At 44.4% G+C, this 124831-nt stretch overlaps 1 protein-coding gene and 2 long non-coding RNA genes across 3 annotated transcripts; 1 reads left to right on the top strand and 2 right to left on the bottom strand.

Annotated features, from left to right (window-relative positions):
- Positions 1-3403: 3403 nt before the first annotated feature.
- On the bottom strand, positions 3404-8520 carry LOC132338144 (uncharacterized). The gene is made up of 2 exons (XR_009489383.1): positions 8032-8520; positions 3404-5126 (listed from the first exon to the last, which is right to left on the bottom strand). It is a non-coding gene; the product is annotated as an uncharacterized LOC132338144 (long non-coding RNA).
- Positions 7784-86802, top strand: ST3GAL1 (ST3 beta-galactoside alpha-2,3-sialyltransferase 1). The gene is made up of 7 exons (XM_059867391.1): positions 7784-7980; positions 60754-61562; positions 71233-71429; positions 74650-74829; positions 79518-79563; positions 81769-81888; positions 83317-86802. Exons 2-7 carry the CDS (start codon positions 61251-61253, stop codon positions 83488-83490), a joined length of 1029 nt encoding a protein of 342 aa, XP_059723374.1. The 5' UTR covers positions 7784-7980; positions 60754-61250; the 3' UTR covers positions 83491-86802.
- On the bottom strand, positions 53626-57076 carry LOC132338149 (uncharacterized). The gene is made up of 2 exons (XR_009489385.1): positions 56863-57076; positions 53626-54183 (listed from the first exon to the last, which is right to left on the bottom strand). It is a non-coding gene; the product is annotated as an uncharacterized LOC132338149 (long non-coding RNA).
- Positions 86803-124831: the final 38029 nt, after the last annotated feature.

Below are 124831 nucleotides of genomic sequence, written 5' to 3'. Positions count from 1 at the left end.
ACTCTAAGAAATCACACTGTATTAAGCTTAGATTAACTAATGCCTAGTTTTCTAAATCTTTTTAAATATCCTATTTCTTAGATGTAAGCTATACTCTGAATGCAGCACCTGTCTGGTTTACACTTAAGACCATTTTCAAGTCTTTGAAATCTTTTGTCCAGGTCTTGTATCTAATCATTAAATTCCTTAGTTTACTCAACTTCACTCTTCTGCCGTCAGGGAAGTGTTCTCCAAAGTGACCTGTGATGACAAGATTTTCTCTAAACATTGATTTGTTAATATCAGATCTAAAACAGCATTGCAGGTGACTTAGTGCTGCTTTAGTGAAGCATTCTACTAGCTTTTGCACACAGAAATAATGTGACAGAGGTATTTTCTAGGCAACATCTGGGGAATTGATTTCTAAACATTTTTAGGGTTTTTTTTCTTTAGCAGCATTTCAGCTGGTCTGTCCTGCACTGATCTCCAAGCTGTGGGTTAACAGCAGAATTTCAGAAGTACCCTTGCACAAGCACTCACCATCCCTCCTTGGAGGGATTCTGCTCAGACCTTTTATCCCTTCCCAGCCTATCTCAGTAGCTGGAATGGACTGAAAAGTTATTTTAACCTATATATCTGGCAAGAAAGCAAAAACACACAAACTTTTCTCTCCTACCTGTGTTATCAAATTGTTTTCTACCATTCAAAATAAATGCCTATCCATACTAAATTTAGCTGTGTGGTTAACATCTGCCAGGTGTGCCTCAGTCTTTTATTCACAATTTTCCCTGAGGATGAAGTCCACCTGCAATTGCCATTTTGTGCTATTTGTGTTTAAGTGAATACAGAATGTACAGCCCCTGGTATGTGTGTGATGTCCTTTGAGGAAAAGAATATGAGAACTGCATGGTGGCACAGCTCGTGTGCTTCTGTGACATTCAGGAGAGATGAAACTGTTAGCTGGTGCTGATCAGACAAGCACATAAGCCTGACTTTTAAAAGGTTCATCTGTGTTACTATATTTATTTTGTTGGAGCCACAGAAAACTGCGTTCTTGTCAAAATGTGTCTTTAACAAGCTTTGCTTGCCATTCTTCTTGTGGGCTGGAAACTCAAACAGAAGCCTAATAAACACTTCAACCTAGTCAACAACATTTATTTTCTGGATCTAATTTCACCTTCTAGTTCATTCCTGACTGTCCTGGGGACAAGTGAAATGAAATAAAATTACATTATGCTAATAACTTCCCAATCACTTAACACACATATTTTCAAGTCTATGCTTGGGAATAGATGGTACTCAAGGCATTGTGAGATCCAGATGGCCAGAGGTAAATTAGGTTTATTTTACTTCAGTGATGTTCTGTAGGTAACATCGGAAGTGCAAAGAAGGGTCATTTATATTGGAGAGACTGAATGTGCTACATGCTCAATCTGTGAAACAGACAAAGTACACATGGCTGCCTCTCTTTGCCATGCAGTCACTTACCTTTATCCTCATTGTAAGTCCTTACGCCATTTCTTCCTTCTGCAGTAAAATATGTATGGCAAATTGTTTTTATATTGTTTTAATCTTCCTGTATCCAGATAGGAGCAGAATTATGGAATCATTAAGGTTGGAAGACCTCCAGGATCATCAAGTCCAACCTTTGACCCTGCCCACTAAGCCATACCATGAAGTGCCATATAACCTTGTTTCTTGAACACTTTCAAAGATGGTGATTCCACCCCTACCTGTGTTATGATTTTTTTCTATTTTCATATCCCATCAGTACCTTTTAAAATTTTTTTATAAGTGTTTATTACTCCTCTCAGGCTTTGTGCTGTCTTATAGCAAAACTTGCATTTATCCAAGAGTACAAAAGTGAAGAAGTATTTCATAGCACAGAGAGGTTTTTATCTGAGTTTTTGGGAGCTCCAGATTTGCTGAATAGTTCTGCAAATCCAGCTTTTGTTGTTTACTGTGTGTTTTTATGTGCTGCAATACTGAAAGGTTTCCCTGACTTTCATTTATTGAGAGCAGATTGTACCAAATCACAACCTTTACCCATAGCCAGTGCTCCTGTATACAGCACTAATGAGCCCTGGCAGGTAAAAACACGTCTGCGCAATAGTTTAGCCTCACAAGAAATCTTCCTCTGATGTCACAGCTGTCTCTGATGTGGGCCTGCACCCTGGTCCTGTGAAGCAGAGGCTGACACCACTGAGTGTGTGTCAGTACCACTGAGCTCTTGCAACTCCTCACCATTTGAATTCCAAGAGCAAGCAGGGAAGGATGTTGTTTATTGTTTCTCTTCTCTTTGCTCCTAATGCACCTCACTGCCAGAGCCTGGCCGTGTGAAGTGTGGAGACTGAGGATGTGATCTAAAAGCCTGCTTTAAGCCTGCACTCTTACCACTTGCTTTTAGAAGACTCTGGAACAGGAAAGGCTGTTACAGTCCTGTGACATCTGTCAGAAGTGTGGGATGGGGTTTGCAAAAAAAACCAGCAAGAAGACCAAGCCAGACATGATAAAGCTGTGTGTCATTTATGGCAAAGTCTACAGCCACCAAAAAGAGTTATTGAGCACTTGTTAGCACGGTGTATCAAGTGCTACTGTTGCAAGTTATCCAGAATAAGGGCAGTGACTCTTCCACATTTGATACAGAACACGATGTACCTCTACACTGGAGGTAAGGTAGGTATACATATATCACCTGTCATATGGTCATAGACTATCTGTCTCTTCTGCCAGTCAGAACAAACAAATTGTGCACAGTCCATCCGTGGTCAATCTTCTTAGATTCATATCTGTATGTTTGGGAAGTATTTAATCTCTTTCACATCTAGTCATACTGCTCAACAGGTGTGTTCTGTATGGTGTAAAATAAACACAAATCATTAGCTAATATAAGTATATAGATTACCTCTTTTAAAGGGAACCACATGGGGAGCTTGGTCCTGACCTGGGGGCATAACCAGCAAGGTCAGCAATCACTCCTGCCCTGTTCACTGAGACAGGAACTGTCCAATGGCGTTTTGGCCTGTGCAAAGAACAGTCCCATTCAACAGATCGAGTGGGAGGTGCTGGGGATGGGGCACTAGTTGGCCACACTCCTGGATCCTCTCCTCTTTCCTCCCACTGCGAGCACAGTGCAGTACTTAGCACATCTTTTAGAGCAAGCCAACCATTTTTGAACGACAATTTATTTACATAGACGTGGAGAAATAGCTTCTTGGCAACTGTGTACATGCCAAATGCTGATTTTCTATTTTAACTTCTAGACACAATGGCAACTGGCTTGTTTGAAAGATGATGGATTATGAACTGAAGGGAGAGCTAATGAGGGGGGAGCAAACATGAGACCAAACTTGCATTTCCCCAGTGCACTGCCTCAATTTACAGCTTGGTGAAACACTTAAAATTGGGTTTGGGCCCAAGAAGCTTTTGAAATAACCAAACCAATTTATTTTTAGCTACAAATATGGAGTAACTTTAAAATAGAAATGAAAAGCTGGACAATCCAGGAAAACAAGGAAGAATGTGGGAACCAGTCAATAAGGTTGAAAGCCAGGCTGTCTTTGAACATCTGCAAGGTAGATGCCTCCTCCCTTTCTTGCTGCAAGCAGTCAGGAAGGGACAAGAAATGAAATTCATAAAAGGTGGTTATTCACCAGCAATTAGCTTTGCCTATTCAAACTGTCAAGAGTTACTCAGATGGCATTCCTAGCACAATATTTAGGGAGTTAACAGGAGGTTGGCAAAAAAACACCCCAGCCATCAAGCCATTTAAAAAATAACCCAAAGACAACATGTTTCATGGCTCCTTCTCCAGCACCACCTAGGTGCTGGAGAAGGAGCACCTAGGATTTATTTGCTCTAAGGCTCCCTTTTGGAGCCTTAGAGCAAATAAATCACAGCTCCTCTACCTCTGCCTTGGGATGAGGCTTCTTAAGATGGGAGAGCCATAGTTCTGTTTTAGCAGTGTGTGTAAGAGGAAAAAAGTTCTGCAATTGCTTCATTTCTCCCCTTTTCTGATCAGTGCTGGTGATAATGGTTTCCTTGTTATGGCTTGTAGACACAGCATGCTGCTGTGTTGAAGCATAGGAGGACTCAAATCTAACTCTTAAATAAAAAAGGTTTTGGTTCCAGCACAGCATGTTTGTAAAATATCTACTGACAAGTCAAAAAAGTGTTCCACATGGCCTGTAAAACATATGTTAAAAATTATGCCTCATAGACCAGCTTTAAATTATTCATTTTTAATTCCTTCAGCCTTGAAGGGCCTTTAAACATTGACTACTGAGAAACAATCCTGCCACTGAGGGAACAGCTATAAAATAAAAAACTGGCTACTTAAAAATATAGAGAAAAATGCTTTACCTAGGCACAGTTTCTGAATTTAAAAATATGAATAAAGGTCTGGATCCCCACTTGGTAAAAGCTGATACAGCTCCTTTGAAGTCTGCATAACTATCCCCCATCAGCAGTTGAAAGCCCTGGCCCAGTCTCTAGAATAGATATAGTTTCCCTACATAAGATTACAAGCAAGATTTGCATGGTTAGTTAAAACTATTCTATATTCACTGAGCTGTTGAGGAATTTGTCTGTGAAACAAATCCTGGATTCTTTCCCAAAACCATCTAAATGACACTTGCTAGTGAAACACTACAGCATGAGGGGATCAGATCCAGCACACTGGGCTGGACCCTGCCGTAATTCCGATGGCATTATCAGAGAGCACTTGTTACCTCCACGCTCCTTGGGGTGCATCAGGGAAGTTGAGAGCATCTAAAGGAATTAAGTGAGTGTAACAATGATATAAAAAGGAGAAATAGGCTCCATGCTTGCTGTTTCAGGTGGATTTGGTCTTGTTCTCTGCTCTTGGCTCAGCCGTGTGCTGGCAGAGACTTGCAGATCTTCTCCATGCTCTGCACTTCTCCATGCTACACCCCTGTCACTGTGTCATGCCTCCCTGAAACATCTCTGGGGCAAACACACTCCTCTTCTGCCTTGCTTTACAGAAAAGAGCCTTTCTGAGCAAACCCAGCCACTGCAGAGCTCTCCTCCATTTCTCCTCCTTGCAACTTGTGACCAAGCTTGGTGTGGCTGGAGGGAAGCATCATATCCTATCTTGTGTGCTCCAGAGAAATGGTGCAGAGATGGGACTGAAAACACAGAAAAAAAAAAATATCTCTCACTCCCTGTCTTCAGTCACAGAATCCTAGAATAGTTTGGGTTGGAAGGGAACTTAAAGATCATCTCATCTCAACCCTCCTGCCATGGTCAGGGATATTTTCCACTATCCCAGATTGCTCAAAGCCCCATCCAGCCCAGCCTTGAACAGTTCTAGGGATGGGGCATCCAAAGCTTCTCAGGGCAACCTGGCCACTGTCAACTTGATTAGCAATCAACAATTAGGACATTCTTGGCTGCTGGGTTAAGCTTTCCTTGATACAACCTAGTGAAACTTCATACATTGTATGATGAGAAATCAGCTGTTTTACTAGATACTTTTTTTTCTCTGTTGAACTCATGGATAGACCAGGTGTCGTACAAGAGGTAGTGAAATGCAGAGTGCTCAGACTCTTCTTTCTCATCACTCTCTCACTCCCTCCCTCTCCCCAGAAACGCTTGGCAGAAATCCCCAAACCTGATGCACAACCCTATTACTGGTGAGCTGTTCCCCAGAGATTCTTTTTCGTAAACAGCACCAGTCACTCACTATTATTGTGAAGCAAATGAAGCACCAAATTCAACCAATTTGCCTGAAAGTAGGAGAGTGTCAAGGCAAAAAGGTAGCAGAGACATTAAAAGATGATCAAATTGGAGCTCCTCATCCCACCTCCAGCAAAGTGTCAAGCAGCTCCTGGGAAAAAGCACTGAACAGCTCTTTAATAGACTGTTTCCACCACACAGTAATTCCTTGTGTTGATACATTCCTCGTAAAAGAAGACTAATGTGCTTTTTTTTTTTTTTAAATGCTCATTACTGTAGATTAAATCCCTTCCAAACCCTGTTTATGAAGGATATAACACTATGCTGCTCTTCAGGATCCAGAGGCAGGATTTAGTGATGGGGTGAGTCCCTTGAAGGGCTTGTTTGGGCTTATGCTCCCTAAGCAGAAAGCTCAGGCTGTCACAGGTGCTCTCAGCTGCATGCAAATGTCTGCACAGCACAGTACATGATGTGACACTGGTCTAAATCCACACTCAAGCTTTTACTAACACAACTCTATGGAAACAAGCTCAGTGGTGATTGATGAATTACAGCTCCTACCTAGCATGTTACAGTTTCCACTGGAAGTACCTGGTGCTGGATTTAATAACCCAACAATGTGGGCAGTTTCAGTAACTAGATTAATCGCCTGTAAAGTCATCTGCTTCACAAAGGGAGTAGTGCACCGGCTGTCCAGTGTTACAGAACATGTTTTTCAGCGCTCAGGAATGCACTCTCCCCTCTGATATGTGCTGTGCATGTTCACTGTGCATATTCGCCTGCCTACGGAAGGGTGGAGGAGAGAAGATCAGAGATCATTTGCTTCTTTGGAGGTGCTATAATCCCCCCACTTCTAGTCATGGCCCCAGTCTTTACACATCTCATGGCCCCAGTCTTTACACATCGGCACTAAAAAAGGCAGCATTATGTTGTTAAATAGTTTTAGCAGACACTTTATCACTTCAGTGTATCTGCCTGGGGAATTCTTTAATGATGCTGCTTTCTTTTTAATTCTACAGTTTTTTATAGTCACCTTAAAAATGTCTGATGCTGGACAGAAAGAAGAGGGCTGAAGTACCTCTCCTATAAAAACAGGCTAAGGGTGGGGATTGTTCAGCCTAGAGAAGTCACAGGGGAGACCTTATAGCACCTTTCAGTATCTACAGGGGCTTAAAGAAAACTGAAAATGTTTGTTTGTTTGTTTTCCCAAGGGAAGTTAGTGATAGGACAAGGGAGAATGGCTTTAAAATGAAAGAGAATAGGTTAGATTAGATATTTGGAAGACATTCTTTCCTGTGAGGGTGGTGAGACACAGGACCAGGTTGCCCAGACCAGCTGCAGATGATCCATCCGTCAAAGTGCTCAATCCCAGCCTGGATGGAGCTCTGAGCAACCTGGTCTAAAACAAGGTGCCCTGTCCATAGCAGGGGGGTCCAAACCAGATTATCTTTAAGGTCCCTTCCAACCTAAACCATTTTATGACTCTGTGAATATCGACTATACGCTATTTTTATTAGCGATGCCACATAGATTTTCTGCCCTGAGAAGCGCCGAATTTCTTTCCACTTTCCCTGCTGCGATCACCTTTGTGGTCACGCAGCCCAATTTCAGAGCCAGCAGTTTGGCGAACACAGACATTCCTGGGAGGTGACTCTCTAGGGAGGACCCGACGAGAGCCGGATTTCATCCCGGGGGCGCTCGGGGTGAGTCCGGGTTCGCATCGCACCTCTCCGGTGCACAGCCCCGCTCAGCGGCCGGGGGGGAACGGGGGTGAGATGGGGGCGAGGGGGGCAGTGATGAGGGAGGGGGGTGCTTGGGGAGTGAGATGGGGGCAATGATGGGGGAGTGATGAGGGGGTGCTTGGAGAGTGAGATGGGGTTGATGGGGGGGTGAGATGGAGGCGATGGGGGCAGTGAGGCTTGAGGAGATGGGGTTGATGGGGGGTGATAGGGGTGATGGGGTGATGACGGGGGGATGATGAGGGCAGGTGATGAGGGGGTGGTGATGGTGGGGGGTCCGCCTCTCCCGGCCCGGCCCCGAGGAGGAGCCGGCGGGGCCCCGCGCCGTCCACGTGGCCGAGGGCGCGCTATATGAGCGGGCAGGAGGCGCCGGGGAGGGAGCGAGGGGAGGGACGGGGAGCCCGGAGCGGCTCGGCGGGGAGGGCCAGCCGGCACACAGACGGACAGACCCACAGACAGCAAGACACACATAGAGCGCGGCGGCAGCCACCAGAGCAGCGACCGCCCGTCCGTCCGTCCCCCTGGCCATGGGGCTCGGCCGCCCGCCGGCCCCCCGCAGCCCGCCGTGAGTACCGCGGGACCCCGTCCCTCTCTCCCTTCCTTCCTCCCCGCTTACCTGCAAATCCCCGCTCCCCGTTGCTGCAGAAGGCGCGGTGGGAGCCTGCCAGCCTCCTGACTCCTCACTTGGCTGTTGAGTTGTTGGGGTTTTTGAAAAAATTATTTCTGTGGTTTAGAAGCAGGGGCGGCCCCGGCGCTGCTCGCAGCATCCCCCCGGCACTCCGGAGCGGGGAGGCTTCTCCCCATCCATCCAGCCGGGATTTCCCCACTGGAGGGAGGCAGAGGGGAGGCGGCGGGTGCCGGGGTGGGCTCCGGAGGAAGGGGCCACCTTCGGGCGATGCTCGGGGGGCGACAGCGCCGGGAACCCCCCTCCAGCTGCCCCATGGGGACCGGTCCTGCCCAGCGCCGCCGCCGGCTGGGAGCAGCGGGAGGGACCAGCCCTGCACCCCGGCTGTTCTGTGCCTTTTGTTTCTCCCCTGGGTCGGCTGTGTGCCGGAGGAGTAAAGCCGGTGTTACTCCGTTAGAGGGCAAAAAGCAGACTAGCTGTCTTAGGTATCCGCTCGCACATTCCTCCTTGCAGAATTAATTTCTAGAGGAGCATAAATAACTACTCTTCGAGGTCAGCCGTTTGTTTTTATTGTACTTGGTATATTTATCTCAGTAGCGAACATCTATCCCAGGTCCTTAGTGTGATTGTGTGTAGTCTTGGCACAAATGAAAACAAGCCAGTTAAAAAAAAAACACTTGATGTATAGTTACTCATTTGAGGCACACAAGATTTTCCGACTCTTTCTAACGGTTGGGCTTGTGTGTATCCAATATACTGAAATAACTTTTTCATGCAATTGTTAGTCTGAATTATATATTTGTCTGCTGGGCACATATGTTGAAGGAAAAACCTCCCTAATTATGGATCTTTCAGAGAGATTGGAAGGGTGACAAAGCCCTTGTAATCTTTCGGGTCAATTTTCATAAGCTCCAAAACCTCTCTTTGAAAAGGAAATTAAATTTCAGTGTACAAAAGGGACAGGAGATTCAAGGATATAAAAAAAGAGTCTCTTATTCTACTTTGATCTTGTCCTCAGGAGTTCATTTACTTTAGTGCTCTTCAGTGACACAAGTTAAAATGAAGAGTTGCCTTTAACTGGAGTCTTCCTGCCTCTTGGCATTTCGGGAGGTACTCAATTAGCAGCACACTTCTCCGTCTATTATTTACACAGCTTCAGCTGGAGGGGTGGCTGTGTGTGAAGCATCTGCTTGGAAACACTTGGCTTGTTACACCCGCAGCATCCTGTGCCACCCATGCCAGCCAGCACCTTCCACAGCACGGTGTGTTCAGCCCTCCTCAGTTTTTCTGTCCCAGTCCAGAGCCAGCAGTGCTCTGCCCACTGTGCTCAATGCCTCGGCAGAGCTGCTCTGGTGTCAGAAGAAGTTGGTGTGGCCCTGGGCTCCCTTCCCTGCTTTCAGCAGAGGCAGGATGTTATCTGCAGGACATGGCTGTGCTCAAGGTCCTTTCTGGACCTATCTGGGAACCTGATAGTTTCTAATCTGCTCAAGCACATGAGGGAGTGGTTGGATGTGAATGAAAAGAATGAATTTGTTTATTAGTTAATAGCATGTGTTTTCTTGATTATCCTGGAAACAGCAAAGCCCCAGCATAGGTCTGTGGTGAACTTGGTGTTCTGTTCCTCTGCTGATTACTCACTTCATTTACTCTGTTTTGGTGCTGCTATAGAGTAACATTTCCGTGTCAGGAGGTTTAAGTCCTGTGCCTCACCAAAGTTCCAGTCTATGGTTCTGCCAAACCAGCTTTTAAGTTACCATTAAGTTTTTAAACTACAGTTCTGCTAATGCATGTTTGTTTTACCTTTTTGCTTAGCCGTGAGTAGAAGCATTGTCTCCGAAAGTGCAAAGTAAGAGAGAAACTGTATTACTTATTCTTTTGGCTCACTCACTTGGTGCACAATCTGATTCTGCAAGGGAGACAGCAAGTTGCCCTGTATGTATGAATTTGTCACACATCTCGGCCAGAAACAAACTTGAGACTTTCTTTACAGTTTTTCTTTCAAACTTGATTATGCTGCTAATGGTAATGGCCTCGCAATTGAGGAAGGTTGCTTTTCAAACTAAACATAATTTTATGTAAGACTTGGTATGTGCTTATCAATTTTCTTTTTTTGTTTATGTAAAACTAGGAGCAGCTTGAGAGGAAATTAAGGTCAGGCAGATGGCAGTTCCATCTTCTAGGTTATAAAAGCATCTTTTATGTCAAGTGAGTTGCAAATGCTGCCATTAAATGATAGTAGAAATAAATTTTTACTTGGAACATCTTTTGCACCTATTTTCAAAAGCCTAGTGAAGCAGAAACCTGCTTTTAAAAAGCAAAGGAGAGAGAGCAAGCTCAGCTCCACAGCATATTTCAAGTGCTGTTAATCCCACCACCTGGTGGAGCTTTTCACGGCTCTGGCTGAGAGAACTCTGAAAAGGAAGCATTTTTTGTCTCGTTTCAACACTCACATGCCACATGTAGTTTCTTCAACTTTTTTCTTTTTTATGAAGACGTAATTAATTTTCTGTTCTTCTGTATGTTTTCTACTTTGCAGAAGGCAGCATGGGACTGTTGGTGTCCCATCTGAAGCAGCAGATAAATGAACTGGTGAAGTAGGGGGTAAAGTTTTCACCTACGAGCACTTCTTAAGTGAAAGAATTATTTTTAATAACCAGCCCCTCTGCCAAGATACTCTGGTGTAACCTTTCAGTGCAAACCCCGTTAGCTTTGTACTAATAATTTTTATATTTTTATATAAATATTACTATAAAAGTTTTTATTTACTATAAAATATTTGCTAAACAGCCTGTGTTCAGTCAAGCTTGCAAGGAGCAGAGAGGCAGATATATTTTGAACTGATCTGCCATTCCTGATATAGGTTATTAAAACATGGGCATGAGTTCCAGGAATTAAGGTGAAGTATGGCAGAGATAGTTCACCCCTTCTGCTGCAGTCTTGCCTGACTGCATCAAAGCCTGTCTGTTATGTTTATGGTGTGCCTCCTAACTGATAAATGAAAATCTAACTCACGGGTATGCAAGCTGAAAGTAAACTCTGGGGTTATCTGTCACAATTCAGAGGAATTGCTTACAACAGGGAGAAAGCCCCTTGACCCATACAGACATTTCCTGTGCAGGACATGCAGCCTTGCAGGCAAAATGCTGTTGTAAATGTTTGTATGGCTCTTCTTGCCACAGTGCCTGTGGCAGCAGCCAACAGAGCAGAGGAGGCCATGGCTAGCCTAGGGATGTGGCAGCTCCCATCTGCCTCTCTGCTCCTGGCAGGAATGGGGTGCCTGGTGCCACTGTGGGATGGACAGCTGCCTTTGCAGCCTATCCAGAGCATGTCTGCATCCCTCTCTGGGCTAGCATGGGATTCACTGTCCAGTAGGCACCTGCTCTGTATCACCTGGCATGTGCCTGCTCCAGGGAGCTGGGAATCTCCTACCAGGCTCCAGGGGCCTTGGCTTCTCAACTGTGGGCTCTTAGTGCTGTTTGAACTGCCCTGGACTATCTGTCCTCGTCTTCTGACACCTGGTGTTGTATTTGAGACTTCAGGAGGGGGGGTTTGATCTACAAGGTATCTTCAGTGGCACCTGAAATGTGTTTGGCAACTGAATTGACCCTGTGGGAGCTGTGAGTGTTTTCTGGGCACAAACTTCTATATTATGAAATAGATCAACATAAGTGGTCTCTGTTCAGGATGTATGTCTGTTAGTTGTTCAAAGTTGTCTCTTCTTGTGACTCCTCTTGTCCTGATAACTTCTCTGGGCTGACCTGGCACTAATTTACAATAGCCACAGAGGAACTGCTGTCACCCTTCTGGTCACCTTTCCCACTCTTACCCAGCCTCCTCTTCCCACTGGTGCCAAGTGTCCCATGCTCAGGTTTGTAAATAGCAAGCTCAAGTTGCTTTGTGTAAAATGTCCCATAGAACTTTGAAAAGCTCTTTTAAGTCAGGGTTGCACAGCCCCTCAAGCTGTGAAATAGCTGTGGAATGTGGAAAATGGGGGGCCTTGACAGACAGGGGGCTCTTTTTAAAAGAAACTCGCCCGTAGTATTGGTAGAAGCTTGCTCTGAAGCATGAGTTAAGATTAGGAATGTCATCAATTGTAAAGACTGTAGTAATTGTTAAAATGCAATTCTAGGGGAAAGGAGGGTGGAAAGCAATTGTTTCCTGGCTTTGTTTCACTTTGAAGTGCCTGTGATTAAGTTGCTTTGTCTGGACTGACGTGCATGTCCCTTCTCATGTCCCTTCTCTGGGACAGGAAAATTTCTGCCCTGTGTACGAGGTGACCAAACCTTTGAGCAGACAGGAATTGAGCTATTTCAGGAAACCTGTTAACCTCATCAAGCCACATCTGTTTCTCTGGGCCAGTCCCACAGCTATTTCTGCCAAGCAATTGCAAGGTATCCTAGAATGCAACAGACACACCACATAAGTGGTTGAAGCCTGTGCCTGGTGACAAATGTTTGAAGTGTAGCTGTCTTTCTCTGAGGACAGCATCTCAATAGAACTTTTTTGGTTTGTTTTTTTATAGTAACTTTTCTGGTTTTCCATGCAGGCTCAGCACTCTGTAGCTTCCCATCCCAAAAGATTTGAGAGGAGGACAAGGAGAAATGGGTGACAGGTTAGAGCCCACGGGGTCCAAGCATAACATTTTCCACCTTGCTGGTGCCTGGCAGAGAACTGCTGCTGGCACGGAGGTGACCACACATACTCCTGGTGTCCCCAAAACTCCTGCAGTGGACTCCTTAGCCATCCTCTTTGAGGATTGCTCTGCAGAGTAAAAACTGGCACAGTGACACTGAGGTATTAAGTCTGATTTTAAAATGTCTCTGGACTCTATAATTGCTGCTGACATTTTTCCAGGAGCCATGGAGTTCTGGTTTTTTTTTTGTTTTGTTTTTGTTTTTTTTTTTTGTTTTTAGAGCTTTGGTACACCAAAGCAAAACAAAGGCTTTCCTTTTAAAGGACACTGCATTGTTTCTAGAGGCTGGCTCTTCAATCAAGAACTTAATCTTACTTGTCTGAGATACTTTGTGTGCTGACACATCACAGTGTTGTACCAGCTCGAAAAAGAAATCTAATTCTATCAAATCTGCCAGCTCAGTTAATGTGACCCTGCCAGGGAAGCACCTCCAGTTCTTTCAGGAAGGTATCAGATTCCCACTGCCAGCTCAAATTCAAAGCACAGTGCCTGTGGCCAGGTTTGGATTTAAAAAAAAATTTCTGAGGTACTTCTTGCATCCTGGCATGCAAAACCACAGATCAGATTGGAAGATGTCATCTGAATATCTGGGTTGAAACTTAGCAGTTTGAGTCCTACAGACAGTGCTTTGGGATTAGTGCTGAAGCAGAGACCTGTGTTACTCCACCCTGAGACTTCTCCAAACTCCTGTGTAAAGAGGTGTAGGGCTACCTGCAACCTGAATCAGAGCTGACCTGACAGTTTTTGTCTCTTTTGGACACTCTGGAGTGCATCCAAAGCTGCCAGGGTGTGATAAGGACATCCATGTCTGTATCTGAATTCCTTTAGCCTGGTGGGATGTGGTGATGCCTTCTATGGAACCTGCAGCCTGCATTACTGCAAGACTTTGCCTGTAAATGCTGTTGCTCTAATCCTGCTTTTTCTAGAGCTTCACTTAAATCAGTTTGTGCAAATTATCTGACTTAGATTTTTTTGATGACAACACTGAGAAAAATACTCATTTACATTGAATTGAAGCAATTTTTAGTTAAGGAAAGGCAGGTCAAAATAATTATAGCTTTGGAAGGTGATGCCTTGTTTCTTTTAGATTTACTTTGTCTTAATTCCAGGTCCATTTCAAACCTCTCAGGTAGTCAAAATCACTCATTTTGAAAGAACCAAGTTTGTCTCCCGAGATGTCAGAATGATTCCTCTGAATTTGATGTGACCTGCATTGTCACAGTTTGCCAGCCAATGGCAATACTGATGTTATAGCTGAATCTGGGGTTTTGTCTCTTTTCTCTTTGAAACTATTTTTGTAGTGAAGTTATTATTCTTTGGAAGGTTTACCCTGTTTCTCTCTTCAGGGACAATTCTATATATTTCAAGTAAGAAAAGGATCTCTCCTGTTGCTCAGTCTAGTGCTTATTAGAAGAATTAGAGCTCTTCCTTCTTGATCTCTCTTCTCTTTTCAGCTCCTGTATCCTCTGCTTCCCCCCTTCAGTTAAAATCTGCCTTTATTGAGAAGCATTGACTTTATGATCAGGTCTCCTGTGGCTTCTCTCTGCCTGCTAAAACAGATCTGCTGCTCTTCTCAAGCAGCTGACTTGATTCTAGCCTAAAAATTTAACCTGGGAAGTGAAAATGAACTTCTGCTTGCCCACTATCAAATGTTCAGCTTCATCTTTCAGACTCTAATACTGAGGGCTGCCTGATTTCTCCAGGGGATCAAGCAGTAGCACTGGTGAGAACACAAAGCAGGTAGAAACCAAATTTGCAGGCAGGACATTGATGCATGAACAGCAACTGAGAATGCCACAGCCACTGGAACTGTGCAAGTTATCATGGAATCACAGGACATCCTTGCTTGGAAAGGACCCACAGGGATCATTGAACTGGCCTTGGGCAGGACATCCCAAGGATCCCCCCTGTGCCTGAGAGTGTGCTCCAAATGCTTCTTGAGCTCTGTGAGGTTGGTGTTGCAATCACTGCCCTGGGGAGCCTGTTCCAGTGCCCAGCCACCCTCTGGGGGGGAGAACCTTTTCCTGGTGTCCAACCTGAACCTCCCCTGATGCAGCTTCAGCCATTCCCTCCAGGGCTGTCACTGATCACCTGAGAGAGGAGATCAGTGCCAGCCCTTCCTCTGTCCCTCCTGAGGAAGCAATTGCACTGAGGTCTCCTCAAGGCTGAGCAAGCCAAGTGACCTCAGCTGCTCCTCATGGCCACCCCTCAAGGCCCTTCACTGCTCTCCTTTGGACACTTCCTAATATTTTTCTATATTTCTTGTGCTATGTTGCTGTTGTGATGTTATGATGAAGTTCTCTCCTGTCCTCTGGAGACTGTGCTGTAATGGCAACACAGAAATGCAAGTGGAAACTGCATTACCCTTTGCAAAATGTCAGGAGTAAGCAGACCCTTGCAAAAATGTCTCTTGCTTAAAAAGGCAATATTGAAATGTAAACTGGCTCTTACAAAATATCATATGGAAACCAAAATTGTCTTTTCTGGTGCTAAGAGGAGGAAAACAATTTGGGAGGGCAATGTGAGGATGCTTTATAAGTTTGATAAAAGGCAGTTGCCTTCTCTTGGGCTGCCAGAAATGCCTATGGTTGGCTTGCTGGTGTAAGTGGAGACTCTGCAGTGGATTTGTGGAGAAAATCTGGGCGGGGGACACAGCTGTGGGGTCAGGATATGGCTTTGCTTCAAGATTGCAGCTATAGGCAACAAGATGTCAGCTCCTCTGAGGTTATTCTGATGTCTGCCATGTGGTGATGTGAAGTGCCCATGGAAGTACCAAGTGGCTGTGAGATACTGAGAGCTTCTTCAGAGCTTCAGGAGAGCTTTTCTAGTGTCTTCTCCATTTCTCTTCTTCCTGAGAAGGTACTGAAATGTTCTTTAGTCATGCTCTTCAGGATTTTTTCCCTGTCATGCTTTAACTCCCCACACAGCCACTCTCTCCCATTCCCTGCAGTGGGAGAGAACTGGAAGGGTAAAAGTGAAAAACTCGTGGGTTGAGACAAATTGAATATATAAAGCATAAGCTGCACATGACCAGCAGAGCAAACTGAAGAATTCATTCATCACTTCCATGGGCAGGCAGCTGTTCAGCCCTCCCCAGGAAAGCAGGGCTCCATCCCACATCATGGTGAATGGGAAGGTAAATTCCATCCCTCTGAATGTGCCTCCCTTTCTTCTTCTGCTCCCATCTTCCTTTGCTGACCCTGATGCTGCATGGCCTGGGGTCAGCTGGGGTCAGCTGTCCTGGCTGTGCCCTCTGTCAGGTCCTTGTGCACCCCCAGCCTTCTCGCAGGTGGGGTGGGCTGAGGAGCAGAAAAGACCTTGGCTTTGTGTAAGATCTGCTCAGCAATAATGAAAACATCCCTGTGTTATCAACAGTGCACCCAACACAAATCTAGAACACAGCCCCATACCAGCTACTGTGAAGAAAATTAACTATCCCAGTCAAAACCAGCAGAGTCCTTTTGCATGTTCTGCCTCTCATCCATTCTTTTTCCACAAATTCTCCTTGTTTGAAGAAGACAGACTGTTCCTGCAGCTTCCACCAACCCCCTTCCCCCCCAGGCTTTGTTCTCTGTGTGCCAGGATCAGAGTGAGCCAAGACAGCAGGAGAGCCAGGGACACTTAAACTCTGCATCTGAGGACAAGTGTGTGGTGTTGTAGGACACACTTATGGCTGAGAACTTGGAGTGAGAAGGCCTGCCCCCTCTCAGCTCCCTGCTCCAGACTTTCTGGCTGCAAAGGACAGTATTTCAGTTTCCTGGAGGTTCAGTTCAGCCTGTAAAGTGGTTGGAGATTCCAGTAAAGAGGTAAACACTGCCCTTTTGACCAGCAGCTTGATTTTTGAACTTTGAAAGTAAAGGGAAATCTACCACATGGAGAAAAGAGCTTTAGAGAAGGGATTCACTCTCCCACTCCATTGAATGGTGCAGTCAAAGATGTGCAAAAGCACAGCTGATGCAATGTAAATCATCTGTATTTCTGTTTTGTTTACTACAATGAGGTTATCACCACAGTGCTACAAGGATTTTGCCATTTGGTGCTTTATCCATGTGGCTGTTCATGAACTGCTTTTGCTTGCCTGGATCCTAAGAGTTTACAGCAGAACATAGTGTCTGTGGCTGTCACAGCAGATTTTCTGTTAAGAAGTATCCAAAACTAGACATGCAAAAGTACAAACTGCTTCAGACCTGGAGTTACAGAGAAAAAGCCTGTATTGTGGTGGCAGGATGTGTGAAACAGCAGCAGCTTCACAGCTTTGTGATAAAACTGTGAGGATGCAGGAGCATAGCTGTCCTGCATCCTGCTGTTAAATCCATATCTCTCCAGTTCAAAGACAAGGATGTTGTGTGGGACAGTGTGTTAAATGCTGTGTACAAGTTCATGTAGGTGATGCCAGTGGCTCTTCCCTCATCCCACAGCATTGTGAGACCCTTGTATGCCCATTGCAGAAGGCCACCAGATTAGTCAGGAACAATTTGACATAATGCTCACAATTGAGAGAGTTAATTACACCAAGAAAAGTTGTGTGTTAATGCCCAGGTAAGACACTGACTTGTGTTTCTCCAAAAGCTCTGTAACTCTGTCGTGTAAAATGGCCAATGCTTCCAACAGAAATTACCTCAAGCAACTACATAACTGGCTGTGAGGGCAAAGAGCAGAGGAGCAGGGGATGGAAACTGGCTGTTGAAAGAGACAAGGTTATTGAAAAACAAACAGTAGTTGCAGAGGTGGCTGAAACACTTGGAAGTAGCAGTGAAACAAAGGTGTTTAGGATAAGCTGCTTCTCCCCAAAGGCCAAAGTCTCCTGTTGATGCTGAGTTGAGTATTGGCAGAGGATGTTGCTATGGAATTGCAATTAATTTTGGAAGGTTTTCAATAAAGGAAAATGATGAAGGTCTGTATAGAAAAGAATCAGTAGGTTGGAATTACCAATCAAACTCCTTTGGAGGGGGATGTCTCTGTTTCACAGAGCACCAGAAGAGGCTGCTTGTTTCTTCCTCTGTTGCCACCTGACCTGCTGCTGCTGTAGGAGAGTGGCTCATTTGCTGAGCTTTGTTTCTGCTGTCTTAGGAGGATGCACACTTTTCCTTTGCCTGTAAGTGGTCTGAATGAAGAATTCTGTCATAGAATCAATTAAGTTGGAAAAGATGTCTAAGATCATCAAGTCCAACCATCACACAAGCACCAACATCATGTTCACCATTAAACCATGTCCTCAAGTGCCATATCCAAAACTTTTTTGAACAGTTACAGGGATGGTGACTCCACCACTCCCCTAGGCAGCCAGTTCCAGTGCTTTACAACCCATTTTATTTTTAAAAAAAAAGGTCCCAATGTTAAATTTAACCTAATGCAACTTGAGGCTATTCCCTATCATCTTGTCCATTTTTGCTTGAGAGAAGAGCCCAGCCTCCACCTGGCTACAGCCTCCTTTCAGGTAGTTGCAGAGAGAGGGAAGGTCTGCCCCCAGCCTCCTTTTCTCCAGATTAAACACCCCCATCTCCCTCAACAGGTCCTCGTAGGACTTGTATTCCAGCCCCTTCACCAGCTATATAAAGCTAAAATTCTACCAGATTAAGGCAGGGATGCTCAGTGTGGTTACTGTCTGTACTGTTCCTTGGAGAAAAGATTCCCACACTCCAGTGACAGTAGCCCTTTATCCCTTTGGCTTAAAATACCCAAGTCCTGTCTGTGGTGGCCATCATCACACTAATTGAGAAACAATCCTAAGAAATTTGCCCCATTTTCAAGTTATTATTTTGGAAAAAGGACAGTTGTCTTGTGGGAGCAAGCTGGACCAAGAGTTAAATCTTAGTGCAGTAGAAAGCAGTCCTTAGATCCTCCTCAGGCAAACTGTCAGAGACACACCCAGCTTTTCTTCTTTTGTGTGTGCTTGTGAATTTTTAAAGAAGCTTTGCTCAAAACGTATTTTTTTCTGACTTATCTTACCCCACGCAAACTTAGAAGTTCTCTGTATTTTATGAAATAAACCTACCAGGCACAGCTCCATTTTGGAAAACAGCTTTTCTTTAGGGTGTAACTCTCCCCTGCCTTGCTCTCAGAGCCACTAACCTCACATTTGGCATGTCTCTGAATTTGGAAAATAGTATTATGAGTCTGGCTGTTGTCTGCCAGTACACTTTTTACACTTTTACTGTCTTGCTTGGAAATTTAGTGGCTCTGATATGCAGAAGATATCAGTGAGGAGTTTCTCATGGAACAGACTGCAGCTGGAACAAGACCCCAAGAGAACTTGATGCACTTGCTGTGGGAGTCTCAGGCTTGCTTGGCAGAGGGGCACACCCTGAGGGTGAGATTCACAGGGTGGCCTTTAACCCTTCCCACTCCAGGAAGAGACGAGATGGCTTTACCAGGGTGAAATGTGGTGCCATTGGGACTGGTGCCACCTGCCGTGCTGCTGACACCCTCCTCACTTAAACTTTGAGATGTGGCACACTGCCACCTGTGCCCAAGCCTTAAGTTAAGGGCAAAACTGGGAGAGATTTGCTTGTTTTAAAAAGTATCTCTTTCACAGTCCCTCGTCTCTACCAGGGGAGCCCATCCAAATTTGCAGTTGTTACTTTTGTATCTGATCAGACTTCAGTTGACAGCTCTGGTTCTTGGAGCTGGAAATTCTGTTAGTAGGGCACTGGCCTTTTTCTGAATATTAAAAATCTCTTGCTTTTATAGCTGTCAGAACCAGTCTTTCAGATCTCCCCCTCCAGCTGCTGTGCTCTCTTCTGAGCTGATTGCTACTCCTGGGCAGGTAAGTGTCGGCATTGTTTTGCCTGGCACCAACAATATTGACCTCCAAGGAAAGGAGGGTGTTTCTGCATCTCAGATCTAGTGCTGTGTTTTGTTTATGATACTCTCTTCTGTCAGGAAAAAATGCTGCATACCACTTTGCCCTATCTCCAAGAGAGAATAGGGTTGTGCTCAGTAACCTCGAGTGTGGACTTGTCGTGTCTGGTGAGCTCATTAGAGCTTGATCTGCTCATTACCTGGAGACTGTTGAAGGCAAAACCCAAATATTTCAGAAGTCAGCAAGGGCAGCATGCTTCCCTCTGAGTGAGCATGGGAATGTTGTTCAGCACATGTATTTGAATTGATTGCTGAAGCTGACGTCTGCTTACTGAGGTTTACAAAGCTTGTGGCTTTTCATAGTCTGTAAAACACATGGCATTTGTATGAACAGGCTTGTCAATGATAGTTCCCTTACCCAAAGCCAACAGGACTCCCCCATCTGTGTAGCAGAGCCCTTTCCATAGAGCCATCAGTCATCACTGTCTAAAAGTCTAGCTGAAAGTGAGTAAAAACAAAATTTTCTTTCTTGCTCTTCCCTTCCCCAAGGAAATTCTTTCGCTGGTGTGACAGCCCTTCCCAGTCTACTTATAACTCCTATTGATTTCAACTTCCTGTCCAAAATTGCTGGAACATGAGATGGTTAACAAGATACTGTTCCTGAAAGGCCACAGGACAAGGGATCCTTGTCAACAGTACATGGTGAAAGATTTCAAGCCTGATGAGTGCAGCAGGCACCCAGAGAGTGTCTTGAGTGTTGAGAGAGTTAAAATTGGTTCGGATTTTTTTCAGGAGGTGCAGAACAAAGCCACAGTGCTGGCATTATCACGAAAGATGTCCTTCAGCCTGCCCAGTTGGCTATTTTAGGAGGCATTTAGTGATGTAAACATCATGGCAGAGAGACTGAAACACTTGTTGTGGTTTAACCCCAGCCAGCAACTAAACACCACTCTCACTCCCCCACCAGTGGGACTGGGGGGAGAATCAGAATGGTAAAAGCTGGAAAACTCATGGGCTGTGATAAGGATAGTTTAATAGGGAAAGCAAAAGCCATGCACACAAACAAAACAAGGAAATAATTTCCTGCTTCCCACAGCCAGGCAAGTGTTCAGCCCTCTCCAGGAGAGCAGGGCCCAGTCACAGGTAATGGTGACTTAGGAGACAGTCGACATCACCCCAAATGTCCCCTCTTCCTCCTTGTCCCCCCCACTTTATACACTGAGCATGATGTCACATGGTCTGGAATATCCCTCTTGTCACTTGGGGTCACCTGTCCTGGCTGTGTCTCCTCCCAGCTTCCCATGGACTCCCCAGAACACAGCCCCATACTGGCCCAAATCAGCCACCACTCCACAGCAAATGGAGCAGTGTTTGGTGCAGGCTCATGCTCTCCTTCTCAGTGGGAAACTTCATAGTTCCCCATCACCTGTGGGATTTGTATCTTTATCTAAACAGGATGGAGATTGTCACTTGTCTTCTTTCACCAGGATTCTCTAGGTGCACACTGAAAACCACTATGCTAGCAGGGTGCACCACGCCATGGTGAATGGCAGAAGTTCCATCCTTTTGGTTTAGCTGAACAGAGGTGAACTTTTCATTAGGTTGGTGAAAAGGTGGTTCCTGAGTTTACCTAAAAATAAACAAGGTGCTGACTGGCAGGATTATAGTTTCATTGCTTGACCTATCAAAGGAGACAGTGCCATGGAAAGGATACAAGTAACTTTCAGATGACATTGCATTAATTTGTAGCAATGCTGGAATTTCTGTTGAGATACTTCCTAAGGATGTTGCAGGCATCTGGCAAAGGCTCTGCTTGTTCTTTCCTTTGATATATGCCCAGAACCAGAGACAGATGCTGTAAAATTGAGTAATTAAATGTGTTGATTTCTTGTAAAAATGGCTACTGTAGTTCATTTCATGGTTTGGGGGTAAGGGGGATCTTTAAACATATCTTCACTCTGCTTGTGTAATTTGAAGGTGGCCTTTTTTCTCCTTTTTTTGGTGTCAGTTTGTGAAGGTTTTTTGAGTTGGGTTTTGTTTTTTTTTTCTTTTTAAAGCACAAGGCTTATTTAAGAACTTTGTAGACAAAAATATTTTGCAATACCAAAAATCTTCTGCAGTGTGTTCAGAGCAGGACTTTCTTTGCTCTTCAGCTCAGAGTGCTTTAGACAGGATGGGAGAAGGACATGAAAGAGAATTGTGTTGTACTAAGCAGAATTAGAATAAGCCCACAAGCACATGGTTTGTACTTTTTAATTCCAAGAGCCTGAATCTGATCTCACTCCTGCTAATCTCTGAAGGGATTATTCCTGATTTACACCATCCTGAATGAAATCAGAATCTGGCCCTGAAAGCCTGTTTGTACTTCAGACATTGTCTCAAGGCAGCTGACCTGAAAATATGAAAAGGAGACCTGAGTTCCTGTGGGTTAACTGTTTAAATTTGTCAAGCTAAGTCGACTACAGCTTGTTTAGCAGGGAAATGGCACTGCAAAACCTCAGGCTAGAACCCATTTACCTCTGTTGGACTGATAGGAGGTAATCAGAGGATCCTCTTTGGTGCAACACAGTGCTTTGCATTTGCATAGCATCTTTCATCTGAGGATATTAAATAACTACTTCATTGCACTTCTGGAAGCTGTTCAGCCAGACAAATCTCTTTAATGACCTGCCACGACTCTGGTTGCTAGCAGTGAAGCAAAAATAAGTTAGTACATTGAGTCTCTGGTCATGAGTGGCATCTGTAAGAAGAGGTCTGCAACCTAGAACAGTGTGAAGCTGTTAGCTGAAAATACTGGGGTTTCTGGAAAAAAGGCTATGTCATACTTAGCTGCTGAGAAGAAAATTGATTTTTATTAGCACAGGTGCAGTTATTGTTCACTGAGACAGGTACCAAAAGCAAATGTACAGGTTCAGGGTGGGAAAGCACAGGTTGCCTTTAAGTCATCATGCCAACTTCTTTATGGCCTCAAATGAGTATTTTTCTGTTCGTGTTTTGGTTGTCTACATGCTCATTTTTAAGGCTGTGTTTACACTGAGATTAAGGGGAAGTTGAAAATACCGTTTCATGGGGCTGCTCTAAAGGAAACTGATATATTTTTATATATCTGTGCATATTCTTAAATGAGCAGGTCATGTTTGTCATTCTGCAAAGCACAATTTTGGTGTGGTGACACATTTGCACACTGTTTAAACATCTAAATGCAGCCACACAGTGGGAACCAGACAGGCAGCCTCATGCAGTGGCCCACCAATTTCCTTTTAGATTTTGTTCTTGAATTCTGTTATCAGCTCGTATTTCTTAGTAGCTGTCTCTTTGCCATGTCAATTTGAGATGCTCCAAGCTTTAGACTACAGTAGTTAGATGACTGTGGAGGGTGCTGTCTTTATGGACTGTAGGATGCCTGCATCCCATGATTCACCCAGCATAATGGAAAAAACACTGAACCTCTGGGACACTTATCAAAAAGGCTCAGTATAGGAAGATTTTGCTCACCCTGGTTCAGTCACCCTGTGACTGAACAAACAAACAAACATCTGGCCCTGCTCAGGAGCTGAGCTGCTTTTTCCTTTCCAACCTGAAAGCATGGTTATGACATTAAATATGTTGAACCAAATTTGACATGCACAGTCACTTGTCTGGAAAATATCCTTAATTTTCCTTACAATCAGTAAGGAAGTCTGCTACTTCCTTAAAGGTATATTTAGTTTTGTTGTTAGTCATGGCTGATGTAAACCCTGCCTGCCTATCAGCAGAGACTGGAGGAACTAATGACTATTCCTGGAGGTGAGACTTCATTGATTCCAGCTGAAACAGCTGGTGAGCAATGCTCTGAGGAGTTGGCATTAGAATAAAAAAAACAGTTGGCTTTGTGTCTATAGTTCATATGAGTAACCCAGAAAACTCTGTGGTGAGATCTCTGCATTTTTGTTTTTCATAAAATAGTCATCATCATCATCATCATCTCAGGTCCATATCTCTCCACTTTTCTATATTTACCTGATATTAACCAGAGGAAGTGCCATGGAAGCAAATGTGGGATTTACTGGGGGAATGAGAACTGGTTAATCCCACACTCTTCAGCAAAGCTCTCCCTTCCTTCAATCCTGTCTGTGCAGCAATGTGTGCATCAACCTGGGTCCTCTTCAGTGAAAAAGAGTGATACTGGACCTTCCTTTGAAGCTTTTGCTGTTTGATTGAATCAAATTCTCTAAAAATTCTCTCTGTATGTCCGCTGTAGGAGAAGAGACATTTTTCCCTGTTTGTCTCTGCTCTCAGCTGGTCCCACAAAGTCTGCTGCCACAGCAGATGTAAAGGTGGAGAAATTTTAAAATACATCACAAAGCAGATATAAAATCTACTGCCTTGCTGAACTGGTTAATGTTGCTTAGCTGACATTTCTGCCGTGTAGGAAAAGCTGCATATTACTGGCCAAGCACTTTGTAATTTTCTGTTATTTCTAAAATGGATGCCAGCAATTGGAAATATTGAGTAATTTTTAATTGAAGTGATATGATCAGTGGGTGATTAGTTTTTGGAGTGCCTTGGATGTATGCTATGCTGTAGAGACCAGCCATCTGGAGCAGGGCTATGGTTTAGCTGCTGTAATGAGTACCCATGGACTGCAGTGCCAAAATGACCAGGTTTATTACATCGATGAAGATCTTGAGTAATTTTATTCATTTTCACAGATCTAAATGAACTAAAATGAGAACATAATTTGGCCTGAAGTTTTAGTTTGATGCTCTCAATTATTAAACCAAGGATCATCGATGCATTTTCTACTATGCTTAAAATAACCCAGCCACAGCAAATCAGGCTGTTGAGTTCCTTCCTCTGCCTGCAGCTTTTACCAAATTTACCACGGCCAGCATTTCAGCACATTTTGCCTGGATGGCCAGTGTGACTTCTTTGGGTCCTTCTTGTATTTGCTGCTCCTCTGACCTGCAAGTATCACACTCTGCCTCTGACCTTGGGGATAGGCTGGCAGGGGAGAAGAATCCTAGAACTACAGAATGAGTTGTGTTAGAAAGGACCTTTAGAAATCATCTAGTCCCACCCCCTGCAAGGTGCAGGGACACCTTCCACTAGATCAGGTTGCTCGGAGCCCTGTCTGTGCTGACCTTGAACGTTTCCAGGTGTGGAGCACCCACCACTGCTCTGTTGCAGTAATGCTCCCAGTGCTGGGGATTGCTGGGCAGAGTCCCACCATCAATCTGTGCTAGTCACAAAGCTTGCAGCTCACATTGCTGCAGAGTACCTGTAGCAGCCCTGGGTGTGTGGCCAGGCTTGTAGCTGCTGGACTTAATTACTCCAAAGGGAAGACTGATTTGTGGTATCACACCAAAGCTAATGCTCTCTCTTCCTGAAATTTTCATTACACAGTTGTTTTGCTGAAGTCTGATCAGTCATGGTGATGTACAGCCCTGAAACTTGAATCTGAAGTGCTGCCCTGTATTCAGTGTATCAAGGGGTGTTTGGAGCAGTGAGGGTTATTGGAGGAAGTGGCTGGAAGAAAAAAAAAAAGCAAACAACTTTGAGAATGCTTTGATCTGAAATCAAATATCTGCACCAAGGAGGCAGTGTATTTTTAGGAAGAGGGCACAGGCTGCATGTAAGTAGATGCATTCTATTTGATGTGCTGAGATCAAGGTGTTGGAGTCTTTAACTGCTCATCTGGCCATCGTACCTTGTGTTTTCCCTCTTAATTTTCCCCTTGTGTTTTAAAATTGTTTTTCCCACTTGTTCTGTGAAACATTCTTATGCAAAGCCAAGTCTCCTGCAACTCAAGCGAGTTGTTTGTAGCACAACAAGAGCAAAGAGGTGTCATAGAATTTTGGTTTTGCATAAAACCACACCATTTATTTCCTTTATTTTTCTTCCCAAGCTTGTTATTAAACGAGCAGTACTTTAATGAAGCATTTAATGGAGAAAACAAAAGAAAACAGCTTCTATTCCTCTAGATTGTTCCCAATCCCTGAATGAAAAATTATTTAGAGATTAAAACCCTTGCTGTTTCCTGTGTCATTGCAAAGCAATAATGAGCAGAACTTGAAAAGCTCTTCTCTCTCCTGGTTTGGAGTACCAGCCTCTATCACAGCGTCAAACAGCCATGCCAGCACTTTTTCATGGTACCAGCTGATTAAGTTTCATAGCAGATTCTCCCCCAATTTAATGCTGCTAATGACTGTGTGAATGAAACTTACAATATAAGCACAAGTTTGAAATCTCAGCTTCAGCACTGGAGTTTAAACAATCTGTGCAGGAAGAGGCTGTTGAGAATGTAAGCATCAGTTTAAAAATGTCAAGTTTTCCAGCTTTCATTGCAATTTCCCAAAGCCATGAATCCACAGCAGACCCAGGAATAAATTGCAGGAATTGGGTTCTTGCTGTAAGCAGGGACAAGTGGCATGCCCTGAGCACTGGCACATGATGAAAAAGCCAGTGGTCTCTCCCTCCCTCTCAGCAAGATGTGAGTCACTTGGGTAATTCCTATTTTAAACAGCATAACTGGATTCATGCTTCAGGCAGCCTCAGACAGCCAAAGAGGAATAAACTTCAGGTTAAAACCTTGTGTTTTGTGTCATTACCTTCTTCTCCATCCTTTTTGCCCTGGCAGTGACAGTGTGTCAGAGGGTAACAGTGGGAAGGGGAGCTTTGCTGCGTGTGGGAACAGTAAAAACCAGCTAGGTCTGCACTGAGAGGTCCCAATCTGCAACAGGAGAAATAGAGCACTTGTCTTCTGATGTACAGGAAAGAAAAACAGAGGCAGGTTCAGAAGCAATTTTAGCTAAATGGTTTAGGTTTTGCAAATTGCAACCCTGTAGCCTTTAATGTACTGGATGAGAAGAATGAGTGGCTCATTTGCTGTGAGGGTGGTGAGACACTGGAACAGGCTGCCCAGAGAAGCTGTGGCTGTCACATTCCTGGAAGAGTTCAAGGCCAGGTGTGATGGGGCTGTGACTAACTCACTCTAATGGAAGGTGTCCCTGCCCATGGCAGGGGTTTGGAACAAGAGGATCTCAAAGGTCTCTTCCACCCCATGCCATTCTGTGGTTAATCTTGGTACGTAGCAGATGTGGTTACAGGTGACAGGACTTGATTGACAGCGTGCTGAGAGTAGATGTCCCTCAGCATGATTTGCTTTCAGCGTGGCAAAGATGTGGGACACTGTTGGAGGCATTATCCAAGTGGGATGCTGCTGCCTGCCTGCCAGGAAAGCAGAGGTGGAACCCAGCCACGATGACCCTTGAGCAGAGAAGGGTGCAGGAGTGAATCAGGTGCAGGAGTGAATCAACCCAGGTGCACAGCTTTGCCCCATGGGATGGGAGTTTGGAGAGCTGCCAGGTCCAGAGTAACTGCAAAGGTGTCACCCTTTTAAGCAGAAAATTCCTTGGTGGCCCGAGGAATTTCTGCTGCCCAGGCAGGTCCATAAGCTGAGGTGCTGTACAGTCTGCAGTGACTCTGGTGACCACTCAGAGATGTTCTTCTCCTACTGTACTTGACAGGCAGTGATGGAGAGTGAAGGAATCTGCCACCATGGAATTCCTCTTCTCTGGCACGATGAAGCCTGTCACTGTTTTATCTCTCTCTCCTCTTGGTCCCAGTGCTGGGAAGGGAGGGTTGAAATGTGGCAGTTGTACCCATGCCAGGGAAGGTGGTTTTAGGTTTTCAGAGCTTCCTGAACATTCCAGCTCCAGTACATTTTGTTCCCAGATATGTTCCCTTTATTCTTCATTGCTATGGCTTTACAGGCAAGGCTACTCAGAGTGCTGTCCCCCTGGGTGTCCTGGGTTCATGGTGAGGACAGAAAGGGACAAGAGAAAGCTGTCAATTGGAGCCAGGGATCAGAGGAGCCAAGAAAACAAACAGCTAGGAAAAACACCTGGCTTCTGGGACTTATTTCCTTAAGAAGCAAAGTGGAGAGCAAAAACATGTGGGATGACTAAGATAGGAAGGAAAACCATGCTCATGTTTGGTGACAAGCCCTGCCTTTCAGCACTGAGGGTAGGGCTTGGTTTCTTCATCTTGCTCCAGGGCTGTGTGGGCACGCATGTGGCTCTCATGGACAAGACTCCCACTCCTTCTGCCCCTTCTCCTCACTGCTGGCTGACAGAGCCATTGGCAGAATCAGTACTGGGAATAATACCCTGCTGCAAGCCCATAAAGTATAAGCAATCTTGTGGGATCAAGTCTCGGAGTGAATTGGATCTTCATTTTCTTTTAAGAATACTCCAGTTTCTCTCAATCAGGAGGAGACTTCTCTCCTTATGAAATGGAAGACAGTGAGTGCATGGAGGACAGGCATGGTACAAGGCTGTCCCAGTTTAGGGCAGATTTGGGAGAAAACCTCCAAAGGGGCCCCTCCAGAAAACAAACCCACACGGCCCCTCCCCCCCAACCGGATTGGGAAGGATTCCTCGGAGAGAAGTGGAAAGAACCTGTTTATTTAACAGGCACAGCACCCCCCAGCACACACAATGAACAATACTGGATGACACCACTCCTTCACCCCTCTGAAAAAGATGACAAATTCAGAAAGTCTCTCCTGGGGTGGTCGCTCTGTTATCAGTCCCTCCGGCGCTGGGGCAGCTGCTGCAGCCACAGGGTGCAAACTCTGGGTGTTTCCCAGGTCCCAGTCTGGAGCAGGTTTGAATGGTTCCAAGAAAGGGAAAGAAAGACAGTCCAGGGAAATTTGGACTGCCTAACTAAACTAAGTAACAAGCAGGAGCAAAGAGCAAGAGCAAAAAGCAAAAGCAGCGCTAAGCACTGCCCCGACTGTGTCCCACCGACTGTGGGGGAGTGAGCAGGCCAGTAACAAAACAAAACTTCACTTTTCAGAGCCAGTCTGGAAGGCACAGAACATAATACCCAGCATAAACAGAACACTCAAATGGGGATACAAGCATCATAATGTCACCCTAGGACAGAGGTGAAAACAGCTCATGTTCCTTATGGAGCAAGGAGAGTTTTCCTGTGCTAGATCTTCCTTAGAGTGCAGATACTCCAGAGTGCAGATGTTGGGTACATCTGACAGAGTACAAGCATCTGCAAAGCATGTGCTGCTGTCAGACCTGGTAATCTGTCCTCCTTTTATGGGTCACAATGAGAAATAGGTACTTGACTATTTGTCATTTGTCTCATTTAGAGGAGGCATTGGAAAAAGAGGCTCTGGAAGTGGGACTTCCTCTGTGCCGACAGTTAAAGAAGCCTTGATGACTTGCTCAGGCATTGAGGTGTGACCTGAGATCAGCTGGGTCCTGCCCCAGCACAGCTGGGAGTGAGATCCTATTAACCTCTTAGCTGGGGATGCAAGGGCCAGAGGGCAGAGGCTGGGGTGTCTAAATGAGGGAGCTGATGCTGGGTCTGTGGTTACCTTCTTCTGTGGAGAACTGAAGCACCAAGGTAGTGCCCATCCAGTAACCTGAGGGGAGACTTTCAGAGCCCAAAGAGCACTGACTTGTCTGCACCTTAATGAAAGGCAGTGAGGGCCATGCTGCCTTGCTTCTTTTATGTCATTAAAAGAACCCAAACCAACAAAAAGCATATATATGTGTATGTGTGTGTGTATGTTATCTCCTGAAAAATATCTAACATGTAGGTGTTCCTTTTAGATGAATGTGGAAGAGATGAAGAAGTTTCCTTATGGTCCAAAATGAACAGGATCTGCTCCTCTTTCTGTAGGAAGAAAAAAAAAATCACTGGCCTGGTTGACTGAAATGTGTCCTGCAGAACCGAGGACCCAGACTCTTTTCCATAAAACTTGAACACATGAAACAGAGTCAAAACCCAAATGCTCAATTGTGCTTAGATCTGTGGCTCAGCTGAAAGCTGATTGCTGCCTTCCTGCTGCCTACACCCCCTGTACACTACCATGTACAGGTGGTCCAGACTGACCCATCCAAAGTGCCCACATGTGCAGTGAGTAAACCTTTTTCAAAGTGGTTTTTTTTTCCACATGAGGAAACAGCTTTCTCAAGTATTTATTACTTTGCCATGTCCCCTGATTGAAAGGATGAGCCCTCTGCACAGGGCAAATGTTAGGGTGTTCATTTTTTTCCTCAAATGAAAGAATAGCATTCAACTTCCAGTGGAGTGGTGGTGCTTCATGAGAGTCTCATTGACCCTGAAACTTGCACTGTGCTGTAGTTTTGAGTAAACCAGGAGAGCAGGGTTTCTGATAAAGCAGGTGCCGTGTCTCATGTTTGGGTTGTATTGCTACCTCTGGCTCTTCCTGTCTGAAAGAGCCTCTCATAATGTTCTGATGGTGTTTTGGAACACCAGCTGCTGGTGATAGCCCAAGGATGGAATTTGTCCTGTACAACCATCTGAACAGTTGTAATTTCAGTGGCAATTTCCCTTTGTTCACACTGCTCAAATGCACTTTTCTGGTGGTTTGTAGCAGAGGATTCATTAGCTCCTTTTCCAGCAGGACAGCTCTGCTGTGCGTGCAAGTCGGTGTTGATATTATAACACATTTGTCATTAATTTGATAGCCCATTGCTCTTACACACGTTCACTGTCATTGCAAAAGTGTGCTTTTTGTTGGCTTTTCACAGGAAGGGATGAGGGGATGCAGAAGTAAAATTTATTTAGTAGAGAAACATTATTTCTGTTCTCTGTTAACAGCTAATTATGTAAAAGAAGAAAGCCAAAAATGCTGGTCAGTCATAGAGGATTAAAAGGAGCAGTGCTTTGCAAATGCAGCAGAGGGATGTGAAAACACGATTCACTTTCAGAAGATTTTGTTTTGTAATTCTGCATCACACCTCTGGCTCTCAACACTCTGCTGTCTGTCTCTCTGTGTGTTCAACTCGTAATATTCTGATTATGTGTCACTGGCTGGGCAGCTATAGCCTTAGTTGTGCTGTGATCTAAAATCCCCTGAGACACCAAAATACTTGAAGACAAGGAAAGATGTTGCTAAATAGCACGTGATATAGCTGGAAAATCTGACCACAGAAAGCCCAGATGTCTGCTAGAGGCACTATTTTCTTAATTACCTAATTTTAGATACTTTAGGAAGTGTGTTAAAAAGAAACAAAACTAAGTTGTGGGCAGTTCTTTTGAGGTCTAACATGACTGTTATGGATGATCCTTAGATTTTCCTAGATGCTTCCAGAAAAAACCAAGCAAAGGAACTTCTACTGTATGCTGTTTTAGCATGTTGATTATTTATTTTATTTTATTTTATTTTATTTTATTTTATTTTATTTTATTTTATTTTATTTTATTTTATTTTATTTTATTTTATTTATTTTATTTTTAATTTTTTTTTTTTTTTTTTCTAACTCTGGAAGCTTTTGAATCAAAAGTTGCATTTCAGGTTGGGGAATACTAAGTCAGTTTCGGAATGATGCTTTCCTTATTTTCAAGGTTTTTTCTGAACCTTTTATGAGTATTTGACTTTGCAGAAATCCCCAAATTACCATCCACCCACGTGCAGCTTTGCTCCGAGGTGCCTCTCTGGTGCTCTGGCTGCCCTTTCTCAGTGCCAGGCCTCAGAGAGTCACAACTTCCCAGCACAAAGCACTTGCCCTGTAGTTCTGCTTTTGCTTTCTCGTATTCCAATTTTTTTAACCTTTTTTTCACCCCTCTGACTTGCTGCTGCTGACCTTGCTGAACCTCCTGCTGACCTGTATCTTATGCCACCCTGAAATATCATGCACAGGAAGCATCTGGCTGTTCCCCTGCTGTATGGGGCATTCTTTCAGCGGATTATCTCTGTTTCATTCTGCTTCGTTCTGGCACAAAGCCTGCAGAAGTCATTTGACAGACCTAAGCTCTCTGCAGATCCAGATCATCCATCTCTCAGCACTCCTGAGGCGCCCGTGGTTCCCGCCGTGTCCACTTGCCCGGAGCTGCCTGCCTTGGGGACAGGGGCATTTGTCAGGTTTGCTTTTTTCCCCTTCTCATTGCTTTGTCAGTCACACCCCCTAGAAAAGGAACTGCAAGTTGCTAGGAGAAGGTGAAGTAAAATGTGCTCAGCTTTGGGAAGTGAAGTGTGTGATGGAGATGGGATTTTTAAACATCCTCTGGGAATATTCCTGGTGGCAAGGAGGGGGGTCTATTTCTCACAAGCTTCTGGCTTCTGCACTTGCAGTTTTCCCATTGAGAGGGGAGTTAGCTTTGGTTTTGCAGGTGCAAGAGGAAACAACTGTCTGTTGCTTCCTTCCAATTTTACACTGGCTTTTCCTTTTTTTAAAATAAATTTGGTTCAACTTTGCACAGCCCTGGCAGGTACCCAACCCCTGTTGTGTTTCTTTGTTGAGTCAACAGTAAATCCAGCCAGAGGAGAGCAGCTTAATGGTTTGTAGTAATCATCCATCCAAAATCCTGGCTAAAATCTTCATCTCTCCAACCTGTGTAGCTCCTTTCCTCACAAGGGGGAACCATTAGTGTGTGTGGTGGGTTGCCAGAGGGTCCTTGTTGTGCCTTGGTGTATGTTCAAAGCTAGGTTGGATGAGGCTTAGAACAACCTGGTCTAGTGGAAAGTGTTCCTGCTCACAGCAGGGGGCTGGAACTGGGTGATCTTTAAGTGTCCTTCCACCCCAAACCACTCTGATTGTTTGTCATGAGTTGTGCATAAAATGGCTGGGACCCCTGGGATCCCCACATGTAGTGGGGGGGTGAAGTATGTGCCTAACATGTCCCCTTTTGGAGAATCAGGAGAACCTTCAATTGGGAGGTAATACCTTTTTCCAGGCTAAAATATAATCTGCTCAGTTCCAGATAAATGGGTTTCACTTTGATGCTGCAGGTTTTAGTCTTGTGCATTACTGCTGTGTTGATAAGATTAATGATTAGTCATGGTCATCTTAATGGTGTTTCACTAAAATGCCTCCTTTTCAGGTTGGGTAGCAATGTGGGAATCTCTCCCTTCATGTTTTAGTTTTTTTTTTTCCTAACTTTCCTATTAGCAGGATAAGCATTGAAGTGGTTCCCAATGCTGAGACCAGAAGGTCTATTCAAAGAATTCAAAACCTCATGGTTCCTGAGGGCCTACTGAGGGATATTTAATATTTGGGACTGCACCAAGCCCCTCAGAATACAGCTGCAAGGAACAAAAGCCTGAGAGATGTACTGATTCATTACTGTGTACAGTCATACATTATAAAGTTTAATGCTTGCTTGCAGACTGGGTGACAGGGACTCCATTTGCACTGTGTTTGCCTCTTAATCATTACCATAATTGCTTCTACATCATCTCTAAAAGGCAGATTAAGTCCAAGCACGACAAAACCTCCCATGGTATTGCTGCTGAGATCTGCCCAATAAAAGCAGCACTGGGTTTATTTTAAATCTGTTTTTTGAGGCAAGGTTCTTATTTACCTGTTATCAAACCATGCAATTACTTAAAGACATTGTTCTTCTGTTCAGTGATGAAATAAGCCCCAAAGTCTCACCAGTGAGATCACCAGGTACCTGCAGTTGAGGTGCCTGAGCTTAGCAGCAGTTTGTAGGTGCAGCTGACGCAGTGCCCTGGGAGCAGCATTCATTAGCAAGATGCTGTTTGGCTGTGGCAGTTGCCAGCCAGGCTGCATGGCATGCTGGTGGCTGTGCTGCTCTCAGCATCATGGAAATCCCGGAGTGAGTGGTGACTCTCTGGTCAGCACACGAGCAGAAGCAGGGCAGACATCCTGACAGAGACCAGACAGTGCTGCTTGGTTCACAGCACAGTCCTTGCAGTGAACTGCAAGAATTCATTTTCCCTTTCAGGGCCCCTGAGCTTGAGTTTCAAAATGAGAACCATATTTTGAGCTCTTTGTTCCGGCAGAAAATCAGCTCCTCTTTCCTGCTGAAACTCTCTCAGTGCTGCAAAGGTGTAAAAACAAGCCAGGCTCTGGCCCATGCCTTAAATTGGGTGTTTTGTGTTTGCTGGATTGGCTCTTTTGGTGGTGCCCCGTGCAGGCTGTGGCTGAGCAGGGGAGGTCCCACAGTTCTGTCACACTGTGCTGAGAGTGGCTGCTCTCACTGCCCACAGCTCCTTCAGCTCATTTCATGTGAGATGTCTCTCTTCCAAGTGAGGAAACCACAGAAGCAACTTCCTGCAAAATCACCAATTTAACGGAGCACTTATGGCTCCCTGCGAGGTCTCCCCTGCTCCCACTGTGCTGCTGCTTTTCTGAGGGCAAATTAAACAGATCTATTCCAATCTGACTGGAGCCATTGAGTTACTTAAACAGATTGACCTGACTTGGGCTTATCAATTTCTTTAATGAGGTGTCTTCTGCAACTTCTGCTTGGCTTTTCTCCATCCTTCTCATTAAAAAATTTATTTTAGAATCTCTTTGTTCCAGGTGGAGTCATTGCCAAATAGTTGCCTGGGTATATACCTGACCCTCAGCCCCTAATAATGCTTTAATTTTCATTTTTAAATGTAGCAATGGCAATGAGAAATCACCCTGCTTAAAAATGTAGGATTTGCAAAGTGTTTTAACTCTAGGTGAGGAGCAGCAGTGAAGAGGGTACTTCTTCCTTCCTGGCTCCATGGAAATAACCCTGCATAACAGAAGGACTTTCAAGATTTAAATGCTGTTTTTTGTAGCCTGGATGAGGTGTCTCTTTATGGTCACCTTCTAAAACAACAACAGTGACAGATTCCACCCAGGCTGGAGGCATAACAACTTCCCATTGAAACTTCTTTATGAAATTGAATCTTTAGGATCAAATGGTGGATATCTGAAAGGTTTACCCAAATTGTAGGGGAAAAAAAAATCATTGTTGATGTGTAGAAAAACTGGTGTGCTTCTTTGGGATGAATGTCCCTCAAAACCAGTTGGATTAATCCAGACTTACTCCGATAAAACTGTACTCTGTCCTTGAGCATCTCTCCCTGGGCACGTCTTTCTTGATGCTGATGGTCCTTCCCCTAAAGCTGTTGAATTGGCTGATGTTAGGAGATTGTTTTGGTCTTTTTTCCTGAGCCATTAAGGTCATTTATGTATTGTACATCAGTCAAGGCCAGATCCTCCACATGTGCATGAAGTCACACCTGTTTGAAGGCCTCCCTCAGGCTACAAGGTGAATGCCTGTTTTGTTCTCCAGATCCTTCAGCTCAAGCCTTCACCCAAAAGTGCCTCCCAAGTTCTTCCTCCTCTCCAAAAGAATAACAGCCATTGCTGGCTGTCTTCTTTCAGGTCACAGATTATTAATCCTTCAGGTGTAAGCCTGAGCAGAGCCCTCAGTGGTGGGAAGGGAGGATGTCCTTCAGTCTTCCTCTCAACAAGGTACCTCTGGGAACATTTCCACTACTGCTACTTTGGTTTTTTCTTTTATGACAAAGCTCTGTAGAGTTTAGGTGCCAGTGTGGGAAGAGGGCTACTGACCAGGCACAGGTTTGAGGCACAGGTTTGCAGTCAGGCATCCTCTTGTTGTCTCTCTGACTCTTTCTCTGAGCAGAGTCCAGAGCTCCATCTGAGCTGACCAGGTTTAGCAGGAACTGGTTTTACCTTCATCTTCTGCATGGTCTGTCTATCCTCAGTGGGGGCAGGTTCCCAACTCCACTGAAGTGTTTTGTTCTTTCATCCTGGTAGAAATAAATCCAATTTAATGCAATGCTGCTGCAGAAGAAAAGCCTTCTGCTCTGGCTAATAAACCACCACTGCTCCAGTCCCTCCTGCTTCAGCCACCCAGCCTTGCTGCTGACAGTATTTCCATCTCAAATGCACAGTTAGAAGAGCAGGGCAGGGAAACCCAAGATATATCTTGCAAAATAGATACCTTCTATGTAGAAATACATTCCCAGACAGAGAGGAGGAGGAGTGTGTGGCTGTGGGCCCTGGACCTGAGTGGGATGCAGGGCAGTGGGGACAGCCCTGTGGCATTAGTGGGGACGCTGTGTTTGAGATCCCAGCAGCGTGCTCCAGCCTGCAGAGCTCAGTCACAGGGTTTATTACTGACTGCTGCAGGAACTTTATAAAACTGATTTTCAACAGAGCATTGGCATCTGAACTATTTAAGGGAGTGAGAAATGATCCTGTGCTTACAAAGTTAGATGTGTGCTGAAGTGTCTTGCTGAGCTGGTATTAATGTAGAGAAAATAAAGAGGTTGAATCTGGGGCCAGTGTGTGCCACCTGATCAGATTTAGGATGTTTCAGTTCTGAGTGTCTGACTTAAGATACCTCAACACACAAGTTAATTAAAAAAAATACAAGCACTCACCAGAAGAGCAGAGCCTTAATGGCACTGAACCATATACAACACTCATTTACTGGGGCTTTTCCCAGGTGTGCTGTCCAAGCAGTTGGATAATGAATGTAAAGGTGTCCAGAGGACCATGCATATTGGATTTGCAGATGGTATTGTTGAGCTGTGGTCAGACTGACCACAGGTAGACCCCCTCTGACTCAAATAATCAGGCAGCACTCTGCATGGAAGCCACAAGAGGTTGGAGAAGGTGTTTTTCTGTGTGCTGTGTGTGTGCCCAGTGGGCCTGATCCTGCATTCCTGTGCTGGTTCTGAGAAACTGATCATTAAAATCAAAGAGGTTTTTGACTGACTGAGGAGTTCAGACTGTATTGCTGTGGATTTTAGTTCCTGCCATTCATTTTCCTTTGATTATCAGTAAAATGCTTTATTTTTGCACAGTGTAATATTTTAATAAAGGCGCATTTGTAGCTAATAACATTTATGAAGAGGCAGCTTTGACTGAAACTGCATCTGAATGTCACTTGAATAATGAATGGGAATACCATATATCCATTAAAGTTTGAACAATGATAACTGTATGTGTGTTAGAGTCCCCTTTTTGATGGATATGGCCAGCAGCCATTAAAATACAGTGAGAATTCTTGTTCACAGTCCCACAGTGGCTGATAATAACACTCTTGATAAGAATTTGCAGCTCAAGACACCAATTTTACAAAAGGGATTTATTGCAGCTAACAGCAGCTCTGAAGATTAAAATGTAACCATCATTCAGTTCTACTTTTATTTTATTATTTTTTCAAGTCTTATTTTTTTTAAGTCTCATTTTTTAAGTATGTAAAGAAAGGATTTTACTCCCCATCACTCTCTGGAGTTGGTTTCCTGCTGGCCCTTATTAAAAGTTACTCACTTTTTGAATATAAAATGTTAGCCAATATCCCCACTGGTTTAAAAGAAAAAAAAAAAAGAAACTTTTCATCCTATTTTTAACACAGAGGGTTTGTAGAATTTAGAAATAGATGTGGCCTACTGGGTCATCTAGTCAATTTTCACAGCCCTCCATTATTTCTTGCAAGCCTTCATGTTTCTGGGCTTTTTAATGTTTATAGATGCATTGCTGCTGCAGCTGTACTCCAGCTCAGTGATGTGTGGTGTCACTGGGCTCTAACAAGGAGACTCACATGGCACTTTGAAGTTGGAGGAAAATAGGGAAAAATCTTCTTAATAGAATCTATCCCAGAAAGTGACTTTGCTTAGCTTACAGTTAATATGGGGTGCTTCAGAAAATGTATTAACTGTAGAGTCTTGTAACTGTTTTCTTGGACCTACAAAGCTGATTCAAGAGGCAGTGTAGTACAGTGGCTGAGATGACTGACAGATTTATATTCTGCTTTTTGACCTTCAAAAAGTCACTTAATCGAGCTTTTCCTGTCCCCCCTCATCCCTTCTGCAGAGCAGGGTTTATCTGAGCAGAAAGTGCTTACTAAGCACCAATTGAACACCTACTGTGCCAGGACCCTGAGCTTTATCTCTCAAGCCTGGTCAAATGCAAAATAATAAATTGGTCTTCTGTAGAAATAGGTTGTTGAAAGAATCATGTAGGCTTTGGTTTTCAACTGGCACAAAAAAAATGGATTTCTTAAGGATTTGGCAAGCTGAGTTTAGCTTTTCTTCTATAATTATGGATACAGTTTGTTGACTTTGCTGATTCTTTACCCCCATTCCTGTGTTCAGGTCCGATCTGGCAGCAGGAGCTGGAAAGCTCACATCCTTGTGCATTAAACAGGATGCAGTGCCTAATTATTATCTTGATTAAATTTGGTGATTAAGTGATCTGTAATTGTGTGTAAGCTCAGACATCCCAAGATATTGCTCAAAGCCATGGTGACTGATCATCTGGTCAGGGTTGGGGTGGCACTGCATTGATTAAATCTTACTTTGAGGAGAAGTTGGTTCACATCTCTGCAAGCACTTAAAGCTCTGTGGAATTTTGCTGCATTTCTCTTTGCTGAGCAATATGTGAAAATACATCAAGTGCAAGTCAAGATAAGTAATAAATGTCAAGAAAGTATCTACAGAAGGATGTATTTGTGAAATATATTAATGGCTCCTTTTTTAATTTAAGAAAACAGAAAAATACCACATTCCTGATAAATTTCTGAAGTAAGTGCAAAAAAAACATGAGAAAATAAATATATGCCAGCATCATAACTTCCTCTTGATGACTAAAGCTATGGCATTTTTAAAGCCAGGGATGAAGCAATTTTAGGCATGATTCAGTTGAAATCTCTGCCTTTCTCTGTCCTCTCGGAATAAACCACCCATGCATTTTAAATTTTGCTCCTTTCATATGCCATGGGATATTGATAAAAAGTGATAATAATAAAAAAAGCAATGCCCCTTATAGCAAAGAAAAGGCAGTCTGGTAGTCAAGTGTTTTCCAAGCTTGGTGCAGCTCGGACTGAAAGACTGGAATATCACCCAGAATAAGTTTGTGGAGATGAAATCCACTTGGATAAAAAGTACAGAGCTATGCAACTTGACAGGCTGAGTCCTAAAGGGCAGCACTCTTGGATCCAATAGTCTCTCTTATTTTGAATAATTGCTGTGCAACACAGAATCAAACATTTATTGCTGAGTACAGGTGCATCTGCTCTCCCTGGTGACCCTCTATAAGCAAATGTGCAGGACGATTTTATTACCAGCACTGCAATTCACACAAACTGTTTGCTTTAGAGAATTAAATAAACCCAGACGAAGGACAGTCAATACTGTTGTTTTTCCCTCTTGCATTTAAATGCTGCCTCCTGGATGGTTCAATAGCAAGCTGGAAGACAGAGATGATATAATGATTCATGTGAAGAAATCTACCTTTGAGGAAAAGCCACAAGAGCACCAAAATCAAGGGGTTACTTTTCTGTAGACAAATTCAGAGTATCATCTTCATCTGAGCAGGCTGCTGTGATTGATGACTAGTGGGAATTTGGTTGACTGGAGAAATCTTGGCTAAAAAATTTGTTTCCAAACTGGAATGGCCAAGAAGTGGCAAAGCTTTGATTTTGCTGCCAATGCAGTATTTGAAGAGAGGAACCATATTTGTGGCTGCGGTTGAAAGAGCTCCTAGGAGACATTTGAACCCATGCCATGAATTTTTGAACTAGGAGCATTTCTCAGTGCAAGGGAAAATGATATGTCAGTGTGAGAGCTCAGCACATCACTCCTGATGTCCAGAGCTACCGAGAGAACCCTTGAGGGGCTCGGGAGCCCTAGAATGTTGCCAAAAGCACTTAGTGACTTGATTTTGATCCATCTAGAGATGTGCCACCGATGTATGAAAAAATAGAACATGCGAGAACCACTCAGGTGTAAATGGTGAAGAGAAGATATTATTATAGAGTGAATTACAAATTTTGGAGTTTCAGTACAAGGGGGTGGTAGAGACAAGATGGAGGAATCAGGGTGTGCCACCAAGCTTTTCCTTCTTCTTCCTGTCTTCCATCTTCTAGGGTAGTGTTGGCACTTGTAGATTAGTCTGAGATGAGAGTGTACTTAGTGACGAAGATGATAAGTATTGGAGACAAAAGGTAAATATGATATACGTCGTTTTTGTTATAAAAGATGCGGCCGCCTTAGGGGTGGGCAGAGTGCCTTTGGCTGCCGTGTTAGTCAGATCCTTCAGGCAGGGAAAAGGACTTTTTAGATAAGAGATAATAAACAAACTGAAGACCGAAAAAACCTGGCATCCAGTCTCATCCTTTGAAGCCCAACGTGCAAGAACCATCCTAAGCGTGTCTGGGGGCAGAGACAGACAGCTGACCCCAAGATGTCAGAGCAGCCCTTGCCTGGGAAGGGGCTGTGATCAGTCTTGCCTTTGGGCAAAGCCTTCCCTGAGACCAGTATCTTCTCAGTGCAACTGAAAATGAAGGAAATAAAGGCATCTGGTGCCTGGCTGTACTGATGACAGCGCATTGCAAGGCTGTGGGGGGACATTAGGAGCCATTTAAAGTGCCAACTAATGCCTTATTTGTTTTTCTACTATATTTGGGCAGTGTTGACCATCCCTTGCTAGGACTCAATTAGACTAAGCAGAGTTGGAAAGGTGAATGCCTTTGGTCTTCTCCTTTTTATCAGCTTTGTGACCACAGCAGGGCTAAGGCATCCCAAGTCTTTGTTGTCTTCATAAACTCCTGAGAACTCCATTCAGAGATAGAGATCCAGATCCACCACAACAGCCTGGGCTCTCACACCTGGAATTGCTTGCATTCAGATACAGGCTGGTGTTCTCTCCCCCAGCTCTGAGTTTTGGACAGTGATAAGGCAAAGGAAAAGAGAAGCACTGTAAAATATATATTGGATGTGATTGAGAGCACCTCATGGAAGCAAGAGTAAATACTGAAATGCTGATTTATCTTTCCAAGACCAACATCTGGGCTTTTTATGAGACTTGGACTAAGGAATATAAACACTGGGTGACAGCCACAGTAGGACTGGCTATTCAGGCTGTACCTCCAGTCTATCCAGTTATTAAGAGCCAGCACAGAGCAGTGCAGAGGAGCCATCAGAACACTGCAGGAAGTCCTCAGCTGCTGCAGATCTGTTTGTGGGGCAGGGATGAGATTTCCTAGGGCTCAGTCCCTGCCAGGATATTCTGGGGTGTTCATTCTCTGCAGGGTTCAGGATCAATCCTTCAGCCCCGTGGAGCACAAACATCACAGGCATGGGGTGAAAGCCATCATGGACCATTTTCTGTGTCTAGCCCTGGGTTTGGAGCAACAGGCTTTGTCCTGAGCAAAGATAGGCGGAAGGAGATGTGTCTTCTCAGCACTCTTGAGAGTGATCTGGCAGAAGAGTCTTCACGAAAATTTTCTTTGTAATCATTTGTGAGATAAATAAAGTGCAGGCATCACACACAGCCAAATGAAATGGAAGCTATGGCAAAGCTGGTCAAGGGAACTTTCTCCTTCAAAAACTCTTGTAATGGGTGACCCAGACTTTCAAGACAAAATATTTGGCAAGTGAGTTCAAACTGAAGAAATTCTCTTATTCACTCGAAAGCTCATGCTTCTTGCCAACACAGTAATGTGCTGTTGGGACAGGTAGAAAGGGCTGCTTTCCAAAAATAAGCAGATCTTATGCAACAAGCTTAGTTATATTAATAAGTGAAAAACGGATGTACTATTCATTATCTGCTTTCAAATCCAAGTAGACAGTTATACTGATGATTACTGATTATTTTTTTATTCTTACACAGAGAAATCTTTGAGGAAAGGCAGAACTCAGTCTTTAACATTCTTTTGATTTCACATTGGAGCTTGGTAATTGATGAAAGATGTTCCATGTGTTACTTGAAACTTTCCTGTTGGCTTTGTGATCTGAACTAGGTCTGACAAGTTACATCAAGAGTCCTTCACAGGACGCTCCCTCTAGCAAGAGTAATACCCTTCTTGCAGGACCTGCTTCTGGAGTTCTCATTGAAGTGAATGGACTTGATGTGGATAGACAGCATTTGTCTCTATTCTGTTATTTTGGGGGGTTTTGTCCTGATTCTGTTGAATATTGGAGCTCTTCTGCTTGTAATGTCCACTGTTATAAATAGGAGCAATACTAAAATTCATCCTTAATTGTTTTTAAAAAGGGATTTTGGATAAAACAGCTGGTGGAAATAATTTGAAAGACTCAGCTGGCTTTGCATGAAGTTGGAGCAGGCTCAAAATACTCTGACAAGTCCAGCAGTGAAAAAAATCTCTGTTGTCAGCTGATGTAACTCCTTCCTCTGCACTCTGGGCTGTTCTCACTGACTCTCCTTAGGCACTGAATTTCAGTGTCTAGATTGGGAGGCCAGTAAATGAGAATGCAAGTCTGTTGGGTTTGCATGGCAGGGTTTTGGCAATGGGAGGGCTACAGGGGTGGCTTCTGTGAGAAGGTTCTGGAAGCTTCCCCCCATGTCCAGCTAAGCCAATGCCAACTGGCTCCAAAATGGACCAAGTCCATCTGCAATGCTGGTAGTGCCTCTGGGATAATGTGCATAAGAAGGGGAAAAAGTTTCTTCTCAGCAGCAGCCAGAGGAGGGAGAAGGGAGGGAGTGTATGAGAGCAGCAGCTCTGCACACCCTGAGGTCACAGGGTCCTGGAGGATTGCACCTGTGGAGGGGTCCCACGCTGGGGCAGTTCCTGCAGCCCATGGGGAGGACTCACACTGGAGGAGCCCGTGGAGGTTTGTCTCCCTGAGGAGGAAGGAGCAGCAGAGACAATGTGAACTGACCACAGCCCACATTCCCTGTCTCCCTGCCCTGCTGGTGGGGTAGTAGGAAGAGAAATCAGGAGTGAAGTCGAGTCTCAGAATAAGGGAGGAACGGGGGGAATGTTTTGAGATTTGGCTTTATTTCTCATTGTCCTGCTCTGATTGCCAAGTTGAGTCTGTTTTGCCTGTGATGGTAACTGGTGAGTGATCTCTCCCTGTCCTTACCTCAGCCCACAAGTTTTTCACTATATTTTTCTCCCCTGTCCAGCTTAGGAGGGGAGTGACTGAGGGGCTTTGGTGGGCACCTGGCATCCAGCCAGGGTCAAACCAGCACAGTGAGGCTCCCTCCATCTCCAGTGGTGGGAGTGAGTCTCTGCACTGTGATCACTCAGGGAAGACTTTAACTCTAAAATTACAAGTGTGCATTGAAAGCATGAGACTGAGGCTTCTGTCTCAGAAATGGGCTGGAAGTGCACATCCTGGCTCTTATCCTGGGTGCTCATGGGGAATGAGTGACTCAAGAGCTTGAACACCTCTATTCACCTGCTCCACCATGACAAGGATACTTACATTACCCTCTACAAGAGTACTGCTCTCTGCATAAGCAACCTGCTGTTCATATCACACTAAGATATCCCCCAGATTCATGTCTTAGCAACCCCAGGGGCCTGAAAGGGGTTATGCAAACGTGAATAGCTGCATGTGGCTTCTCTGACCCAGACAGAGAAAGGCAGTATGTGAAATTTGGGCTTGTACACCTACATGGACATCCATAGCTAGAGGAAAACAAATAAGAAACGAGTTGTTAATATATGCCTGTGTCACACTCAGAAATGCTCTTGAACAGGGTGCTTGACAGTAGCATGGAGTCTTCTAGGTGCAGGTGGAGGCAGCAGATAACTGTGGTGGCTGGTGCCAGGCAAAGCAGCTCCTGCTGCCAGGGCCCAGCATGGAGCCCTGTGGCTCCTTTGTAGGCATTGCCATGGGTCATGGAATCACAGCCAGGGAACCAGCTGGTAGCTCTGCCTGCAGCTTTCTTTATCCCATAAAGAGTTTCAAATGCTGCCTCCTGCTCCTTGCTTTTTAACACATGACATTGAAGGACTTCCACCTTTTTCCCCCCAGTTTTTTTTTAAGGTTCTCCCTGCTTCATCATGTCATGGGTGACACCCCTGACACCTGACCACTGACTTCAGCACCAGCAAGATTTTCATGGAATCCTAGAGGCATTAAGGTTGGAAAAGACCTCCAAGATTATCAGGGCCAGATGTCTTTTTTCTTGTCCAGAAACCAATCTGTGGCAGGGCTGCCTACAACCCCCTCCCACTGCAGGCACTAATTCCTCACCCAGCCCAGGTGGCTGCTCCATTCTCCTGCCAGAGCACCAGGGATGGAGCACATCCTGACCCTGGGAACTGCCACCCTGCCTCCCTGCTCAGCTGCCCTTGCCAAGCAGTGCTGCAATCTGGGCTCAGTTCCTGAAGCAAAAAGCAGTTGAAGCAGCTCAGTGTTCCCCTCTCCAGAGACCAGCTGCTCTCACCTGGCGCCTCGCAGCTAATCATAGTGACAGCAGCCATTGTTTATTTCCCTCCATCCTTGTCTTCCTTGTTTTATGGAAAATTAGAGCAGGCAGGCAAGCCATCCATCAGCCTATAAATGCTGTGGAGTCTTTTGGCTTTGTGCTAAATAATTGTGCATTTTATTGCTATTTACACATTTATTTTCCGAGGCAATAAAATACAAACTGCAGTCCTCAAGACTTTATATTTTGCATCTGTATCGCAGCAGCCACACAGGCTTCAGCAGCAGCATGCAACCTGCTGCCATAAATTCACTTTCTTATTTTAGTAGGTCTAACATTTATTTATAATTAATGTCAGAGACCTTACACAGGAATGCCAATTATTGATTTTTTTTCTTTTTTTAAGAAAAAGAAATTACTTTTTTTTTATTACTGCCATAGTGGCACAATCAAATTGCAGAGGTTAATCTTGTTCACAACAGTGGAAGAAAAGGCTCTTAAAAACTGAGTTGGTGGTAAAGTTATAAAAAGCATCATGCAACCCCTTAACTCTGGAGTTTGTATATATGGAAATTATTGTGTGGGGGGCAGGGGACAGTAATTCAAATTAGCAGCTCTGCTGTTGTCAGTGTGGGAATAGGGAAGGTCTCCAGCAGGAGCCATTGTAACCAGTGCAAAATGAGAGCCTTTGCAAGTGGGGGCTCAGTGTCCCAGTGCAGCTGGGGATGGGGGCACCCAGGGTCTCAGGGGGACCCCCAGACTCCATTGCTGGGACTGAGGAGTGGCTGCTGTGCCTGCAGGTTTGCACTGCCAGCAGTGCCCTTGGGGTGCAGCACTTCCCCTGCAATGGCTCTCCATGGGACTCAGCTGCACTTGCCACAATCACATGCACAGCGATGTGAGTTGGGCCAAAGAAGCCTTGATATTTTTATGGCTTGAATCTCCCATTACCTGCTTAGTGCTAAGATATCTACCCATGCATTTGTAAGCTAAATGGCCCTTATCAGTAGCCTTTGCACAGCTGGTGCTTCTCCTTCAGTCCAGCTATGCCAGGAAATCTGCTGAGGGAGGCATCAGACTTGGCAAAGAGTGATGGGAACAGCAGCCAGCTCCATCTTAAACTAATTTTTACCCCTGGCAGGGATGGCTGCCTAACAAGGGTTCAGAGGCTGAAACACAGCCCTGAAAAAGCTGCAGGTTGGAGGTGTGAAGGGGCCATAGAGGGCAAAGTAAGGAGTCTGCTACTGCACCAGCTTCCCATTCCTGATGGTTTACTGTCAAAATGCTGAGCAGCTCTGGGAGAGGGAAAAAGTGGAGTTAGGAGCAGAGTTGGGAGCCAGGGATGGATATTTCACTCCTACCTCAAGCTCTGTAATGGTGAGAATAAGATGGATGCCTGCAGGCTCACTCACCCCTTCCACATCTGCAAAGCAGAGCTGGCACCAGCATGTCTTGTGTATGGTGGTATTTGGAGGGACTACCAAAAAAAAGGGCTTGTCATGAACAATTGTCATGGGGGTTGAATAACCTGCTTGTTTTGTGCCACCTTCCCCTCCAAGGGGTTCTCCTCCCACAACAAGTGATCCTCAGTGGGTCAGGAAATGAAGCCAGAGGTGATCAGTCCATCTCTGTGACACCTGCCCAAAGAGCTCCATAAACAGTAAGGGAGCCAGGCCTGTGTCAGCCTGGAGGGGTGTGATCTCTGTGCATCAATGTGGCCAGAGATGCTGTCAGAGCAAAGCTGGATGTTGCTGAGCTGTGTGATTCAGTCTGAGGAACAGCAAACAACAGCAAACCAATCCTGAAGGATTCTGCTCTGCCTGCCTGGGGGCACTGAGTGTCAAAAGTTGTGGAAAACAGTGAGGTGTGGGTTCTCAGTGTCTCTGGAAACTGATACCCCAAACATCTCATTTGGAGTACCACAAAAGGAAGCAGTGAGTTTTTTGGCTGTTACTTGTTTGTCATTGCACAGCCACAAATGCCACCTGAATTATTCTGTCACTCAAATTCTGACTTTTTTTTTTTTTTTTTTTTTTGTCTAGCACTATTAGGATTTTTCTTTCTTTGCTTGCTCATCAGGAAGATAACTCTATTTCATTTCTTAATTAGCTTGGTATTTCTTCACCCATTCAAAGATGCCTGGCCAAATTAAATTAACGTGCAACACTTGTCAAGCCAAAGGCTTTGCACATCAGGACTAGACAGCCTGGGGACAGGAGAAATGTGCTCTCACAGAGCTGTACTGTGTGGGCTTGGGGCAGGTATCACCCACAGGAAGCTCACTTGCACAGGGGGGATGTTGCTGACAGGCATCTGGGCATGAAGGAGCTTTATTCTGCTCAGTAGCACTGGTGGGGCTGCAAAAAGCTTCTTGATTTGCTCTGTCTGCTATGACAGTGCTGGGGAGCCTGGCCACCAAATGTGCAGCTCACCTCCATGGGTTTTGTAAAATTGTTTCTGAAACCAAATCCTGCTTTTATTTTGCCTGTGTTGAACAAGTTTAGCTGTAACTCATGTTTCACTCCATGGATGCTCGTGCAGACCCAGCCCTAATTTTGAGTTGGAGAAGGCACCAAACACATCCAAGGGCCTGTAGGAATGGGACAAGAGGTAATAGTTTTAAACAAAAAGTGTTTAGATTCAGACTAAGGAAGATATAAGGAAGAAGTTTTTTTGAGGAGGGTGGTGAAACACTGGCACAGGTTGTTGAGAGAGGTTGTAGATGCCCCATCCCTGGAAACATTCATGGCTGTGTTGGATGGGGCTCTGAGGAAGCTGATCTTGTTGAAGATCCCCCTGCTCATTGCAGTGCAGTTGGACTAGATGACCTTTAAAGGTCCTTTGGAACCCAGACCATTCCATAATTCTGATAACAGCTGTGGGGAGGAAGAGGGGCCATGTCTCTGTCATCTTTTATCCTTTGCTATAGAAGAGGGGTTTTATCCCAGTGGGAGGTTGGTTTGGTTCACACCAGCAGAAGTTTGGACATCCCTGTGTCCCTCCTGTCCTCCTTGCACGCAGCAGCATGACCCATATAGGGGTTAATTCCAGCAGTAAGCCCTGTCAGCAGGTCACTAAACCTGCTCCCACCCCTTCCTGCTCCCTGCTAATCCAGGCAAATCCTCTCTGGGTACCTTCTCCTGTTTCTTCCATTACCTTGAAGTAAAAAGGTGAGGATGAAGGAAAGTTGTGGAGACACACTTTAGCCATTTTGGTAGGTGCATGAGAGCAAAATCAGCCTCCCTGGAGTGCAGCCTGGCCCCTGCTGTCTCTGTGGGCTCTGTGCAGATGTCTGTGTGCACTCTGCCCACTCCACCTGCTCCTTCCCCCAGGAATGCCTGGACCATGGCATCCCAGGACTTTCCCTAGCTTTCCCAGCACAGAGTCATGTCCTGTAAATAAGGCTGAGCTTATTTCCCAGGCTGCCTGTATCTAAAATCAGGAACATTTCCTTCTGGATTCATTTAGTCAGGAGAAAAGGAGGCTGAGGGGAGACTTTCTACAGCTCCCTGAAAGCAGGTGGTAACCTGGTGGGGGTCAGTCTCCTCACCCAAGTAACAAGAGACAGAATGAGAAGGAGCAGCCTCTCACTGTGCCAGGGCATGTTTACAGGTGTGTTTAGACTGGATATTAAGAAAAATTTCTTCACTACAAAGGCTGTTGAGCATTGGAACAGGCTGCCCAGAGAAGGAAATCACCATCCCTGAAAATATTCAAACAACATATGGATGTGGCACCTGGGGACATGGTTTAGTGATGACTGGATGGTGCTGGGTTAACTGTTGGACTCGGTGATCTCAGAGGTCTTTTCCAACCTGGGTGATTCTGGGGTTCTTGCCCCCTGCACTGCTGTGGGTGCTGCTTCAGCTCATAGACTCTGCAGGGGGATGATGCTCTGAGGTGAGCCCAAAGAGTTTGGTTTTTATTGAGGACTGAGAGAATGGCAGCACAGTGTTTCATCTGCAGGCTGGGCTTCTTTCAGTTTCTGCTTTCAGTCCTTTGAGACTGTTAAATAACAGTTTGGGGAAACACATTTTTTGCTGCTATCTTATGATCTGGTAGTGATAACAAATCACTTAAGAGAGGCAAGAGAACTTCCTGTACTGGTTGTTTGTGGAGAAGGAGTTAAAAAGTCCTCTATTAGTTATGTGTGACTGGTTGGTACTGCTTTGCATGGGAGGAAACCTCTCAGCACCTCACCCAGCTGAGCCTCCCACGAGTCTATGAACAAATGTCCAGGATTAAAGCCAAACTGTCTCAGTTTCGGGTGTCAGCCAGGAGCTGCACCTCTCCAAGGGGCTCTGGGGGGTGAGCAGTCTTGTCCTTGGCTGCAGTTCTGGCTGGTAGCTCTGTGAACAGAAATGACTGCAGATATTTGTAAAACTCAGGAAAGATCACTTTGTCTCCATGTGCTGGGTGCAGTCACCGTGAGCTCACTGCCCTGTGTCTCTGCACTCTGCTCACTGAGGAGATGAGAGATGCACCAGATCTGCCTCGCTCATCAACCAGGGCAGGGGCAATGAAATTCAGGAGCAAGAAATACAGGAGGCTGCAAAATGAAAACAATTTCCATCAGCTGCAAGTTTGGAAACACCCTGGCAGCAGTGATGCTGGGAACTGGAAACTTGGACACTTCATCTTTCAAACCAAGATCTAGCAATCCACTGTGGGACAGCAACCCCTGGTATCCATTCTCTTCTCCTGAGGATGGGAACTCCCCAGCAGCAGCAATTACCAAGTAGTGGATCATCCCCCTGTAGCTGAGTGTGACCACACTTCTGGGGCTGGGAAGTCACATCTCATTTTAGAGAAAATTAAAGACAGTGGTGCCCTTCAGCCGATGCATCTCCTCCATAAGCAGTCATTGGTCAGTTCTCCTCTGGGAATGCTAAAGTTCTGTTTGGAATGACTTCCCTTTGGATGCTGTCATTATTTTTCAGCATTCACTTTTTATTTTTGAGCAAGAAAGGCGTGGTATAAAAAGAGTAAAAACTCATATTACTCTGTTTAAAACCAAGCCAAACAGAACAGCACATTTCCCAGAGTTTCTTGGTATACATTTCCTTGCAAATCTTAGAGAGATTTTAATTAAAAGTTGCTTTTCCCTTTCCTTAATAAAGGCAAAATACAAATAAAAATCTTGTAGCTGCCACTTTTAAAGGAAGCTCTTGGACTCAAATTGGTGGCTCATTTAAGAGAAAACCCAAAACCCCAGGGCTCTACAGCCTGTGGTCACTGGGGACTGTTATTTTTTAACAGTGTGCCCATTAAAACTTTCCAGGAGCTTTATTTCTAGAGCAAGTGGTGACATTTTCATGAACTCCATTTTTAAAGTTACCATGAAATTTTTCATTGGAGTGAGAGCAGGATCCCACATTCATTGCAATAGTCACATGCCCAAAACCTTGCACTCCCAAAGGAAAGCTTCCCTGTCCCACTGAAAATGGAGGGATGGTTTAGGTGGGGAAAGGATATTGCAGGAGTGTGGGATCCTGTTCTCAGTGTTTGAGTGGGAGGTGTGATCTTGAACCCAAGGACAGAAATTAGCTTTTGATGTTGCCCTGCTGTAGGTTTTGTGCTGACAAAGGGCTCTTACATTTATGGTCACTTCAGGACAGTGACACCGAGGCTAAAACTGAAGTTTCTGACCAGCCCATGTAGGACTGATGTTTTTCTTCTGTTGATGCACAAGAAGTTGTTCTTGGTTTTCTATGTGTCACTAACTGGAAAGTATTATTGGGGAAAAGTCAGCAGCTGGGGCTTCCCCATCCTGAAGGAAAGGAAGGAAACTCCTCAATAAACAGGAGCCCAAGGGACAGAGATCTCCTCTCTACCACTCTTTATCATAGGTAAAAGGGTAAATTCAGGCTGATGTTTCCACAGCATCTGGCCTGCTACAGCTTGATTTCTAGCAGAGATTTTCAGCACTGCAGAGAGCAAGACCAAAGTAATATTGAATTGGTCACATTTTCTTGTGTTAAAATTTCTCCTTTTACAAAATCAATGATACCGTTTTAGAATTGAAAAATTAAGTTCTAATTTAATTGAAGCTTCCTCTGCTAATTATTTCTGTATGGCTGAGTGATACTTTGAATTTCTCTTTGAATGAGGATGCCCTTAAATATTCAATGCCGCTGGTTGCCTTAGCAGACTCCTTGTTTATGTTTTAGCCATCCAAATAAGACGAGTGGAAAAGATGCCATAGTTGTGTGCATGTCTGTGTGTGTTTCTCCAGCATTCAATTATCAGCATCCAAAACCTCAGTATTACCATTTTTAATGCAGTTCAGGATGCCCAGCTGAGTGCTGTATGTGCAGCTCTGATGTATGCAAATCCATTTTCCATGCAGCTCCTGACATATTTTCATATTCAGGATTATGGGAAGCTTTTTGTGTGCCACTTTGATGTATGCTAATCTTTGTTTCTCTAAAAAACTTTTAAAAGTCCAGACAAATAGACAATATTTCTTCTTCACTGAAACTCTGTGGTTTTTCTGTACCCAGGCTCTCACATGGTTCAGAGCAAACTTCCACCAGTGGTGTGCTGAAGGGCCATATGCATGGGCAGCTGCTTGTGTCCATGAGGTATCAGAGACAGCCTGAGATCTAGCAGTCCTCTGGATGAAAGGCAGCCTGAATCATTCATTTCTTTCTTGACTGTCACCTCTGTTGTAGATGCAGAGCAAAGCTGAAATGGGAACCTCACACGTAGAGGCTGGGTGATGCCTGGGCTGGTGGGAAGTGCAGCTGGATCCAAATAGGTCAAGTACACCTATTAGGGACATAAATGATCAATCAATTAAAGTGGTTGCCTAATGGCTTTGTAATTCTGCCTTGTAACACAGGATATGAGTTATCAAATGTGTTACTTATATCTCTAATATATTTTATTGTATTATTTATGGACTTCTTGTAAACTTTCTCTGGCTGCCAGACTTATCATAGTGCACACAGCAAGACAAAAAAGTCTTGAAAGTATTATTTTGTTCTTGCAAGGTTTGCGGTGGGTGCCAGGTTCAGACTGTGCACAGATGCTAAAACACCTCTGAATTTAATTGTGGGTAGTTTGACACCTTTGTAGCACCATAAAGACTAAATGTAAATCCCAGGTTAATGAATGAGAAAATCCCTGTGGTGTCATTAAATCCTCCCCAGAGCGAGCTCAGTGTGCGCCATGAATAAATGTTTAATGCAGTGCTGTGTCAGATGGAGCCATCGATCGGAGAGAAACTCTTGGTCTAACGAGGATCCCATCAGCTGAGCTCCACTCAGCAGCCCCACAGTGCCAGCAGCTGCTGGGTATTACTTCAGGGCAGGAATCCCAGCACAGCGAGTCAGAGGTGCTCACATGGGCACAGAAACATTTCTCCTAAATTTTCCCAGAGTTCTGGGATTATTGACAATATCATCAATATTATCATCATTACCATCTAATCTTTCTTGGCATTCAGAATTGTAATGCCATGACATCCCCTGCAGTGCATTAATCACTTTCTTAATATCAGGAATTAATGTTTCTTACAGCACATTTTCTGAAGTCACGAACAACTGTATTTATAGCCATATACATTTCCCTACACCTTTAACCAAGGAAAAGGTTGGTGAATATTTTTGAGCTGGATACTCAGGGATGGCAAAACACCTGTGGTTGGGTTCCATTTTGTGTTGGGCTTGCATGGCCAGGTTTTGGTAGTGGGATTGGGGTTGGGGCTACAGGGTTGGCTCCTGTGAGAAGCTGCCAGAAGCTGCCCCCATGTCCACCATGGGCACCTGGCACCCAGACAGGGTCAACCCACTGCACACCTCTAGTTCAGAGTATTCTACAGTCTGAAATAATCCTTTATCCTCGCCTGTAATCCTATAAAATTAGAACAAACAAATGCAGCTTCAGGATTCACTTTTCAGTAGTTTTAGTTTGCATCTGTTTCTACTACTGCTGCTGTTGTTAATTAGTCGCTGTGTACTTGAATTACATGGAAGTAGTTTTCTTACTGTCTTTGGTGAATTAGCAAGACTTTAAAAACAATCCATAGTCATCCCAACATTAAGCTAAAAATAAAAAGAAGATGTAATTTTATTTTCCTGTCCCAGACAAGGAGTAAAAGGAGTCCTTTGTATTTAGACAGTGATGGTGGTGGTGTTTTTGTTTTATTTTGAATTTCCAAATATTTTGCTTTCCTTTAATTACCAAAAGTTACACATTTTCCAGAAAAAAACTTTTGCATAATGAAAAGTAGATTTCTTCATTTAAAATGTCAAAGATCCTTCTTTTTGAAAATTTCTTAATACAGCAAATCAAGATGAAAAATAGATTTAATTTTGACAAACTGATTTGAAACAAGACAAAAATAAATATAAATTCTGTTTGAGAAACTCCTTACCAGCTCTAATTCTAGACTTGTCATATCATGAACCACTTAAAAATTCTTCTAGGTGCAAACACACATAGGTGTCCTGGAAATCCCTTTGATAACTCTTCTTTTCCAAGCAAGGAGTAGCAGAGCTTTGATCACAGCCTACAAATCACGTAATGGCATGGGAAGGATGTGGAAGCACCTGAGCAGTCTGTCCACCATGGATTTTGCTATCAAAGTTTGTCAACAGGAATCAAACAGCAATTTTTATGTGTCCAGTTGTCTGCTTGGATGTTTTTAAAGGACTCTTTGAAGTAGAGCAATTCACAGAGATAGAGTGAATAAATTTTAGTGAGTGTGAGTGAATTTTAGTTTAGGATTTTCACCACAGAGTTATTCTTTTCATTGTCCCACCTTTGGACTCCTGGCATGCAGCCCAAAAAAATCCCATCCCTACCCATGGTGAATATTGGCCCAACACAGAAAAGTTCTCATCCAGCAGATTAAACCTGTGTGTCTGTCCAGCATTGCAAACTACAAAATAAGGAAGAGTATTTTTAAAGAACTTGTAACAATATATTTGCTATGTAAAACATCAATGTGTCTGTGGGGAAGGGGATTTGGAATTTATAAAAGAAAATGAAGTAGCCCCAGGGAAGCAGAGGTGCCATTTTCTGATTAATGGAGTGTGTGTAAAGAGGTAGGGCTCCTCCAAAATCACTTTCTAGCAAGACAGGGGCTGTGGAAGACATTCTGACCAGCAGCTTATTTTTCCACTGTTGTTTTTCAATACATCCCTGGTTGACCTGGCAGACTGCAACCTCTTGGCCATAAGTGCCACTGTTCACAACTTGGCTGGACAGTTCTGTCATTCCAGTGCTCCTGTTTTGTCCTGAAAATACTTGAACAGAAGATTGAGCCAGAGGAATGGACCATGAGCAGGTCAGCAGTGGAGCTGTATATGAGATTTGAATTCATCAACAAATTCAAGCCTTTTCCCTGGCCTCTCCCAGTTTATCTCATGGTTGTTTCCTGGTATGAGGATGAGGCTGAGTGCTCCCTTGGCACAGTAATGACCTGCAAAACTTAAGACCAAGCTCCCACTGGCAGGCTGTGGTGCATTACCAGTGTGCTTCTCTTCACTGAACCTGGCATGATACCAAGCCAGGCTGCATTAACAAAAGGCCATTTTATAAACAGTGACTTACTCACATTATGGTTCCCAGTGGAACTAAATTGATCAGGAGTTTATCTCCATGGTCCCAGACATTCATGTGTTTCTGAGTGATAAGTGATACCCAGGTGAATGCCATCCTTGCAGAGCTGGTGCCACCAGTGGAGGGAGCTGGGCTCTCCCCACCCTTTCCCTTCACCACAAACCTTCCTTTCACCTCCTCTCTCAAGGCTGGAAGTCAGGTGCTGTATGAAGAGATGGTGGTTGGGGACATGATGTTTATGAAATAGGAGGAATTTACTGGGATCATAGAATGGATCATCAGCATTTTTATTCTTAGAGTCACAGATTCACAGAATTATAGAATTGGAGTTTGGGTTGGAAAGGACCCTTAAAGATCATCTAGACCAACAGGGCTCCTCTGCCAAGGGCAGGGACATCTTCAACCAGATCAGTTTGTTCAGAGTCCCATCCAGCCTGGTCTCCAACACTTTCAGGGATGGGCATCTAGCACCCTTCTGGAAAACCTGTTCCAGCGTTCCACCACTCTCACTGTAAAAAATTCTACATTGTATCTTGTATAAATCTTCCATCTTTTAGTTTAAAATCATTTTGCCTTATCTTATCACTACAGGCTCTACTAAAGAGTCTCTCCCTACCTTTCTTAAGCCCCCTTTAAGCACTGGGAAACTGCTCAGAGGTTTCCCCAGAGGCTTCTCTTTTCCAGGCTGAACAAGCCCAGATGTCTCAGCCTGTTCTTCATAGGAGAGGTCCTTCTCCTCAGATCTGGTCTCAGTCTTTTCATCCTGTATTGACACCTGGGGTTGCCCTTGTTGAACCTCATGAAGGAGATTTTGTAGCCAGATAATCTTCCATGGCATTTGCAGTCCCATTCAAAGCAAAAATTCCTACTGGGCCTGAAGTCATGAGTACACAGTGTAGTCCTTGGAGGACAGCACAATTAATCCTGGGTATTAGCAGTGTTTTCTCCAGCCTTTGCAGGAGTGAACTGTTGGAATGCAGGGGAGGAGGATGTGGTGGAGAAAGAGATGTCATCAACATGGTGGGAGGTGGCAGGGATGGCAGCTCTCCACACCCAAGGATAAGAGCAGACTCATGACCTTTTCCAAGCCAGATCCTCCAGCTCCTTCTTCAAACACTGCGAGGGAGGTTTCATTTCCAGACCACTCAGCAACAAGCCTGATAAAGTCTGCCAAGATAAATATTTATTTTGAGGCAGCAGAATGAAAATTCCCCACCCAAGTTCCTGTTGATCCCATACACATCTAGCACAAAAAGGTTCTTGCTTACCTGACCTCACAGACCTGTTATGCATGTAGGCAGGGTGGGCTGTGTCAGAGTACCAGGGAGATTCCCTTTTGACCTGGCCAGCCCCAGCCTGCTGCCAGAGTGCTCACTGATAAGGCACAAGTGGGTAATGATTTTTTTTCAGATCACTGGCACCTAAAATGCTGTTCAGGTTACGCTCCATAAACCATCTCCAGTTTTCCTTCTATTCACTGTGATGGATGAAACTCTGCCCAATAGCTGGCTTCACATTCAAGAAGCACAGGGGAGCTGCTGCATTCAAATTTTTCTGAAGCTACTTTTTCTCATGGCTTAAATGCTCCTGAATGCTTTTGTTTTCTAGTCAGTGTTGATGTGATTAGTTTGAGTTGCTTGGAGTGGACATTTTAATAAATCTGAGAGCAATATACCAACTACCTTGCCTGATTTCAATGCTGCCATGCCATTTGACAGTGGCAATCAAACAGATTTATGCCTCTCAGCATGGTCAGTGATGGGGCAGAAGAGTTACAGATCATTTTCTCCCTGGTTAAATGGCAGGTGAGACTTGGGTCTGCCTTTCTGTCTGTGAGCACACAGGACAGCAGCACCATGCCATCTCTGTGGGGATGTAATGATGGACAGGAGAAGAGAGACAGTGAGCTCTGGGAGACAAAACACAATCTGATTTTAATTAATCATAGAATGGTTTGTGTTGGTGGGGAATTTAGAGATCACCTGTTTTCAACCCCCCTCTGCTGTGGGCAGGGACACCTTCCACTAGACCAGGCTGCTCAGAAGCCCAGTCAGACTGGCCTTGAACACTTCCAGGGATGAGGAATTAAATGGAATCCGTAATGTAAATAAGGGATGGATGGATGGATGGATGGATGGATGGATGGATGGATGGATGGATGGATGGATGGATGGATGGATGGATGGAAGAAGGGAAAGGGAGGTTGCACCTTGTGCTTTTCCAAAGTTGTGTCATGTGGTGGCTTTTGGTGCCCTGTAAGGGCAGGGCTCACCTTTGCCTGCCATGGAGCAGGCTGAAGTGGCAGAGGCTGTGCTGGGGCACAGGCAGCACCCCCTCATGTCTCCCTGGAGCCTTCAGTGCTTGGTGGGACTGACCTGCTGGAGCTGAAGGACATGGAGCAGAGGTCTGACAGGGGTCCCAGCATCATCTGGTTAAGATTCAGGCTCACTCCCTGTGCTCAGCTCTGACTGTCTGCCAGGCTGTCCTGTAACTCACATTCTGTCTCATGGAGCAAGAGCTCAGAGGTCTCTGGTGAGGTGTCAGACCAATGAAATGTTCCTTTCTAAATGTCAGCCAGCTCTGGTCAGGGGAGGCAGGCAGTGATGAGCCTGGGCAGAGCAAACAAGCCTGTGGTTTGGAGTGAAACAGTTCCCTCCATTGTTTCTCTCCAGGCCTAGCACAGACCTGGGGTGTGAATTTATGTGTGTTTTTCCAGGGATGTGTATTTTGTTGTCCTAGAACGAGATCTTTCATGGCTGCTCTGGGCCCTTGTGGGTTCAGTAAGGCAAGATTTAACCTCCCAGGCCAGGGCTTTGAGACCAAGGGTTGCTCAAGTAGTTGCTCACAAGAAGTGTGGACAGGAAAAAAGTCCCCAAATGGCAGAAAGGATGCTTAGGGACACACTGTTGGTGTTGTCAAATTTATAACATCATAGCTGTCAGTGGCTTAGCTGAGAAACTACTTAATCTCTGTAGGTTTTACAGGGCAGGAATCTGAGCTGTGTTTCTGAAAATGGGCACTTGCAGTTCTGCTGCTGAGGCCTTTCTAGCACAGCACACCCTCTTGAAGACAAAATTGCAGCAAGTCTTGAACATACTTCTCCAAGTGTAGAGTTTCCAGCTGTAAAATACTTTGGGATGTCCAAAGGTTGTGTGGTGGCCACCATCAGTCAGGAGAGAGCTGCAGCAGGTCACACTGTCCTTTCCCAGATTCCCACAGGGCAGGTGGATATGTGAGGTTTGAGTCTAAAGGATTTTGGGACCTTTGAGCAGTTCAAGCCCTGCATGGAACACTGGCAGTGTCTCTGTGCTGGGATGCTGCTGTTCCCTGCTGCCTTTGTGCTCTTCTGCCTGACACACTGGGTCTGGAAAGTGCTGGCAACTTCAGACTAGAGAGTGCATGTCACACCAGGGTCTTAATGTGAGTTACAGACCACAAAAGCTGGATCCTGAACCATCAGCATCTAACACGGGCTGTAAAGCTCCTCAGCGTGGTGCTGGTACAAAGCACTTCTTTGCTAGGAAAGTGGGCATCAAAAAAGGGCCAAACACCAATGTACTGGGACATTTACAGTGTGGGGGGTGGGAGGTAGTAGTATGGTGATTTTTTTCTCAATTATTTCATTATTATTTTCTTCATGCATTTTGTCTAAGGCCCACCCATTAAAATAAATAAATAAAAAATTAACCATTACACAATGATTACTATTAACCATTAACCATTAATATTGTGTGGCTGACCACAGGGGTGTTGTGTAATGCCCAAATGCCCTTCCCCTGCACCCCATAAGCTGTTCCATGCCCAAGGCAGCAGCATATCTCAGTCCCAAAGGCAGAGTTGACTCACCTGGGTGAGTTTCATGCCTGAGGCTGAGGCTGTGCAGGGCCAGCCCTGGGAGGGATGCAGGCAGGGTGTCTCTTCTTTGAGTTCTTGTGTCAGGTTCCCCCTGCCCTTGTGCCCCAGGCTCCTTTGGGCTGGTGCAGTTGATGGCTCCTGGGATGGGCCTGGGAGCAGCTCCAGGACATTATTTAGGTTCCCCTTTTCTTTCTGTGCTCCTTTGTGGGTGTGCAGATGAGCTTTTGTCAAAGAACATGACATTGCATTTGTAGGTGGATTTGTAAAAAAAAATATTTCCTTAAGGTGTTAAGAATTGCTTTGTATTAGTCCATTGAAGGATGGGTTTTTATCTCTGTTGATTACCAGATTGGCAGGGGACCAGGGGCATTCTTCAAACTGTGAGTTTACAATGCAAATAAAGTCTGTCTTGGAGGAGAAAAAAAAAAAAATGCTCTTCTTTCTCAAAGGTGAGAAGACAATGATGACAACCACAGTTGATTGATCCTGGTATCTTTTACAATGTTAAATGTAGACAGAAGATTAAGCTCGACTCTCACAACCATTTAATGACCCTGGAACCACTTCTACACTCGGGACAGAGTCTGGAGGAACCTGTCTCTGTCTCTTTTTCTGATCCTGCCTCTCTGCTCTCCCTGGGACTTGACCCTTTGCATTTTCCCTGCACTGCCCATCACTGGGTATTATCAGCATAAATAAACTGCCCTGGGGTGCACGGAGGTGCCTTACATGGGGACAGTGACGTGGTTGAAAGAGGAGGGAGTGGGAAGGTAGGAGGGAAAATCCAGCCCAGAAATAAGACCTTAAGCACTCAATCACTTAAGGTAGCTTAACCTGCTGCTTGCCTGGGCTGAGCTGGGATCTCTGAGCACAGGCACAGCTGCAGGCAGGCACTGTGGAGCTCTCTTTATCTCTCAGGGGACTGTAGCTGGGAGAGGGCTGGGCACTAAATGTCCCTACCTTAAGTCCCCAGAAACTGTTTCTGGGTCTGAGGCCAAAATATCCTGTTCACAGATGTGCTAATGCCAAGGTCATGGTGGGGATGGTGATAAGGACTGTGGCTGGTATCATGCTACTTGTGATGGCTTAATTTAACTATCACAAGTAGTATCCAGAAGTGAAACATTCCCAGCAGCTGGGGTTGGCATCCCTGCACGGTTTCCCCCACCAGTCCCTGACCTTGCACTTCCACTACCTTGGTGAATCCTGTGGAAACACTTTTGCAAAGATTTATGTATCTCATGTGAGCAGAGGGAGGGAGACAGACACAGGGATAGGCTGAGATGTGGTACAAGATATTGTGAAGAATAAAAGTAATGATATCTGGGTTGGATCTTCCAGGTGTTTTAAGAAAAAAAAAAAATTAGAAAGCTCCAAGTCACACTGAACTAAAAAAAAAAGGGTTTTACATTCATTTCAGTCGTCCTTTTCCTCAGGCCCTAAATCAAATATATCGTCTCTGGAGCCTTTCTGTCAGCATATATATATGTGTGTGTGTATATATATATTTCTATCATAAGTATCCATAGGAAGCATGAACATTCAGAGGAAACTGTAAGTAGTAAGAATTAAAATAGAGTATTCAGTGCTTTTAACCACAAGGAAAAAGGGCCTTAGGAATTCTGGCTTCTTACCTTCCCATTATATGCTAAAAAAGACAGGATGATTAGGAATTTGAAGACATTGTAGCCCACTGTGTAAACACTGGTTTGGGTTTGGGTTTCTTCCTTCTGGTGTTATAAATATAAATTTAACCTTAGCTGAGTTACAATAAATAAATAAATCTGGTGAAATGGGTGCTTGTTTTGGAGGCCAGAACTGTTTTATCATCTCTGCTCCATTTTATAGGCTTTTCCAAGAAAGGCTGGATAATCCCTCTCCCTTCTCCTCCTGAAAACACCAGAGCAGAGCAGGAGCTGTTTGCAAACACCCCTTGGCCCAGCGCTGACAGCCCTGGGGGGTTGACCCGCCAGCATTACAGCTCTTGAATTACCCACTCCATAAATGGAAAATCAATTTGCTTCTGGGATTGGGCATGTTTTCGGGGTTGGTAGAGGCTGTGTTTTTGTTTAGACTCACAACTACATACAGGAAAGCAAATGTGTTTGTGGCTGTTCTGCAGCTCAGAGAGGAGCTGGCGTGGATGGCGCTGGGCACTGGGGCTGCTTTCTGAGCTCCCCTTCTTACTCTCCAAGGCACAGCATCCCCATCGTGTCTCTAAGGCTGCGATTCCTGAATTTTACTCAGGAATGCTTCAGAAGATTTCTGGTTAGTGTAAAAACTTCCCTCCACAACATTAAAGTGAATGCAGGATGGCTTCCTGATGTACTGGTGCAAGAGCCCAAGCAGATGGGGTTAATACAGCTCTTTGTTCTCCTGCCTGGCCCCTTTGTCAGCCCTTGAGCTCCTGTAAATGCTTGTGGAGGGGCCAGACTTAAAATAAATCTCGAGGCATTTGGCAAACCGCAGCTAATTGAAGGGCATGTGCTGCCCATCGTGTGCTGGGGAGGGGAATCCTGGGGCAAAGGCTGAAAAACGAGGTCTGAGGTTCCTGTTTTCAGAACTGGCTCTGTGGGACTCTGTAAATATTTACACAGCACCTCTATAATCCAAGCTGTTTCCAAGGTGGTGGAGAAGTGGTTTGGCCTGGGGCAGCTCCTGGCAGATGCCCAGGAGAGGAGGCAGCAGGAAAGCTGGGGATGCTGCAGCTGTGCTTCCCTCCTGGCTGGATAAAGAGCACATTTGGGTGAGGCAGGGAGGGGGTCCTGCCTCCATGGGTTAAAATAGTGAGGTTTCCTGGGGACAGCTGCTGTTCTGCTGGCTCTTTGCTGGGCTGAAGCCTGCAGCTGAGCAGTGAACGAGACTGCTCTCCCTGGGCTTTCATTTGATCATAAGTTGCACATATTCTCACATGCTTGCTTCTCTGATTTTTTTTCCTACCTTAAAAAAAAAAAACAAACAAAAAAAGCCCAACAAAACAAAGTGCAATTGTTATTTAAGCAATGGCACTTTGGAGACTTCTTGTAAACATCTGAACTTTAATAAACAACGTGTTTTTTCTTCCCACAAAACAATGTCTGTCCCACAATGGCATTCCCACAAAACACTGTGGGATGAAGGGGTTCATTTTATGACTTTTAAAAACTTGTTTAAATCACTGCTGCCAGGCAGGGAATGCCAGGAGGGGAAGGGAGAGCAGCTCTGGGTCCCTCTGCACCTCCAAAGCAGCTTGGTGCCTCTCTGCCACGGCTGGAATCAAGCTGCTATCACCTAACTTTCCTTGACAAAAAAAGAGGAATTTTCCACGTGAAACAAAGGCCTTTTATACTTTGATTTCCCCTGTTTGTCCCAGGACATATGAGCTGTTTTTTCTTGGCTTTCTCTAATCTCAAATCCAATCCCAATCCTTAAGAAATTAAGGTGGCTGGGGAAAGAAAGACAAAATAACTGATTCAACTTGCTCCCCATCCTGCTCCTCCCTCCTTTGCCGGATGCTTGCTGTTCAGCTGCTCTGAGTTTTGAATACTTTGCTGCCTATCTTGTGGCTGTCAAGGTCAGCCTGAAGGAAGGAGGTGACTCATTGTCATTCAAATAGCTACAAACTGTAATACAAATAAGGCCAGAGCAGAGCCAGGAGGCTGATTCAATACAAAGAGACTCTGTCCACAGGTTGATGCTCTGCCCTTTCCAAAATTTCACCCTCACACTCCTCAGTGTGGAAATACCAGAGCAGAGCTTGAAACCAGGGCTGCTGTTTTGAGGGCTCTGACCTGATCAGAAGTTCTGGGATGGGGACAGAAAAGCAGAGAAATTAGGTTAGGAGGAATGAAAAAAAAAATCTGACCATTATTATTCTTTCTTTTTTTGCCTGTGTGTCCCTAGGTTGCAAACTTCTCTCCATGGCTTGAATGGAGATTGGAGCATGTCTCTCTGATGGAATGTACAACCCCAGATGATCTGATCCTTCAAGAGCTAAATTCCAAGAAGAAGAATACAATCAATCCTTCCTACGATTTGCTTGTTTTAATGTATGGCTTGCTCTCACACACAGAACCTGAGTTTTAATTTCTGTATGCAGAAAGACAAGGGTCTGCCTTCAGTAAACCCTCACCAGGAGGAGTTAGCAACAGGACACAGAGAGGTGGAAGGAACTTGGAAGCACTGTGAGAAGGTGAAAGGAAGCACCCAGCTTGTCCTTTTTTAAGCCCATCTGGGGAAGATGAAGCTTCTCCCTTATGGCTGGAAGTAGTGGAGTCAATCAGTTCAGCCTGGGGCTGGGGTGGTGACTGGCAGGCCCCTGCTGCAGCCTTTCCTTTTTGCCTTACTGGGACCCTGTGCTGCTCTCAGCCAGCGCTGGGGCCAGAACCCCCGGGGCAAAGATGGTTGTGGTGAGGAGGAGGAATGTGAAAGTGTTCACCTTGGCCTTCCTGCTGATCACAGTGACGTCCTTCCTGCTGAACTACACTCACCAGGTGACCTCCACCACCTGGGACCCCCGACACATCGTTGTGCAGTTCTCAGAGCACGTCCAGAAGCTCTTCAAGTACCCCAGGAGACCCTGCAGCTGTCAGTCGTGCATTTCAGAGCTGGGACGTTCCCTCTGGTTCGACCAGAGGTTTAACTCAACTATGCAACCTTTCCTGACCTCACAGAATGCCTTGATCCCAGAAGACAGCTACAGGTGGTGGCTGGTAAGTGGGGGTGTGGATACAGCCCAGGCTTTGGGTGGTAGTGGTGGTGTCAGGCTTCCAGGGGTGCCAGGCACATGGAAGGAGATGTTTTCTGCCCAAAGCACTTGCTGTCTCAGCTGACAAGGCGGAGGTGGAAGGAAGTGGGTGTTTGTGCTGCTGTCTAGCTCGGAAGGGCTTGGAGTGCACATTCACTTGCTCCCAGCTAGAGAAGTCCCTGACAGAGTTAGGTGGTAGATCCAGAACTTGCAAATGTCAATACTGTCATTTTCTCCCTTCTCTTCCCAAGACCAGGCTTTGTAACCCTCTGTTTCTGCTTCAGAGGGGATTTTTGCCATTCATCAAGGTGTATAATCAAACTAATTGTGGTGTGTGATTCCCCCAGGGGCTCTCCCTACCATAAGATATGTAAATAATTAGCAGGATTAAATGGGAAATTATTTATTCCATGTGTGTGAGAACATTCTCTGTTGTGGCTGATGGTGTAAAACAGATCCAGAAAGTTCATGGATGTCTGTGGGTGACTGGGAAGGAGCAGCCCCAGGTGTATCCTTGAGCAGGGTGGTCCAGCTACCCCGTGAAGCCTGATCCAAGCATCATGAAAGCAAGTGGATGCTTTGTTCTTAAAACGGAAAAAGACATATCCTGTTGTTTTGCTTAACAAAAGCCCCTTTTATGTTCTCTTGAAGCAAGACATCAGTTGTTTGATTTACTCCTGGCTGTGTTGCTGAGGTGCTAAAGTGCAGGTTCTGCTGCAACACCCCCAGTGAAATCACAGTTTCTTTGCACTTGTTTCCCCCCTCTTCTGGAAAAATAGTCCCCTGTGCCCTTCTTTGAACCCACAGCAGCCTGCAACTTGGTGTCCTGCAACAAGAACAACCCTTGTTGTGGAATTCTGTGTATTCAGGCCTTCTCTGGCATCCTGAGGGGGCCTCTCCAACAGGCACCCACTATTGCAGTGGGGACTTTTGGGTTTTGGAGGGCATGTCAGGTGCTGTGGGAATGAGGCTGTATCAGATTCATCACTTCTCACTCCACTGGCTGTTGCATGTAGTGCTGAGAAATAAATGCCACTGAACTCTGCCATCTTTAATTGTTGTGTAAATGATATCATTGCTTTATGATGAGGCCCTCCTTTTTGCAATGAGTCTCAAGTACTCAGCTGCCCTTGGCCATGACTTTGATTTCCCATGGATTGTGGTTTTTCTTGCAGCTTCCAGACACTTTTTCTTCTGGTCCCCATGTGTACTGTCTGGGCTTTGCTGGAGCCTTGAGCAGGGAAGATGGCAAGCTCAGGTCCTTGCCCTTGCCCTGGCTTGAGGTTTCACCAGGGAGCTGGGCTGATCTGACAACTGGCAGTTTTCAAAGGAGTGGACATAGCCCAGATTGAGCTCAGTAATAAGAGGATGAGGTTACTCTTGGACACCATGAGCAAAGCCACTCTGCATTCTGCACTCAGAACTCACTGATTTAAGCATGAGGTTTGAATGCATTCTCTCTTAGGAATGCAAAAAAAAAAAAAATAAGGAAAAAAAAATAAAAAGCTTGGGACTCAGTACAGAAGTCTGAATATGTAATGCTCCTTCTTGTAGTGAAACAGGGAAAAAAAAAAAGCAGTGCTTCCTCAGCTTACAGAATCAGTTGGAAAAGACCTCTGAGATCATCGAGTCCAACCTGTGACTGAACACCACCTTGTCAACCAGACCAGGGTACCAAGTGCCACATCCAGTCTTTCCTTAAACTCCTCCAGGGATGGTAACTCCACCACCTCCCTGGGCAGCCCATCCAATGTCTAATCACCCCTTCTGTGAGGAAATTCCTTCTAATGTCCAACTTAAACCTTCCAACCATGGTTTTGGACTGTGTCCTCTCATCCTGTTGCCAGTTCTCTGGGAGAAGAGACTGGCCCCCACCTGGCCATAACCTCAGGTGGTTGTAGAGAGTGACAAGGTCATTCCTGAGCCTGCTTTTCTCCAGGCTAAACAACCCCAGCTCCCTCAGCCTCAGTCACCTCTTAGGACTTGTGCTCCAGACCCTTCTCCAGCTTTGTTACATTTTCTGGACTTGCTTCAGCACCTCAATGTCCTTCTTGAAGTGAGTGGCCCAGAACTGGACACAGCCCTCAAGGTGTGGTCTCACCAGTGTGTTAAAAGTTCAGCTCAACCTGAAACAGATTCTTTCAGAGAAGGTTTGTTTCTTTTTCAGCAAAATGAAAAAAGCAAATTTTCAGAACAGCCGAAAGTCTCCCCTCCCCATCCCAAACAAAAACTGTGCATTAATTTTCAGGGCTGTCTAACCATCTCTTAGTGTTTTCATTCTTTTATTATTCAGATCATGTTCAAAGGGAATACACCACTTCAGAATACGAAATCAAAGCAAGTTTTTTTCAGATGGTAAAAAAAAATCTTCTAAGATTCCTAGACTTTTTCAATCTTCAACCTGGATGTGTGAAATATTTTGATGTCCCCCATAACTGCATTGTGTATTGGAAGTTTTTACTCACTGAAAGTCTTTGCCCTAATGTGAAGTAGATGAAGAAAGTGCCCTGACTCCTCTGAAAGATGGTTTTGGGTAAACCCCAGGCATGATGTGGCCTCACCTCCTCATTGCAACTGATTCCTTATGTACATGTTGCTTTGGGTAAGCTTTTCCAAGAGAATGTCATTTCTTCAGTAAATAATTCCCAGGTGCATCCTGAGGGCAACTCCCTTTCTGCTGTTCATTTTTAGGCTCATCTTCAAAGCAATCCGGAGATTTCAGCCAGTCTTTAAGAAAACATTGCTCATGGGCATGTTTCACTCTTGTGTGCTCTGCCAACTCAGTAATTTGTGACTTTTTGCTATATTTGTACATAAAATGAGGTATGAGGAAACCTGAGATTGCTCCAACTTCTTTTTGGGGCGGGGGGGATGACTGTGTGTTCACTCTCAGGAGCTGATTTCAGACAGTGTGGTGGTTTTGTTGAGCTGTAACTGAGGCTCTGAGATGCACTGGAGCTCTTTATTACACAGCTGTGACTTCCCTCCCATGGGCAGACCCGTGTGATGTGCTGCCCTAAAAGCAGACACAGCCCTTGCCTGTCCACCAAACTCAGTCTGCCCTCCCTCCCCCTTAACCCTGTTGCTGTAGGTGTGAATAAGTGCTATTCATCCCAACAGTCCTGCAGCATTAGTATCCCTCCACACTAGGACAGTGAGGACTGATTTCAGAGGTTAATGGCCAGTATTGGAGACAAATTGACATTTGGGACCAAAGAATGGGGTGGTTTCCCTTGCTTACAGCTCTTCCCATGGCTGCCAGGCTGCCTCATGGTTTATTTGGAGACTATATAGTTTCAGCCTGGTAGGGTGTGACCTTTAGAAAGAAATATTCCTGCTTGCTCTGGATTAAACGGTTTGTGTATGGTGGATATAGTGCTGCCACCTGTGCAGGTGGGAAGGGGCAGGGGGAGAAGTCAGTGCCACCATCCCTGCAGTGGCTCACCTTGCTGCATGGGGCAGGGCTGCTCCAGAGAAGGCCCCTGAAAATGTACCTGGCTTTCCTTTGTTCATGGAAACAGGGGGGATGTTGTCAGGATGGCTCCCTGCTTCTCATTTGCTTAAATATACACAGCTGATAAACTGTCCCTTCATTATTTTAGTCAGGTAGCAAATCATGGCCCAAATTCTGCCACGTACACCCCTGCAGCTGCTCTGTACTTTTTGTGACTTAAAGTTGGATTGGAATCCCCTGCTCTCAGGGAGGATCTGGGCATTATTAACACTTCAGGCTGTGAACATTTTGTTAGAAATTCCTCCCTCCCTCCCTTTTCTCCCTCTCACCCTTCCTGTCTCCCGCCTCTTCTCTCTTTCTCCTCTGCCTTCTCTCATCTCATGCTCAGGGACTGTGAGAGTGTTTTTGCAAGGTGGCACCTGGTGTTACGTGATACATTCCTTTCTGTTTACATTTTATTTCCCACCTCCCTGAGCTGGTTCACCTGCAAGCTTTCCATTGTTTTACCATGACACAAATGCTGTGGATGCTCTCACTAAATTTCTCATTAAATTTCACTAAATGTTCTCACTAAATCTCCTAACCCATATATAAGGAAACGTGGCAAGAATTACATGCTGTGACAAAGCACAGCATTTATTTATAGTTTTCTTATTTTGTTCTGAAGGCTGGATACATTGTTCTTGGTGGTTAGAAAGTATTAAAAATAGGAGATCAGAACCTGCTGTTCTAAGCCCAAATGTTGGGGCTGATGGATTGAAGTTGTGATAAGTAAATTTAGGCTCAGAGTTTCCTGGCAATCTTCTCTGTAGCACATTGTTCATAAACTATCATGTTATAAGAACTTTTATCTGGAGTCTTACAATGTCTGAGGATTTTGCATTTTCTTTGGAAGAAAGCTCAGATCTTGGGGCCATGTTATTAGTGTATCAAAAAGAAAATATTAGTTTAAACTCATTATGTTTGTAGGAAAAATGTAATAGATGGCTTAAAAATTTGCTTTCAGCTGGTGAACAAAGGGACCTCCCCACCCAACACGTGCTGGGCAAGCTGGGGCAGCTGCACTGATTTTTAAGGCAGCAGCAGAGCTGCTTGGCACCTGAGTCATGCATTTTGAATGCTCTCTGAGGAAAATGTGTCCAAATACTTTGATCACCAGAAGTTTCCTTTGAAACTGGGATGCTGTCTGTGACACTTGGAAAGCAATACAGAGGGCTCAGCACTCTGCAGGTAGCATGCAGCTACCAGATCACTGCAGAAGGGGGTACCAAATCCCAAATCCAGGCCAGGCTCTAGGCTCTGGTCCCAGTGCCTGGCCCAGTCCCACCCAGCCCTGTCTGCAGTTGAGCTGCTTGATGGTGACATTTAGACCAGATTTGGACACATGGGAAGAACCTGACCCTGGGCCACCTCTCACCCTCAGTGGCAGCCCCCACATAAGTCCAGCTGGGCTGGAGCTGCTCCTCCTATGGTGAGGAGAGATGGATGTGGACGTGGTCCAAGCTCACAGGTCTCTCTCAGCACAAGGGTCAGAGTAGGGTAGAGGTGACCCATACCAATCATACCATGGAAGTCAGAAATTGTACAACTCAGCCTATTATTGTGTGATATTTACAGAATATATGCATGTATGTGTTTATATTTGAGAATGTAAATTTTTTACTACACAGATCAATAAACAAAGCCCAGACTCTTGACAGTTCCTCTATTCTTCCCCTTCAACTCTTAGATGCATAGGAATTGAAGGACATTAAATATAACAAGAATAAAGCCATATTTTCCAGACCAAGGAGGCATTTTTAAAATTGATAATATCCTTTTGGGCTCTCCTTGAGTCTGTAGAACAGAGATTTCCTGGATTTGCCCTACCTGACTCTTGCTGGGATTAATCTTGTAGCTGGAAAGTGTTGCATGAGTGTTAATACCTAAAAACTGCAGCAGTGAGGCAATTAGTAGCTGGGCAAAAGAGATTCTCATGGGGCTTTATTTGCTCTTCAACTTTTAAATACAATTTTAAAAAATTAGAAAAGCCACAAACCCCAGTATTGCTACCCCAACTTGCCCCAGGCTGCCTGGCTGTGTTTTGGCAGGGCTGCCCCACCAGTGCTGGCTGCTGCCTTATCCACAGCTGTACCTGTCTGTCCACCAGGAGGGTTCTGCCTTGCTCCATTTCTGTCTGCATCTACACCACACCCACGATTGCAGGCTCATCTGTTCTACCTGCTCATAATTTGGGGTTTTGAAGTTGTGGTTAATACACTGCCAGACTTGGCTGTGGGTGCAGGGTGCACACCAGGAGAGCTTTCCTTGGAGGTTCTCTGACTCCTTTGAGGCCCCAAGACAAGATGGACGTGGATGGAGCAAGTCCAGAGGAGGCCTGGAACAGCTTTCTTGAAAAGACAGACTGAGAGAATTGGGGTTGTTTAACCTGACAAAGAGAAGGCTCTGGGGAAACTTTATGGCCAGCTTTCAATATCTGAAAGGGCTACAAGAGAGCGGGACAGGGACTTTTCACAAGGGCGTGTACTGATAGGACAAAGGGGAATGGCTTTAACCTGGAAGAGGACGGGTTTAAGATTAGTTATTAGGATGAAATTCTTTCCTTTGAGGATGGTGAGGCACTGGCACAGGTTGCCCAAAGAAGTGGATGCCCCATCCCTGGTTATTTTCAAGGCCAGGTTGGATGGGCCTTGGAGCAGCCTGGTCTGGTGAGACCTGTCCCTGCCCGTGGTAGGGGCATTGGAATGAGTTGATCTTTAAGGCTTCTTCCAACCCAAACCATTCTGTGATCCATGACTGTAGCTGTGTCCTCACCACTCCAAGCCATTATCCCTGAGCAGCCTTGCCTGAATTCACACTCTCCTTTGCAACCCCTTAGCCAAGTTTTGGGTATTGCTGCTTGGTAGTGCTGTCAGTGTGGTGGTGTTGGAGAGCCCAGTGAAACCTCCTGAGAAGTTTAAAAAAGCAGCAACTCCCTTGTCATCCTTAGTGGGAGCATGCACAGTGGTGAGGAGGGAACAACAGGATCTTCCTTGGAGAGCCATTCATGGGTGAAGAAAGGGAGTGCATGAGCTTTGAGGGCTCTTTTTTCTTGCCTTTTTTTTTCTTTCTTTCTTGCTTTTTTAAACTGAGAAGATGGAAAACCCGCTAGTTCACTTCGTATGTGAAATGGAGAGTTTCTAAGGCTGGGAGATGATTTAGGAAACTTCTCAACTGAACTCCCAAATACAGTTTATAACAACCTAAGGTGGAGAGTTGAGTCTCAAATGACACACAAATATCTTGTGGAGGGAAGCTGGACTGTTGAGTGATATTTCATATGTGGACACAAGATGGGTTAAGATGCTTTATGATCTTGGACAAAAAGTTGAACTGCTTCTTTAGACACATATTTCTTACACAGACTTCTGAGAAAAACAGCCACTTCACTCAGGACACAGGGGTCAGGTATTTCAGTGTAGTTAAGGCCACCTGTAGCAGCTATATCCATACACATGTCCCTGGCACACATCTACTGCACCTGGAGGGAGGATGCTGTCCTAGCAGAGCCACATGGCACTGCTGTGGCTCTGCCTTGCACAGCATGGACAGACTTCCACTCTGTGCTTTTGTTCATTCCCTTATGGGAAAGGCCAAACTGGTGGGAGCTTGATAAGGAGGAGGAAAAAAAAAAAAAAAAAAAGAAAAGACAACAATACTAAAAAAAAAAAAAGACAAAAATTTGGTGTGGGAAAGTGAATTATAATCGGCTTGTAATTGTAATGCTATTAAAATGGTCTTTTTTCCATAAGCCAAGCAAACACTGTGCGATAAGGAACTGGCTGCATGTTAAGTCTGAACATTTATAAGCTGAATATGCCTTGGAGTTAACCAGCTTTGTTGCTTCCTCTTCTCTGTTTTACTGAAATGTCAAAGAGTAACCAGTGTTGATAGAAGATTAGGCCTGAGACCTATAATTCAGTCAGATAATCATTGGGAAATCAAAACAGAGCACTTCAAATGAGCTAAGGACAGACATCTCATTGTATGGATGTTCAGCACACACTGCAATGAGGTCATCACCGTGTTTGAGGTCACTGAGAGAATTTCTAGCATTAGTAATTGTCTTTCCCATGGAAGTTGTGTACAACAGAGGGATTTTAGGACCATGGTGTCCTGCTTTCAGGTTGGTGTTGGTTCCCATGTTTCAGCTTGGGTGCAGTAGAGTTACTCTAGACAGAAACATAAAAGAATGGTAGATGCCTGAGCTCTGCAAATGGAGCTGCCTGTCCAGGATGTTTCTTACTATCTCTATGCAACAAAAATCCATCACTACTCCAGGTATTGCCCTTTTCTGAGGCTGTCAATCTGGACAAAAAGAAAATGCCACTTAAAAAGGGCACTCAGGTACTTGGAATTTTCTGAAAATTGCCTTCCTATTTTTGAATTTTCTCAGGCAAAATAAGTTCAAGAATAAGGTTTTGGTGGGTTTCCTTTTTATTTCTTAAAGACACTTAAGAGTCAGCTCATTTTTACAGAGAAAGAGAGTATATATGGTATATGCAAATGTGTGTTCAAATTTATCAAAATAAGTTCCTTTTTCAAAAAAGATTGTATTTTACTACATTATACACCTGTACTAGATTCTGTGACAGCTATGAAGTCTCAAATTATTTTGAAAGCTACAAGTTTTCTAATGTTGTTTTTCTCATATTCAAAGTAAGATGAGGTTAGATTCAATTCATAAAGAACACACAAGAGTTTAGGTATGTGGCTGTGTGTTGGTTGGATCACACACAAATGTAATACATGACCTTTTTTATTTATGTAACTGAGCCTTGCACTGAATGATGACATACACAGTCATAATTACAGTGTTTGTCTGGTCATCCTAATTACTTTGCATCCTAATCACCTTGTGCAGTCCATATACACGTATATAGATTAGGAAGGATTAGTGGGAAGGTTAAGTCTGCGTATGCATTTCTTTGTCTTCTTTGTTTCAAGTTCTCAATGTCATCTTCCAGCTCTGAGCTCCAGAGACCTGTTGTTTGTTTCAGTGCAAATAAGGTCCTGGAAAAAGCACAGAATTTAAACAAAGATTACAGTGCTGCACCTGTTTGTGTTTGTGTGAGAGAGGGAGATAGCAGGACAAATTAACAGTTCCTGGTGCAGTCAAGGGAAACACGTTGGAAACTAAAGCCAAATTAGCACAGGCCATTCCTGGGAGTCGTGGGAAAGGGTGTTTCTCTTCTCTCCCTCCCTGTCTTTCCATGCCCTGGGCTGGCAGAGCAAGACACAGCCTTTTTGGCCTTGTGCTGGAGCCGTTCTCCTTTTGTGAGCTTGGAAGGAAGTGGCACCACGAGAGTGAGTGATGCTGTTTGTGAGCATGCCAGTACTACCAACCTCTTCAGTAAATCTCATAGAGCTGAGCCCCAGAAGGGGAGTGTCTGACCATCACCTGCCCTGCACCTGCCTGTACCCTCCCAATGCAGCCATTGTTTCCACCATGCACCACAGAGCTGCTGCAGAGCAGTTCCCCTCCATGGCAACAGACACAATGACCAAGGTCCGGGTGGTTTTCTTCATCCTGGAGGGTTTTTTTAGATGATCATACATCTCCAGCCCTCAGGGCTAGCTCTAGTAGAGTTTCTTATTGCATGAGCAGCTGCTTCCTCCACAGTTCACTTCCCATTTCCCTCTCCCACTCCTGGCATATGCCAAAATTTGTGGCAGGGATATCGGCCACGTCTGTCTTCCATCAGCTCCCCTGGGACTTTTCTGTCATTTATAGGAGAGTTAAAAGAAATCTTACACATAAATAAATAAATAAAAGAAACCTCACACATATCCTAACAGAAAATACCTGACCCAGAGTGGGTTTAGGCTTAGAGAACACCAGAGGAACATTTATTCTGCTCAGGCCAGCCTCGGGGAAAAAGTCTGTTCTGTCATAGCCAGATAGAGGAAGTGTGGGAATCTGATGACGAGGAGGAGAAAAAGGAAGCCAAGTTTAAGAAGTTGAGGAGTTTTTCACTTGATTTTTTTCACACTTTGGCTCCCAACACGAAGCCTTGTACTGCAGAAGGCAGTATCTGTGGGTAGCTGCAGGATTGCTCTTTGAGGAGACGTTTCAAGCCATCTCTAGCTCACAGAAAAGCTGCCTGTGGTGCTAACCTGGAGTGCTTTTTCTCCCTAACAGAAGCTGCAGGGAGAGAAAGCCCCAAAGAGCTTGAATGCCACTCTGGCAGAGCTGTTTGGGGTGATCCCTGGGGACGGGGATCCTCTGCAGGAGCGCGGCTCCGACTCCTGCCGGCGCTGCGCCGTCGTGGGCAACTCGGGCAACCTGCGGCAGTCCCAGTACGGCCAGGACATCGACTCCCACGACTTCGTGCTCAGGTGAGAGGAAACCACTCAGCTACAGCTGCCTTTGCTGGCTAAAATTCACTGGTATTTGGGGGGGACAAGTGAGTAAACAAGGTTGCAGGATCTGTCTAGTGAAACCTGGTACTTAAGTCCAGTCTAAGTTTCAGGGGCATAGACTATGTGTGTTGGAGATAGCGCCTTGTGTTTTAGCTTGGATGAAAAAACATTAATAGGTATTGATGCTGTAGCTTGTTCTGCACAGTCCATGATTGCCTGTGTTAAAAAATATGGGAGGAAAAAAAGATTTGCACTTATGAGTAAGAGTTAATTCTGCAGCCAGTGCTCACAAGAGATCTTTCAGACATTTAGCTGACTGTAGAAGATTTGACTTTCTTGCACTAGTTCATTCTTAAGCAGTGGTAGGGTGGGGAAGCCAAGACACTTTTCAGTGGACAGGAGTCACCTATTTGGCTGCAGGTAATTTGTAAAGGATGGCATTGTTTCTCCCTTTCAAGGCAGCAAGGTTGGCTACTTTATTCCACTGAAAGGCAAGGAGGAGCTAGGTGAGCAGAGTTTATCAGCCAGAGGGCAGCCAAAATATCTGGATTAAGTTAATCTCTAACATGTCATCTGCCTTTCACACCACAGCTGCCAGCACAGTACAATTTGGAGAGCAATTGTACTGTACAGGAAGGGAGGGATTGCTTTTGAAATGCCACGTGTGGAATTATTCTCTCAAAAGCAACAAAAGCCTTAGTAGGAAGCTGTGCACTGAAGTCAAGAACAAATCAACAGAAGATCAACACTGTTTGAACTGTTAAGCCACCTTGGCTTCTTTTGTGGCTTGAGCGTGGCACAGAGTCTTCAGGTGACATCTACATCTTCACAAATCATATCAGGATTAGCTTCCTGCAGTTGCATGTCTTGCTCCCTGCCAAAAGTACCTCCCCAAAGGCAGAGGCACCAACCTGGTCTTCAGATCCATGAAGGGAAAGGGAGAGCCCTCTACATTTTTCCTACGGGTTGTAAATGTGGGACAACTGCAGGTGTGGGAAGCTGTGGTGCATTACACTTAATTCTGTGTCCTTCCATATGGAGACAGCCCCACTCCTGTGTGGACTTTCTTATATTGCCTGTCCTACATTTCCAGACCCCTGCAGAAAAGACCTTTCTGGACTCAAAAGCTGGTAGTAATAACTAAAGAGTAACACGCCCAGGTGCATGTTTCTGCTCTGAGGCCTTGCCCATCCCATAGCCAGCCATCCCTGGCAAGGGCAAAACTCTGGGTGACTTAATGACTCCTTCAGTCTCAGATTTATATTTCAGCAATCTTAATCCAGATCTGAAAGGATTGCACAAGGTTTTAGGATTCACCGTGGGAATTTGTGCAGAGAAGGTGACCCCTCTATGCATCAAACACAAAATCTCTGGTGACCTGAAATTCACTTTCACATGCTCTGGCAATACAGCCAAGTGCCTGGGAGAGCCAAGGAGTCTGAGGGGGCATCTTTCCTTCCAAACAGCCCAATTTTATTTATATAACTTATCTACTTTCCAACAGAAGGAAGTTCATGCTTGGTCCTTCCTGCTGAGCCTGGGTGTGAGCTCTGCCTTCTGCCCTATGGCACCAACAGCCCCACCATGGTGCCAGGAGAGGTACATGGATCCAAGGGCAGACTGTAAGATGACCAACATGTTACCCTTGTTTGTGTCTTGATGGAAAGCAAGACCCATATTTGATCCCTTTGACTGACTAATCTCAAGGCAAAGCACAGGAAGTCCTGTGCTTTTCCAGTGTTTCTGCACAGTGTGGTGTGGGTCTCTGGGTCTCTGGCAGGGAAGGCAGTAAAAGAGAACTCGGTAACAAATCCACGAGCTGGCAGGATATTCTAACTACACTAATAACTCCCTTGAAGGGAGTTAGAAGAAACTTAAGTAATTCACCTGGGGGAGAGCAGCAATAACACAGCCTGGCATAGACTTGATAAACAGATTTTGCCTCTCCTGTTATCATTAACCAGGGCAGCATGTTGTCTGGCAGTGTACGATGCTCCTCATTACCTCGTCAGCTACATCCTTCCTTGTCCTCCCTGTGCTTCTGCCAGGAGCTGAGATAATGTTATTGCAGGGAAAAAAACCATTTTGCTCAGAGACAACTGAGGGGTTTCTCCATGGTTTTGTGCAGAACCATGGATCCGTACAAGTTGCTTCAGGGATCCCTAATGTGCACTGTGCTGCACCGCAGGAATATGCAAATCTCTGCCACTGAGGAGCTAAAGCACCAGGGAAAGAATTGTTGATGTGTTTCTAGATTGGCTTTCAGAAGTGAACACAGGCATAGAGGCAGTTCTGCAGTCCTGAGTTCCGAAATTCCCTCTCTGCTCCCTGTATGGGAACAGAGTTCCATTTCAGAGTTGGACTCGATCCTCATGGATCCCTTCCAACTCAGAATATCCTCTGATTCTGTGAATCTCTGACACATCCAACATAAGGTAGGGTGGCCCTGTTTGGCCAACACATCTTAACTGAGCCCTGGAGGCCCTGGGCAGATTTCCATGCACTGACCCCAGGGTTCCCTAAAGCACCCCATGTGTGTGCAGAGTGACCCTGAGTATCTGTTGCATTTGGAGTACATGCTGCAAAGTAAAAGTAAGGTTTGAGTAAATGAAGGGCCAGCAGCAGGTCCTGTATTTGTCACTGTCTTTGTGTCTATTTGGCACTGACTTTCGTGCCTTTTTGTGGGAGAACCACAAGGAATATCTGCTGCTTCTCATCACACATAGCATATTTTATTACCTTGACCTCAAGATATTCAAATACACCTGGATGGATAAGGGGGAAGTGGAACTGCAAGAAGTCAGGCTGATGTACTTCAGGGCAATGTTTTTCTCACCAGCTGTAGGATGCTGCTTTAGGATGAAGTGAGATAAGTCCTCATGGACTCACCACTCTTTTGATGACTGTAAAGTGAACACAGGGATGTGCTCAGAGATACACTTGGTACAGTCCTGTTCAGTCCAAGGAATTCCACACTAAAGCTGAGCTTTCATTTACTGTTCAGTCACATGGGTTATGATCATTCCAGCTTGCCTGAGGACCCCTACACCTCTCAGGGCTGTCTGAAGACCCTGCATATATCCCCTTAGCCATGGGAGCATATTCCTGACCTCAGGCAAATGACCTGATGAAAACTCACATGGGCTTGTACTTACCTAATTCCTCTTCTGTCTCAATTCTTGTTTTCGGGCTGCAGAATGAACCGTGCCCCCACTGCTGGCTACGAATCGGATGTTGGGAGCAAGACCACTCACCACTTTGTTTATCCTGAGAGCTACAGAGAGCTGGCAGCAAATGTGAGCATGATCCTGATCCCCTTCAAAACCCTGGATCTGCGCTGGGTCGTCACGGCTCTCACCACAGGCACCATCAACTTGTGAGTAAGGGCAGGCACAAGGGGGGGAGCTCCATACTTCATGTTGCTGTAGGAGATGGTAGCCTGTGTGGGGCAAATCCCTGCTTCTGGTAAGGCCTAGGGCTACTTTACAGACCCTCTCAATTCAGACTTCAGCCCTAAACAGTTGATTTCTAGGAAAAGCTTAATGTTGTGATTGTTCTTGAGGCAAGGATCGAGATCCAGTCCCTTTCATCCCCAGAGTCTCAGAGAAATGAAAAGGGAAGTTTTTGCTGGTGGAGGTGACCAGTTTGGTCAGAAGGCTTGTGAGCTTTGGGGTTCAGTGCCTCATTTTGGGCTTTTCTGCTCATCCTTCCTCCTCTCTGGTTCTTTGGGAGTCAGTACACTTGCAGAAGAGGATGAGGAGGCAGTGAGGGCTGTGCAGGCTGCTCACCTGAGGCAGGGAGAGCAGATGCAGACTGCAGTACTTGGTGTCCCATCCAGAGGATGAGCTCCCCTGGACAGGTTGGTCAGGAACTTGGTCTGTCTTTCCTGGTGGAATGTGACTGAGAACTGTGCAGAGGAAACAATGTTTTATGTGTCACCTGCATGTCTTAGCCTTAAATTCAAGTGTTCTACTTGGCAATGATGTGGCACACTGGAATTTATTCCCCAGTTCTTTTCTGAGTGCTGTCAGAAGTAAAGGTTGTCTCCTCCTAGATTTATGGCAGCACCAGAATTAGAAATGTGATCAAAATGCATGTTTCTTCTGGAAGCCTGCTAGCAGATTCTTTTCCTCCCTCTAAGCTGGCTTTTCCTAATCCAGAGAATGAAATACGTGACATTTGTACTGTGTGTGAGGTTATCTGCTGGATGTGAAAACACAGCCCTGTGGGGTTGCTTGGTGACACTCTGCTACACACAGACAGCAAGAGCACAAGAGCAGATCAGACTGCTTTACTCCAGAGAGAAATATTTCAAGACATTGAAACTTTTTTCCCAGTTTCAAAGTCTCAGAAGATTTAAACTTGGAAAAGTGTGTCTTGGGTTTGCTGACTGGACATAAGACCCACTTCACCATTTTAAGCCTCTTTGATGGAAAAACAAATGAAGATTTGTTTCTTCTCTTCATTTTCTTTTCTCTCTTTGTAGATACATTTTAGATTATTTTCATTTATTATTAAGATTCCCTTAACTTGTAAAAACTCCGTGTTAGCTTCCTTTTACCTTTTTTATCACCAGCATTTAATACATACAGTCATAAACTGGCTTGAAAAAAAAACACCTTTAAGACACACTCATAACTTGGAAAAATCAGTACACTTAGAAAAGTGTACCACTCACTACAAGTCATTGGGGTGCTGAAACCTGTCCAGGGAAGGGTCATGGGACTGGGGAAGGGTCTGCAGGACAAGTCTGATGAGGAGCAGCTGAGGGAGCGGGGGGTGCTCAGCTTGCACAAAAGGATGCTCAGGGGAGTTCTTACCAATCTCTCCAACTCCCTGTAGCCAGGTGGGGGTTTGGTCTCTTCCCTCTGTAACAAGAGACAGGAAAAGAGAAAATGCCTCAAGTTTCACCAGGGGAGGTTTAGATTGAATATCAAAAACAATTTCTTCACCAGAAGAGCTGTCCAGCCCTGGAGCAGGGTGTCCATGGGAGTGGTGGTGTCACCATCCCTGAAGGAATTAAAAATAAATACAGGTGTGGCACTTAAGGACATGGTTTAGTGATGACTTGGCAGTGGTGGGTTAACTTTTGGACTCAATGATCTTTGAGATCTTTCCAACCTAAATGATTCTATTATTTTATTGTTTTATAATTTGCATGGGCACATGTTTTTCAGGCAGGTCCACTGCCTGTCCCTGCCCCAGGAGAAAGTTCTTGGTGCTTCCTGAGCTCTGAGCCCTGCACTGATTTCGAGTGAGCCCATAGCCTATTAGGAAGCTATAACTGACCACAATGCAGTCACAGCACACGAAAGGGAAAACACCTTTGCTTAATAAATTACAGGATATATTATATATTTATAATTAGATTGTATACATGGGCTTGGTAAGCATCTGGTATAAATTAGTGTGCAATTATTTAACCACGTGAAAGAAATACCACTAGTTTAAGATATTTGCCATACTCAAAACAGGGAAATTGCATAATTAATAAGCTGAAATAATAAAAGCAGAAAATAATAAGCATACAAATCATAGCAATGTACATAGCATAAATTCAGCCTTGTAGAATTAACCTAGGAGCATGCATTAAACACACAGTGTCAGATAATGGGTATAAGGAAATTGTTGAGTGCACATTTTTAAAGGGGAGAAAGCATGAAATAAAAATAAAACACATTTGAAAGTCAGTATTTTAGAAAGGAAGTAGTACTTAGCTCCTTATCCTGGTCTGCTTGGGCATTGTTCCACGAGCACAGCCTGCACAGTGTCAGCTGAGTTTAGGCTAGCAAGAACCCAAGTGTACTCATAGCTAAAAACAATAAGCATCCTGTAAGCATCCTGTATTGGTTAAACTTTTACACAGTGTTTAATTTTCTGTATTGCAGCCAAATGAAAGAATTTCCTAAAACTCAAAACCTGTGAGTTAAGTATATTCTTCTCTTAGTATTATCATAATTCTTGCAATTTTTTATCTTTCAAAACAAAAGCCAAACTTCAGATTGCCTTAATTGTAGCTTCAATTGACAGTTGAGTGATTCCCTCAGACATTCTCAGACTGATGTATTTCCATCTAAAAACATCTCTCTAAGACTAAGCATTGTTCCAGAAAAGACTAAGAAATGCCTTTTCTGGGATAGGAAACTTTCAGGCCCACATCAGCCATATATTTTCCCTGGTTGTCTTCACCTGCAAGTCTTTTAGGATTATGTATGGTGAAAAAAACTCCACTTTGTTTGCAAAAACAGTTACTGTATTCCTCAAAATGTTACACATCTTGGCTCAAGGGTTCAGTAAATGTTTTGTACAATGAAATGAATGTTTTGTACAGGGACAATGACAGATTCCCCTGGAGCCCTGCTAAGTGGCTCATGGAAGATGTTTCCCAGGTGATGTTCCACTGCCTGTAGCCACCTTCATCACAGGTGTCACTGTCCCACTCCTGTTTGGTACCTCCTGGGTCACTCATTCCCTGGCTGCCCTGCAGCCCAGGTTTTACATGAACATAAGAGCAGAGGTCTTAATCAGTGTACCAATATTTTCTGTGTCATTTTATGTAATTCTGCAGTCACATGACAGCAGGACTTGAGTATTCTGAAACAATGAAGTTGCCCTTGGTTAAAATGACTAATATATCACCTGGCAGGAGCTCCAGCAGTCTCCTGGTTAGATCAGAGATGTCCATGAGTACTGTCACGACACTGCATTCTCATCTCTTTGGTCTTCCACTGTTATCTATCCATGAAATATAGCCCCCTTGTTTCTTTCACATCACCTTTTTAGAAAACATTAACTGTTTATTTAGATGATACTAAGGAGATTCTACCAGCAAAGAAGCCTTTTTTGTCTTCATGAGCACAAAAAGGGCGTGGATCACCAAGACTATGTTTACTGATTTGCTGATCAAGGCCAGGCATGGGCTGCAGGTGCAAGGGCACATTTGCTGAGACCAGGGTCAGAAGTCTGCATGAGTGTCCCTTTCCCCACCAGCATCACCTCCTGGGAGCATTGGAACCACCCATCTCCTCTCTCACTGCCTCCAGCCCAGAGCACAGCTGGAAGGTCAGGAGAACATTGCCAGGTCACCACTGGTTTGGGAAGATTCAGACAAAGTTTTAAAAGTGATGATGTTCCGTGGTTCAAAGGAAATAAAACCATAGTGACAGGAAGCTTGTCACCAAAACCCGAGTGAAACCATTTAGACTGAACTAATGGAAGGCTTTGGTGCTTTACCCCAACCCATCTAAAAAGTGTGCAGGATATATTTTGGGATATACTCCAATTACAAGGCCAGCTCACCCGAATTTTTTCCCTTGAAACAAACTCAGGATGATTTTTTTCTTACAGCACTAATGATGAGCTGTGCAATGCCAGCACACACTGTGGATGAGATACGGGGAATAAAAATTTTTTACATTTTCAAGACATGACTCATGATTTCAACCCAGTCATAAGGTGTACCTTGGAAGTTTTATGCTGGAAACTGCAGGAAGCCTTCAGCATCACCCTGGGGAGGAGGGAAATAACTTTCTGAGAGGGGGTGTGTCCTGGGAATGCCCGTTCCCCATAACCACAGAAGTGGTGAACTCTGCTGCCACCGACTCTGAAAATCATGTGGTAGCTCCGAGTATTAGGAGAGGAAAAGTCTCCCCCTGGTGGGAGAAGGATTTTCTGCCATGAAATTAAGTGGAAAGTCTTTCCCATCATCAAAGAGCAAAGACTGCAACAATAATGGCCCAAGAATCAGAAGTCTCGAGCTCCACGTAGTATTGACTCTACAGTATAGTCTCAGCTAAATCTTCCATGTCCTACTGTCAATAATTAACTTGAATATTTAAAAACATAATAGTTTCCTTTCAAATTGCTTCCATGACAGCTCAGGTTTTTCCTGCTGTGTTACTTAATTCCAGCCCAATTTTACAACAACTTCCTGAATTTACTACTATAGAATAATTTGAATTTATCACTGTATGTGAAGAATATTCTTTCTTTGGAATTACATGAAAATATTAATAAGTTGGGCTTTTATTTATCATGGTGCTGTCTTTCTTTTTTCTTTAACAGCACATATGTTCCAGTTCCAAGGAAAATCAAAGTCAAAAAAGAAAAGGTGAGCAGTGCTGGTTTGGGGATTTGTTCTGTTAATTTATTTGTAGGTCTTTTGCCTGTTTGGGAGACTGCAAGAATCCAAGCAAGCCCTTGACATTCATAAAAAGTTGCAGCCAAAATACAGACACTTTAAAAGGCTCAGCTAAGCTAAAGATTTGGCTCCTGTGTGCCTTTTAGGCCATAGATCAACCACTAAATAACTGTGGTTGGAAAGAAATTGCTTTTGTGGCTATGCCATTGCATGAGCTCTGTTCTGAAGGTTGCATCACTTCCTCTGGTGCTGCTCAGGAACATTAAAAGTGCAGCATTGTCCTCCACAGTAACTGCTCTGTTCCTACCCATTGCAGCCATTTGTATGTAATGATACTGAGGAGAGACTTCAGAGGTTTTCTTAAACAATTTTAATATTTGAATACCAAGGATGTTTCTGACTCCCAGGTCAGTTCCTTGTAATAAGGAGCTAAGTGAACTCTGAGCAAATAGAGTTGTGTGTTTCCAGGTCAGTGGAGAATTCCTGGTGGTAGGCTCTTAGCCCAGAGCTGCAGTAATTACCTGTACCCAATTAAACAAGTTGGGAGGCTGAGCTCAGGCCAAGTCCAGGAAGGTTTTGCTCCAGGTGTGTTACAGGTCTCACAGGCAATGTTCAAGCACAGTTTGCATGAGAGCACAGACAGAGACAGGCTGGAGGCAGGATTTTCCATGGGGCAGGATGTTAATTCCCATGGAGGAGCTTTAGCCACTGTGCAAAGACTTCTGGTGTTGTAGCTGCATGGTTGGAGAGTATAACCAAGGCAGGCTGTGTGGGAGAGGAAGAACCTCTTCCATGGAGCTTCCAGAAAAATAGAGATCTCATTCTCTCAGCCTTTGGAGAGAGTGATTTTCCAAAGATGTACAGGTGTCTAGTCCATCAAGGGCTGTTAAAGTATGACATTAGTTCCAGAACATTAAAATTACAAATTAAAGCACACACCTTTCATTCAAGAGGCCAGGTTTTGCCAAAGCCTTCAGGTGAGTCCCTGAGCTAGTATCAGTTTATTTTCCTTTTCTTCAAACCATGGACCTCTAGGGTGCAGTAAATAATCCCTTAGCTCATCCTGACCTGTTGTGAGGTACATGATAACCTCTGCAAAACCCCTGTGAGAAGCACCAGGGCAGGTTGTTAAACTCACAGCACAGCTGAGTGGCAGCAGCCCAGGGTACAGTGATATGCAGCAGCTTCCTGAGCATGAGAGGAGAACTCTGTGTTTCTTCCCACACTGTGCAATGCAAAACAGCCTGTGAGAAGAGATTACACACAGATGCAATATCAGCAATTAACCTCTGACTTTGTAAAAGGAAAAGCCTTGCAGCTAACACATACCACTGAAATGCTGTCACTCCAATAACAAACACAGCGTGCAGGGGAAAGTCTCTGTTTGCCTCACTCAGGGGAGGGGGTTCAAACCAAAGGCTCCTGCCAGTCCTTGGATTTACTGCACTCTCAGGTCTTAAGTGCTCTGTCTCTGGGAGATGACCTTTGTGAGATAAACAAATGCATTTGATGTCTTGTAAGAAAAAAAAATACAGCACAGAAAAATGGCACGTTTGAAAAACAGGATAAAAGAAGCATGCACGACCTGATAGGCTTCCTGATAGTTTGCATTTGGCCCTTGGTTTCCTTAGATCTGTACCTATAGAGATAGCAAGACTTGGCTGGCACATTGTGCAGAAGAGGCAGTTGTTCTTATGTTCCCACTCAAACTGATGGGAACTGGTGATTTTAGAGGTCTTTCCCAACCTGAATTAATCCATGGTTCTGTGAAATGTGTCATGGCATCTCATGTTTCCCTTGTTCAGGACTCCAGCTCCCCAGAGCTCACCTGCAGGGTGCTGCAGAGAGAGTTGAATGGCTAATACCTAATTTCCATCTCACTTGTGCTGTTTCATTCCCATTGGTTTCAGTAGGAATCTCCAGGGTTTACATTACTGTAAGCGGGAGGGATATCAAGACCAAGGAAGGGCTATTGATGTGTAATTGCACATGGGAAATATTCCTGAATGCACTAAATATGGGACTTATTTTTGCCTTTTATTTGCCTTCAAGGAATAACTATTATTCCTTTCTTACCCCATCCCCTACCCCGGTGTCCTTTAGGAATTTTGTGCTACCATTGTTGTTTTCCCCAGGGTATGTTACTAATGAGTCTTTCTCTCCAATTTTGCCTAGATCCTGGTTTATAATCCAGCTTTTATGAAATACATCTATGAAAACTGGCTTGAGCATCATGGGAGATACCCCTCCACAGGCCTTCTGTCTTTGATGTTTGCTCTCCATGTATGCGATGAGGTAAAGTCTGTCTGTGTTTGGATATATGGGTAAAAATCAGGACATTTCACACTGAAGAGCCAGGAACAACCCCTGGCCACTCACTCAGCCTTTGTTTCCCCCCTCCACCTTCTCTTCAAACATGTGCAGACTCCTCAGAAGCGTGCAGACACGCTCCAGTGCCAGTGATGGATTTTTTTAAAGTCAGCAAATCACAGGTTTACTATGTACTCCAGGAGATTATAATTAAACATAAACAGAGATTCCAGCTGGTATCAAAAGACATCTAAACATGAATGGTATCTGTGCCCATCTTGCTAGTGAAATTTGAATTATGTTTTGTCTCCTATTTTCAAACTCAGGCTTGTGGGTTTATGCTGGAGGTTATTAGTAAATGCCTTTGCTCCAGCAGTCACCTGGGGAAATTCCCTTGTTTGAGTGATGTGAGGTGCTCCAAGGTGTCTGGAGACTCAGCTAGTTAGAGTAAGGCCAGGTCAGCTCTACAAAATCCTGCAAGTATGGGCTTGTCAGCATGGGGCATCAAAAGCACTTTGCTGGCAAAATCTCTGTCCTGGACACACATCTGCTGGTGAGAGTTTTGGTCCCCCAGGCCTATTTTGCTTGGAGAGGTGATGGAAATACTCCTAAAGATACTGGAAGAAACTCTATCATAGTCACAGCAGGTTGGCTAGAGCCTGTTTTCTGGTAAGCAGGCAATGAACAGCGCCCTGACATTACAAAAACAGTTTAAAAATAGCTCATATTTGAATGTATCTGGGTGTGGTTGGTTTAGGGAGCTGGTTTAGGGCTATCACCCATTCTAATCCAGTCAGACAAACCACCACTCTCAGTTTAAATAAATCAGTGGTGATGTTTGCACTGTTACCATCAGAGGAGACAGGCATAGCCATCAACAAATGAGCCTTTGGGAGGGGAGAGGCTGTAGCTGGATGCACATGCATAGAACATAAAATCCACCTTTCTCTGAAGTAACTGCAAATATCATATAGTCAAGCATCTAAGTGTGGTGACCATGGGTCATTATTTGAAAGACCAGGACAAAACCAAATTTTTTTTCACTTTTTGTGGCTTAAATCATCTGAAGAGGAGATTCCCATGCTGAGCCACAGATCTCCTGAGGTCAATCATGCTTGAGGGATAGGAATGCATTTTTGTGCTGCTAAACAAGATTTAATGGATAGAAATCTCCTTTTCCCTCTGAGTTGAGGTCTGGTGGTGTCTCAGCATAGCTTAGGATGTGACATGGCCTGGGTAGGCCTTGGGCTGTTTCTCTGTGGTCACGTCATGCAGCAGAAGAGCTCGGAACACTACTGAGCACCTCAGGCGCTGCTGCCTGTAAATACACTGAGAAGAAAGAGTTTCTTCAGCATTTCAGATGAAGAGCAATTGCTTTCCAGTCCATAACACTAGTTCTCCCTTCCCTCCTAGGTGAATGTGTACGGCTTTGGAGCAGACAGCAAAGGACACTGGCACCATTACTGGGAAAACAACACTTCAGGCGGGGCTTTCCGGAAGACCGGCGTCCATGACGGGGATTTTGAGTTCAATATAACTTTGACTCTTGCCTCCATTGAAAAAATAAAATTTTTCAAGGGCAGATGACCCTGGCCACGGGGACAAGTGGGGGCTGCAATTTCCAGCATGCAGCAGAACGAAGCTCAGTGAAGATGATCTGGGCACCAGCCAGGTTTGAATGCGTGGATCTGCGGTGGGTTTGGAGCATCTCACGCCGCAGGGACGAGGCCGAGGCTTCCAAGCTGCACATGATTTCCCATCTTGGGAGAGCTGGGAGCTGCCAATCAGCTGGAATAAATTAATCTCTGCTTAGGCTCTATGGCTCAATTCTTGAATTACTGATGAAAGATCTGCCTGTTGCAATTAGAGGAAGCCTGAGCACAGGAACTGCTGTCTGTGTGTCTCTTCTCTCCTTGAGCAAGGCGGCAGATCCTTGAAGAAGAGTGAAAATGACTTCTGGGACTTGAAATCTGCTAAGGCAGCTGTGAACATCGTAGTAAGGATTACCTCAAAGAAATGAACTCACTTCTGCTGTTGATCTTCTTTTTGAACCACCTCTTCTCTGTTCTCTTATTACTTCTGTTTTCATGCTGTATTAAGGAAAAACACGATGAAGTTGCCTGGAGGAGTAAATATTTCAACCATTGCCTCATTTTGCATTGATAGTGTCTAGAAAATTTGAATCAAATCATCTCATGTATTATTTAATATTGCTTCCTACACAGCCATAATGATGGAGAAAATGATACTGAAACTCCAGGGGGAAAAACCTGGCCTTTTTAGCCACTTGCTTGTCTCATTTGGTTATATGTAATTTTTGGGGTGTTTTGGAGAAAAATAATCTGGAATGGTTTTTTTTTATTTTTTTATTTAATCAGTTTAAAATTGGAAAGTGGACTTTCTTCAAGTCATTTATATGTGCCTTTTATAATTGTGCAACAAATGTGATTTTTTTTTAAGATGACAAACCCTAAATTCAACATTTTTATAAAAGGGGGAAAAATTAACCAAAGTTTAGCTTCTGTCTAGTATGCTTTTGTAGTCAAAACCAATAGTAACAACTCCTATATTGTATTTGAACAAACACAAACAAGACAATTTTTGAAGGTAGATTTTACCTTTTTTATGGGAAAATATTCAAAAGTCCCAAGGAAAAATTTCTTCTTAATTTTTTTTACAAGTTTAAAAATGCAGTATCTCTTTACAAGGTCTCTATCCGAAATGGAAAAAAAATCATAGTTTGGGATATTAACTAATTATATACTAAGAATCTCCTGCTCTGTAGAAGCACCTACAAAGACACAATCTGTACAAGCTCATCTTAGAGCATGAGACAGATTTCAAAATCATGTACATCTCTGGAGAAATGAGTATATTGATGTCAGTACCCCCAGGCAGTGAGAGGAGGGAAGTTACAGTGGAGGTTTTATACTCACAGATTTTTGCTGGAATCAATGCATTAAAGCTTCAAGGACACATAAAGTGTAAATCCAAGTTCAGTCAGTGAAGAACAGAAAACTGTGGTCTTTTCTTCTCAATATGATGAAAACAGGACTCATGGATTATGGATCCACTTTCAGCCTTGGTGAAACCAGAGGAGTTCTTGCCACAGACTTCAAGGGACTTTTGATCAGGCTTGGGAAAAATGGCATATTTAGTTTTTAATGTATCACATTTGTTGGAATTTCTGGCAAAAGAAATCATCATCTAAATGTCCTCTCTTCTATGCACCAGTTGTGGCAGAATGTTCAAGCAGATGAGTATCTGAGTCAGTGAAAGCCCTTCAACAGTGATCTGTTCATCCAAGATTTATCCCCTTGTCTTTCTGCACCTGTTGGTAGCAGTGAGGTGCCCTCCAAGGCAGCAACACATGGCACAGTGTCATGGGCACAGTGTCATGGGCACTGCAATTTTGGGCCACAGCACTGCTCACCAACATGAATTGCTTTACCCACATGTGAGTATTACTGGACTTGTGGCCCATAAAGAGCCAAGAATGCCAAATGTCTCTGTGGGAATTGAGCTCCCTCAGCTTGACCCTTCATTGCAGCAATATGGAAAGGGCAGGATTTTCAAATCCTCATGATGAGACCTGTTCACAGTCCTCCTGTCAAGAAGCCATTTCCCAGCATGAACTGACCTGCACGTCACAGGCACAGCAGATTGGGTGGGCTCACTGTCTTCTGCAAGTCCTTTGTGAAAGAATGAAGCATTGCTGCCTGAACCATGTTTGTTTGCTTTAAGGATTCCAGGTTGTTTAGGTTGCTGTTAATCAATATGGCTCTTGTGAGATGCTGCAGTAAAACAAACAAAGCAAGTCTAAGAGGTAAAAGGCTTTGTGTAAGATGCCAGTCATAGCTTCACAGTGTGGCTGGATTTGGAGCTTCAAGTACTTTTCTTTTTTTCCTCATGGACAAGTATTAGTAATGCAGAAACATTGACTGTTCTTTCAGTCATTTTTAGAAAGACTTGGGAAAAAACTCATGGTGGTTAAATCCCCTTGATGTTTTGTTGTTGGGGTTTTTTTGGTTTTTTTTTTTTTTTTAATCACAGGGGTGGATTTGGAATCAAAAACAGTGGGAAAAGAAGCCAGCTATATTCTAGCCTGTGTTGTTTGAAAGTTTCCTTTTTCTGTTCTAATAAAATTTCCATTTTCCCCTGAACATTCTGATTCTGACAGCACATATAAATCCTCATGGCTCATACATGCAGGTAGATTTAGTGTCTTCATCATGGAACAAGCTGCAATTCCCATTTAATTTTGTTGCCAACAGCAAGCAGTAACTGTGTACAACTGATGTCCATTTTTCAGAGTGCAGGGAGAGCAGAAAGTGGATCTCTCCAGGTGTAGGATGAGGAATAGTCTGTGCCATCATGTTTCTATTCCAGGGGAACTTTTTCTAGAGTTGTTTAGGCAGCTGACTGTTGTGTTAGGTTCTTGTCTCAGTTTCTCCACAACTTTGCTGCTCTTTCAATTGCCTTCAGAATCAGGAGATACCAACAGATGATGCTGAGGGAAGAATAATTAATTCCCACTGGCATTGCTGAAGACTGTTTTCCTGTTAAAAACTTTTTGGGTTTATTTAGTTTAAAAGAACCAAGGAAAACATTTAACAACATGTCAAGGCTTCAAACTCTTGGACTGTATTTGCCACCACTGCAAAATCTCTGAAGCACTCCTTGAGTGTGTGTTATGTTTTTTACCAAAGCAAATTCTCTTGAGCACTTTTTTCCTCCCATGTCCAGGTTTTCTTTGTACTTTTCTCTGACTACACAATCAATTATGATTTTTTTCTCTAATGGCGGGAGTCTCACACAATCATTTGTTGACATTTTATTTATTTAATTTTTCAGTATGATATGAATTAAAATAAAATTTTTTATTGTAATCAAATCAAAGTGTTTCTGTGCACACTTCTTTTTCCACAGTATTTTCATTAACTCCTAGAACCTCCTCTGTCACATTACAGTGTAATGAAGCTTATTCCACTTTCTCACACCCATCTAGCCATACTCAATGATCTTAGAGGTCTTTTCCAGCCTTTATGATTCTGTGATCCCTTGGGTGACATTGGCATGTTGCAGGCTGCTTGTGGTCATCACACTGCTCCCATGGCAGCTCTAGGCCTCTCTGGAGAGAAGAAATTGACCTTAATATGCATGTGGTCTCCTGATGGATCTATGCTCTATTTAAGGGATAAACAAGGGAAAATAATGCAGACTCAGAAATCAGTGACTTGAGAAGAAATTCAACTTGTCTGACCTGGCTGAGATGTGAGGATCCACCCCAGGTCCCTGTTTTCAGCCCTGCTGAGGTCACACAAGCACTGGGGTCATGGTTGGCTGAGCTGTCCATTAGAAGAACCCTCCAGGAGTTGGATCCCTGTGGTCAGGTGTCACCTCAGCAGGTGACACCCACATCTGCATGACCATGACATGTGGAAACACCACCTTGGCTGTTTCTCATGGACCTCATCAACTGTTCTCTTTCCTTATCTGTCCTCTCCTTTTCATTGTTTCAGGGACTGAGTAGGGTAGATGGTCTGGCAGCGATGCAAGGTGCCCTTTGGAATGGAAGCACCCTGGTGGAAGAAGCTCAGGGAGTCACCAGAGGTCAGCTCAGGGAGCTCCTGCTCAGACACAGGCAGTGGTGAGTTGGTCGCAGTAAGAGCTGCTGTCTAGTGTGACCTTCAGAGGATCAGGTTCTCACAAACTGCTTGATACTTTGCTTTTCAAACCAGGCACTAGACATACTGCACAGTGAGATATTAATGGATACAGCCCAACCAGAATCACACTTGCTGAAAATAGGTGGGAAGTAGAGACACACAGGCCTGAGGAGCTATTCCAGTCACTTCAGGTGCAGAGGAGATGCAAAGCATTTGCTCCTCTGTTATCCTCAGCAAAGCAAAATAACACAAGGAACAGCTTTCTTAGAGCTCATTTTGTATTTTGCTTCACGTCTACTCACAAGAGGTGCAATACAATGCAGCTTCCAGATCTGAAATTATTTTGTCAGGAAAGTAATTTGCATAAAATTACAATCTGGAAACCACTTGAGACAAGTAAGACATGCAGCAACAACAGCAGCAGCATGCAGACAGATGGACCAGCCACAGGACTTGGACAGAGGACTTTGCTTATACCACCAAATGAAGAACAAAAGGAGCCACAGGGGAGCTGTGTGGCTTCAGTCCATGGCATGGGTTCCTTTGATGGCTCGCAGTCAGAATAGCAATTAAACCCAATGAATGAAAAGGCAAAGGAGTCCCTTGCCACCCTTAAAAATCTGATTTCCCTTGTCTTTTGTATAGAATTTGAGGGAGTTGATCTCATTACATTTATTGTCTTCAGGCAATATGAAATAAAATAGGGTTCACACAGTGAAAAGTTCTTCATGGTCAGGTACTTGCATGCAGAGGTAAATCTCTGTGTTTTCAGTTAAATTTTCTCCTGTAGGAAATTTACTCTGTTGGTCTACTCCTTAGTTTGTAGTTTCTAAGGTAACCTTTGGCTGGCAGAATATAAATATATCCTTGTGGGAGTTTGTCTGTCCCCATGAGGTTAACATTCCTTCTAAGACAGGACATTTCCCACAGTAGTTTCCACATAATCAGAGACTCCAGAGTTACACAGCCACTGCCAGCTGGCCTCCCTGTCCCCCCAGCCACCAGATCAGTGAGGAAAGCCTCCTAAGCTGTGCCACAAACACTGCGTCCTGCAGCACCATGGCTTCCCCAAGGGTGCCCCAAATCAAGTGTTACGCCAAGGAGCCCCTTATGGCCTTTTCTCCCCACGTGCATTTTTGTGTTCTTCTCCTTGCTTGAGCTGCCACCAGCCAGGGAAGCTGCACATTGTTCCCCCAGCCCCACCCCAGACCCACAGTCTGGGGCTGGGGCTGTCAATGGACTGGCCACACTTGAGCTGTGCTTTGAAGTGTTTTTTCCAGTGGTTTTTCAGGTTTGCAGCCACATCCCATGTTCGGCCTGTGCAAAGACCAGAGTGGGTTTCACATGGTACAAAACAGCAGAGTGATTTTATAGCATCAACCACAGAACCAGTCATAGAATCATTGTGTCCTGGGGTGGCTTTATGAGGCTGAATTGTATCCCCATTCATCTCCTTAGCCCAGAAATAAGTTTTGTGCCTTTAAGACTAGATCCAAGAGAGAAGTGGGGGATAAAGAAAAATGAATTTTTTTTTGCTGCTGTATTCAAAAACATGGAGATGGTTGGATAGAATGGTTGCTTTGGAAGGGACCTTCAAGATCATCCAGTTCCAACCCTGCTGCCATGGGCAGGGACACCTTCCACTAGAGCAGGGTGCTCTGAGATCCATCCAGCCTGGCCTTGAACACTTCCAGGGATGGGGCATCCACAGCTTCTCTGGGCAGCCTGTGCCAGTGCCTCACCACCCTCACTGTAAATAATTTCTTAATAACATCTAATCTAAATCTCTGGTCTGCTAATTTAAAACTGTTCCCCCTTGTCCCACCACTATTTTAACTCCTCTTTCTCCTTTAAATGTGGAAGGATTCAGGTATCAGAGGGTGGTAAGTGTGGATAATTGTGAGCAGCTACCCAAGATGCTGATGAGGCACAGAGTTCCTGCCTGCAGAGGCAGAGCCACAGGAAAGAGACATGGGAGGAACTGATGACTGATGGTTCTTCACTGGGGACACCAAAGAGTTGGCTGCAGGGAGAAATTCTGCAAGCTGACAAGGTATCATCTGAGGGTTTGATTTGAATAGGTAGGTAAGGAAATAGAAATAAACAGATTTAAAGGTGAAGACAGGATGCATAAAAATAAAGCAAATGGATCTTTTGGAGAACCTTTTGAAGAAAAGTAGATAGTAAATAGTTTCACCCATTTGTTTGGTTCATCAAAGTAGGTGGGCCAGGAGTGAATTAGGCTGGTGATGGTTTTGGGCACACAGGTGATTGGACCCTGGCCAGTAGCCAAGCACCCACACAGCTGTTCACTCTCTTCCCACAGCCACCAATTCAAAGCAGAGCACTGGATGGGTGCTGGGAATAAAACTAACTCCATTCCAGGCAGATTAAAATAATCTAGATACTGGAGGAATCCTGTGGATTCCAGGATCTCTGGAAGTCTGCAAACATGTATTGCCAACAACACCTGAAATAAATCTAGGTCAAATTTGCACCAAACTACCTCAGTTGCTGGATGCTTCTCATTACCCATCCATCCCAGAGACATCCCACTGGAATCAGGTGAGATTAATACTCACCACTAGCAGTGAAGACAGGAAACTAGCTGAAAAAACTAAGAACTGCTTCAGGGGGAATGCACCTGGGGTAGTTCTTCACTTCTTGTTTCTTGTCAGGGCTGGAATAACATTTTAGACCAAAAGCCAGGGGCAGTGAGAAATCACTGTTATGTGGCTGTGGGAATGGTGTTTGCTTCCCTCCTTGGATGTGGGTGCCATTCCACCTCTGTGGTGGCTTCCTGTGGGCCAAGGGAATGTCACTGCTTGTCACCAGTTGCAGGTTTTGCAACATGGCTTTACAGCTTAGCACAGAGATCCAGCAGATGCACACAAATGAAGCCAGAGCAGTGTTTTTTATTTCCTGTAATAAGCAAAGGAATGGGAAACATCAGCATGCACACAGATTAATGGGCCTTTGAGCAGTGAGATGTGATTAACTCATTTTAGTCAGCGCTGGGGATCTCAGCACCTCATTAGCTCTTTCATTAATGGTTACAACTAATATCTGATTAGTGTCTGTTTTGCCAGTAATGAGTTCTCCTTCCTAACGGAGACAGAGTTTTCCATTGTGTGACAGTGAAAGGAAGAGGGAAGGAGCTTGCTAATCACTGAGCTGAGGGGGCACTTTGCCATCAAGGTCTGACCCAAGTGTCCTCCCACACCCCCCTTACTGGCCCTGCCACCCTGGCACAGGAAAACGTGCCCTGTGCCAAGTGCACCCAGCCAGGCAAAGGGAGAAGACCCAATTCTGGCTCCCTGAATCAGCCCAAGCTGTGTGTCAGTAGGTGGGACAGCCTTGGAAGGACTGTCCCCATGCCCAGGCTCAGGGGCACCAGGGGCACCAAAGACAGGAGATGCACTCCTGTGGTGGGAGAAGTAACACTGGACAGAGAGAGGAAGCAGCAGCTGCTCTCACACACAGTATTCAGTGCAGTGATTTGTTTTCTAATAGATTTTTCCAACAGACTTTAATAATTTCCCCACTAGAGCGTGCTCTTTTCCCATTCCCATGAGTTATCCATGGCTTCTGGAGCACTCTCAGAGCAGTGTGTCACATCACAGGCTCAGAGGGTGTTCCCTCCTGACACTTCTATCTTCACAGCTGTAAGGCTTGGGATTTATTTGCTGAATCTATCTGTTTTGGCCTCTGGGTAATAACTAAATGCAAGAGCCCACAGGCCATGAGGGATAACAAGACAGGAGAAGTTCTGCAAGGCTTCACACCCTAAGGGTTTCTATCAGTGCTGCTTTATGTGCAATTTTTCTTTCTGTTTGAAAGGGGATCCACACTATGTTGTGGATTTTTTTTTTTTTTTTTACTCACCCTATAGAAATGTTCATCATTGAAAAAAAAGAAGTAAAAAAATTCTTCCCTTGTAACCTAATTTCCTGATAAGGAACACATATTTGGAAGTCCTGGCTATGTTGTAGTGGTACAAATCTTTTATTTGAGGATGTAAAAGGCTTTAGTTATAGCACAAAAAATGTCCTTTGTGAGCCATAAAGGCAACTCAGTTATTTCTAGAAGGACTTTCATGTTATGCTACCAATACCATCAGCTTGTGTAGTTTTGGATTTATTTGTTCTCAGCTGTAGTACCCAATGTTAAATGAGGCACAGATATTGTAAAAAACAATCAATTCTGCAAATTAATTATCTGGGCTCAATGAAAACAGAAGGCCTGTCTGGCTGCTGGCTGCCAGCAGTGTGTGAGCTCTTTGCCCAGTGTTTTCTTCATGATAATGGAAAGCACAGTTAGGCTCATCTACCAGCTCTAGACATCCTTCCAGGAACAGCCAACTGCTCATTCCTGGGGCTACATCAGCACTAGTCAGACTTCATTTTCTGGAGCTGGTCTCACCCACAGTGCTGAGGACGAGTTCTCTCCAGCTGACTGACCATATCTGTTCTGATTAGCACCTAACCCTGCATCTCTTGTAGCCCCAAGTACTGCCCCTGTTACCTAAAATAATGTTATTCCTTAAAATCATGTATTTTAAGTAAAAGTATATGAAATAATGTAAGAACACTGCAGCAGCACCATCAGAGTGGGATTCCTGTGGGATTCCAAACATCCATGAAGCTGAATATTTACACTGCGTCCCCAGAGGTGGCAGGAAGGGAATGCTGAACATTGCAAAGGGTGACCTGGCAGCTGGCCCTTTAGAGGCATATTCTGGGATGTGTTCATGTATGTAGATATATAAACATAAAAGTAGGATGCAATAAGATAGGTCATATCCCATTCTTGTGACCAAGGGCAAGGGGTATGACTGCACAACTAAACCTTACAGTCTTAAAAATACTGGATGGCTTCATCTCTACTGTCTTTGGGAACAGTTCTTGGCTGATGCTGTGTCCCAGGCTAAACCTGGGCACAGTCTGTGGGGGGATGAATAACCATGAGCTAAAACAGTGCCAGGAAACACACTGTGGACTAAATAACATTGATGATATCAGGTCCTGGTTAGTCCCAAGCCTGAATGTGTACCCTGAGCCTTCTTTTCTACCAAGTGAGCAAACAGTGTATAAAAAGGCCAAGAAATACTGTCTGGCTTTGATGGCTTGCCCTTCTGTAAAGGGGAGGTGAAGATGGTTGAGACATTTATTTCTGTAGGATCAAAAGGAGCAGAAGCCACAATGGCCATGCATTGCAGCTTGGGAGGTTCAGGCTGGACACTGGGCAAGAGCCCTTTCTCACCAGGAGGATGAGAAGGAAACAGGTCAGCCAGGAGAAGAAATGGGACCTCTGTCCCTGGAGGACATCAGGGCATGGCTAGCTAAAGCCATGGCTGGTCTCATGGCTGTGGATTCCCTCTTGGGGTCAGACACCTCCCGAGAGTCCTTTCAGCTGAGGTTTCTGGGAAGCTCTGGTGAACAGTGGTTTGTTGTTGAGGTGCAAGGCTGGGGTTTCGAGGTTGTGGCAGTGGGCTACTCCAGGAGGAAAATGGCTCTGGTGAACCAGCTGATGTTGCTGGGTTTGGAACATAAGACAGAAAAATTCTTTTAAACTCACCAGTGAAGAGTCTCTGTCATCCAGGTTATTTTGGAAGAGGCTCTATTTTGCAGGAAGGATAGAGCAACAGCATTTGTGCTTACAGCAACAAATGTTGGCCTCACAACTGGTACAGAACAACTTTAATTCTTTGTGTTTCAAGTATTCACTTCCTTTGATAATGGTGCCCTTCAGACCCCCCATTCCTGTGCAGTCCTACAACACAGTAATACTTGGCCATGGTCTCATGGATGTAGATCATCTCCTCCCAGAGGTCAAACCTACATCAATTTACACCAGGCAGCATGATTTTCCATTAGTCCCAGAAGAAATAAAAAAGAATTTTAAAAATTCCATTTTTGTAATCACCTGTACCCTCTCCTTGAATTTAACTTTCTGAATCTGGATTTATGGAAATGCCACATGGCATTTATAGGTATGCCATGCTTGGTATTCATTCCATTCAACTCTTTCAGCTTCTCAAACCTCTGCCTGGAGCTTAGCACAGGAAGATCTGGGCCTTGACCAGACAATTTTGATCTGCTCAGCAGGCATGGAAAAGAAAGCCTGGCAAAACTTGTCTGTCACTCAAATGTTTCCCTGTACCTCCACAGGTTTCTAAAAATTCTATCACTTAATGGCATGTAACAGGGCCACAGGTTGTCACCAAAATGACAGTGACATGATGAGTCCTTGTTGCTGCAGCAAAAGTGTTCAGTGTCTTCATAATGGTGTCTGTCCTCACTACCAGATGTACAAACACAGGAAAAAAAGATTCCTATCCCCAAGATACACAGGCTATGTAAATATTTAATATAGCTAATGTGCTACAAGGAATAATGAAAAAATTGATTTAATAACTATATAATTTTCAAAATTATCTTAAACCTTATTTTTACAAAGTGGGTTGTAGAAATATGCATATATTTACATAACAAAAATCTAGCTATCCTTGGAGCCTAACTTTTAATTTTTTTAACATGTTGTCCAAATTTTTTTTCCCGCCTCCAAGTTTTTTAGGAGTTGTGGAGTAATCTTGAAAGTCAGAGAAAAATGTAAAAAGCATCTGTATTTACAATGTAGCAATAGGTTCTGGAACAAAGTGAAAATTTTCCTTGGAAAAAATTAATAACTTTTAGCTATTATTTAATAAGTTATTAAATCACATTCTGTTTTGAAAAAACCCTCATCTGTGGAGGGAGAATACAGCATGGCTGCTTTAAGCATAAGGTTAACAGATTTCATCTACAATAATTTACTCTACAGGTCAGTCATTAACCATTATCCAGGCCCCTATTCCAAAATTTGCCCTGACTGGACTTGTCATGCTCACAGTTATAAACTCCTGGACCTGATGAGCAACATCCATCCCTGAGGAAGCTCTCAGCCCTCAACACCAGCCCTGCTGCTGAGCATTCACACCAACCACTCCCCTGACATCAGCCTGAAGTTCCTTGGGCACTGAGCTTGGTCTGATCCCGTGTTGGCCTGAATCTAGTTTAGGACATGTCACAGAGGCTGCTAAAGCCACCAGGAGATCTTTCCACTGTTTTTAGTGGGTTTGGATGAGAACTGCAGGTGATGTCCATGTCAGAAATCCCAAACCTTTAGCACAGCTCACATCCACCCAGCTGGCTGCAATCAGATCCATGTTCCAGGTGCTGCCTTCTGGGAATGGCCCCCAAAACCAGGCCAGCAAGTGTGCAAACAACCCAGCAGAAAGGACAGCTGTGGGGCAGGGTTTTAGTCTGTGTTTTATTGATCTCTGTGGACCCAACCTGAGTCAGCCCAAAGCCAGGTCCCACCAGTGCACTCTGCAGCAGAGGAAATCCCTCTCTGCCAGGGGCAGGCTGAGCCATCCCCATGTTCTGTGCCATCTCCTCACTGCTCCTCCCCACTGCCAAGCAGGTGTTGGCCACCCACTGTTAGCTCTGACTCAGAGACTGGCTTTGGCACTTCTCCTTTACCAGCAAGAGAGAGGGCAATCAAAGCCCAGGCCTGTTTTCTTTTCCACTTGGTGGTTGGACTGGAACAATGGAAAGTGATTTATGCTGGAAAAGAGCTGTACAAAGAAAATGATGCCACGAATGCAGTCCCCACCAAAATGGGAATGGGCAAGGGAAGGGAGTTCCCAGCACACAGATCAGTAAAGTAACTTGTTCTGGTTAAAAGCTCAATTGAGTTGTGGTTCCTGATACTGTGTAAAGGACAGAAATGTCATTTCATGGCTCATTCACTTCCTATGGAAAGAACTGCTTCTCTTGGAAAATTGCAAGTCTATTTCATAGCACAGTTGTCTGTGGAAGGACATCCCTAGTCCACAGAATGGAGAGAGAGAGGTCAAGTGCCCCTATTCCACCCAGCCCCAGTTAAATCCATGGCTGATACCAGCCTGCCATCAGGAGGTGACAGGTCCATCAACCCTTCCCATATATTTTCTTCCCCATCATCACCAGCACAATCAGTTCAGAGAGCAGAAGGCAGCAAGCCCACCAGGGGGTCCTGCTGAGTCAGCCCTCTGTTCTGCCTGATTTTGGGTTATTCCTGACCTTGGTGAGACAAGAGGTAGTGAGCTGACAGATGGAAAAGCCTCCTGCTCCATTCCTCGTGCCCTGCTCCGTGCAGTTGCCTCAGGAAAGGCTCTGGCTCATCAGTTTGTTATTGATCCACATCACAGCAGTTATAATTGCAGGGATGGGAATAACAATTAAAACAGTGGAAACAGTGTTAGCTGTGGCTGTTTCCAGAGGAGGAACATCTCCCAGGCAGGAGTGGGCAGAGGTGGTCCAGACACTGCATGGTCAGGAGCAGCATACTTGCTCCCTGATTCCCACTTTGCAAACCCGGAGGGAATCCACCCCATTTTCCTCTACCCACACCTGATCACTTGTGCATCCACCTCATTTCCCCTGGCCTGAGGACAAGCAGACCACTTGAACTCTTGAGGGTTGTTCAAAATCCTGGAAGGCAGAGCTGAACATCTCTGATGGGCACACAACATTTGGACAAGGGGACCCCACTGGTGCAAGAAGACATAAAGAACATTCCACTGACCTTGAGATGATCTGCATAGTCCATGTGTCCTGCTGCTCTGTGCTGGATGAGAGAGCTCAGCATCCTAAGGTCCTCCCTTTTAAGGAATAATTAAGCAGATTTTAAGCCAGAACAGTTTCACAGAACAAGAACAGAGTAGGATCTCAACTGTTTAGAGCTAACAAAGCAGGATTTAACATAGTAGTATTACTGAAAAAAATTAAAAAATTGTTTTACAGAAGCTTGTAGAGCCCCAGCCCCACTGATACTTATTTCCTCCCCTTCCCATCCAAGCTACAGCTTGTACAAGAGAGCAAGACTGCACTGGTGCAACTGTGGGAGAAAAGGAGAGAGGAGAAAAGAGGGAGTGAGACCTGTCCCTTCCAGCAGCCGGGAGATGCCAGACTGGCTCTTCCATTTTGTGCCACAAGGAAGGGGCTGTGCAGGTGCACAACCACGTCACTGGGCACAAGGGCAAACAGCAGCAGCCCCTGCTCCTGGGGAGGAGCCCATGTCTCCTTTAATTTTCTCCCCTGGTAAATCCATACTGATGTATGAGCTGCTCTGGAGGGACTGTCCCACACAGCTATAGGAACCAGCAATAACCAATAAACACAATTAACAGATTACATCATCCTGCTTCTGGCAGGGAAACCTCCCCAGTTCTTTATAATTTTTTACTAGAAGGGTAAACAAGGACACGTGACACGTCCAGCTTCATTTATTGTGTCTCTGGTCTGCATTTCAGTCCTGATCCCAGTCTCTTCTCTGCTGGCAGCTAATGAAATCCCAAAGTGGGCTTGTTCTGATTTTTCCCACCCCTCCCATCGCTCCCATTTCTGATTTCTGAGATGTTCTGAAAATAATTCTGTTAGCAGGAAAATAAACAGAACATTACTCTTGATGGCATTCAATTGTATTTTCTCTTTCCCTGATGTCAGGCCCTGGCAGAGGGGGGTAAAGAGGAACTCAGGGCCATCAGAAAAGCTTTTCTGGCACAGAGAAGAAACCTGCACACTGCCAAAGCCTTTGCTATTGTTCAGTGTGCACCCTGCTGTTTGTTTGGGACCTGGAAAAGAGAGCCTTACTGTGAAATTTAAAGTGAAAAGAATTAAAGCTGAGCATTGCAAAGGCAGGTCAAGCAGCAGAATGAGCTGGTGCAGCAAATGGGCATTTTTGCCTTCTGTGACAGCTAATGGTGAGAAACAACAGTTTGGATTTTTTAATGGCTATTGTTTTTGGCTTATAGATGAGGAGTTTTAAAAGAGACTGAGCAGAAGTAACAGAGAACACAAACCAGACTTGGATCTTTTCAGACTCCATTCACAGGGCATCCTCTATCCCCAGAGAACATCTAGGCCCTCCTTGGCTCAGCTCACCCTGGTCTAGCACTCACCCATTCAGCAGGTCTGTGTCCATCTCTACTGATGGTGCTGGGTGCTTCTGTTTATTTCTCCACATTTACAGCCTCAGAGTGAAGCAGGCTTTGGGGTGTCACAGATCAGTTTTTTGCCAGAGCTACTTAAGCACAAGCTGTGTTGGTTTAAAATGCGGCTATTAAATTTTGGAAGCACTTCCTCGGCACCACATGGCAAAGCTGCCCCTCTTCAGGGACTCACATCTCCAGGAGTTTCCTCACATCCCTGCAGGACCTCAGGATGCTCTAGTCAGGCAGCATAAGGAAGAGCCAGCAGCTGAGGAGGCTGAGCTGAGCCCTTGATGGCAGTGAGCACTGCCCCCTCACTCACTTCTCAGACCTACCTCCAGATGGCAAACAGCTTGTGCTCAGTGAAACCCGGGTGACAGGCTGCAGAAACAAGTGACAACATCAACACTGACAGCGAGGGAGAGATACTGCCTGAGGCAGCACTCTGCACTGAATGCAGCTGGCTGGGGGCAGGAGGGAAAACAAGATGCTTCAGGTGGAAGGAAGCATCTGAAATCGCCTTTTTTCCTCACAGATGAGCATCAGGCTGCTCTCCATCCTGCCAGGAGTGTTGCACTGCTTTCACTGATTGCTCCTGAAAGGGCTAAATCTCCACTTTCCCTTCCAGGCCAGACTTTTCCCTGAGAGCATAAGCTTGGCCACAGAGTCACAGACCAAAGCTGCCCCAGCATCCCATCTGCAGGGGACATCCTAAAGCAGATGCCTGAGGATGTGCACACACAGCAAATCAAGCATTCCTTCTCTTCTCTCCCAATTTCTGGCAGTTGACACCCCAAAGAAGAGGTTATACTTCAATCCACCCTGTTCTACATGGATTTTTTTGGCTGTTTTGACACACTTTGAAAGGCACTGCGGGTGTTGAAAGGGATCTGAACCCTTCCCATCAAGAGAGGGCAGTGCTGTCCTCACTCACAGCCCAGGCACACCCGTGCCAAGGAGAGATAAAGTGCATTATAAATTACTGCACTGGCACAACTCTGTGTTTTGGTCTCCCAGCAAGCCAACTGAAGAGCTCTGGGGGTTACAAAAGCCAAAAGTTAATCAGTAACTCAGATGTTTATCACCTGCATGTTTAACTATTTTTTTCCTCCCTTGCAATACTTGCTGGTCTGGGTTATTTTGCCTTCTTTAATGAGTAACTACTAGGAAGGGGATTAAATACACCTGTTCTTTTAACATATTATGACTTTTGATGGTGGCCATTTTGACTGTAAGCAGCTGTATACCACAGCCATTGACACTTAGAAAGGAAAATTTGAGTGCTACTAGCAAAAAAAAAAAAAAAAAAAAAAAAAAATTCAGCCCCTTCACTACACACCATGTCTAGTCTGGCAGGTTCCCAGTCCTGTGCTGCTCTGCAGGCATCTCCATCATCTCCATGCACACCCCAGTATGACTTTACCCCTTATATGCTGTCTCAGCATCTTCTGTTGTCCTTTCCTTTCCACCTGTTTACTCAGAACCACAGAAACTTTTGGAGAAATGAAATCTCTGAAAGTTTTGTAGCCCATGAATCTTCCCTCTACTCTCTGGCAGTGCTTGCTGGGAGAGGAGGAGCAAGGATGTGAACAAGTTTTTGCTGTACAGTGAATTTTGGATTAGGTACTTTCTATGGCTTTGCCACTGCTGCCTGTATAGATGAGGGAAGCCAACATCTCTGCCTGCTGAGGCAATGTGCTCCATGAGCAGTGCAATGCTAAACCAGCTGAGCATGAAGGGTTTTGACATCTGTGAAAGTACATAAAGGCAGCACTGAGCATTAATATGCACTTTTAAGGCAATTTTTCCTCTACAAAGGATGGGCTGATCTCTCTGTGCCCAGGTCTTCAGTGTTTGGTTGTTTTTCTCTCTCTCTTTCTTCAAAATACAGCTTTTAAAGCAGCTGTTAAAAAAGTTCGTGGTGTCATTTGTTCATAATCCACTCATTTGACTACTGATAACAGCATGCAATAATCCAAGTTCAACTCCTCTTTGCCCACCAGAAGTGCTGCAGCTGCTCTCCTTAACTCACCTCCAGCTTCCTGGTGGGGCTGTCCCAGAGCCTCTGCTCTCCACAGAACCTCCAGCAGAGAAACAGGCTGTGAACATGGGCCTGAGCTCGCTCAAAATAAAGCTGGGGGCATACAATTAAATGAAGGCTCAGTGCTTCTGCAGTACACACTCCTGGTGATGTTGACAGAGCCTGAAAGCTCACAGCTGGATGCCAACAGCCCAGGCAGCATGTAAAGGAGTGGTACCGAGAAAGGAAGGATGGATTGATGGTCATATTGATGGACTGGAAAAGTCTAACCACAGAAAGCCAGAAACAACAAATCCAGAACAGTGCAGGGCAAATTTCATGGTTGCTTTTGAGAGAAGAAACTCTCTTGACCTGGCAATGATGTTACTTGCTTCCCAGCATTGGTTCTAAAATCCCCTTTTCTCTTTCCAGCCTACATTAAACACTAATTAAAGCCACCTATTGCAAAAACAGCCCTAGGTTCACAGTACTATTTATTAAGCTGCCTGAAAAGCCCCAGCTCCCTAGAGAGATAAGAGAGAACAATATTTTTGTGTTACCAATTTTTTATTAACCCTTTCAGTTATTTGCAGTGAGATGAAAGGGGCAAAAGGAATAAGCAGGAGGTAGAGATCTCACAAAAAAAAAAAAAAAATCAGTAATTTTCCATTTTCCTTTTGCTGGAAGTGGAGTAGTAGTTTGGTCCCAAAGAACAATACAAAGCAAGCAGAGGTCCATGCTCTGCAGCATGAATAGAAATCAACCTCTACAGAACATGCCAAGAAAACCTGTGACCACAGTGAGAGGCTAATAGTGTTGCATAGATTGGTTTTCCATAGCAGGTTTCTAGTTGAGCATGAAAATGCCAAAGTCATTGGTCAGGCTGAAGAGCTTTGGTCTTATAAAACAAAAGGTTCACATGAAAATCAGAGTCATCCCTAGATACAAAGTTTTTTTGCCATTTTCTATAAGGCTCCAGACAATCAAGAGAGTCAGCCTTCTGTGCAAGATAAAGTAATTTACAGTGTAAATTACTGTATTTCCTGCCAAGGCATTGTCCAGGTGTCAAATGCAGTATGGGATCTCAAAGCGTTAGACCTTAAAATCTTTGCTGCCCTCATTTCACATTGTTACCCACAAATCTGAACTTATGGTGGTGAGACAACAGTGAGTGCATACACATTTACCTTGAGTGCAGTGTTTCACATGCCATGAGAGACCCCCAGAGCTCCTTACACAGCTCAAATGTGTTTGCTAATTACAAACCCAGGGGCAACCTCCCTGAGCTGAGACATCCAGGCTTGAATTGCTCAGGGGCTGAACAACCACCATATTGCCCTATTCAGAGATTGTTAACAAGGGAGTGTAAGCTTTTACATTTCTATCAGTTCCTCCTTGTGCAACCAATTTGTCTTTTCTACTCAGTTGCTGATGCATCATCATTTCTGGTGGGTGCCTTCAGTCAAGTGGCTGCAGGTGAGAGAAGCACACGGGGGCTGTAGGCAGGCACTGGAGGTAGGAGAAGGGTTGGATGGCTGCACCAGATAAGGGGCAAGACAGCAAATTCTCACAGCTGCCAACTAATTTCCCACTAAGTTTTCCAGAGTAGATGTCTGCCAGTTCCTGGCTTCTTTTTCTGCCTCTTTCAAGGTTGGGATGGAAGTGCTTGACACAGTATTTCATATTTGAGTTCAAATTATTATTATTTCTTATTTATATTAGAGTCTCTCAAGTGATGAGTTCTACTGCATTCTACTAACAAGCTACAAAATGGCTATCTTCCTCTTCAAGGTCTTTTAAGGCTAAACTATGCAATTAAGAAATGACACCTAAATTATTTTTACTTTTAGCCCAATAACCAATCACCTGTGTCCCACAATGAGGACTTTTCTGTCCAATTACAAAATACCACCCAAACCCATGAAGAAGAAGGGGAAGAAGAAAGACCAGACATTGCCCTAAAACCTCCATCTTATCTTTATAGATGTTACTTTATTCTTAAAACTTAAACTCTAAGTTTCCTACCCTGTGATATTATGCACTTCTATTTTAACTACCCATCCCTAATCCCAGTTCTATCATTCCATTTTAGAAGCCTTCTCCATGACCCCAGGTCAAATACAGTGTTCTCTTGAGGGCCTGTGCCTTTCAGCACAGAAAGTTTAAAATTCTCAGCATCCAGGGTTCCAACAGATGTCCTTACACTGTAACCTCTTCCGAAATCTTCTGATGCAGTGTTCACGGCAGAGCCAGGTGTTATCGGCACCTACTACCTGTGAATCAGGAAAGGTAATTTTCTCTGTTTGGAAAGCTGTTCTGCAGTTTTCCTTGCCTCAGGACAGATACTCTTTTTATCTGCATTGCAAGAGAAGGCCTTATCTTTCAGAAGCATATCAATATCTTCACATGGAGACAAATCACACCCCGACCTGCAGTCAATGGATATGAGCAGAAGCAATTTTTATGACTGCAGATCTTAATTCTCAAAAAAAAAAAACCCAACAAAAAAAACTAAGGGAAAAGGGAGGTTGAAAAACAATAACTCATCAGAGGCAATGACATGCTCAGAGCACAGACAGGTCAAAACATGCCAGGCAGCACTGTTCTTCTTTCAGCACTGAGCTCAGGAACATCACATGGAAGATGTATGTCCCAGGAATAGGTATCACTCACTCCTCTGAGACGTGAGGGACGTGCTTGCAGGGATGTGATCTTAGAGAATTGGTTGCTGATTCACCACTGGGATTTTTGTCTGAGTTAAAATTTTACTTTACTTTCCCAACACTACATGGCCCAGCCTGGAACTCACCAAACTTAGCAAGGTTTATAACCTGCTGAACTTCAACTTTGCAATTGTCTCCTTGTTTCCTCTCCTGTGCTACTAATCATTGCTTTATTTCTGGAAAGTGGAAGCCAGACATGGGGAAAAGTGACCAATCAAGCAATAATATGCCAGTTCTGACCAATGCCAGACAGAACTTCCTGTGTGCTTACATTTACAAGGATTTGGAATCCAAGAGCAGGAAACTGGAGGTGACTGCTCCTTCAAACCACCTTGAAGGCATTTCTTGGTCCAGTTTTCTTCCTCTCCCCCAGACCAGACACTCAAAAGATCCAAGGCATCACCAGAACATAGTTTCATTTAAGCCAAAGTGGATTCTCAGTGGAAATTCAGCATCAGTCTTGCCTTGGACTCTGGGCACACCTGGAAGGGCCAAACAGAATTTTAGCATCTGTACCTACACCAGTTCCCATGCCTGGGCAGGAGCTCTCAGACTGCCCTGCACCTTCTCTCGGATGGTTGCAGGGCTCTGTGACCCCGAGATGTGTGAAAAGTCTCTGCTTCAGCCCGCGCGTTCAAAGGATGAGTCAAAGCTCTTCAGTTTTCAATCTCGGAATTGTTTATTGTATCTTATCTATAAAACTATTCCTCCTGCCCAGCCGAGGTCTGCTCAGCAGGACAGTCAGAGGCACTCTGCCTGCCCTCGGGGCGGTGTTATCTCTTTATACTAAAAATTATGTGTAACATGTTTACAATTGTTTTCCAATACCTATCACCTATGTTAGACAGTGAGTTTCTACTCTAAACCAACCTGAAAGTGCCAACATCACAACTGGAGATGGAGGTAGGGAAGAAGAAGAAAGGCTAGACACGCCCAAGTCTCTCCATCTTGTCCCCAAAACCCCTATTCTAAAAATCACCAAACCTACATTTTCACCCAGTGATAACTTTATTATTACACTGCTTAAACTGCTGTGGCTTTTAGGTTTTCATGTAAAGCCGGCAATTTGCTCCATGGATCATAATAGAACCCACTGGTGTTCTGGGCTGTGTGCCAGGGTCTCTGAGCCCCCTGGCAGGGGTCCCGGCAACTCCGGACTCCCAAAGGGATGTCCTGAGTTCTGACACCTCCAGTGTGTCTTTCACCACCATTGCCATTCTGGGAGCTGCACAAGAGGGGTTTGCAACGCACAAACATACCCAGGCACACACAGCAGCACACGGGAGTTTCACAGGAGGTTTCTGAGTTCATTGTTTCTCTTCAGGTATCAGCAAAACCACAAACTAAGACCCAAAGGAAATGAAAAGTTGAGGTCTTCAGGTCATGTCCTCCATGATAGCTCTCCATATTCTCGGGTGCCTTTCACTTTCTCTGATATTGGTTCTTTGTCTTGATAAAACAATGTCTATCTCTTCCTGCTACTGCTGAATGGTTTCCATGAATCTTGGCAGCCTTTTCTGTTTGAAAACACCCTGTATTTCCCTGAGCTTGTGTGGAAAATATTTCAGCCTCCAAAATACCTTCCAGCACTCAAGGAGAGGAAGGAAAAGAGGTGAACTTCACCCTGCCTTGTGTCTGTGGGAAGAATGAAGTCATCAGATTTGATGACTCACCTTGCTCCTCCACGCAAGGTGAGACATTGTTTTGTCATCAAGGTGGCTACAAAGAAAAATCTTGATTTACACGTCAACTTCCTCATACCAGAACCATGCCTGTGTAGTGCACATGTGCTGATACTCAAACAGCACAGCATGCCCCATCTCAGAGCTAAAAGATCGGGAGAATCAAGATTATTCAAGATATAAACTCTTTTTGAGTCACTTCTGAAAATCCTATCCTTAAAGTCTGCAGGTCCGGGGTCAGGAGAGAAAGGAACCATCAGTCTAAGGATATGACAAAGAAGAACAGAGGTGATGACCTTGAGGAAATGAGTGTGGACCAGGATATAAGTCTCTTAGTCACACACAGATTGTACAGATGCCAAGAGCATCACCCTTCACACACAGACACACACACACACAGACTCCTTTTTGCTGCCATTTATAGTATCAAAAAAACCAACCAAAAACCAAACCAAAACCAAACAAATAAGAAACAAACAAAAACTAAAACCTAACCAAACAAAAAACCAAACCAAAACAAACAAAAACCCAAACAAAACCCTACCTTGTATTTAATGGCCTGAACACTCCTGCTAGGAGAAGCTAAGATTGGACCTGCACAGGATTTGAGTGGGAAATCCCTGCTGTGGGTTCACAACAAAGAATGAGAGTTGATCACTTGGTAGAAAAACAGTAGAGCAAAACTGAAATGTTCTGTTTGGTACCATCTTCACAGAGCAGCACAAAGAAGATAATAGTGAAATGAACCCCCCTGCAAACTGTGCTTCCTGACAGGACATCACTAGGAGGAGGGGCTTGCAGCAGGGACACTGAGTATGGCAGAGGAGTAAAGGATTATGAAGAGCCTGAGGAATTATTAACACACTGTAGATTGATCTTTGAATTTTAGGGGTTCTCTGAGATTCCAATGGATTAGCTGTGATGCCCTGTATGAGGAAAATACTGGTTTGGCTTGCCCAAGGTTTCAGTATGCTGCATCCCCAAACATACCATAATGAAATTATTGACATTCCAGACATGGATCATGAAGATGTGTCTGTTCTCACATGCCCAGCTCTATGTTTTTGTGTGCTGAAAGGAAAGCAGACATTCCCCAGATGAAACTCACATTGTCACCACTTATCCTGCACTGAAAGTCTTTTTTGCTGAAAGGCAGAGATCTTTTGTGAGTTGGGATGGGACCAGATTGCCTGAGTGACTGGATGTTAATGCAATTGAAAAATGTAAGTATAAAACAGAATTGCAGGCAGTGGAGTTCTGGCTGAAACTCAAGTTCTCCCTTTGCTCTAAAAGTGCTCAAACACATAAGGAAGCACCAACTCGAAGAATTGCTAAACTCAGGAAAGCCCAGGATGAATCATATAAACTCAGATATTGGCATAAAACTTTTGTTTCAGCAACTGATTTCTGAGGAGCTCATCAGTCATTAAGTGTTTTCTTTCCTTTTGTTTTTTCACTTAAGGACTTCAGGGCTGAGCTCAGACCATCCCCCCTGACCAGACAAACCCTGCCAGAGCTGTAACCAGCAGGTGAGCTGGAAACTGGTGCCAGGAACATCCCTGTTACACAGCAGTGTGATTTCTTTAAAATATGCAAGTAGTTCCAGGGTAAAAAATGCCTGAAAAAGGTTTGCTAGAGAGGAAAACACTTAGCCAGGTTCTGGAGAGCATGGCTCTCTGTCAGCACTGCCAACACTGTTTCTGAATCCAGACTTTCCCAAGCCAGCTGCAGTCTCAATGCCACCTAGCTCCTCACAAAGTACTCTACTCCTGCCCTGTCCTCTAAAAAGTCCTTCCAAAAGGAGAGAGCTAGGAAGATCTTTCAGAGGATATCTAGCTGAGGTGTCTTCAATGTATTCCCTGTTTCTCTGACATACATTTGAGAAATGCCCCCTTTAATCTGTGGCAGAAATCAGGAAATATTAGGATGCAAAGTTCTACACAGGTAGACTGAGGTCCTGTAAAGGACCTGTGAATATGGAGGAACAGATGCTTCAGGAAATTACCATATGAATTCACAGCATGCACGATGTCATAAAAAATGCTGTTTACTGTGATTGTGTCATTTTTGTGAAAACAAAACATGCAGCAAGTGGGCTAGGACAGCATTATTCAGATATTTTAGAAATGCAAAGCTTCCCCAGTGGTAGTTGTTAGAAGCCTGATCTCTCTGTACTGCAAATACTCTCTGGGAGGATAGAAGATATAAAATATGGCCTCAAGTCTCTCAGTTTGCACTGAGAGTCCAATCTAGGATTAATTACAGTGCACCTGTAAATTGAATTTCACTGACAGAGAAATGTTTAACCTCCAGTGTAAGGCAAGCTGCAAGTTACCTGCACTAGATGTTATCTAGCAAATAAATCTAGCCTACAGCAGGCTTTCTCACAAGTTTTCTGGCAGCCATCCTATTTTCAGCCCTCCTAAGAGCTCCACACGAAGAAATTGAAAAGTCAAGTGAGGAGAAGCAGAAATCCTCTTTCCCCACCCTCTTTGCAGGTTTGCCTTCCATCCAGGCTCTGGGAAGTCCCCCACACCTCAGTCCTACTCTGCACCAGCAGGCAGATCCCACCACTGCCTCTGGCATGGAGCATCCTGCTGTGCCCAGCTGTGACAGAACAAGTCACTTCTGTGGACACCATGCAGTGCACTGAAAGTGATCCTGTGATACAAAATCCTGGGGGCTTTGCCATCCCTGTCAAAACTCCAAGAAACTTCAAGAGCATTTAGCTCCCTGCAGTGAGACAAGAATGCAATGCCTTACCCAGATTTCTATAAAATATGTAGCACAAAGGTAAATCCCTAGAAGACATTTCAGATCTTCCTTTCAGGTGTTTAATTTTCTATCAGACCTTACAGGATTTATTTGCCAAGAGCAAGTCTTTTCAATTCAATGTAATGTTCCCTTTAGGCTCCAGTTCCTTGGCCTCCTACCCAGGGAAATCTGTCTCACCATTTTTCCCATTAAAAGTAGGTTGGGCCTCCCCTGCTGAGGGCTGGGCTGTTCCCTGCAGGATCCCAAACGCATTCCTGAAATAGTTGTTGGGTGGAAACTTATCCTGGGGTCCATCCTGCTTGAATATGTAAAGGATTCCAGTGTTATCTGGGAGATTTTCTGCAGGGTGCTGTGCTCCTGTGCTCTCCTCTCTTACCTTATCTGGGATTTCCTGCTCTTTGAGAGCAGCCAGGAGGGTGCTGGTGGTGCTGTATTAGCCTCCAGTGGGTTCTCCCCATGGATCCCATTGCAGTGGGATGTGTCCACTGGCACACACAAGTGTTCCAGCCTGTTCCAGCCACAAGCAGTCCACAGAGAGCTTTTTAAGTCCAGTTCCAGCCTCATGAAGACATGACATTAAATACTAATTATTGACAATAATTAGTAGATAATATTTATTTATGAATTTATTTATTATTAATTATTAATTTATTTGTGGTGTATAGGAGAAATACTCTTTCTGGGTTTTGATGGGACAGGTGTGTGTGAGTGTGAGTGTTCAGGTGTGGGAATTCTGCATATACTGTTCACCTGCAGCACAGGTACTGTGTGGTTGTAATTACAGACTGCTGGTAATCTGATAAATCTTCATCTTTCATGGGAAAATGCAGATGCAAATAAACTCACAATGTATCCTAGGAAAAGATGATTAAAGAAATCATTTGAGACAGAAGTGCCAAAAAAAAAAAAACCACCTAATCAACACCTCAAATGAAAAAATCTGTCCACTTTTCCAGTGAAAAAATCAGAATTCCAAGTTATAAATGGCCTTTACTCTCATAATTTAGAGTTGCTTGGTGAAGATGGGGTTGCTTTGTGCAACACCTGGGCAGAAAGAAATCTTCAGCTGGTATGTTTGCTTCCCAAATTATTTTTATTTATTTTTCTTTTTAAACTCTAAATTACACCTGAAAAATCAAGTGGCAGGGGTATACCTTAAAACACAAATCATCCTGTGCCTTTGTGGGAAACAAGTGGCAAACAAGGCAAAAAAGAGCAGCCCTCTGTGACTCAGTGGTGAGCCATCCATCTACCAGCAGTGCAAGCAATAAATACTCATTTGCAGGAATACAAAACTTGAAAGATGGCTGTGGCTGCAGCTTTGCTGCTCCAGATTTAGGGATGTTTTTAAGAGGCAATCAAACAATCCCTCTAGTTAGTAAAACTTGTGACTTGCCTTCTCCCACTCACACACCCCAGAGCCAGCAGAGGGTATAATAATGTCCATTGTTTTGGTTACAAGTAACGTGGGGGAAGTAATACTTCCCTTTAACTGAGGCAGTCTGAGGCAGCACTTTGAAGAATGCTGAATCCTGTTACAGGACATTTCAGCTTCTGAGAAATGCAGTGCAAGGTCTCCATAAATGCCTGTCTGCTCCCAAAAGGCCTCTCAGTAAAGGTCAGTGGGCAGACTGAGTAGTTGTCTGAGGTTTCAAAATACTGCTGTCCTTCAGGAAAGGTTACCTTTGGCCAGACCCTGACAGGTAGGACAGGACAGTGCAGCCTTTGGAGGCAGCACTGCCCCAGCTCAGGGTGCAGATGAGCAATTTAGTTGGGTGAGTGATGCAGGTTTTTAGCTACAGGCTGGGATTTGTTTGTGTGGAACAGGGACAGTGACTGATGTGAGCCTGGCTTTTGCTCACACTGGAGTCCATCTGACCTTGTTTCCTCTCCCATCTCTCCCCAGCTTGGGTGCCACGTCCAAGTTGCTGCAGCAGCAGCTGAGCTGTGACAGTTCCATGGAGAAAGTTTTATTTTTCTGCTATCTTGTCCATCCCTCTCTGGGCTGCAGTTGCATATCCCTCTCTGTTTCATTGTTGAAGGACATGCCACCTGCAGTAAGCTGGGTGGTTACTAATATGGCCACTATTAAAACATAAAAGAGAGATAAAGACACGTTTCAAAGTGACAAAGGCACAGAACAGCAGATGCACACAACGGCTGAGTAGTTAACACATATTTCTGGATAAGTCTTATCTGAAGTCAGAATTTCATGTTTACATTTTGAACTCTCATAAATGTCTCCTGAGCAGAAAGCAAAGTACAATAAAGCAGTGCTTAATTTCAGGATGGTATTGACCAAGCTTTACCATAGTCCCAGACAAATCCTACTGAGTGTGCCAAGAGCTGCCTTAGCACAGTAATCTATTTCAAATGATAACAAGAATTTAATCAGTAACTGATATTCAGGAGGTTTTCAGCAGACATAAATCAACACTGATCTTTGCTGAAGCATGTGACTGCTCTGAATAAACACAGGCAAGAAAGTGAGTCCAAGTGTGCTAGTAAATAGTGCCTCCAGAACAGTAGCAGGGGCAGTAGTTTATTCCCTGCTTGGTATCAAGGTGGCAGCTCTCATTTTGGAGGTGTGCAAGGTGAAACCAGCAGACACTGATCCCAGAAGGAGGAGGCTCAAGTCTGAAATTAGCACTGTGTCCTCCACAGGTTCTTCAGTGATCTCAGGATCTCAGTGATCTCCCATTCCTTTGGCACAGGCCCTTTGAGCTGTGTCTACAAACACACATCTTGCAAAGGAAAAGGTATCCCCCATTAGGTACATGAGGGTACATTTAGGGTCCATCACACCCAGTGATTTCCATCTCAGATCAAGACTTGTTTTCCTTATGTGGTATTTTTGTTCTGTGGCTGATGACTCTTTCCATGGTGCTATTCCAAGCTGTGATCACTGTAAACACTGCAAACATTCAATCTCTCAATTTTCATCATCATACAGTGGAAAGAGCACCAGGCTGGGGTCAGAGAGGCACAGGGAGCTGCTGGAAGAAGCCTGGGGCTGTTAGCATGAGCAGAAGCCCCAGCTCCTGCCACTGCTTGTGAAGAGGGGCTGTGGATTTGCAATGGTGAGAGGGACAACCAGAAGGGAGTGGAGAGATGCTGGAGAGCCCTCTCTGCAGAGTGAGAGTTTCTGAGCTCTACCAGTATGAAAATAACTGACACCAAGTAAAAAAGTGTTAGTTTTACAAAAACTAAAACTAAAAGGAACCTTAAGCATGTGACATTTTCTCCCCCCCAAAAATACATGTATTTCAATAATGCTAAAATAATTTCATTTCTTTACTTTGCATTAAAAAACCAGGCAAGGTGTTATGCAAAACACTTGTTGCATAAACTCCAGTGATTCACCATCGTGGTGAACATCACATTCCCAAGTACCAGCCTCCAACACCAGAAAGCTTGGTAAATTGAATAATTTACAGCAATGCCTCGCTACACCATTCAAAACATCTCTTGCACAACTGACTCTTTTGATGGCACCTTTACCTTGGAAAAGAAACCAGATGCATTAATATATTCTGTTGAGAAGGTTTAACATGTTGCTACTGGCTTTACCAGACAAGTTTGGAGAAATGGAGAATGTGCTCTGTGACATCGATGGGGGAATAAGATACTGCTCAGAGGTGATTCTATTCCTACCAGAGGTGATCAAAGAGCAGTCAGAAAGGAAGGGGTGCAGATCTGTGCTTGCCTTTCAATCCCACCACTCTGCCCAAAAGAAATTGTCACCTGTGCTTTCTTTGAGTCACTGTGTTTGGAGCTGTAGGTATTCTGTTCCAGCTTCCCCAGATCTTTTTACTTATTTTTTTCTCATAAAGCAGAAGCAGCATAACACATAAGCACCTTTCTCATGTGCTGCATACTTTCCAGCTATGCAGATGGTGCATCTCTCAGGCATGTAAGGCTCTCACAGGACTGCCCTATCCTGAACCACAGACCCATTGGGAAGAGGGTCAGCTCTCAGGTTGCTGGCAGAAAAAATCTGCACGATCAAGGCTGGTTTCCAAACCTTTATCTTACAGCTAATACTTTTGGCCTTGAAAGGTCACTGGGAATGGCTCTGACATGGCCTTGAGGACTGGGGCAGGAACTTCCCACCCACTCTCCTATAGGAGTGCAACCACTTCTAGCTGTTATCTTGAATGAGCATTGCCCAGCCCTCAGCACTGCACATTATCTGGCAATATTGGGCAAATCTTGCTCAATTCAAACACTCAGTTTGAGTTTTTGAGAGTGGGAGCCCCCCATGAGCACTGAGGTCATTCCTGAAGCTATTTAAACACTCCCCACTCCCTCCCTCCTCCTCCCTCTGCCCACTTCTCCACACTCCAAACCAAACACTTTCCCCTTTCTGTGCTATATTAAGATAATATGCAGAAAATCCAGTACATTATCCTCAGGATTAAGTAGCATCAGCAGAGTGCATTCACACGTTGCTGCTGTGCTCATATCAGGGGCACATTTATGCTCAGCAGGCACTGAATGTTCCCAGCTATTCCCTGTGCAGGGAAGGTGGGTAGCATACCAAAGCCATGCATTTAGAGGCTGTGGAACAGTTTAACTACAGATATATTAAGGAATTTGCCTCAGGAATGTAAACAGATCCAGAAGGTTTTGTGTGCCAAGGCAATTAATTTTAAGAGTTCCCTTGCATGCACACACATGAGTATGCACACGTACCTGCTACACCCTTCTGCCTGTACCATACATAAATATGCAACAAAAGCAACTTTTCTGAGGCACTAATAATAGCAAATGCTCTTGCCACAGAGATAAAAACCTCATACTTATTTGGAGTAAAATTGGAGGTCATTCACTGGTCACACAAGGAGTTGTCCATTCATGATACAATATTAAAGGATGACTTGGGCTTAGTTGCAGTGCATGGAGAGTGTAAATAAAATACATCTTTGAGGAGGTGAATGTGGTTAAATAAATTTACTGGAAAAAAGAACAGCTTGACCTCAGGAAAGAAAAATCAAATTTAATCTTGTCAGGCATTTATTGGAGCCCTGGGTCACCTTAATCCTTCAGTTCAAATTGTTTACTCCCTGTGTTTTTATGCAGCTCTCAGACACCCAAATGAAATGTTTTTACATGCCCTGGTCAGTCAATTCTAGGTTTAATCACTATCATGCTCTCCTTTTAGGCATGAACTGCTTCACTCAAAACACTGCACCTAAAATTCTTCATGACCCTTTGGCATGAAGGTACCAAGCCATTAAACAGGACTTCAGCATGGATGTTCAATAATGCTCAGTCACCACCCAATTAATCAGTGTACTGATCAGCTCCTGCACGTGGCTGCCCTGTCCCAGCCATCAGGGACCTGCTCCTCACATTGACTCAGGTTTGAAACTCTGTTGGCTGCTAGCTCGGTCCCTGAGGGTCCTTTTCAGGTTTTTGTGCCACCAAGACCATCATCCTGGAAAGATCAGGCCCTCTCAAAACCAAAGTGTGGGCACTTCTTTTTAAAAGCGAGCTCATCACTCTCCAGGAAGGAGGTGGTAGTGAGATGGAGGTCAGTTTCTTCTCACAGGTAACAAGTGACATTTTCTGACACAAATGATTCTATCATTTTATGACCCCAAACACAAATTTTCTTCAGCATAAGTGTTTGGGATACAAGAGTCCTCCAAACATATTTAAGTCAAGGAATTAAAATTTCAGAATATTTTCTATGAGGCTTATCTGTTGAAATAAAGTGTCAAAATATTTACAGTTCATTATTTACAGTCCACCTTTAATTTTAATGTGACCATTTGGATTCTCACCATGTTTGAATTTTCCTGAGGTTTTTTGTTTGCTTGTTTATTTGTTTGGGTTTTTTTTTTTGGCCTGTGGACTTGTGAAATCAGGGTTTAATATACTTTAAATTAAACGAAATAAATATTAAAACAAAATGTACTTAAGCAACTAATTCTATTGCCAAAAAATCTGCTAACAAGGGTTTGGAGATTGTTCCCAAGCCTTACACATCACAAATTACCAAACTGACATTCTTTCTTGTTCGAATTTGTTCACCTCATTTAAAGTGTTAAGAAAATTCTTCTTTATAACTTCAGATAGAATATAGAATTTAGTCTAATATAGACTACAGGTCTTAGTCTGATTTTATCCAAGTAAAACCTTACTTTCTTTTCTCTTTTTTTAACTTTTATTGAATTTACAGATAAAGTTGGGTGATTTTTTAATAGAGGCAGCATCTAATAAAACCCTTATCTGAAGCATCCATGTACATACCATAGAATGGGAGTGGGAGGAAAAGGGAATTCTGTGCTCACTGCAAAAGGAAGGGACATAAAAATACTTCTGAAGGACTCTGAGCAGCCAAATTCCACTCAACATGACCATGGTAGGAGGTTTCCCTAACAGATCCTTCCAGGAGGAGCTGCACCAAGCTCTGGCAGCCCTTCACTCCCAGGCTCTATGTGACACTGTCCCCACAGGGCTCAGGAGGACACCTGAGCTGGCACCTGGAGGAACACGCTGGTGGGAGCTGATGCTGCAACTCCAGCACCTCCACAGCCTCCAGATGGAGACTCCCACCCCCTGCTCAGGACACAGAACTCACCCACTGATTCCTGAGTGCAGGGAACTGCACCTACAACTGAAACAAGCTGGGGCTTTTTGAGAGTGAAGTTTTATAGAGGACACAAAAAATCCACACACCTTCCTTATGCACAACAAAAACCAGTCCAGCTGCTGGCAGCCTCATCCAAAACCCTCAGATTGTTTCTTCTGGCAGTAGCAATACAGGCACAAACAAATATTACTGTAATCACTGGGGCTTTTCTTTGTTTTTTGTATTTTAGTAAAGAGATGCTTCATTGCTTTATGAGAAACTTGGAACTTACGACTGAGTCCTGATTTTTAATTAGTTCTGAGGTCATGCCTAGCAGTCCCAGCCACAGCCCCACCATCTGGCTTTCCCAGTAGTGACAAAAATGCTGAAGGATGGCACCTTTGGCTGGCACAGTGCAGATCTTCCCCAGGACATGCAGAGTGGGATGTGGTGGGCTCCACTCAGGTCTCTCCATGTGGGACGCTTGGACTGTGTAAGCAAGAGCAGGGGAAAGCTTTCCACAAACCTCTGAAAAGCTCTTACAAGCAAGGTGTAAGGTCTCTGCTCTCATAAAAGAGGCTCAGATTATCTCTTCCTGTTGTTCTTGGAAGCAGTTTCAAGGATGGGATTGTCTAATTTTGTCACCCAAACTTGTGATAGGTAATGCAAAGGGATCTTGTACTCTCCCTCTGTAACCAGTGGAGAAGATAAACACATGGGAGGACAATCTCCTCTTAGACACTTCCTTTGAGGATAGGAGGGATGATTTTACATAGATGCTTCTGCATTGCCTACAAATCATTGCTGTGCCTTTTAGCAGAGAAGAATTCCACTTTTAAATCACACTAGGGACAAAAAAAGAGACAATGTGCAGCTACTCTGGCTTTTCCCAACTCTGCATTAAAACTCAGCTGTCTCAGCAGCAAATGGGGAAATCATCTGACTCTCTGTCAATTGTCAACATCAGAACTCACCCATGGCCTGAGCCTCTGTGTGAAATGTTGCTATGCCTATTTATAACTGGTTTTCATGGAACAGGCTCACCTGAGCAGAGGGCTGTCATATCACTTTACTCTTGACACTCTTTTAAAGGGAGGGTTTATGGTAACCTACAGTAAAAGCCTGTCTTCAGCATTGTGCAGCCACAATTTGGGGTGGCTACTGGTATTTTTTAAAGATTAAAGGTCCTTTCCAAGTATTGGTGATAAGCAGGAGGGGAAGAACATCCCAAGACCAAGAGCCAAGAGAAGCATCAAAATAATTTTGTTGCATCTGAAGTCATGAAGAAGTTCTGGCACTTTGAGCTTTTCATGGATATAACATTTAAATGCTGTCCCATTTAAACTTCTGCTCAGAAGCAGTTCTGTGCCATTTGAAATCCAGACTTACACTGTGTGCAGATCCTTGCTTTTCTCAGTGGTGCACAGGAGACACTCAGAAATCAGTTTTATTGAAAACTGCCTGACCAGTGTCCTTGGTGTCTCCACAGCTCATCCTCTTTCTTCACTGTTTTCCTAAAACAATGAAAAAAAACAACAAAAAACCCAAGGCCACTATTAAAAAAAAAAAAAAAGCAGCATGAATCATCACCTTGATGGTTTTTTTTTCCTTTGGCTTGCTTTGACTGGATGCCAGCCTGAAATTAATCATTTCCAAGCTGCCTTTGCACTTTAATCACAAGCCCACTGATTACTGTGATCTAGTTTTTGTCCCTGTTTTCTTCAGAGAGGATTTTAATTAGTAGTCTACAGTATATTCCCTTTTACAAGTGCTCCAATTAAGTTTAATCATTACCACTGTACATACAATAATTAATTAATGCTAAACCAGAGAGAGTTGGGCAATATGATTCATTAGTTTGGTAATCTTTGGTCTGTTCTTTGTCTGCTTTGTCTTCTATAGCCTGTGGAGCTATAATCCCCTGGGAATCTGGTTCAGTGTGTCAGGACTCTCAGATTCTGTCCCAGTGTGACCAACATGGAGTTTAATATCCAAGATCTCTATGTCCCAGCACCCCAAGTCTGTTGTGAAGGTCTTCAGTGGTTGCTGAAACCAGATGAGCTCGTCTGGGGAAGAAGGTGTGATGGGGCTGAGCTGCTGAGCAGCTGGAGGAGAGGGGAGCTTGGCCAGACAATGTCATCAGTCCACCAAGGAGAAAATCAGGGACATCTCAGGCTGTGCAAGCACCCATCCTGCTGAGAGGAAAAGCTTTGCCTTGCCAGGGCACAGCAAACCACAGCAAACCCCCTCAAACACAGGCCAGTGACACCACCCCATCTCAGCTCTGACCAAGCTCTGACCACTTCTTTCCCTACAAGTTCTGCTCCTGGACTTGAAACAAACCTGACACTTAACAAGAGACAAAGCAATGGGCTTTGATTATCCATCTCTGCTTGAGAAGCCTCCATACCCAAAGACACATTTTTTTGCATAAAAGGTGGATTTCTGTCAGCAAATTAGCCAGTGCGCGGAAACTCATGATGCAAAAGATGAAGTTTTTTCAACAGTATGTCCAAAACTTTTTTGTTATCCTATTTTGAAAAATGATGTATCAGAGGACAATTTTGTAGTTTGATAGTGGAAAAAGTTTCCAAAGCCCTCAAAGTTCACTTTCTCTCTGAAATCTGATATGGTGCAACACTACCTCACTGTGAACACTCAGCATGTAGCAGGAAGGTAGAACAAAATAATGGGCTTTAGATACTTCCAAAGAAAAATATCATGTGCAATCATGTTTCTTTTTTTTTTTTCCTTCATTAAACAGAAAATTTAAACCACATTTTGCCAGCAAAAATAATTTCAAACCTGAAGAGAGGACTGAGATAAAAATAAGCATCTCAGATTCCCTTTGGCCTGGCTAAAACAATATTCTGTCCTTAATCTTCATTATAGACAGTGTGAGGAGCGAAGTCCAAAAGAAATTGAATTACATATTGATGGTTCATGTAACAAATAGAGTTGAGTGAGCACTTCCAAGCCTTTTCTTCTGCACAGGTTTTGGTCTTGTGGCCAGTGCTGGGCTGCTGTGCTCCTTCCCCTGATGCCTTGTGAAGGCTGACCTAGAACAGAGGCTAGGCAGAGCTAAGGAATAAAGTAGGGATTTATTAGGTGACCTCAATGGATACACCTCGGGCAGCACAAGAGCCCAGCCAGGGCTACACCCAAGATGAACCAAAATGGTCACAAAATGGCCGCAAAATGGATGACAGGTCACAGTGTCTCACATTTTATAAGTTCTGGTCCATTTGAATATTGGAGTTAATTGTCCAATTATAGCTGTAGGTTATGAAGTCCCATACTTCTTGTTTTTTTCTCTTCAGTCCACCATAATTTATGCTCATGGGCCTGAAATTTGGATTGGTTGTCCTTGGTCCCAAGCTAGAGAAGGACTCATTTTGTCTTCCTGTGAATAGATCTTACCATCTCTTAGTGTGAAGCTCATATCTACACACTAAAGCAGTACAGAACCTGAAAAATATAAAAGCTAAAACCTAAGGCATCACCCCCATTTATGTTCTCATGACTGAGCTAAGTTCAAATATTTATATCTTTAAAAATATAAAGGTAAAGAACTCATCATGTCCAGTTCACACATCATTTAGTGGCTGCTTGAGCCGTGCAATTTCTGCTTCTGGAACAAAGAGAAATTGCCTGGAGTTGCTTGGGGCTATTCTTGTTTATTTTCATGGAGACACAAATATATGATCCTCCAAACAAATAAAAACCAGTCCAATCCCTTGCTGAGGCACACGTTCACCCAGCAGCCTCTGTGCAGGAGGAAGGCCACATCTGAGAGCCCTGAGCACCACCTCAGCCTGGGGGTGATCCTGGATCCACAGCCCACAGCAAAATGCCACTGGAAACTCTCAGCACCAATTTACAGACAGTTCAATATGTTAGCTGAGAGCTACATAGCCTCCAATCCCCTGACTTCTGGCCAGTGAAGGGCTCAAGTCCAGGATCAAACATCTAAGCTGAGACCAGGCCGGTCAAGGCTTGCATCCAAGCACATCAGGAAGAATCACCACGTTCCCCACACTTCCAGCTTAGGGCAGATCTGAAATACAAAGATTTACTGGCATCACTGCATTGATCCAGGGTGGGAAAGAATCAGAATGTGAACTTAAGTAGCAATATCACAAAACTCTCCACGGAGAGGCGAGATACGCACAGAAAAGGAGCCTATTTACACATATTTTTACAGCTGATGCAATCTGAGAGGAAATTTGATCAAATGTTTTTGTCAACATGAGTGAGTCATCACTGGCTAAATGAACTGAGTCCATGCATATTGCCAAGTTCTCCTGCCTTCCTCCTGGAACTACCAAGGATCTCAAAAGCATGAGCCTTAGAGTTGCAGCTGTATGTCTTCATAGTCACATGTGGCTTTTTGGGTTGAAAGTGGTTTTGATTTGTTGCAATTGTATTGTAAGAAAATATTACTGTGCTCCCCTAGCTCAGTGATTGAAACTATATCCATCAGACAATAAACCTGCCATTGATACTTACATATTTCCCCATGGTCTGAAAACTTCTTTGCCTTGTCTGAAACCTGAGGTGAACATTTGTGCCCTTTGTATAATTATTAGTTCTGCATAGACAACATGTTTTATACTCATTTATGTCCCCTTTAAACACTGAAGGTTGAGGGAAGGTGGGTAATTGTCTGAGAACTGTACAGACTCCACCTGCCAGCCCTGTCCACTTATCTCTGGTTTAGAGAGTGATGGGATCCACCACCTCCATTGCATCCATCAGGTAAGTCCATGCATCTGGACAAGCCTGAGCAGCTCTCTTAATTGTGTCACATTTCTCTTTATGCATTTCTTCACTCAAATGGGTTTTGTTAGCTCAGACCTTGATATCCTGCTTTCAGCAGCACTGCTGTAATCATCTGTGAAAGAGCTTAAGTGGACTGCCAGGTCCAACCTTCAGATATCCTCAAACTGATCATAAACGCACTCTTGTAGGACAGATACAACATAATCCTGACAAGCAGACCTGGGCCCCAAATTTATCTGTATTATCTATTATATTTCAGTTAATAATGCCATGAAAATTTGTCTCCAAAATCCCTGAATTGAAAATGAAGCATTTTGCTATATAAGGGAAAAAAAAAAAGAAAACACTGAAAAGTTTTAATCAAAGACATGTGAAGGAGGAGGGGGAAAAAGGAAGGTTTTATGGAACCTTTCAACTGGAAAAAATGCAGTTAGCTTTACTAATAATAATAATTGGAGACACATGTGATCCCTTTTCAGGAACTACTACTGAGAAAAGAATGGAAGAAGACAGCAGGAGGACAACCAAAGCTCCCCTCCCTCAGTGGGCAGATTTCTGTGTGGTGGCAGGTTTGAAATGCCCCAACAGGGCTTGCCAGCACTCACAGCACCACTTGCCTCCTCCTAGCACACAGTCAAAGCACTGCCACCCTTAGTGACAACTTGGCAAGAAGAGTTTGGTGTAGAATGAGAGAGGCTGAATTGTCCCATTTGCTCAGAACCTACTCAGCAGCCTCCTGCCAGCCCTGCTTGAGCTGTTCATTGTTGGGGGAGTTTGCCCCTCTGTTCTGCTCTGCTGAGACCCCACCTGCAGGGCTGCTCCCAGCACTGGGGTCCCAGCACAAGAAGAACACTGACTTGTTGGAGTGAATCCAGAGGAGGGAATCAGGATGATTACAGGGATGGAGCATCTCTCCTCTATAGAAAGGCTGGGAGAATTTGGATTATTCAGCCTGGAAAAAGAGAAGGCATTGGGGTGACCTGATTGTGGTCTTGCAGTACCTGAAGGGAGCCTACAGGAAAGGTGGAGAGGGACTTTTTACAATGGCCTGGACTGACAGAAAAAGGGGAAATTACTTCAATTTAGAAGGAGTATATTTAGATTAGATATTAGGAAGAAATTCTTTCCTGTGAGAGTGGTGAGGCACTGGTACAGGTTACCCAGAGAAGATGTGGATGCCCCATCCCTGGAAATGCTCATGGCCAGAATGGATGAGACTCTGAGCAACCTGGTCTAGTGGAAGGCATCCCTGCACATGGCAGCAGGGTTGAAACTGGATGATCTTCAAGGCCCCATCTAAGCCAAACCATTCTGTGATTCTGTGTTGGAATATGGAATATTGCAAGGGAGAAGCCCCTAACTTTGGCCCAGGATCTGAGGTTTGATCATTTTGGTAGAGGATGGGAAATATGTGAGGACCACCAACATACAAGTGCATTTATGGCACAAAGTATCTGCTGACTGAACTCCATGTCCACAGTCCTACTTTTACAATGTGTATTTTGTAGGGACAGGCATTTTCTAACAGAACACCACAGCCTTCTGGACTGGGAGTTACTGTGGTTCTTGAGGAGCCTTTGCCAGGATCTTTTCTCCTCTTGTGGTAAAAATATGCATTAGTAAGGGAGGCATAGAGGCATGTTGCCTGCAAATGGAAGCATTTTTTCCAGACTTAGCAGAATCTGCTTTTCTGCTGTGTACATGCATTTATATACATTCAGGAAATGTGATCATAATATACATTCAAGATAAGAAACAAAGCCAGTGATATCCAAATTATTAGCTCTAACTGGTTAATAAGTGTCTACAGTGGCAAACGTCAAAGTCCAATGGAAAGGACTGGTGTATTTGAGAAACATCGAGGCTGTCGTTAAGTACAGGCTGAGAACAATAAGGTGTTGAGAACAACTGTCACAATTTCTGCTTCAGCTTCCCAAGTAAAATTAGGCAGTTCATGTGCTGGGGGATCAGACCCAGGAAATGCACAGGTGTTTCCATCAAACTCCTTGGGAAACAGTGGTGGGTCAGTCTAGGACCACTTCTGGTTTTTCACATTGACATTTTGGCTCTAAAGCCTTCTTTTCAGTAATTGGGAATGCTGCTAAATTTCAGAGCATTGGGCTGCAATTTTCCATGTTGTTTCCATGCTTTAAAGCAGTCTGAACCTTGAGTTTTGAATTTTGAGAGTTTTGGTTTGTTTTTCTGGCGAGTTCAGGTTTGCTTTGAGTTTCTTGTGGAAGTATTCAGCCAAAATTATACTCAAAGTCTCAAGGGAGGGAGGGAGGGAAGGAAGGAAGGAAGGAAGGAAGGAAGGAAGGAAGGAAGGAAGGAAGGAAGGAAGGAAGGAAGGAAGGAAGGAAGGAAGGAAGGAAGGAAGGAAGGAAGGAAGGAAGGAAGGAAGGAAGGAAGGAAGGAAGGAAGGATAAAACTGCCCCCCATAGAAAGGGAAGAGATCATAAAAAACCCAAAAATAAGAAAAGGTAGCAGTGTAGCAAAGGACTTGATGCAGAGAGGCTGAGAAAAACCACGGAGTGCCAGTGAGGCAGAGCAAGGGCAGGTTCTCCATCCTCCAGCTCTACCAAAACAGTAGGGAAGATGAAGTTCATGAAGAGTTGAAATGACCTGTCCTATTTCTTTTATAAGAAATCAATATCTAGCCGCAAAATTCCCTTAAGCAAAGATTGTATTAACATTAGGAAATAAAGCTAACTAACCTACTTAAATTGGGAGGCAAAAGAATGTGTGTCCAGGGCCTACAGGAAAAAGAAGAACAGGGGAATAATAAAACCTCTGTTGTCTGCTCCAGCATGAATGTGTAAAATGGTCTTGAGAAAACTGGCTGCAAAAAGAAGACCAAAATCAAAAAATTTCAGTATCTCACAGGAAGACTGTGAGGCCATATAGATGCCAGGTTTCAGTTACTACCATGTTAAATTCCATAGGATAGCTTAAACAATCTTTTTTGCTCTATACATTTTTTTTCCAAGGATGATTTTTATGCTGCCTGACCCTATGAACTTCACATCAGATCAGCTCTGTGATGCTGATTTCTATCAGAGGAGTGCTTTTGTAAAGGCTGTGGTGTCCTGGTTTCTCTGGAGATCTAAAAAGGTGATGTGGATTCACAGAAACCCTCACATTATCCCTTTATTACAGCCCTGATAACCCATCCTGACCCAAAAAACCTTGTCAGCACGTACCAACTGCTGCTTACTCTGCAAGAATGAAAGCTGCAGCAGCACAGAGATCTACAACAACTCTGGAGCCTCTTTTGTTGGACCTGTGGTGCTTCTGACAGTGGCCATGGGCTTGAGGCACTTCACCAGCCTTCCCTGGTAGTAAAGGTCAAAGGAGGAAAATGGACCTGTCTGGATCTTCTACAGGTGTCCTTTAGCCTTTCCATCTGCCCAGCAAACCCTGTTTCCCCCAAGCATCACTGCAGCTTGGCCAGGTTGCAGGTGCTTCATGCTGGGAATGCAAACCCCTCCCTGGTGGGGTGTGCTGGGTTACACATGGAGACATCCCAACCCAGATATGGCATTGAGACACCAATGGTGCAAAGGAACCTTCCAGATGCCCTCTGCACAGGATTTTGCCTTTCCTTCTTCAAAAGCCTGCTGGAGTTCAATCCTCCCTGGGGCGGCTGCCCATCCCTTCCTGCCCTGTTAGAGCAGGGCCCCTCCCTTCCTTCCAAAGGCATCACTGCTGATGGGATCTCCAGCTGAAAGTGGGATTCTGTCCCTTCCTTCCAAAGGCATCGTGCTGCTGATGAGATTTCCAGCTGAAAGTGGGATTCTGCCCCTTTGTTTAGCTACAGAAATAGAACATGCTTCACTGCACCTCGTGAATTCTTCCAACATAAGCATCTTCAGTTACACTTTTCTGTAGCTGGACATGTGTGCCTGTCACCACGGCAAGCGAGAGAGGAATTTCCACCCAAGTGAGAGTGCGGTGCTCCCTTTTATCCTGTTATATTGTTAAACAAATGAGCTGCCTTTAAAAGCACTGCAACATTTATTGATGCCTCCAAAATAGGTTGTTTTCACCCTGTCCCAGTTTGTACTTTAAGTAGCAACATTTTTTTACAGGATCTGTTAATTAAGGGAAATAGTCTTACTTTCAGTCAATAAAATTGTTTTGTGTGCATGTGGGTGTGTGAAAATAATGCAGTATTTTGTTTCAAACCTCATGGGGTTTCAGCAATTATTCCTTTGACAGAAGATCTCAAAAGTCAACAGCCTTATAATGCCTAACTCCTGGGAACTAGGGTAAGGGGAAATTAAACATCCATCTTTGAGTTTAATGGTGTAAAAATATGCAGTGTAGATAATTGCCATTATGCGCATAATTCCCTCCTGCCGAAATGCAGCTTGCAGAAGGCTCGCCCAGACAAGGCTAAGCCAGATCCCTCCTTGCCCATGTCAGCCTGCAGGGCAACACTGCACATGGGGAGGAGAGCAGGGCAGACATTTCCATGTGCAAAGCAGCACGTCCCAGGTGAGGAAAGCCTCACCCACTTCTGAATATGCATTTCCTCTTAGCTGTTCCCTAATCATACCACCCTTCTTCAGCTCCTGGTCCTTTTTTTTTTTTTTTTTTAATTTTAATTTATTTTTCTCTGATCAAGGATATGCAAACGCTGCTCTGAGTCAGAGCTGCTGCAGCAGGAGTTCCATCTCCTCAGCAGGAGCAGCCCTGAGTGAGTGTGTGCATTTCTGCTCTACGTGATTATCTGCACGCCCCTTGGCAGGCACCAAGAACGTCTTCCAAACCACGGCTCATGTCTAATCACTTCCACTCCAGACTCTTGAGGCTGACTTAGGGACAATATAATAACCAGTTTCTTGCAGGCAGCTGGGCAGTGGTCCAGCCAAAAAAAGTTTAGTGAATTTGCTGGCTGACATCTAACTCATCTGAAGTTCAGGTCCACAAAAAATCTTCTACAGTCTCTTGGAAGAGGTGAGATGCTGAGAGACATGATCTTCTTGGGATTTCCTGCACCTGGCTCCATAGGAGATCCTGCCCCAAAATTTGGAGGGACTTAGGGTTTGTTTGGTGCTAGGAAAGGGAGTCTGCACACTTGCAGAGATTGAGGGCTTGTGTTTGTAAACCAGACCACCATCATTTGAAATTCATGATTCATTGTCAACAGAAAGCTTTGCATTCAGGTTGGCAGAGATTTAAAATTTTTCTAGTCCTGAAATGCTCTAAGATGTTCACACACGGTCCAGTTTAATGGGATCTGGTCCCAGTTAAGGCCAGTTCAAGTGCACATGGTAAATAGCCTGGGGAAATGACAGCAAACAGACCTTTACACGCGAGCCACTAAACTGAAACAGCAGCATGAAAACAACAGAGAGATGGAGACAAAGACTGGTCTCACAGCCCCATCCTTACCCAGAACCCCTTCCTTCCTTCCTTCCTTCCTTCCTTCCTTCCTTCCTTCCTTCCTTCCTTCCTTCCTTCCTTCCTTCCTTCCTTCCGTCCTTCCTTCCTTCCTTCCTTCCTTCCGTCCTTCCTTCCTTCCTTCCTTCCGCCACTTCCGCCACTTCCGCCACTTCCGCCACTTCCGCCCCTTCCTTCCTTCTGCCACTTCCTTCCTTCTGCCAGTTCTTTCCTTCCTGTTTCAGAAGGTTTCAGGTTCAGCAGAAGGCAAAATCAGTCCTTTGGCCAAATTTGGCACATTGCCTCCAGGAAGATTTTATTTGAGAAGATAATGCAGGGCTGGGCCCAGGGACGCACCTTCCCATTTCCATCCCCTGCTCACTGCAGTGCACCTGAAGCAGGGGGGTGGCCCAGGTATGACAGGGTGTGTGTCATGACATGGCCTGTGACTCTTAGAGCCACCCATCACTGAGGGTTTCTTACCAGAGGGTGTGAGGCATGACAGACTCTTCAGACACTTCAGCAATTTTTTACAGAGCATACAATGAATCTTCCTCCTACTATTACTATGTCAAGTGTTATTTTGTTGCACACTGTAGTGTGCTCTAGAGTGCACTTCTCTATTAGACTTGAAAAAGAAACTCATTAATTCTTTGTGAGTCCTTAGAGCAATATCTTATCACATAAATAACAATTTTAGTCATTTTATAAACTTTCTGTTAAAATGTGGCTTAGTATTAGAAGTTTTTCTCTTTGGTTTTTGGCTTGTGTATCTATTTTCTTGGTTTTATCATTTAAAAATTTTTGCTCACTCAGGAATAGACGTTTGTGACTTTTGTCTGAATCAGGAGAAACAGTCAGAACCTAATTTGCCTCTGACAGCAGTGAAAGGATGGAGGAGGAAAGATGGAGAGTATTTTTCATTTTACTTTGGCCACCTACTGCAAGAGTTTGCAACACCTGTTCACAGGCAGAACTGGCCAGTTTGCTGGCACACACGAGTCATATGAGCCAGAGCAGCCTCCATTCACAGCCATTAACCAGTGGTTTACTCTGATAAAGGCAAGGAGGTACAGGAATTGGAAAGTCCTGTTGGGATAAACCTGAGGAAAAGGAAAAATATGATAAAACTCAGTGAGGGTTCTCTATAACTCACCAAGTAGCTCAGTACACAATGCAAAGGCTTGGGCTGGAGCAACAGCAGGTTGGAAGGGGCACTTGCTCCAACTTCTCTTAAATGGAGGCAAATAAACTCCTGTGTAACTCTGGGCTTGCTGTTGGTACCCATGGTGCAGGG

Source organism: Haemorhous mexicanus, chromosome 1 (genome assembly GCF_027477595.1).
Source record: "Haemorhous mexicanus isolate bHaeMex1 chromosome 1, bHaeMex1.pri, whole genome shotgun sequence".
NCBI classification, from domain to species: domain Eukaryota; kingdom Metazoa; phylum Chordata; class Aves; order Passeriformes; family Fringillidae; genus Haemorhous; species Haemorhous mexicanus.
This window is presented reverse-complemented; position numbering and strand designations above follow the sequence as displayed.

Bases quoted from the DNA above. Each gene is read 5' to 3' on its own strand.
- ST3GAL1 (XM_059867391.1), top strand. From the start codon at position 61,251: ATGGTTGTGGTGAGGAGGAGGAATGTGAAAGTGTTCACCTTGGCCTTC. The intron at 61,563-71,232 runs GTAAGTGGGGGT...TCTCCCTAACAG, and splicing joins ACAGCTACAGGTGGTGGCTG to AAGCTGCAGGGAGAGAAAGC. The intron at 71,430-74,649 runs GTGAGAGGAAAC...TTCGGGCTGCAG, and splicing joins TCCCACGACTTCGTGCTCAG to AATGAACCGTGCCCCCACTG.